General features: G+C 35.8%; 13 protein-coding genes, 1 non-coding gene and 5 pseudogenes across 22 annotated transcripts; 10 read left to right on the top strand and 9 right to left on the bottom strand.

Moving 5' to 3' along the window:
• Positions 1 to 6,094: 6,094 nt before the first annotated feature.
• On the bottom strand, positions 6,095 to 7,993 carry LOC116146330. Its single transcript, XM_031431741.1, has 2 exons — positions 7,730 to 7,993; positions 6,095 to 7,356 (listed from the first exon to the last, which is right to left on the bottom strand). Exon 2 carries the CDS (start codon positions 7,312 to 7,314, stop codon positions 6,364 to 6,366), a length of 951 nt encoding a protein of 316 aa, XP_031287601.1. The 5' UTR covers positions 7,315 to 7,356; positions 7,730 to 7,993; the 3' UTR covers positions 6,095 to 6,363.
• A 2,399-nt stretch (positions 7,994 to 10,392) lies between these two features.
• Positions 10,393 to 12,789, top strand: LOC116146294. The gene is made up of 4 exons (XM_031431702.1): positions 10,393 to 10,875; positions 11,230 to 11,330; positions 11,864 to 11,961; positions 12,753 to 12,789. Exons 1-4 carry the CDS (start codon positions 10,500 to 10,502, stop codon positions 12,787 to 12,789), a joined length of 612 nt encoding a protein of 203 aa, XP_031287562.1. The 5' UTR covers positions 10,393 to 10,499.
• Positions 12,790 to 15,606: 2,817 nt separating this feature from the next.
• On the bottom strand, positions 15,607 to 16,635 carry LOC116146341. The gene has a single exon (XM_031431754.1). It carries the CDS (start codon positions 16,605 to 16,607, stop codon positions 15,876 to 15,878), a length of 732 nt encoding a protein of 243 aa, XP_031287614.1. The 5' UTR covers positions 16,608 to 16,635; the 3' UTR covers positions 15,607 to 15,875.
• A 2,529-nt stretch (positions 16,636 to 19,164) lies between these two features.
• LOC116146326 lies at positions 19,165 to 23,422 on the top strand. Of its 3 annotated transcripts, none has more exons than XM_031431738.1 (6): positions 19,165 to 19,647; positions 20,002 to 20,102; positions 20,636 to 20,733; positions 21,526 to 21,734; positions 22,292 to 22,344; positions 23,016 to 23,422. In XM_031431738.1, exons 1-6 carry the CDS (start codon positions 19,272 to 19,274, stop codon positions 23,064 to 23,066), a joined length of 888 nt encoding a protein of 295 aa, XP_031287598.1. In that variant the 5' UTR covers positions 19,165 to 19,271; the 3' UTR covers positions 23,067 to 23,422. The 3 variants fall into 3 exon arrangements, with proteins under 3 accessions (XP_031287598.1, XP_031287597.1, XP_031287596.1); XM_031431737.1 differs by having other exon boundaries at positions 22,283 to 22,344; XM_031431736.1 differs by having other exon boundaries at positions 22,274 to 22,344.
• Positions 23,423 to 27,841: 4,419 nt separating this feature from the next.
• LOC116146325 (rhamnogalacturonan I rhamnosyltransferase 1-like) lies at positions 27,842 to 31,660 on the top strand. Its single transcript, XM_031431735.1, has 8 exons — positions 27,842 to 28,681; positions 28,812 to 28,879; positions 29,011 to 29,099; positions 29,226 to 29,391; positions 29,657 to 29,946; positions 30,046 to 30,250; positions 30,340 to 30,497; positions 30,923 to 31,660. The coding sequence occupies exons 1-8, from the start codon at positions 28,378 to 28,380 to the stop codon at positions 31,170 to 31,172; spliced, it is 1,530 nt and encodes a 509-aa protein (XP_031287595.1). The 5' UTR covers positions 27,842 to 28,377; the 3' UTR covers positions 31,173 to 31,660.
• Positions 31,661 to 35,924: 4,264 nt separating this feature from the next.
• Positions 35,925 to 42,101, bottom strand: LOC116146348 (transcription factor BIM1). 3 transcript variants are annotated; one of them, XM_031431760.1, is made up of 12 exons: positions 41,719 to 42,101; positions 41,128 to 41,514; positions 40,908 to 40,988; positions 39,602 to 39,961; positions 38,892 to 38,982; positions 38,646 to 38,776; positions 38,411 to 38,519; positions 37,514 to 37,583; positions 37,326 to 37,421; positions 36,731 to 37,191; positions 36,468 to 36,597; positions 35,925 to 36,381 (listed from the first exon to the last, which is right to left on the bottom strand). In XM_031431760.1, the coding sequence occupies exons 2-12, from the start codon at positions 41,339 to 41,341 to the stop codon at positions 36,283 to 36,285; spliced, it is 1,842 nt and encodes a 613-aa protein (XP_031287620.1). In that variant the 5' UTR covers positions 41,342 to 41,514; positions 41,719 to 42,101; the 3' UTR covers positions 35,925 to 36,282. The 3 variants fall into 3 exon arrangements, with proteins under 3 accessions (XP_031287620.1, XP_031287622.1, XP_031287621.1); XM_031431762.1 differs by having other exon boundaries at positions 36,731 to 37,188; XM_031431761.1 differs by lacking the exon at positions 41,719 to 42,101 and adding an exon at positions 41,590 to 41,620.
• Positions 42,102 to 52,937: 10,836 nt separating this feature from the next.
• LOC116146318 (phosphatidylinositol 4-kinase gamma 7-like) lies at positions 52,938 to 56,085 on the top strand. The gene is made up of 2 exons (XM_031431724.1): positions 52,938 to 53,162; positions 53,823 to 56,085. Exon 2 carries the CDS (start codon positions 54,043 to 54,045, stop codon positions 55,876 to 55,878), a length of 1,836 nt encoding a protein of 611 aa, XP_031287584.1. The 5' UTR covers positions 52,938 to 53,162; positions 53,823 to 54,042; the 3' UTR covers positions 55,879 to 56,085.
• Positions 56,086 to 56,426: 341 nt separating this feature from the next.
• On the top strand, positions 56,427 to 57,981 carry LOC116146319 (flavonol 3-O-glucosyltransferase UGT89B1-like). The gene has a single exon (XM_031431725.1). The coding sequence runs from the start codon at positions 56,527 to 56,529 to the stop codon at positions 57,925 to 57,927; it is 1,401 nt and encodes a 466-aa protein (XP_031287585.1). The 5' UTR covers positions 56,427 to 56,526; the 3' UTR covers positions 57,928 to 57,981.
• Positions 57,982 to 59,115: 1,134 nt separating this feature from the next.
• Positions 59,116 to 60,081, top strand: LOC116146323 (flavonol 3-O-glucosyltransferase UGT89B1-like). Its single transcript, XM_031431733.1, has one exon. The coding sequence runs from the start codon at positions 59,254 to 59,256 to the stop codon at positions 59,794 to 59,796; it is 543 nt and encodes a 180-aa protein (XP_031287593.1). The 5' UTR covers positions 59,116 to 59,253; the 3' UTR covers positions 59,797 to 60,081.
• Positions 59,116 to 65,144, bottom strand: LOC116146321. Of its 5 annotated transcripts, none has more exons than XM_031431729.1 (4): positions 64,707 to 65,144; positions 62,666 to 64,009; positions 62,066 to 62,330; positions 59,116 to 59,206 (listed from the first exon to the last, which is right to left on the bottom strand). In XM_031431729.1, exons 1-3 carry the CDS (start codon positions 64,906 to 64,908, stop codon positions 62,080 to 62,082), a joined length of 1,797 nt encoding a protein of 598 aa, XP_031287589.1. In that variant the 5' UTR covers positions 64,909 to 65,144; the 3' UTR covers positions 59,116 to 59,206; positions 62,066 to 62,079. The 5 variants fall into 5 exon arrangements, with proteins under 5 accessions (XP_031287589.1, XP_031287588.1, XP_031287587.1 ...); XM_031431728.1 differs by lacking the exon at positions 59,116 to 59,206 and adding an exon at positions 61,055 to 61,175; XM_031431727.1 differs by lacking the exon at positions 59,116 to 59,206 and adding an exon at positions 61,553 to 61,668.
• On the top strand, positions 60,244 to 61,913 carry LOC116146322 (UDP-glycosyltransferase 89B2-like). The gene has a single exon (XM_031431732.1). The coding sequence runs from the start codon at positions 60,324 to 60,326 to the stop codon at positions 61,743 to 61,745; it is 1,422 nt and encodes a 473-aa protein (XP_031287592.1). The 5' UTR covers positions 60,244 to 60,323; the 3' UTR covers positions 61,746 to 61,913.
• Positions 65,145 to 88,357: 23,213 nt separating the features above from the next.
• On the top strand, positions 88,358 to 89,887 carry LOC116146293 (annotated as a pseudogene).
• Positions 89,888 to 92,023: 2,136 nt separating this feature from the next.
• Positions 92,024 to 93,836, bottom strand: LOC116146334 (UDP-glycosyltransferase 89B2-like). The gene has a single exon (XM_031431745.1). The coding sequence runs from the start codon at positions 93,766 to 93,768 to the stop codon at positions 92,371 to 92,373; it is 1,398 nt and encodes a 465-aa protein (XP_031287605.1). The 5' UTR covers positions 93,769 to 93,836; the 3' UTR covers positions 92,024 to 92,370.
• A 6,490-nt stretch (positions 93,837 to 100,326) lies between these two features.
• Positions 100,327 to 101,329, top strand: LOC116146292 (annotated as a pseudogene).
• Positions 101,330 to 103,081: 1,752 nt separating this feature from the next.
• Positions 103,082 to 103,153, bottom strand: TRNAH-GUG. The gene has a single exon. It is a non-coding gene; the product is annotated as a tRNA-His (tRNA).
• Positions 103,154 to 111,696: 8,543 nt separating this feature from the next.
• Positions 111,697 to 113,221, top strand: LOC116146352 (annotated as a pseudogene).
• A 248-nt stretch (positions 113,222 to 113,469) lies between these two features.
• Positions 113,470 to 114,564, bottom strand: LOC116146291 (annotated as a pseudogene).
• Positions 114,565 to 115,678: 1,114 nt separating this feature from the next.
• Positions 115,679 to 117,196, bottom strand: LOC116146344 (annotated as a pseudogene).
• A 6,900-nt stretch (positions 117,197 to 124,096) lies between these two features.
• LOC116146332 (flavonol 3-O-glucosyltransferase UGT89B1-like) lies at positions 124,097 to 126,653 on the bottom strand. Its single transcript, XM_031431744.1, has 2 exons — positions 126,114 to 126,653; positions 124,097 to 125,180 (listed from the first exon to the last, which is right to left on the bottom strand). Exons 1-2 carry the CDS (start codon positions 126,621 to 126,623, stop codon positions 124,245 to 124,247), a joined length of 1,446 nt encoding a protein of 481 aa, XP_031287604.1. The 5' UTR covers positions 126,624 to 126,653; the 3' UTR covers positions 124,097 to 124,244.
• Between the last annotated feature and the right edge of the window lie 3,090 nt (positions 126,654 to 129,743).

The following is a 129,743-nucleotide window of genomic DNA, read 5'->3' as shown; positions in this document are numbered from 1 at the left end:
TTTACAAGTAGTGATGAGTGAATCGTAGCCTACAAATGCAAGAGCACGATGCTAAAACAATAAAGATTGGTTTACAATTCAATCTTACAAATTTTCTTTCACAACTTTAACGTGATAGTTCGTGATTGATCAGCTCGTCGATTGGACAAGAGGGACTCATTGTTGAGCAAACAAGACCCATTATTAGACATGCGAGATCCATTATTAGTTAACCAATTATGAGTTATCATGTTAGGATTATAAAAGAAAATTGTAAGATTATGTTATAAATATAGTATTATCCATACTGAAAATACAAAGATCAAATTTTCATATTAGTACAAAAGCATAATAATAATAAAAAGAGTAATACTGTACTTACTCACGATCTTATTAACCATCTTATTATCCTTTGTTAAAATTATATATGATACCCGTACTATATTTTATATTTACATAAGATAGTAAGACGGTTAATAAGGTCATGGGTAAACATAGTATAATAATAATAATAATAATAATAACAGTAGAAGTGGGGCTGGCACGAGAAAAAAAAAATCTAGGACTGTGAGTACACATATTTTCTTCGCTGTCCGGCGACTGGGTCACCACTCCCTATAGCGTCAAAGCTGTAAGGAACACGAAATGAAATCGAAGTAAATATTTCAAACTTTGATTTTAATTGCTTCAATCAACGGGTAATTTGATGGCAACATTTTCACATGCACATGGGACGGTGGGGGAGGGGGACTCTCCATCTATAATAGTTCTCCTGGTATCTGTCCATATCTCTCTTTTCCCGTATAACATTTAATACCTTTAATGGTTTTTTTTGCACTTACACCGTACTTTATAATACACGTATCATATTATTTATGTGTGATACAATAAAATCATTTAAAATTATCTTAATAAAATGATGTGACAATAACACTAAGCTTGCATCGTGATCTAAAAGATCAGAAAAGATATGGTGTGTGTTGATGGGTGTTGCTGATGGTATGTTTTAATGGGTGTCATTTTCATAAGCCACCAACTTTGGGCTGAGCTTCAAAGGTCGAGTCGGTTGGAGTGGAGACATCCTCTAAGTTTAGTCCCCACCATCAGCCCCCTCTCCCCATCTATCATGTGAAAATGAATTAGGCTCCCTCTTTCTTTCGCCTCTCTTCTCTTATGTCCATTTGCCCATAGTCTTTGCGTCATTTAGCTTCATTTTCCCCCACAGGTTTTAGTGGGATTTTTAACATTGTTTAGTTAATGTGGTACACATCTATACGGTTTATTCCAATAGAACTTATAGAAAAAGAGTTTATTAAAGTAAAGTTTAGGTTTTATGAAAAATTTGTCAGGTTCATCGTACGATTTCTTCAAATATAACCTATATTAGTTTTATGATTCGTTTGAAATAGCATATTCGAATAAAGCTTATTAAGTCAAATACAACCAAACAACTTAAATTAATTTCAAAAGCACTTACGATATTTAATAAACTCTTTTAACTTTTAACTGGTAGATAAACTCAAAAAGAACAAAAATTTTTAGTTTGTTTAAGATATTAATCTAAAATGGAAAGTGTTGATTTACGTGAAAATCATTTAAAATGTTTTGGTGAAATGTTGACAAAATGGAAAGAAATAATTGAAAATTGTAGGTATCAAAATCAGCGAACCCCAAACAATTTGACTTTTAAACAATAATTTAATTGATAGGCTCAATCTAGGTAATAAGACCATCCAACACATTTTCATATTTCAAATTTCAAATTTCATAAGGTCTTCCACATGGGGTCCAACTGAAGACTATGAGTCCAACCCATTCAAACTAAATAATCTCATTTCTTCAATTAAAATAAAATAATCCTTTTATGTTCAACTGAATTTTATTATTTTATTGCTAATTGAGAATGTTAATGTAATGTCTGGTCCCCCAAATTATTTTGTAATTTTTTTTTTTTTTCCGTGAGTGATTGATCGAATCGGACACTTTTGTAATTCAATAATTTGGGCCCTCCACTGCCCCCAGCTTCTCTTGTTTTCAACGTAAACAATACTAATACGCAAACAGGAGAAACTAAATTTCTCATAATTAACCCCACACGGATTGGTCTGGCCGCTTAAGAGGTTTGTTCTTTTACAAATAAGATCACTTATCCTATTATGATTTATTTAACTATTTAAGCTTATACAGTATCCAACAGACTCCGATGATTAGTTAAGTTGCGTATAAATTGGTTTGAACATCCCAAACACCAAAAAATAAAAAATTATCATAATTCATTTTGATATTTAATATTTTTGTTTTAATCTTTTAATTTTCATAATCATTAAATATTTGTTATATTTTAAATATTTATTTGTTTGATGAAATATATTAATAATATATTTATATATTTTTTTTTATAATCGAGGATGTTCGGGCCAGCTTACGTGCACTTCAACTAATTTCTCAGAACCTTGAAACTACCAGCCGAGTACAATCTCCAATGGTCAACTTTATTAACAATCGTGAGAACTCGAACTCGGAAGACCATATTAGATCATCTACTTACTCTTTTAATATATTACTAATATTATAGAGAAAGTAATCATACCACGGAATTAATCTAATGGGTGTAAACTTTCTAAATCTTGAATGTGGAGGAGACAGTCAAATTGCTGAAACATTCCCAGCAAGAAGCAACACAAAAATGATGGAGATTAAACAATTTGTAAATGCACAAAAAACCAGACTGGGTAACTGATGAACGTAATTTTAATTTCAGTTCTCAAAGTTCTTGGATCTTGCTCAATAATCCGTTTGTAGCCAAATCTGGTGGCATCAGCTGACACTTAATATTTTTATGCCATGTCCCTCCCACAGTATACAATGAATTAATGTTTTCCAAATCTATAAATTGTGGAGAATGGAGACTACAAATTCCAAGTTTTTTGGGGTCTGGAGAGAATTTTATTCACATTGAATGTAGTAGGCGTCATCTGAGATCTTGCTCTTCTCCTGATGTGAGCTCAGGACACTTGTACATTCTTATATATTTATGGTTTAGATCTATTTGTCTAGTATATTTTCTATTCTGTTGCTATCAATCACAAGGTTTTAAAAGTTTAGATTTAAACTCAGATCAAGAGTGGATCCTGCTGTAACTATAGTTTGAGTTAGGTATTTAGTACCCTTTACCTGCATGCAATTCTTCACATGGCTACTATGAGCGATGAAACTGTTATATGTATCTTCCATATTATTAGCTTGGTTATCCCAAGAAAATCATAATATTTAGTAGGAATGATCTATTCCAAGTACCTTGCATTTTTTGAAGGAATCGAAATCGATTGGTTTTTAAGATTCTAACACTGTAAAATCAGACCCAAGAATTTCCGATTCTAATTTTTTACAACTAGGGTCGGTTTTGGTTCTACCCTTTACTCATGCTGACCCTTGATATTTAAGTGTAGATTTAGAAAGAAGTGGCAAAAGCAGCCACAAGAGATGGAAATGTCGAAGAAATTACATGATAGAGTCGTTTAATTTAGAGTGTTTGTTTTGTAAAAGAAGGAGAAGATTCAGAAAATATTAAATTAGTACCCACTTGCCAAATTGATAACAACAAAAAATCCCAAGTGATGCTTTCGTTGTTTTGCTATCACAAGTCATATCACTCTCTAATCCACCACTAATCCTTGATTAATTAAGGATTAAAATTAGTTTAATAACTAACTGAAAAATTATTTTTCAACACCGCATGCTACTGATGATGATGGCTGTGCAATTATGATTAACAGTAAGTTTAATTAATCTTGATTATGAAATTGTTTAAAAATATCTTAAAAGGACCCACCAGAAATTTTGAAGTTGAAGGTATCTTATTATAATATAAGCAGAGAAAATGGTATAACTAGGTTGTTTGATAACCTTTTTAACTTTCTTTCTAAAATTAACAACTTTCAAAAGCTTAATTATGGCGTTATTTTATTTTTATATATAATATAATTATTGCCAAATCATGTGTTAGCCTCCTCAGTTAAGTAAGATTTCTTTTTTGATGATTGCGGGTATCCGTGTTAGTTTGCGTGTATCCAACTAATCCATCGGAACCCTGAAATTAACGATCAAATAAACCTCTTAATGGTCACCTCTATTAGAGTTTGTGAAGACTCAAACTCAAGAGTTCATGAAACCTTCTATCGCTATTGTACCATCAAATCATCCAATAGTAATTAGTTAAGTAAGATTAACATAAGCTTAATTATAGTATGATACATGGGTAGGTGAAATAAATAAGAAGAAAATCTAAAAATATCTGGGATATTAAGAGTGGAAGTGGTAGGTACAACATAACTATGCATGGCTTTGCTTAATGCCTTTTGCTTTTCGCTCTAGGTTCATGTGCTTAAATTATGACTTAATTATCTTCATTTCGTACATGATTAACAATTTACAATCAAAAGCATAAACATTATAAGGATGAAGTAATTATTATTATTATATAAAATACCAAATTCAATAATAATAAAAGTAATATCAGTCTGTCATATCATTTGACAATTTTAATACAACGTCAAGATTCAAGAACCACATGTGTTGGAAACCGTGAAGAAATGTTATCAGTTTTAAGAAGAACTGAGGAGTAGACAAAAATTGTAAGGTAATCGGGTTTAAACTATTATTGAGGTTAATAATCAACCCTTTTCCTAAAACATGATAAATTATTGTGGGAGTTGTTTTACTAGACGATTTGGCTCATCAACCTACATTACAAGCAATGATATCTCATAAACTGTTGAAAGAAAAAATTAAATTCAAAAGGGTCTACCATATCAATAACCTTAAAACAAATTTTATGTCTAATTAAAGCTTCCATTTCAGTTTCCATATATACCAACTTACAATCAAAGATCCAAGGTTCAACTGCTAGTTAATTATTTGATGAATTTGGAATTTTGACCTGGGTCTAAGCAAGAGCTTTTATGGGCACCAAACACTAAATCAACAACTTGGAATTCAAAACTTTAGAGCCCAATGCCAGCAACCAATGAATAAGTGGAAGTTTGTAACCTCCCCCATATTTCTTTAGGGGGAAAAAGCTTATATTTTCATTAAAATCCCCAATTCAAATTCTACAAACACTTACCAAGTGCAACATACTTATTTCGTATCTACAAAGACAGGATTCCCAGTAAGTGAAAATATCGTTCTTAAAAGCATGGCAGAAACATCCAATCGACATCCAAAGAAGAATAGAATTAGATATTAACGAGCCAACCTTTTGAGTCAGAAAACAGAACATCACCATCACTTGAATATAAGAGCACTTTCTTTAAAGCCATATAAGCCTCACTAACACCTTTTTCAAGTGGTGCACTTGGTTTCACAGTTTTGTAGTGGGACCCAAAAGATGAGATTTACTTACTTTCTTGGAGACTTGACTTCTTCCATTAGCATTTAAGTTTTACGTAATGATTTTACATCTGGTTCAGAATTTTCAAGCACTGCCATGACTTAAATAGATTACTTCAAATGAAAATGAGAAAGAAAGAGACATGTAGAAACAAGTACTACAGTTACAAACCAAGATGCTAGACATATGCTAACTATCAATTTCATAAGCAACTATGGTGATGTATTTCTTCAACAATACATGTGAAACATTATCAGACCATGACGATTGTTTATCAAACAAGAAAATGCAGATAACACATTGCAGACCAGTATGCTTCAGTAATGACCATCACTAAATGCTACAGGAAGGGAAATGTCTACGAGTGTTACCCCTCTGAATTTAGATGCAAAGGAAGATAACCATTATAAATTTAGGCATAACAAAAGGAAATGCATAGAGAAAGAAGAGCAAAATCCTAATCGTACAAGTAGGTATTAACCAAAGTACCATGACAATATATACACATAAAAGATGCATTACATATCATGCGAAGGAGATTGTCTTATCAATGCAGTTGTCTTACTTCACAAAGGATAAAAAATATCATCAAACCATAAAAGCGGTAGAGATTTAGTATCGTATTGACAGAGGACAACTATTATAAACATATACACTTTGAAAGGACAAACTAAATATCACCGATACTTTATGCTTCACACACACAAGTTTCTTGTAAACAAGTTCCAACAAAAATTGTCTGCTCAGTTGGCAGTGATATATCCCAAATTACATAAGGTTCTTGAAAGTGAGTGACGAAAAGTGCTGAAAGAAATATCTAACAGAAACAAAAGAGTATGAAGCATTAATCTTATCTCATCAGCAGAACGAGCGAAAAAATGAAAACATGTTAGGGGTTCAAAAAGGTACATACATGGTGACTTTTTCCTGCACAAAAGAGCCAGTGAGAACAAAAAACATTAAGTTACCTACAATCTAGGTTGAGGAAGTTATTAAGCAGAAACGACTTCTCCTCTAAGTTGCTGTATTGCATTATACAACTTCCTTCTAGGCCCAACAGCAAAAACACCCATCTCTTTGAGATCTTCAAGGGTAAGCAACGGCAAGGTTTCCTCGTCCACCTCATGCATTTCAAATACACCTGCGTACTTACCAAATCCTAGCTCGTCTAACCATCCCCGAACAGTACTTACATCACTACCTCCATATCTCATCTCATTCCATTCAACACCATTATTAATAAATGCATCATTCCCTACATAAAAAGTATCCTCCTTCCAAAAGTCACTGGAATTACCTGGTTGCCATGCATCATAAGTGGTTTCATCCACATCAAATTCACAAGCCTCTTTGCTAGTAGCTGGTGTTCCATGATCTGAAAAGTCTTTAATACCATTCTCGGGGTAATAATCATCACATATATTTGACGTGAATCCAACATACTCCTTCTCTCCATCCTCTTTTCCATCTTCACTACTAAACTCGGGGCTAAGTTTAGAATTCCAAGCACCACCAAAAGCATTATTTTTGCCTCTCGTGTTCCGGCTTCTCCGCTTCATGACCCTGCTCTTCCGGGTGACAGTACCAAAATTTACTGCAGACTTTGTTATATCAGTTTTATCCAAAATTACATGTTCAAAAGCTAATTTTGAAGAATTTGGGTTCTTATTCTCCCTGTTCTGTTGGAAATCAGCTGAAATCCTTGGAGATACACCAGGGTCCATAACTGTGAACTCAGGAGATTTTTTACTTGAAAACTGAAAAATGGAATTAGGTTCAGTCTCACTTGGGTTCACAAAATCATGTTTCCATCTCTTCTGCCCCAAATTCGCATGCGATCTTTGCGAAAACCCACATGCAAAAGCTGCAGAAACATCTCCAATTTCCCCTAACCTAACATTTGGGCGTCTTTGTCTTTTTGAATTCATGCTTAGAACCAACATTTTCCACAATCACTCGCTATCAGTCAAACCCTGAACCAAACCCTAGAAACACAAACCCACAGATTAAATCTTGTATTAAGCATGCAAATTAACTTCAATATGAAAAACAAATAACTCAAATAAAAATACTCCCAAAAATCACCACTTATCCCAGCATAAATCCTATCAAAAATAAAAATAAAAATAATGCTAAACACAAAAGCAAGAGGAAAAATCCCACAGATAAGCAACTTAAATAATACCCACTTATTAAATTTCTGTATCACTACCAAAAATTAACAGTAGAAACCACAACAAATTCCACATAAAATAAACCAGAATACTAAAAACTCATAAAAAAATTGAACAAAAAAATAAATTAATTAAAGAGCCATTCATTAAATAACAAGCAAAACAAGAAGGTAAAGAAAAGAACCTTGTGTGACAGTAGCAGTAGCAGTAGCAATAGCAGAGCCAGAGCAAATTTTGAAGTGGTGCATGTTTCTCAAACTGGAATGTGGTTGATAGCTAAAGTAAGCTCTTTGAAACAGCCAAAAAATAGACAAGAGACCTGTTTGGTTTTGGTTTTCCTTTTATGGGCACACAAGAGTGTTAATGGAAAAACAAAATAAACAAGAAAATAGAAAAAGAGTTAGAGCTACAGAAAAGCTTCGCTATTTGCCTGTGACTTGAGACTCAATGCAAGTTCAAGCTAAAACTAAGTTTTAGATTAGATAGAGTTGAGAAGAGCAAAAGTTGAGTCAAATTATGGAATTACAAAAACACCCTTCAAATTTAAGATAATGATTATTCTGAGTGCATTACGTGGGACTTCGGAATGCTGAAGATGGACACGTGTAATGAGATGAATAGAGATGAGTGTAGAGAATTTTTAAATGTTGTTTGGAGGGCAAGAGAAAAAGTGTGGCAGGAAGTTGCTTTGTTGGAGACTGTGGGCTCTAAATTCTTAATTTAACTTTTCTTTGTGTTCAAAAAGCAGGAGAAGATTCTTGACAAAATTGGCTCCAATCTCCAATGTAATTTAGGTTTTCTGCCACATCCCCTGCCCTACCGGTTTTGGGATCAACGAGGCTGTTCTCTTCGGCTTACAGGTTTCCAATGGGCCTCAATTAAGTCGGCCCGTTTATCCGTTATTTTATTAATATAGAGTAAACGACTTTTTCCCACCAAGGTTTGCCTTAATAATCTCTCATTTGAAAAGTTTTAAAATACTATTTTTTCACCCAAAATTAACATTATGTTACTATCCAATATCAATTTTGACAACAAAGATTCTCTCCATCATCACCATTTAAACCTCCAATCTTCTCTCTATAAAACTCTTCTTAGTTTGACACTTTATTTCTTGTCGATTGTCAGTCATTGCAAAGCTAGGATTTTTTATTTTTTGTTGATTATTAGATGATTCCGATGACGAATATTTAATCGGTAACCACCATTCAAGCCACCAGCCTCTACTCTATAAAAACCCTCTGATCCTGGCTCCTGATAATTCGCCAAACGCCTGCTAAGAAAGTGAAATGTATTTTGAGTATTAATGAAATATAAACTTTATGTGGGAAAGGGGTGTTTTGAAACTTTTGGCTATGAAAGTGTCATTGAGGCAAACCTTGGGTGGGAAAAAATCTTTTACTATTATTTATACTACAAAAATTATAATTACTATTCTATGTCTAAATTAAAATCTTAGAATAACGTTTGGTTCCATATTATTATCCATATTCCCAATCCTATCCCCAAATATTATTTGGCATATTATTTGAGAAATATTATTGTATTTTTTTAATTATTTTAGACCCCTTAAGTTTATTAATTTCGTTAAATATCCCTAGAAAAAAAGTTTAAGAAGTAACAAAAACACCCCCTAAACCCATACTTGCCAGATCCCGGCAACCACCGTCGGTGGTAGTCGGAATCTGTTACAACAGCCTACACCACGACCGAAAAAGGCCAGTAATTCACCGATCTGGCCTTTTCCAGCCAGATCCACAGTGAATCTGGCTTTCAGCGACGACCATATCTTTGACCATCGTTGGACTTTTGCAGCCGTCAACGGCCACATTTGGCCTTCAATCTGGCCTTTTCCCGCCAGATCCATGGTGGATCTAGACGGAAAAGGCCATATCGACACGTTACAACACAGATCCGACCGGTCTGTGTCGTAACGCAATTTTCTGACCAGATTCCGACGGTGGTGGCCGAAATCTGGCACTGCGAGTGGTGGAGGTGTTTTTGTCATTTTATAAAATTTTTATATATTGGGGTGTTTAGTTAAATTAGCAAACCTATGGGGTTTTTTATAAATTTTTAAATTTTACCTCATAATACTCCCTTATTCAACTACCTAATATTATTCTCAAAATCATATCCAAAATAATAAACCAAACGCACCCTTGTTTATTATGGTTACAACTTAGATAAAATATACACATTTTTACTAATTTGGTGATGCTTTTAAGAGTATGCATAAATTTTTAATAAAGAAATTATTAGTGAAAAACAGGTCAATTTATATTTATATTTGCATAATATAAACATTTATTCTTTAAGAATTTTTGGTTTTTTTAATTTCTAGTATAAAATTAGGGTATTATCAATCAAGAGACAACAGTTTTTGCACTAGAAAAAAGGGACACAAGTTTAAAAATAACCTTAAAAAAAAAAAAAATACAGTAAGAAAGTGTATGGTTTAACCTTTGGTAAGGATACAAAATGTATTTAACAAATTTTTAATTTTGAAAATTTTATATAGTTTAAAAAACATTTACAATCAAACAATAAATATTAACTTATGGGTAATAAAATGCATAGTTTTATTGTCTTACATTTTTTTTTTTATAAAAATGCTAAATCTTTTTAAAATAATTTCTATAAATGTTAATGTATGGGTAATTATGTCTTTTAATTTTTTCCCGTCAGTTTTGGAGGTTAACAAAATTTTGTCCTTTCTTAAGATAATTTGAAACTTATGTCCCTTTTTGACTTTTAAAAATTATTGTCTCTTAATTGATAATATCCCTCTAAGAAAAAAAATATATATAAGAATAATACTTAATTAATAACGGGTAGTGTCTTCCAATTCGTCGATTATCTTCCCTCTTCAAAACAACAAACAAACGAAAACAAAAACGAAGCAGAAATAGAGACAAAGAAAGAAATATTCAGCTCAACTTTAGCCGAGCCAAATGGACATATGGCAGAAAGCGCGAAGCTTTGCGGAGGAAGCGGCGCGGCGGTCGCAGGAGCTGACGAAAGAAGCCGCGAAGCGATCCTCCGAGCTGACCGTCGCCTCCTCGAAGCTTTCGGACATTGTATCAGAAGCGTCGAAGCGGTCAAAGGAGATCGCAGCCGGGGCTTCAAAGCGAGCGGAGCAGATCAAAATTGAAGCCGTCAAACGAGCCGACCAGATCAAGTCTCTTGCTGAAAACATCGCGCCTGCTGGTGTGCTCCCGCCACAGCAGCAACAGGAGGAGGATGTGGTGAGGTTTGGAATCACCGAAGAGTTGAGAGAGTTCGTTAAGGAAATTACTATTAGCACCTTTCAGGATTTTCCATTGGAAGGTACACTACTTGATGTTTTCTTTTAATAATTTCATTCACTTATTTATATATTTTTATGAGTTGATGATAGCATTTGTTTTGTTACTGAGAGAATTATAGGAAAGATAGGGTTAGTGCAACTGCATAGCTATATTAGTTGAATTTTCATATTTCCAAAATGTTGGAAATAGAATATCTGCATGTTGTGTTGATTAGTTTTTTTCATGGTATATATTCTTGATAATTTACTTTGTAGAATTTAGTTTAATTACCTGTAATGGAAAATTTTTGGTTTTGAACAATAGTTTTGTAATGGAAAATGAACATGAATTGTTTTGGTGTTGAAGCGAATTGGATGAATTCTTTGGTGTGCAGATGATTCAGAGATTACGGATGTTCCCACTGAATCAAATGTTAGGAAGGATCTTAATGAATGGCAAGAAAAACATGCCACTCTTGTTCTTTCCACGGTTAAGGTTAGTTCTGTTCTTGAAAGTCCTGACACTTTTGTAGAGTGGATCAACAGCTTGAAAAGAAATTGCAAACTCCTAATTAACTTATGCTTCATTGGTTTGCTGTTTTGTTTTATGAGAGAGGCCTCATTATTTTGAATGAATTTTATTAGTGAAAGGAGCTTAATGAATAAGAACTGTGAGGAGCTCAAACTTGTTTTCTTTGTTGCCTATTTTCTTCTTCAAATTTCTGTTTCTGTAGATAGATGATTTCATCTGGATTTAAATGAAATCTTTTATATGTGAACCAACTTTTTAGTTGATAATTCCCTTTGCAGTTGATAAGTGCATCCCTTACGTTGTGATTAGACCTGTTATAATCTTGATATTTTTCGTGCATCATTTTGACATAGAAGCACATTAGCGTATGCTTATGGTTACCTGTGTGCATATATGAACTTCTGGTTTCAGCCTTTTTTTATTCTTTTTCCTTTTTCCTTATTCTGTTTTCAATTTGTGTTCTATGTTTTATAGCTATCCTTTATGCTCCAATGCAGGAAATATCAAAATTAAGATATGAGTTGTGCCCACGTATTATGAAAGAAAGGAAGTTCTGGAGGATCTATTTTATTCTAGTTAACAGCCACGTGGCAGCGTAAGTATCTTGTCTCTTTGTCAGAAACCTCAATTCTAGCTTCTGCTGGCTTTTTTCTTTTATCATTCTGCCTTTAGAAACCTATATACTCAGGGGATTCTGCTATAATTGATTGTGTAAGCTGAATACAATTACATATCTGCAATCCCCTGTTATGTATTTCACTTCTTCATATGGAAAATTTATAATAAAAAAACAAATAATTGTAAATTTAGTAATTGAATAATTCTCTAGTAAGGACGTCCTTACTTGTATAGGTGTGCTCAAGAGCTTCTGTATATACTTGTCTAATAAAATTTATTACCAATATATGGATTGACTTCTTATTTGAGAAAAGAGGCCTGTGCATTTTCACACAATAATCTTTTTGTTTAAAATGAAAATAAAAAATTAACAGGCCAACTGTGTTATGAAGCAGGTTATTCATAACTCTGCTTTTTTCTCAATAGCCAAATCATTCTGCATTTGCAGCCACCTGCAGGATCCTCAGATATTTGAGCAAATCTATGTGATATAGCTCCCATAGAGTTGGGATTTGGAATTAGAATGCATGAATCATACTTCAACCTATTTCATTTTATTTTTTTTCCTCTCATAAAGGTAGAGAAGATGCATGCAAGTATGTTACTATTTGCACAGAGAAATATGATATTAATGCAAATGCTTACTTACGGGTACATGTGCTCTGGGCACTACGGTATTTCTAGAGATAGCTGCCTCTCTGCCATGCCGTTGAATGAGTTTCCAGTTTTCTTATACTTTTTCTCTTTCCTTGCTTTTTTTGCCTTTAGCTATGAGAAGCTATACATGGAAGATGTTATGAGATGAATAGAGATGAGTGTAGAGAATTTTTAAATGTTGTTTGGAGGGCAAGAGAAAAAGTGTGGCAGAAGTGCTTTGTTGGAGACTGTGGGCTCTAAATTCTTAATTTACTTTTCTTGTGTTTCAAAAAGCAGGAGAAGATTCTTGACAAAATTGGCTCCAATCTCCAATGTAATTTAGGTTTTCTGCCACATCCCCTGCCCTACCGGTTTTGGGATCACGAGCTGTTTCTTCGGCTTACAGGTTTCCAATGGCCTCAATTAAGTCGGCCCGTTTATCCGTTTATTTTATTAATATAGAGTAACGACTTTTTCCCACCAAGGTTTGCCTTAATAATCTCTCATTTGAAAAGTTTTAAAATACTATTTTTTCACCCAAAATTAACATTATGTTACTATCCAATATCAATTTTGACAACAAATTCTCTCCATCATCACCATTTAAACCTCCAATCTCTCTCTATAAAACTCTCTTAGTTTGACACTTTATTTCTTGTCGATTGTCAGTCATTGCAAAGCTAGGATTTTTATTTTTTGTTGATTATTAGATGATTCCGATGACGAATATTTAATCGGTAACCACCATTCAAGCCACCAGCCTCTACTCTATAAAAACCCTCTGATCCTGGCTCCTGATAATTCGCCAAACGCCTGCTAAGAAAGTGAAATGTATTTTGAGTATTAATGAAATATAAACTTTATGTGGGAAAGGGGTGTTTGAAACTTTTGGCTATGAAAGTGTCATTGAGGCAAACCTTGGTGGGAAAAATTCTTTACTATTATTTATACTACAAAAATTATAATTACTATTCTATGTCTAAATTAAAATCTTAGAATAACGTTTGGTTCCATATTATTATCCATATTCCCAATCCTATCCCCAAATATTATTTGGCATATTTTTGAGAAATATTATTGATTTTTTTATTATTAACCCCTTAAGTTTATTAATTTCGTTAATATCCCTAGAAAAAAAGTTTAAGAAGTAACAAAAACACCCCTAAACCCATACTTGCCAGATCCCGGCAACCCCGTCGGTGGTAGTCGAATCTGTTACAACAGCCTACACCACACCGAAAAAGGCCAGTAATTCACCGATCTGGCCTTTTCCAGCCAGATCCCAGTGAATCTGGCTTTCAGCGACGACCATATCTTGACCATCGTTGGACTTTTGCAGCCGTCAACGGCCACATTTGGCCTTCAATCTGGCCTTTTCCCGCCAATCCATGGTGGATCATACGGAAAAGGCCATATCGACACGTTACAACACAGATCCGACCGGTCTGTGTCGTAACGCAATTTTCTGACCAGATTCCGACGGTGGGCCGAAATCTGGCACTGCGATGGTGGAGGTGTTTTTGTCATTTTATAAAATTTTTATATATTGGGGTGTTTAGTTAAATTAGCAACCTATGGGGTTTTTATAAATTTTTAAATTTTACCTCATAATACTCCCTTATTCACTACCTAATATTATTCTCAAAATCATATCCAAAATAAAACCAAACGCACCCTTGTTTATTATGGTTACAACTTAGATAAATATACACATTTTTACTAATTTGGTGATGCTTTTAGAGTATGCATAATTTTTAATAAAGAAATTATTAGTGAAAAACAGGTCAATTTATATTATATTTGCATAATATAAACATTTATTCTTTAAGAATTTTGGTTTTTTTTAATTTCTAGTATAAATAGGGTATTATCAATCAGAGACAACAGTTTTTGCACTAGAAAAAAGGGACACAATTTAAAAATCCTTTAAAAAAAACAAGGTTAGAAAGTGTATGTTTACCTTTGGTAAGGATACAAAATGTTAACAAATTTTTAATTTTGAAAATTTATATAGTTTAAAAAACATTTACAATCAAACAATAAATATAACTTATGGGTAATAAAATGCATAGTTTTATTGGCTTACATTTTTTTTATAAATGCTAAGGCTCCGTTTGGTTCATTATTCTGATAGTTTTTAGAATAATCTTTTGAAAAAAGTTAAATTTGCGGGTATTACGATGTAGGATTTGAAAATTAACAAAAATATCTCCTATGTTTATTTATTTACTAAACACCCCTATATAAATATTAAAAGTTAATAAAAACACCCATAATCTACCCATTATACGGACAGTCGGCCACCACCGCCGGAGGGTGGCCGAAGTATTTTTGCAATTTAAAAAAAAAAATATTTAAGATGTTTAGTTAAATTATAAATTTAAGAGGTTTAAAAAATTAAAAAAATATAGAATATTATTTTGAGAATAATGACATTTTACTGTAATTTCTATAAATGTTATGATGGGTAATTATGTCTTTTAATTTTGTTTCCGTTAGTTTTGGAGGTTAACAAAATTTTGTCCTTTCTTAAGATAATTTGAAACTTATGTCCGATAACACATTGCAGACCAGTATGCTTCAGTAATGACCATCACTAAATGCTACAGGAAGGGAAATGTCTACGAGTGTTACCCCTCTGAATTTAGATGCAAAGGAAGATAACCATTATAAATTTAGGCATAACAAAAGGAAATGCATAGAGAAAGAAGAGCAAAATCCTAATCGTACAAGTAGGTATTAACCAAAGTACCATGACAATATATACACATAAAAGATGCATTACATATCATGCGAAGGAGATTGTCTTATCAATGCAGTTGTCTTACTTCACAAAGGATAAAAAATATCATCAAACCATAAAAGCGGTAGAGATTTAGTATCGTATTGACAGAGGACAACTATTATAAACATATACACTTTGAAAGGACAAACTAAATATCACCGATACTTTATGCTTCACACACACAAGTTTCTTGTAAACAAGTTCCAACAAAAATTGTCTGCTCAGTTGGCAGTGATATATCCCAAATTACATAAGGTTCTTGAAAGTGAGTGACGAAAAGTGCTGAAAGAAATATCTAACAGAAACAAAAGAGTATGAAGCATTAATCTTATCTCATCAGCAGAACGAGCGAAAAAATGAAAACATGTTAGGGGTTCAAAAAGGTACATACATGGTGACTTTTTCCTGCACAAAAGAGCCAGTGAGAACAAAAAACATTAAGTTACCTACAATCTAGGTTGAGGAAGTTATTAAGCAGAAACGACTTCTCCTCTAAGTTGCTGTATTGCATTATACAACTTCCTTCTAGGCCCAACAGCAAAAACACCCATCTCTTTGAGATCTTCAAGGGTAAGCAACGGCAAGGTTTCCTCGTCCACCTCATGCATTTCAAATACACCTGCGTACTTACCAAATCCTAGCTCGTCTAACCATCCCCGAACAGTACTTACATCACTACCTCCATATCTCATCTCATTCCATTCAACACCATTATTAATAAATGCATCATTCCCTACATAAAAAGTATCCTCCTTCCAAAAGTCACTGGAATTACCTGGTTGCCATGCATCATAAGTGGTTTCATCCACATCAAATTCACAAGCCTCTTTGCTAGTAGCTGGTGTTCCATGATCTGAAAAGTCTTTAATACCATTCTCGGGGTAATAATCATCACATATATTTGACGTGAATCCAACATACTCCTTCTCTCCATCCTCTTTTCCATCTTCACTACTAAACTCGGGGCTAAGTTTAGAATTCCAAGCACCACCAAAAGCATTATTTTTGCCTCTCGTGTTCCGGCTTCTCCGCTTCATGACCCTGCTCTTCCGGGTGACAGTACCAAAATTTACTGCAGACTTTGTTATATCAGTTTTATCCAAAATTACATGTTCAAAAGCTAATTTTGAAGAATTTGGGTTCTTATTCTCCCTGTTCTGTTGGAAATCAGCTGAAATCCTTGGAGATACACCAGGGTCCATAACTGTGAACTCAGGAGATTTTTTACTTGAAAACTCAAAAATGGAATTAGGTTCAGTCTCACTTGGGTTCCCAAAATCATGTTTCCATCTCTTCTGCCCCAAATTCTCATGCGATCTTTGCGAAAACCCACATGCAAAAGCTGCAGAAACATCTCCAATTTCCCCTAACCTAACATTTGGGCGTCTTTGTCTTTTTGAATTCATGCTTAGAACCAACATTTTACACAAACACTCGCTATCAGTCAAACCCTGAACCAAACCCTAGAAACACAAACCCACAAATTAAATCTTGTATTAAGCATGCAAATTAACTTCAATATGAAAAACAAATAACTCAAATAAAAATACTCCCAAAGATCACCACTTATCCCAACATAAATCCTTTCAAAAATAAAAATAAAAATAATGCTAAACACAAAAGCAAGAGCAAAAATCCCACAGATAAGCAACTTAAATAATACCCACTTATTAAATTTCAGTATCACTCCCAAAAATTAATAATAGAAACCACAACAAATTCCACATAAAATAAACCAAAATACTAAAAAATCATAAAAAAATTGAACAAAAAAATAAATTAATTAAAGAGCCATTCATTAAATAACAAGCAAAACAAGAAGGTAAAGAAAAGAACCTTGTGTGACAGTAGCAGTAGCAGTAGCAATAGCAGAGCCAGAGCAAATTTTGAAGTGGTGCATGTTTCTCAAACTGGAATGTGGTTGATAGCTAAAGTAAGCTCTTTGAAACAGCCAAAAAATAGACAAGAGACCTGTTTGGTTTTGGTTTTCCTTTTATGGGCACACAAGAGTGTTAATGGAAAAACAAAATAAACAAGAAAATAGAAAAAGAGTTAGAGCTACAGAAAAGCTTCGCTATTTGCCTGTGACTTGAGACTCAATGCAAGTTCAAGCTAAAACTAAGTTTTAGATTAGATAGAGTTGAGAAGAGCAAAAGTTGAGTCAAATTATGGAATTACAAAAACACCCTTCAAATTTAAGATAATGATTATTCTTAGTGCATTACGTGGGACTTCGTAATGCTGAAGATAGACACGTGTAATATGATGAATAGAGATGAGTGTAAAGAATTTTTAAATGTTGTTTGGAGGGCAAGAAAAAAAGTGTGGCAGGAAGTTGCTTTATTGGAGACTGTGGGCTCTAAATTCTTAATTTAACTTGTCTTTGTGTTTAAAAAGCAGGAGAAGATTCTTGACAAAATTGGCTCCAATCTCCAATGTAATTTAGGTTTTCTGCCACATCCCCTACCCTACCGGCTTTGGGATCAACGAAGCTGTTCTCTTCGGCTATCAGGTTTCCAATGGGCCTCAATTAAGTCGGCCCGTTTATCCTTTATTTTATTTTTAATATAGTGTAAACGACTTTTTCCCACCCAAGGTTTCCCTTAAAATTTCACCCAAAATTAATATTCTGTTACTATCCAAAGCTAATTCTCTCCATTACTACTATTTAAACCTCCAGTTTTCTCTCTATAAAACTTTTCTCAGTTTAGCACTTAATTTCTTATCGATTGTCAACCACCGTAAAGCTAAGATTTCTTGTTTTTAGTTGATTATCGAATAATTCCGATGACGAATATTTAATCGGTAACCACCATTCAAGCCACCAGCCTCTACTCTATAAAACCCTTCTGATCCTAGCTATTGGTAACTTGCCAAACGCCTACTGAGAAAGTGAAATGTATTTTGAGTATTAACCAAATATAAACTTTGTGTGGAAAAAGAGTGTTTTGAAACTTTTGGCTGTGAAAGTGTCATTAAGGCAAACCTGGGTGGGAAAAAGTCTTTTACTCTTATTTATACTACAAAAGTTATAATTACTATTCTATGTTTAAATTAAAATCTTAGATTAACATCTCAGTTCATTCTAGTTACACCTTAGATAAAATATACATATTTTACTAATTTGGTGATGCTTTTAAGAGTATGCATAAAATTTTAATAAAGAAACTATTAGTGAAAAACAGGTCAATTTATATTTATATCTTCATAATATAAACATTTATTCTTTAAGAATTTTTGGTTTTTTTAAGTTCTAGTATAAAAATAGGGTACTATCAATCAAGAGACAACGTTTTGCACTAGAAAAAAGGGACACAAGTTTAAAAATAACCTTAAAAAAAAAAAAAATACAGTAAGAAAGTGTCAGGTTTAACCTTTGGTAAGGATACAAAATGTATTTAACAAATTTTTAATTTTGAAAATTTTATATAATTTAAAAAAACATTTACAATCAAACAATAAATATTAACTTATGGGTAATAAAATGCATAGTTTTATTGTCTTACATTTTTTTTTTTATAAAAATGCTAAATCTTTTTAAAATAATTTCTATAAATGTTAATGTATGGGTAATTATGTCTTTTAATTTTTTCCCGTCAGTTTTGGAGGTTAACAAAATTTTGTCCTTTCTTAAGATAATTTGAAACTTATGTCCCTTTTTGACTTTTAAAAATTATTGTCTCTTAATTGATAATATCCCTCTAAGAAAAAAAATATATATAAGAATAATACTTAATTAATAACGGGTAGTGTCTTCCAATTCGTCGATTATCTTCCCTCTTCAAAACAACAAACAAACGAAAACAAAAACGAAGCAGAAATAGAGACAAAGAAAGAAATATTCAGCTCAACTTTAGCCGAGCCAAATGGACATATGGCAGAAAGCGCGAAGCTTTGCGGAGGAAGCGGCGCGGCGGTCGCAGGAGCTGACGAAAGAAGCCGCGAAGCGATCCTCCGAGCTGACCGTCGCCTCCTCGAAGCTTTCGGACATTGTATCAGAAGCGTCGAAGCGGTCAAAGGAGATCGCAGCCGGGGCTTCAAAGCGAGCGGAGCAGATCAAAATTGAAGCCGTCAAACGAGCCGACCAGATCAAGTCTCTTGCTGAAAACATCGCGCCTGCTGGTGTGCTCCCGCCACAGCAGCAACAGGAGGAGGATGTGGTGAGGTTTGGAATCACCGAAGAGTTGAGAGAGTTCGTTAAGGAAATTACTATTAGCACCTTTCAGGATTTTCCATTGGAAGGTACACTACTTGATGTTTTCTTTTAATAATTTCATTCACTTATTTATATATTTTTATGAGTTGATGATAGCATTTGTTTTGTTACTGAGAGAATTATAGGAAAGATAGGGTTAGTGCAACTGCATAGCTATATTAGTTGAATTTTCATATTTCCAAAATGTTGGAAATAGAATATCTGCATGTTGTGTTGATTAGTTTTTTTCATGGTATATATTCTTGATAATTTACTTTGTAGAATTTAGTTTAATTACCTGTAATGGAAAATTTTTGGTTTTGAACAATAGTTTTGTAATGGAAAATGAACATGAATTGTTTTGGTGTTGAAGCGAATTGGATGAATTCTTTGGTGTGCAGATGATTCAGAGATTACGGATGTTCCCACTGAATCAAATGTTAGGAAGGATCTTAATGAATGGCAAGAAAAACATGCCACTCTTGTTCTTTCCACGGTTAAGGTTAGTTCTGTTCTTGAAAGTCCTGACACTTTTGTAGAGTGGATCAACAGCTTGAAAAGAAATTGCAAACTCCTAATTAACTTATGCTTCATTGGTTTGCTGTTTTGTTTTATGAGAGAGGCCTCATTATTTTGAATGAATTTTATTAGTGAAAGGAGCTTAATGAATAAGAACTGTGAGGAGCTCAAACTTGTTTTCTTTGTTGCCTATTTTCTTCTTCAAATTTCTGTTTCTGTAGATAGATGATTTCATCTGGATTTAAATGAAATCTTTTATATGTGAACCAACTTTTTAGTTGATAATTCCCTTTGCAGTTGATAAGTGCATCCCTTACGTTGTGATTAGACCTGTTATAATCTTGATATTTTTCGTGCATCATTTTGACATAGAAGCACATTAGCGTATGCTTATGGTTACCTGTGTGCATATATGAACTTCTGGTTTCAGCCTTTTTTTATTCTTTTTCCTTTTTCCTTATTCTGTTTTCAATTTGTGTTCTATGTTTTATAGCTATCCTTTATGCTCCAATGCAGGAAATATCAAAATTAAGATATGAGTTGTGCCCACGTATTATGAAAGAAAGGAAGTTCTGGAGGATCTATTTTATTCTAGTTAACAGCCACGTGGCAGCGTAAGTATCTTGTCTCTTTGTCAGAAACCTCAATTCTAGCTTCTGCTGGCTTTTTTCTTTTATCATTCTGCCTTTAGAAACCTATATACTCAGGGGATTCTGCTATAATTGATTGTGTAAGCTGAATACAATTACATATCTGCAATCCCCTGTTATGTATTTCACTTCTTCATATGGAAAATTTATAATAAAAAAACAAATAATTGTAAATTTAGTAATTGAATAATTATCTAGTAAGGATGTCCTTACTTGTATAGGTGTGCTCAAGAGCTTCTGTATATACTTGTCTAATAAAATTTATTACCAATATATGGATTGACTTCTTATTTGAGAAAAGAGGCCTGTGCATTTTCACACAATAATCTTTTTGTTTAAAATGAAAATAAAAAATTAACAGGCCAACTGTGTTATGAAGCAGGTTATTTATAACTCTGCTTTTTTCTCAATAGCCAAATCATTCTGCATTTGCAGCCACCTGCAGGATCCTCAGATATTTGGAGCAAATCCATGTGATATAGCTCCCATAGAGTTGGGATTTGGAATTAGAATGCATGAATCATACTTCAACCTATTTCATTTTATTTTTTTTCCTCTCATAAAGGTAGAGAAGATGCATGCAAGTATGTTACTATTTGCACAAAGAAATATGATATTAATGCAAATGCTTACTTACGAGTACATGTGCTCTGGGCACTATGGTATTTCTAGAGATAGCTGCCTCTCTGCCATGCCGTTGAATGAGTTTCCAGTTTTCTTATACCTTTTCTCTTTCCTTTCTTTTTTTGCCTTTAGCTATGAGAAGCTATACATGGAAGATGTTAAGCTCAAATCTCAAGAACAGGTAAAGGATGATGGAGTGGAAGGAAGTTCAGAGGTTGAAATAATTCCTAAATCAGGGGCAAAGGAATCGAACCAGCATCAGAGTAAGACTTCAACATCCTTAACCAGGGAACAAGACTTGGATGTATTTCTCCTGGGTGGAGACAGTGATGAAGGCCCAGGTATAATAGGATTTTTTTCATTAATGTGTCAAGTTATTGACCATATTTATTTGTCAAGATTATTGATTTTTGACGTCCTCTCTTTTCTCCTTGGTTTATTTATTTTATTTTCTTTTTCTTTTTTATGGCCTTTGTTAGACACATTTGATTACATCACTGTTCATGCAACTTTTTTTGTGACTGAATCTTCTATGTAAAACTTGAGAGGTAGTTTTTATCCTGCAATTAGTAGGTTCCTTCCATTGGCTAAACCTTGGCCAGTGTTTAAGTTGCATTAGGAGCCAGTCCTAAGCGTATTGTGCCTTCAATATTATTCCTTTTAACAGCTGAAGAGAATTCACAATACCCATTTTTTAACGATAATGTCCGTGCATACTTATCCACACGTTTCTTGTTACTCTTGCTTTAGATTTTCTGCTCTATAGATTTGATTTCTACCATCTATAGGTAAGAAATGTATCATTTTGCATAAGACCTATACAAGCAATGGGAGTATCTTAAGCTTTATGAATTTTGTTGTGTAAATCAATGTACTGAAGATAAATCAGGTTTGTCAGATGATGGTGATGAAGTATTTGATGATGACTTTGACAAGATGGCAGATAGTTCGGTGAGCACAATCTGTTTCCTTCTGCTTTTACTCTGCTAATGCCTATTTGATCTTTTGTGATAGTCTCTTATCTTGATCAATTTATGTACTGGCACTGAGCAGGTCAACACATTGGATTTGATCTAAGTTAAACTATAAAAGTTGATCTATTTGTTGAACATCTTGTACTTATATCCACTCGATTAGATTATTGATGACACATATTCGAGGACACAAATTGTTTCACATTCTTGCCATTCTCTTTAGGGTTGTGGCTGTTGAATGTAATTGTTATACTGTTTTGAAGTATAAGGAAAACAGCAAAAAATATCACAGAAGATAAGAGCCACTCCTGGTTATTACCAATCCAATTTATTAAGGACGCAACATGATCAATTGTATGCCCATTCTTGCAGACACATGCATACCTGCACACATAACATATTGGGAATCTAAAATGTCGTGAGTCTGCTGATGTTTATGTCGACATAAACAGTTTGTAGGACTCAAGTCTTATTAAATTCAATTATCATTCATGATCAAATGCCTTAGATTTACTTGATACATAATTTGACAAGCTTAGAGTCACCTGAAATTGGAGGCAATGTGTTTCTCAGCAGTCTTTTACTCATTGATCTTACAGTTGCCGTTGTTTTTCTTTGTTTTGATGCTAAACTTTCTTGAATTTGCAGGATGATGAGAAAGAGAAATCAGAAAAGATCACTGAAGTGGCCAAGACATGATCATTGCTGCACAGGTTTAAAAGAAAATAAAAATTGCCACGATGATGAATGGAATAAATGTTTGTCCTTTTCTTCTCTTACCTTTTCTTTTTCTTTCCAATCCTTAATATTTATTTTCTATCTTCCTTTTGCCTTTCTGGGGTGGGGAAACTGAGCCATCTCTCTATGTAAAGAATGTTGTTTTATTCTTTTAATGTTTACTATCGTTGTAATCATAAATGTAAATCTCAGTCAACTTAGTCAGTACCGATCTGGCGATCTCTCCTTGGGCGCATTTGCTTTTGAGCTTTATTTGTGTAGATATCCAGCTGACAGAAAAATGGCAGAATTTTTAGATTGATTATAGAAGAATTCAAGGTAACATCCTGTTTGTTTCTGAAATCTATCTCCTCTTTCTTTTCAACCTGTTGAATTTTAGGACTATAATGGGATTATCCGTTTGAACCTAAAATGTACTTCCATTTAAAATACAGATCCTCATATCAAACGTAAGACCCAATAAGATATTTATGATATAATACCCATGTGAAGGAATGATTTCCAATTATCATTGAGCCTCGAGCTCGAAGTGCCAACTACCAATAGACACGATTCCTTCAAGCCAGATTTCATTTTGATTCTCATATAATTATAAAATTAGGCTATCTCGGGACTTTAATCCGGACCCTTTTTTTGACTTGCTTATTCCTCGAGTTTACATTTTTTTTGTTTCCAACAAAGGACCCCCAGGCCAGATCCAAACCCAATTTCATTCTAATCTCTCGCAAGAAACTCAACCTAAACACAAAACCTGTTGTTTAAAATTAAGGCTGAACAACTTGTACATACCTAAGGTTTATCTTAACGATAAGTTGATACCTAAAAAGTTTTTAAATGATAAATAGGTACCTTCCGTCATATTTGGTTAGTGATTTCTGTTTATTAATAGTGAAAATACTAAAATGCCCTTGAAAGTTTGAATTTTAATTTTTTATAAATTTAAAAATTTCTAAAAAACCCCATAAGTTTATAAATTTAACTAAATACCCCAATATATAAAATTTTTGTAAAATAACAAAAACACCCCCACCACTCGCAGTGCCAGATTCTACCTAAGGTTTATCATAACGATAAGTTGATACCCAAAAAGTTTTTAAACGACAAATAGGTACCTTCCGTCATATTCGGTTAGTGATTTCTGTTTATTAATAGTGAAAATACTAAAATGCCCTTGAAAGTTTGAATTTTAATTTTTTATAAATTTAAAAATTTCTAAAAAACCCCATAAGTTTATAAATTTAACTAAATACCCCAATATATAAAATTTTTGTAAAATAACAAAAACACCCCCACCACTCGCAGTGCCAGATTCTACCTAAGGTTTATCATAACGATAAGTTGATACCCAAAAAGTTTTTAAACGACAAATAGGTACCTTCCGTCATATTCGGTTAGTGATTTCTGTTTATTAATAGTGAAAATACTAAAATGCCCTTGAAAGTTTGAATTTTAATTTTTTATAAATTTAAAAATTTCTAAAAAACCCCATAAGTTTATAAATTTAACTAAATACCCCAATATATAAAATTTTTGTAAAATAACAAAAACACCCCCACCACTCGCAGTGCCAGATTCTACCTAAGGTTTATCATAACGATAAGTTGATACCCAAAAAGTTTTTAAACGACAAATAGGTACCTTCCGTCATATTCGGTTAGTGATTTCTGTTTATTAATAGTGAAAATACTAAAATGCCCTTGAAAGTTTGAATTTTAATTTTTTATAAATTTAAAAATTTCTAAAAAACCCCATAAGTTTATAAATTTAACTAAATACCCCAATATATAAAATTTTTGTAAAATAACAAAAACACCCCCACCACTCGCAGTGCCAGATTCTACCTAAGGTTTATCATAACGATAAGTTGATACNTACCTCTCACCAAATAAAGGTATATTATAATTAGCTTTCAATTTTTATTTATATCTCTCAATTCTCTAACAACAACCATGAATTAGACAATTTATAATATTTATTTCTCAATAATTTCAACTTTTTCTTTAACAATTATTTTTCAAGTAATTTTAATTTAATATTCATTATACGCAACTTCAAATTATAATTTAGTATTAATTTGGAATATGCAAAGAAATATCTTAACATTATAAAATGATCGAAAATCTTTCATTTTCAGTGAATATAAACAACAATAACACAACAGCTGAGGAAAATAAATATAAAGAATATTTTTTCACTTTTTTTGTGTTTTGGTTGCCCCCAATGTTCTTCACATTTTTTTGTTCATTAACTCCTCCAAGTACCTAACTGACTAATTGACCCTCTTTACTTCAATTTTATACTAAATTTCAGTTATTTTCATGCATAAAAATTAATTATAATTTCAACATTTATTATCCACTCAAATATTGAATTGACTCTCAAAGGGTTATTCTACTTTTATTGCAAGTACAATGCATTATCATATTCAATTTTTTATTAGTGATGGTTCTAAGAATTGTTTCACTTACCTATATGAAATTGTTTAATATAAAATATGTTAAATACTTTTCATATAGGATTTTTGATACTTTTATAATTAATTTTTTCTTATATAATTCTAAAAATACATAGTATATTTTAATATCAGTTGATAATGATTTATGAACATTAATATTTTATAAATTATTAAACAGAAAAAAAAAAAGAGCATTAATAACTATAAAACTTCTCCTATAAAAAAATATAAAATTTCGATTTTTTTTTTTTTTCTTGTTATTAATTATTAATTATGTATAATAATAGTTGAACCTGTTCCACTTTATTCATGCATCAGGCGCTTGATATCGACTCGGTTCTGTTACAAATACTAAGCCCCACAATAGATTTGCACCTGTACTCTGGACCCTACCACACAGTATCATAACTCCAACAACCACCACATCATATCTAGGCTTCCAAGCGCGTGGTACAACGTTTTCCATTAACACATGTACCGCTTGTCCACCTCGGCATCCAATAGGATACCGACACATAGCGCACTACCATGTCCTCAGTACGTCTAACAGCGCGTGCATCTTCATCACTTTTAGTGGGACCTCCCATTTTGGTGCGGAGTAACATTGTAGGGGTCAAGCCATTTAGATTCTGCCATGTGGCAGGCAGTTTACATCAATCTCACGGACGATAGTATTCACTCGACCGTTCTGACACCTACACAGTTTACCCCGTTATCACGGCAGAACCGACACTCTGACGGAGACTAACTCAAGTACCCGAACTGTACAAAGAGAGCCACGCAAAAATGTCATCCCTTTCAAAAGAATCAAAACACAGTTTTCGAAGCAAATTATTATTAAAACAAAAAAAGAAAAATATTTTAAAAAATAATTTTCATTAAGATAAATATTTAAATAAATTTTAGTTTAAAGATTTTTTTATTCAACAATAGAGATTCATTTAGATTTATTTTGTATTTTGTATAATGTTACCATAAAATCAATATTATCCTATAAACTTTTACAATGATAAATAATATAAAAATCATAAAACACAAGTAATCACATTCATTAAATTTCGTTATATATAATTTTTGTTATTTCATAATATCAGATGATACATCTTATTAAATATGTAAAATTTAATTTTAAAACGGTAACTTAAATTTTTTGGAGGTATTATGTTATTATATATATGTTATTTGTTTTCATAATAAACAAAGATTTCAAGTTAATATGAGTACGGCATTTGTCTTTTAAATGGTCGAATACATATGTATTCATTATTCTTTTGTGCATTGATTTATTGAATTATTTAAAAAAAAAAAAAAACTACGGTATTAGATATGAAAATTCACTTTTTTTTTTTAATTTATCTAATACGTCAATTTGTAATCTGTAATCCTAAATAAAAACAAATTAGGATTATGTTAGAATAAAAGTGCTAATCTTAGTAAATTTTAGAACGTTAATGTAATTAATGTTGAAAGTTATAAATATCTTTTTATTTTTTAGAAATAATCCGTATAAAGGAAGGTCTAAATATCTTATTATTTTTAGAAATAATAATAAATATCTTATTATTTTTTAGAAAAAAATCTGTATAAAGGGAGGTCTAAAGATAGGAAAACAAAGAAAATTCTAAAGGTTAAGACTATATATATATATATATATATATATATTTATTAGAATTAATTATTGAAAGAATAAATCATGGAAAAAGATATTTTAAAACTATAAATATTTCGTTATCCTGCATATTGTTTCTTCTTTAATACACACAATTAAAGTTTTTAATGAAGTATTTGAATTTTAAGTTTTTTTTTTCCTTTTTTATTTTTTAAACAATCAGAAAACCAAATTTGTAAAATAAGAAAACTCATCATTAGGTTTTTTCTTTTTTTCACGTTTTCAAATTATCGCGAGATATTGTCGGTGTATCGACAATTTAATAAAAGCTCCGAATCTAACGGCGGGTACAGATCATCCATTCATACTCTAGTCTCTAGCAGCTACGTGTCCAACTTAGACCAACGGATGGGTGCCACGCAATCCTACAGATAACTTCTAGTGGACCCAGTCCTATTTTCCCAACTTAGCTACCTTAAATTTATTGGCCCATTGCACTTAACCACAGTCAACACTAACCCTAGTCAGCTCTAATCTGGCCATGGTTAAAACCAAACCAAACCAAAGGGGTTATGTGATGATGTGTGAAATGTGATCGGGCGGTGTACGGCACACACTCTCAGAAAAAGGCTTTTAATTCATTTAATAACGCGTCGCTTATACATTCTCTATTTCTCTTTTATCTTTTCTTTCTCTGTCCCTCTCTCTCAACTCTTTCTGAATAGTGTAGTTGCGCTTTCATACTCTCCGGCCGGAGTAACCTCCCTCCATTTGGTTTGATCGTTGTTGAAATCAAGTTTTTTTCTTTTTTTTCTTTTTTTTGTTTTGTATACAAGAAAAAATTGGTTGATTCAATTTGTTGATTGAGTTAGTTTAGGGTTTGGTCGGTGGTTGAAGATTGAGGAAATAAAATTAGATGTGTTTTTTGTGTAATGTGAGTAGAAATTAGGGATTTTGGCGCGAATTGAGTGAAGGAATCTGTGTGTTAGAGAGGATAGCGTGCTAATTAGGGAAAAACTTTGGTGTAAAATTAAGGGATCAGATTGCCGATCCTAATTTTGGAAGTTTTGGATCTGGAAGATTCTGATAAAACAAACAAATAGCCAAAAAGAGCAAGTTGTTTTTAGGGTTTTCTTACCATATCAGATGCTACATTGATAGAAGAAACTTAAAATAAAAATCGCATTGCCGGTTTTTTGGATGTGTAAATGTGCAGGGTAGAGAAGAGTGAGAGAAAGAGAGAGATGGGAGGAGGAGGAGGGATTTTTAAGGGAGAAAAGCAGCAGCAATTGAAGAGTGGTGGTGGTTCCAGAATGAAGCTTTGGATGATAAGGGCTACGACGTCGGTTTTGCTCTGGACTTGCATAGTCCAGTTAACGGCAATTGGTGAGACTTGGGGTCCCAGAGTCTTGACCGTTTGGCCTCCTTGTTTTAACCGCGAGTCCGACGCAGCCTCTGCTATTGTTCAGGATAAGGTTCCGTCGGTTCCTGCGCGTGTTCTCCCTCCTAAGAGTGAGTAAAATTGTTACTTGTTCCTGTGACATCTTTAGAAAATTTATATTGATTGACGATATCATTAGAATTTGATATTGATTAAATGACAAGTTGATTTTTATGTTGATTCTTGGTATGTTTGGATTAGGGGTCTATAAGAACAATGGCTACCTTATGGTTTCGTGCAATGGAGGTCTCAATCAAATGAGAGCGGCGGTGAGTGGTTTGTTGAAGACTTGGTTCTTTCTTGTCAATTCATTCTTGTCTTTTGTGTTCTTAATTTGTTGTTAGTTTTTTATCTGTTGAATAATTTGTTCTTTTCTGTATGTGGGTGTGTATGGTAACAGATTTGTGACATGGTGGCTATTGCGAGGCATTTGAATGTTACTCTTATAGTCCCTGAACTGGATAAAGCCTCCTTCTGGGCTGATCCTAGGTATGTCCTAATCTCCTTCCTTCTATTTCTTATTCAGCTTCTTGCTTTTAGGATGGAGGCAATTTTCATCCCCTGTTTTTGAACTAGGATGATAGTTCTCACCCAATTTTAATCACCTTTATGCAGTGAATTCCAAGATATATTTGATGTGGATCATTTTATTACATCATTGAGAGATGAGGTCAGGATATTGAAAGTGTTGCCTCCTAGACTCAAGAGGAGAGTGGAACTAGGAAGAGTTTATTCTATGCCTCCAGTTAGTTGGTCTGATATATCTTACTATCATAATCAGGTGGGTTTGTTTTTTCCCTTAATTGCTACATTGAATTTCAGTTAGCATTTAATTTCACTACAATATGGATCCTTAGAATTTGTAATACCTAATCTTGAACTGGTAATCTTGGTATTTCAAAACTTGAGGTATCTTAGGATGCTCTTGAGATGTAAAACTAGTGAAATGTTTAGTTATATGTCTTTTGTGCTTGCACAATTTTTTTTTTTTCCCCTTAAAGACTCTTCTCAGGGTAATAGGTTTGCTTTGAATTCCTTGTGAACAGATTCTCCCTCTGATACAGAAGTACAAAGTTGTACATCTGAACAGAACTGATGCTCGACTTGCCAACAATGGTCAACCTTTGGAGATTCAAAAACTCCGCTGCCGTGTAAATTTTAGCGCTTTAAGATTTACTACACAGATAGAGGAGTTGGGTAAAAGAGTTATCAGACTCTTAAGACAGAATGGTCCTTTCCTGGTACTTCACCTTAGATATGAAATGGACATGTTGGCATTTTCTGGCTGCACTCAAGGTTGCAACAAGGAGGAGGTGGACGAGTTGACAAGGATGAGGTAAGTAAAGCATCTATGCATAAGTTTCAGTTGGTCCAAGAGAAGTATGAAATTTAAACTTGATTCTTACTGCTGGCCGAAATTTTCATGTTTTGGCAGATATGCATATCCTTGGTGGAAAGAGAAAATTATAAATTCCGACTTGAAGAGGAAAGATGGATTGTGCCCTTTGACACCTGAGGAAACTGCTCTTACTCTGAGGGCCCTGGACGTTGATCCTAGTATACAGATTTATATTGCTGCTGGCGAAATATATGGTGGACAAAGGAGAATGGCGAGTCTTGCGGCAGCTTATCCAAGATTGGTTAGAAGATGAAAACTGAAGCCATATTATTTGATTTTGGTGCTTGCTTTGCACTAGTAATAATAAACTACTTTTGCTTTCTGGAACAGGTCAGAAAGGAAACTCTGTTGGAACCAGCAGACCTTAGGTTTTTCCAGAACCACTCATCCCAGATGGCAGCATTAGATTATCTTGTGTCGTTGGAGAGTGACATTTTTGTTCCTACATATGATGGAAACATGGCTAAAGTTGTTGAAGGCCATCGCAGGTAATGTTCTGATGACAGTGTACACTTATTATTGATATCAAATATTAACTGATTTTAGTTGTAATGAGTTATATTTGTTTTGTGTGGCTTTGGATCATGATTTTGGGGTTCAAACTTCCAAACCAATTTCTCTCTGTCACAGAAAAATAATTTGTGCAGACACCCTTAGTACAGACAGTTTATTTTCTGGCCATTAGACTAATATTAAAATTTGAATCTACGTTAAGAGGGAAAAATAAATTTTAGATTCATTAAACTGTTTTAGGTTGATTTTAGATTAATTATTATTTAATTGAGGAAGAATTATGACTTTTACCATGTGTGATTTTTGTTTGAGCTAATATTAATTATAGTAAATCTTTTTTGGGTAAATTCTTTATTTTTTTTTCTTGAACATGACACAGCGTTATTTATTGTTTCTTCAGATTCCTTGGCTACAAGAAGACAATCTTGTTGGAGAGAAGGCTTTTGGTTGATCTTATTGACCAGTATACTAATGGATCTCTAAGTTGGGATGAGTTTTCTGCTGCTGTAAAGGAAGCTCATGCCGATCGCATGGGAGGACCAAGTAGTAGGATGGTGATCCCAGACAGACCAAAAGAAGAGGATTACTTCTACTCCAATCCTGAAGAATGTTTACAACCATCATCATTTGATCCATTAAGTAGTACATGATTGTCGTGTTGTGAGAGAGTGGCATTTACCAGTGTTCTCTCAGGGTGGTAGCTACTTTGACAGATGAAAAGGTAGTTCCCTACTCAGAGGTGAAGTGATAATGATTGATGTTGTTCTTAAGAGCATTTACGAAGATAATTGTGGTTGGTAAACTTCGAAAAAGCCTGAGAGAAATCTTCAGAAGGAACTGGAGAAGGTGAAGATCTTTTAATATATGCCAATAATTCATTTTGTGTATAGAAGGTAGCCTGCCATTACAGGGTGATATGAGATAAAAATTTGGTTGTACACTGAGGGAAGCAAATATAAAATTGTTTTTACTTTGGAACCAGAGATTCATGGAAGGATCTGTCCCTCCCTTGGCCTTCCGCTTTCTATTTTTTTTTTTTTTTTTTTTGTAGATCGACGACCATGGTCTTGTGAGTTCCCTAGCATATATTACATTCTAAATTTTATCTTTTAATTCACACTATGCAAATTCATTGCTACTTTCGCAGAAAAATATTTTTACTTTTCGTCCTATTCGATTTGTTTTGTAAAATTTGGTCAAATTTGCCTTTCTGAAAAAAGATGTCTAAAAATTGCAACTGGGTTTTGATCATGACAAGACAACAAACCAAAACCGGTCAAAGATGTCCACAATTGTGTTAATTTGGAATCTAGGTTTATTCCATTTGGTCCGGTGGTGGCCATTTCATGTCTATAAATTTTTTGGTTTGGCGTTTCAATTAAGAGGATGTTATTGTCAGTTGGCTTATAATGTAGTGGTGGTGGTGGTGGTGGTACTATTTAAACGTGGAGATTCTCTTCGTACTCAAACTCAACAATCATTCTGTTATTGTTTAGTTTAATTGGAATATAATCTCATGGAATTGCGGTCCATATTATCACCTGTCTTTGATTATAATGAGAGAATGCTTGTTTTGTAATTTGTATGTGGTCCTTGCTCTTCTTAGCTGGCATTTGAAGAGAAATAATTGACCCGAGACGTTTTATGTTATTGTAATTCATTGTATTAATATAATGACAAGTCTTAGACGCAAACAATGAAAAAGAAAAAAAAAAAGATAGAAAATGATTGATAATATATAAAGACGGCAAGAGGTGACAGGCAAAAAGGCCCACTCAAATTATCATTTTCTTCGCTTTTCCAGCTTATAGCGATATTACAATATTTTTTATTATCTGTCAATTTTCAATTTTGTCATTTGACTTCAAATTTTATCTAAATAAATGGATATTAATCTCCAAGTCAATACCCTCATGGAGATCCCTATGAAGTTTAGTTTTCCAAGAAACTAACATAGATGAAGGAGCCATTTCCCTTGGGCAATTATCATTGTCATTAAGTAATAATTGGAATTACAATCGGCCATTTTTGTTTAATTATGTAAACAACAAATCACTGCCTGAGTTGTAAGTAAAATATAATTTTTATTATCAGGGACAGGGAGGACGGCGAGGTCAATAATGGCAAGGATATTTATTTGCCCAGATTGAGAAACGTGGATGGTACAACAAACCCAAATTCGATTTGCAGTTGTTGGACTGGGAAAGATCCCGTCAACTTAATATTTATTGATGATATCAATCTCTTGTTCTTTGTTTCCTCCTTAATTACATTCTATATTGCCATTTCTTCAATATTAAATCACCATATTATGTGGTAGGGTCAGTTCAATGTTATAATTAATATGCTTTGTCACATATGCTTCCGGGTTTTAAGCTTTCGAAGAGCTTTGGAGTGTCGGAGAATCAAGGCAAATATATTAATATTTTTCAATTGAATATCCTTCAAAAAGTTGTAGTGTGTAGTTGAAACTTGAAATATTTTTATGTATAAACAAAATATGGATTTTGGTTCATTCATTATAAATTATTTTTATATAAAAGAAACTGAAATACTTTTTGAAGTGACATTTTTTTTTTTTTTTTGTTACCGGGGGTGTTCGGACTAGTTTACAGTCTACCGACCCCGCACAAGACTTCCGAAACAAGACAAATCCTTCAATCTGTGACTAACAATATTAGTAATCATTCTTATGATTCGAACTTGAGACCACTTTGAAGTGGCATTTCAATGTAAAATAATTTGAACATGCATAAATCACAATCAAGAAATATATATATATATATAATGAATAATAACTAAAATTATATAAGATTGTATTATCTTACGTATTGATTGTATTCATGGAAGAGAAAAAGGATGAAATTAAAATACTAGAACATGAGTGAAAGGAAACATACTATGTAATGGTAATATATAAAGATTGGATACCTGATTTTGTCAATTGACATATCTTCCCTTTAAAATTACAATAAAGAAAATTATACTGGTTACCATCAACAATAAAAAAGTTTACATAAATTTAAGGCTAAAACTTCGGTTCATATAATATAAGGTTTGAACATATAAAATAACATGTTACTTGGGGGCCTTTTTGGCCCGGCCCGGTGTATGATTTCTGCTGGATCAGATCTTTAATATTATTCTAAGCAGTATTCGTCAACCAAATTATCAAAATCTCATAGGTTTCTTTTGGATCGAGGGATTCTAAATTAATGATTTTGTAAAATCCATAGATTTGGTAAAATCCTTGGTTTGGTTTAAAAAAAAAAAAGTTGAAATCCATGGATTTTGGAAAATCCACCCCCCTCCAGAATCCTTTATTTTTGAGGGCTTTAAAATTTTGCCAAATTCATCCATTTACAAAAAAAAAAGGGATTTTGTTACTACTTAAATTTTTCAATCCTATCCTTATTAATAATTTAATATCCTAGTAATTATCTTTTACCCTAATTAAAAGAAATATATTTATCGTTCTCTCTTTTTGAACTCTTCACCTTTACATCATTAACATCTTAGAGCATACTAGAGACATAATTGGAAACTGATTAGCTATGGCAATAAAGATAGTTAAATGCCTATTTGAAATTGATTTCTTCTTCGATTTAGATGATGAAGCAAAGAAGACATGTTTTGGCTCTTTTGATTCCAGATGCATGATCAGCAATTGATTATGCATTTTTGGACATGGTATTAGTGTATTATATTAACACTAATTTTCTATATATAGCTATGGTTATGTTATATGTTTTAATATGAAATTATTCAACTATTAAATTTTTCATGAATGAATTGATACTATATTATATTAACTTGGAATTCTTTTTGTTTTTTTTTTTTTTTAACCAAATCACAAAAAATCATTAATTATAATTGGATTTCTCTATCAAATACTCCCTCCGTTTTTATATAACCGTCGTTTTAAGCCTCTGTACAGTTTTTAATGTATCAATTTTATCTCTTCTCAAATTGACTTTTTCCTCTGATATTGCACGTGGGAAAATTTTGGGTGCGTTTGGTGTAGTATTTTGGACAGGATTTTGAGGGTAGTATTGGATTGTTGGATAGGGGAGTATTACGAGGTAAATTTGAAAAATTTATGAAAAAGCCCTTAGGTTTACTAATTTAATTAAAGACCCTACTATATAAAATGACAAAAACACCCCCACCACCTGCAGTGTCAGATTCCGGCCGCCACCGCCGGAATCTGGCCGAAAAATTTCGTTACGGCACAGACCGATCGGATCTGTGCCGTAACGCATCATTATGGCCTTTTCCGGCCAGATCCACCACAGATCTGGCCGAAAAAGGCCAGATCTACGGCCTGTTATGGCCGTCGTTTTCGGTCAACGACGGCCATTTCTTTGGCCGTCGCTGACGGCCAGATCGGTGTAATTCCGACCATTTATGGTCGGAATTTAGGCCGTTGTACAGATTCCGGCTATCACCGATGGTGGTTGCCGGAATCTGACAAGTTGGGTTGATGGGGGGGTTTTTGTTAATTTTTTTAAAAAAAATTCAGGGGGCATTTAGTGAAATTAATAACCTTATGGGGTCTAAAAATAATTAAAAAAATAGGGTAATATTTCTGGAATAGTGTGCCAAACATTATTTGGAGAATAGGATTGGGAATATGGATAAAAATAGGGAGCCAAACGCACCCTTTGTTTTTCCCACTGCACACATGTGTGAAATATTGAAAGAGAGAGAGGAGATGTGGGTCATAGAAAAAAGTGGAGAGAGGAGATGAGGGGCAAAGTAGAAAATGAAGATGTGGGTCAGAGAAACATTGAAAGAGAAAAGACAACGTCATTTATTTTGAAAAAAGTTAATACCCTCAAAACGACATTTATAAAGAAACAGAAAGAGTATAATATTAGATCAAAGTTGAATTTTGGTTGGTTTTGGATATCAAGGGTAAAGCTGAAAATTATTTATCAAATCCATAAATTGTATTCATCTAACCAAACATGAGTGCATAAAAATTTGAATCAACAATTCATGGATTTTATATTTAAACCAAACAATAGAATTTATCAAATACATTAATTTTGTAATCCCTCAATCCAAACAAGGCCATAGTTACTGGAGAAGGTACTGAAGGCCTTCTCTAATTTGTTTCTGTCTATTATAACTCTCTTAGAAAACCGTAAGTTCAAATGCATAACCCTGTGAGAAACCAAAAACACTAATTCAGATGTTCCCAGTAAACAATATTTTTGACATGACTTGAGAGAGGATCCTGATTCTTGCTTATACAATTATAAATGTATTTTATACTATACATGATCTATTTTAGCTTATATTGAACTAAGGGCTTTATGCATCACTAAAACTAATAAACTAAGAATGTAAATGAGCAGAATAAGAGAAAGCTGAAATGAGAAAGCTTTTGTGTGTAAAGTACATAACAGTTGGGGTAAAATGCATGGGCATATGCTCCATAACAAGTATTTATAAAAGGAAAAGGTTGAAAAAATCCATATTTCAACCAAACCGTGTTTAGATACATGTCAAATGAATAGAGGAAGCCTTGAATGAAAAAAAAAGAGCTTCTCAACAATTAATAGTAAGGAACCATGTATAATGATTCAACAAATGATACCAATATTTGTTAGGAATTCTGTGCATCCCAACAATTTATATCAAACCCACTACATATACATTCCATCTACCTTTCAACCAGGACCCCCCGAAAATGAATTAATTAAATTACAATAAACTATAATTTTAATACTATGAAATTTCTGAACCTACCTTTTATCTGTTTTTTTGCTTCTTTATTGCTTGATCCGACTCCTCACCGTTTCCACCTCTACAACGAGTGGTTCCTTGATTGCTGGAGGCAACCTTATTTTCCTAAAATTGTAACAAACAATATTGGACTTCAGTTCATAACTCTGCCAAATGGGGATTCATACAAAATATTATGCTTCTGAATGTACCTTAATAATGGATGATGGGTCAATGGCTCTACTATTTGCACGCTTTCCGATATCGATTTGCACTGAAATGCTGGCCTGCGACAAATCAACTCCAGAATTCTGCAGTGCTTGTGTCAGGGTATTTAACAACCTGTTCCATTCAAGTATCACTAATGTTATTGAGCCACAAATCACATTATGTTCTTCAATTTATTTCAAGGGCACCTCAATGTAAGAAATTGAGCCTGATTCACAGAAAGGAAACATATTGAAAAAGAACTCACCCTTGAGAATACACGGTTGAGATGTTTATTGTGCCACTTTCAATACTCAGCTCTTGTTCTTTCAGCTTATTGCCGACAACAGCCCCATCACTTGTACATGATCTAGCATTGCATAGCTGCCCTTGTGGCTGAGATGTTGTGTGCTGCTCTACATCAGTTGTCAACCTAGGTGGAAGTTGAGCGGCCAAACTGCCACTCCTAACCGGAGTGAAGTAGTTTGGCTGAAGCGACGCCATAGGAAAGGGCATTGCTTTATTTGTTATTCCAGGCTGCTGATCCATTGTCTTGAAAGTAGCAGCAGTACTCAAGTCAGATTCTACTTGGTTCTGTGCATTTCCAGGAGTTGCTGGAGAAATCGGTATCTTTTTCTCATCAAACTTGGCAGCAAACACCAATGCAGGACCAGACCCGCCTTGGGAGTGATCAACATAACTTTCAACAGGCTTCTGATTGTTTCTCTGCTGCAAAGAAAGTAGAGAGACAAACTCAAATCAAAATGAAGATAAGGATATGTAAATTAAAATCATATACGGTTAATGTGGTTACATGTCCTAAAATACACAATAGATTTACAGAGGCAAGCATGTGAGTTTACCCATGGCATGAATCTAGCTGTTTCTTGGTTCCATCCTTGGTACGAACCTTCGTACTTGTGTACCTTTTCCTGTAAGAACTGAATGTACTCGATAACCTGCAAAATGATTTTAATGTCTCATCATCCAACAATCAATTTAAAGTGAGCCTTCCAAACAAAAAATAAACTATTATGAGACATGTGCATACCTCAAGCAAGAATGATGCCTTGTCTCTCTTTTGGTCACTGTGAGGAATGAGTTCCCTCAACATCTGAAATCTGCATGATGAATTCTAACTGTTAATACCTGATTGTGTTGACAACCACCTCCAATATTAATTGATCAATCAAAATTGCAACTATTGACAAGATATGCAACAATGCTAACCGGTAGCTTACCAATCAAAACCAGAGTTTGATTAAGTTTTTTCACCAGAGAAATGGATATTTTGCAAAATACTTAGCTAAAACTCTATAATCCAAACAATTATCTGAATATTAAAAGACCACAACTCCTCATTTGGGCATAAATAGCAACCCTTCCAAGGACCTCATAATGAATGTCCATAAGATTTCAAATCATTAGATTGATACAAATATATATATATTTTCATCTTTTAAGAGTTTGAGGCTTAATGGTTGTAATGACAGTGAGGGAGACTGCAAATACCATAAAGCAAGTTCCAAAGAAATGGGACGAATTGGAAGATATTCAACAGACTATTTCCAATGATTTCAGTTCTTTCCTATAACTAAGACCACCGGTTAGAGCAGAACATGAACGAGCAAACCCATAATTACATGGTACAAAGGATCGCCGTCCTAAATTCTACAATGGTTATATTCGAAGTACAGGAAAATGCAAATCTCTTGTGTCAAAACAAACGGGTCCCAGAATGAAAACACAAACTTGCAAGAAAACACAATCTATGAATTCCGGTGTTAGCATCTAATTAGATTAAGAAACTTCAGTTAGAATGTCGCCCAAAAAGAATAACAATTAAGAAAACGAACTTGCATATGAATACTGTAATGTGAAGATCTGCTTAGACTTGAGTTGGAGGGAATTTTAAAAAGATGGCATTGAAAAGGAAGGTTACACTTGCCTGTCATTTATTTTGCTCCTTCTTCGTTGCTCTGTTGCAGAATGTTTTGATCTTGGCGTGTTGGGCTTCTGATCAGTGTTCTTCCCATCAACTTTTACCTTCAATTCCCCTGTACAATTCAGAACCTTTAAATCGCAAGAAAAATGGTAAATGAACTAAAAAGAAACTGGCAAATTATATGTGTTCATAAGAAAGCACAACAGGTTGTCTTGTTTGTGAATTGTGTGAGACTTACCTTTAAGGACAGTAGAAGAGTTCTCTATCTTCAGAGAGTACTCTTCTTCATCGTCTAAATCTTCATCCTGTGTACTATCTTTTGCAGACTTTATTATTTCTAGGAAGCTCTGGCTCTTCAGCCCCGATTGTCTGTTAAAATAACGACATCAATTATTCAATCTTTTATATTCCTCGCCAACTAAATTTGACCCCAAAGCAAAAGTAAAGTTAAAGAGGAAGAAAATGGAGAGAGAAAGTGACTGACTGAGAGGAAGAGAGAGAGCTGAAGCTGTTGCGATGGTGATTGTTGTTAGAAGACGATTGTGACGGCCACTGCCCCACTTTCACTGCCGCTTCTGCCCATGCACAGTAGCCCCAAAAGCTTCGTTAGTTTCAGTTTTTTCCGTTTTTGTCTCTCTAAACTTCACATTATTCAAATTCAACTGGACTAACTAGCCCATAATTCAAGCCCAGTCAATACATACCATCCAAAAAAATCACATTTCCATATTATAAAAAAAAAAAAAAAAAAAAAAAAAAATACAATGCGCAGAGCTACTTTTATAGTTGTTATCAGTTCAGAGTCCAGTTTGAATATATAATCCACAATTCCACAAACTCGTTTTTTCTAAGGAAAAAAAAATTAGTGATGTATTCCACTATGGGTGAAGGCCATATCCAATTACAAATTAGGTCCAAAATATTAATATATCCAGAATAATATTATTCCAATATTTTTAGAATCCAAAAATACTACTATTCCATAATTGCAAGTTTGCATTAAAAAAAAAAAAAGAGAAGATTAAAACATGAAGTAGAAATTGAATAAAATTGAATACCCATGCTTTAACATTAAAATTCCAGTCGTCCACTTTGCATGCAAAAGTCCATGCTAAGTTGATAATGCATGAAATTAATTAGTTAACTATATAAACGTAAAGTGCAGTTATAATATAAGAATTTTTTATTAAATACCTCTTCCATTGGCTCTCTGATCTCCCGCATTCTCCTTCCCTGTCTTTCCCTTCTTGACTGCAGATTCTTCCCACAAAGTGAAACCACTTCCAGTGTAAGAACTGCAGTTAGAATTCTCATCGTTTCTCTCGCTACTACTCGCCCGAGCTACCGTGAATATCGATCCTTCTGGCTTTGGAACTTTCTGATTGAAATACGAAATGTGGCTTATACTGTAAGTCCCAATCCCACCGGGGAGAATATGTTCCACAGAAGTCGGAGGCGGCGCCGGAGGTGGTGGCTTTTCAACACTCGATGATATTTCAACCGTGCTTTCTTCCTTTCCTACTTGTAGAAAATCATGAGTTTTGAGGAAACTACCTGTTCAAGAATCAAAAAGGAAACAATTCATATTCGGAATTCAGAATTCATTTATAATTATGAATATTAATTCTGGATTGGAACATACATGCTGCACAAAGTTGAGGTAAAATTAGATAAATATAAATAAATACATAAATAAAAAGGTTAAAAAGAATTCAAAGATATTTAAATGGCAATACGACAATCACAAGTTGGTAACGAACAAGATATCACACCAGGGTCTTTCATTTTCATTTTCTTTGTCAATGAAAGATCCATACTTTTGTTGCCAAAGTAAAAGTGATGATAGTAAAAATTTGTGATTTTATTTCAGTTTAAATTATTAACCCTAAATTATAGTAATCTCACATCACAATCTAATGATTTAACCGTCCATAAATTCATATAAAAATTAAAAAGAATTACTTATATATTTCATCTCACAATTATATAATTATTATGATTAATTATAAAAAAAAAAAAAATTGAGATTAAGGGCAACAGAAACAAATTTTTGCCAAATTGAGAAAGAAAGGAGCGCGTGCTGTTTCTACAGTGGGAAGCTTAGCATTCTGAATACCATGCGCCGGCATCAGGGCCTGATGTGAATCACGTGACTTGTCAAATCATTGTCTAACTTCTAAAATGGGACCCATTCAATAACCCAATCTGATGGTGCTAATTACTACTAACTGCTAAATCCTTTCCTTTTCGGATTTGGCCCATTACCATCCATGGCCCAGATCCAGTCACGTGCATTAGACAAATCGTGATCGCGTAATAACTATAACATAAATAAAGAATTAAAGATGGAGAGATTTTTGTTTTAATTTTTAATTTTTTTTTTAACCCATAAAAACATTTTAAAAGACAAATATTCAAAAATAATAATAATAATAAACAGAAAAGAACAACCAGGTTATTGGGATCTTAAAAATGGATCGAAAAGAGAGAAGAATTTTACCTTGAGAAGACGGTCTTGGATCTTGTTGGACTGTTGGATGAGTACTGTACAGTGACAGAAAGTCGTGTGTTGGTTTCCTTCCTGTAAAACAACTTCTAAATCACAGTTAAAACATAAAACAAAAAAACAAAAAAAAATTCTGTTTTTGTTATCCATAATGAAAATCAAAACAAAGTTACAAAAGAACTTATTAATTTTGTTTTTCTGTAAAATACCTTACCTTCAGTTCCAAAGGGACGGGATTGAGGAAGCTCCATCTCCAGCTGAATTTTTTTTTCAAAATTCCGTGGAGATTCGGTGAATTCTTTAATTAATTCACTGTTCAGGTGTTGAATTGTTGGAAAATTCAACCGTTGGTTCTCAGATCCGATTTGCATACAAAATTTAGATTCTAACGAGAAAATTCGCGCCTCCGCCTGAGTTCGGAGGCGCATTCACCTTCACGGCTGGCTAAAACTGAATTCTCCGATAAGCAATTGACTTCAGATTCTTGAAGAAGCACCGTCTTGAATTTTCTCAGAGAAAATCTCCTTCACTTACTCACGGTAAAATCTTTCTACGAACAATTCAGCCCAAAAGAAGAATTCTTTATACGTAAAATCATAACCTGCAATCAAAATATACCGAGACAAACACGATGTTCAAGTCAAATTCAACAATTCAAAGAGGTACAGATTCATACCATTCAAATTCGAGTCAAACTTCTCACTCAAACAACAAATTTTTGTCTGTTGAAACATGAAGAAGGCATTAACAAAAAAAATCTGCAAAAGAAGAAATTCAAGCAAATAAACAAAATCCACACACGTACCTTTGATCCGAACAAAACTGATTATTATTAACGTTCAATTCAAACTCGCAAACGCTTCGATGAAAGAAGGAGAATTTAAATAGTGAACTTGAAAGCGGACCAAACCAGAACTTTTTAAAGGCTGGTGGATGGCTCTGTTTGAATTGAGAGATCAGGATTCACAAATGCTGAGGAATCTACTTCGTTTTTCGACTAAATTTTTTTTTTTTTTTCTCTTCTCTCTTTTCAATCACTCTCTCAGACTCTCAGCTTTATTTATAATTTTTCTTTTTTCTTAAAAACTTACAGTGTTGCCAAAGATTTGGCTGTAGGTCGAAGAGAAACTCTCTCTCTCTCTCTCTCTCTCTCTCTCTCTCTCTTTCCCTGTCGCTTTCTCTCTCTATCTGTCTGGTGTGTGTTTTGGTTCAAGATGTTCTGCTTGCTTTCTGTTTCTCCAAAGTATTTCTATTCATTGCTCCCGTTAGATAAAACGGCGTTTCTCTAACGACGTTGCGGCGCTGTTGACGGCGTTAGTTTCCTGATGAAACGGACTCCGTTTGGTCTGTTACGGTGTCACATGGTGGTTTGGGAAACTCACAATCTTTTTATTTGTTTATTTAATATTTTTTGACAATCCCGATTTATATTTTTTATGGTTTTGCTAATCTCGATTCGTAATTTTGTTTCGGAAGTATGGGCCGTCTTCAGCATTTTTAACAGCTTTCAGGATCTACTGACGGGATCCAGTAATATTCCTCATTTTTTAATATTTATTTTTCAAATAATAAAAAATTATAAAAAAACACTAAACACCCATGTCTCCAAAGCCTAAAATTAAAAAAAAAAATTAAAAAAATGTAACCTGAAGAAGAGGCATGACATATGGGATTTGCAGTGGCTCATGAGTACACCACTTGGAAGAAGTACTAGTGTCTTAAAGATTAGTTGTACATATAAGGATCTACACAGCATGTGCTTTGTTAGCCCAACCTATATTAATACAAATCAAACCAACCATCTGAATTGCTACTACGGTGTCGTTTCAGTAAAAGGGATAAATAATCCCTTTTAATTATCAAATTAATTTAATTACGTCACCGTAATAGGACCCGACAATACAAGCAGCGAATTTGACCGCAGAGAAACAGTGACAAAGGGTTTTGTTTTTGTACAGGCAAGTGTAGGCGAAGGCGAAGAGAGAGTATGAGTCACGTGAAAATAGTAAACAGAAAAAGGTTGACTTGTAAACAGTTACCTGTTGACACGGAAAAAGAATTAAGGGGATAATGTTAATACTTACAGGTGATGATTAGAGCACAGATCCCGATTATCTAAGGAAATTAATTAATAAGTTACAGAGCAGAGAGGATGTTGGTGGTAAAGGGAAAAATATCACGTGCTACTACTTGTATTAACTGAAATGTACTGTACTAGGAGTAGTCATCTATTCTGTGAATGCGGATTTAGCTTTGCGGGAAACGCGGGACTTTCTCCATCTCATTTAGCTCCCCCATGTGCCTTCTTAACCCCTTTTTCTTCATTTATCTTTTTCTTGTTCTAAATGATATTTATTATTATTATTTTTTATCATTAAGGTGTCTAAATCAGTTTAAACGTATATCTCAATTAATCTATTAGATTTTAAAATTATTAATCAGATAATAATCTCAATGGCAATTTTTATTAATGTTTGTAAGATTTGAATTTAAAAACTTATAAAACTTCTTTCGTCATAGTGATACAAATGATGCAATATTATCTCGAATGATTGAACGTAAAACATTAGTAAAATTTTCAACTGAATTATAAAACTTGTAGAGATCCAAATTAGTACCAACGCTTTGACGTTAAAAGAGAAAAAATGGAGGAGTAAATGAAATTAGATACCACAATAGTCCTTATCATAAAAATATATATAAATGATTCTCAATGTATCAACTTGTGAAATGTTGTAACAAACGCTTTAAATATCTTGTCTGATATAATATAAAGTTTTTCAATTACAACAGCATAGACAAGCATTAAATAAATTATTAACATCGATTCATTATTGAGAGTTATAGCAAAGACTTTATTGCATAAAGCCAAATGAGTAGAGCCAAAACGAAGATGACTCAGACAAAGTTAATTTATTTAGCTACTATCAGAATGTGATGAATTAACAATGTAAGTTTATTTTAATTTGTTGTCATAGATTTTAAATTTCTTTTTAATTCTCTATTTCTAGTTGTCTTTTTTTTTTTTATTTTAAATATTGAATCTTAATTAATATCGTACTCTAAAAACATATGGGTTTTTTCTTTCTTTTTTTTAATTCAAACAATCATGGTTTAGCATTCACACTATGGTGCATGAATGCAATAGAAACAGCTTGGCGTGACAATATCTTTTTTCCTTGTAATGTTATATTATATGATATTAATTAATTAATTAAAATTGGCAGAACATGGCTCTCCATTAAAAAATTGTACCATGTTCTAATATTCTACTTCCATTGAGTTTAATATTCTTAAGAAAATTCTTAGAAGCCGTTCATTCATGTAATTATTTTTGATCAAATTTTAAGCTACAAAAATTCATCATATATTAGATATGATACATATTTAGGGGACATGTATTAGGCATCTAATGTGACCAATATATATAATAATTTTGTGTGAAGAGAGGTGATGACCATGTGACTCCTTTACATGAAATTCAATTTCTTAAGAAAATTCCAAAACGTGGTAGATGTTGTGACTTTCCTATTCAAGTACATTGATTGTGAAATGACGTTTGCGATGTTGGGGTCATTTTTATGTCAAAAATTATATAGTTTTTTTTTTTCCCAAGTGTCTAATTGATTGTGCCAAGGCTCTGTTTATATAAAAATAAAATTAATTTAGATTATAATTGTTAATTAATTGAAAGAGCTTTCTCCTAATCACATGAACAAGATATGGATTTGAATGGACAAACGAAACCCCACATGGACTGCACTTGTTTGAGAGTCGTTACTATGTCTACATACTGTCTTATCTTAAATAATATTACTTATTGTTAACCACCATCAACTAATTAATTAAATTGATTCAACTATTTAATATTTAATGATTCCAATTTTACGCCATTTATTTTTCTATATGAAAGTGGTCCATCAACATTACACATAACTTTGAATTTTCAACAATTCCGAAATTGGCCGGTTGTTAACTTGTTATCCATATGCCAAATACAAAGAAAACAAAAAAACATTTGAAAGGTTTATTTATAAATGCATGACCCATGCGTTAAAAAGTTTATTATAAATTATAATTTAATTAATAATATTTAGTTAAAAATACCCAGAAAATACTGTAGAAAGAAACTACGAGGGGTGAATAATGGTGACAGAGGGAGAAAGAAATGTCTGTAACGTGAAAAGCGATGTGAAGTCATTTTCATGTTTGTCGTCACAGAAGGAAGAGGTGGGCCACGTGAGTTGACCCCGCAACTCACGTGCAAATTTACAAAAGGACATCCCAAATTGACACCCACGCTTTGGATGGGCCAGCCCAACCAACCAACCCTACTTAGCTCTGGGTCCCAATCATCCATCTCCAGGAAACCTATGATTTCCTAGGCAATCAAAATTAAATAAATAATTACCCTAAGTTTTTCTTTTTCACCTTCCTTTATTAAGTTACTAAGAGTTAGAGTAATGGTGATTTTATAAGGTTCACAAGTTTTGACATTTCAGACCTAAGATTATCCATTAATTAATACCATATTCGAATCTAAATTAATTATTGAAGAGACATATTAAATAATAGTCACAAAGTAGACTACCACAATGAATAATGTTTTTACAAATATAAAATAATACTAATTTAAGGGAATGACATGTTTTAAACTCTTGATTCATTAAACAACTAGACGTAAAGTAAAATAAATATTCCAACTCAAACAAGAGGTTCATGTACACAGATAATATTGCTTTTCCTTTTTCCAATTTTTTAGTGTCATCAATAATACAATTGCCTAAAGTCATTTCATATTTCCTTTAATGAAACATACATTTAGCTTTGTGTTAAAATATTCATGCCGTAGTCCGTTAAATGAAAATTAACGAAGTATAAAATTGTTTATCCAATCACAATGTAACACAAAAGACAAAGTAAAATAGTAGAAAGAAAGAAAACGCAAGCGCGGAAACGGCGGAAGCGGAAGCCAAACAGTTGTCGTTTGATATAATCAGAGTTTTCCCCTGTAACATGGACATTCCCTTCTTAAGGAATCCGTTTAGGGATCAGTTAACTAATACTTTTTAGTTTTTATTCCTTTTCTTCGGATTAATCGCTTTAATAATTTTATTTAAACTTTTGATTAACGACAGCTGTCAGTTTCTCCGTGGAATCCGCTCTCCATCACGTGATTAAAAATGTCTGCCTACCACATCGTCACGCCTCCCAAATCACGTGGCCAACTCACGGAACCAATTCATCTGGGCCCCAACCAATATTACGCGATCCCGTTTTTCATTTTTTTAATTTAATTAAAAGTGGTTTTAGAGAGTGGAAAGGTGGTTTTACTAATAATTAAAGAAATCTCCCGTTTTTGTTTTTATAAATTCTTAAGTTTTCTTGTCACATCAACTCTAACTTTTTTTTTTTTCCCCGTATATTTATGTTTTCTCTAACTTTGAATTCAAATTTCTTATATTTTAATAATTGGATATGATAAATTAAAAAATATGTTTAGATGGGTTTAAATTTGACGAACCTTCGTCAAGGAGATTTAAAAATAATTGTTTTTTTTTTAATTTAAAAATAATGTGTTAGGATTAGGCAAAAGTCATGTGAAGTGCATACATTGAAGAGTTATTGAGGTGACGGGACCCCTCTTTCTTCTGTTACTGTGATAGGGGTGGTTTGTTTGTTCATTGTATGGAAAATACGTGGGCGTACATAGGGCATGTGAGTATGGGGAAGCAGCTCACGTGCGTCCATCCCCTGCCGTTCATCCTCTTGATTGATACAAGTATTTAGAAAATTATAACAGTACTGTTAGTTGCAGGAAAAAAGTCTTTAACAAGTTGGTGGTATTACTTTCATTCAATAAATTATTATTATTAATTGAGTAATTTTTAGAATTAAGTAAATATAATGATGATTTTAGATGATTGAGATAGTGACTTTTAAAATAGATTAATCACATTAATAAATAATACTGTATATGTATGATACATTTGTAAAATATATGTTTCGGTTAATTTAGTTTTATAATAAATTATATATTAGTTTATTAAATAATTATCATACATTTATTTTAAATTAAAATGAACGATGTAGGCTATTCCTAATTGATGTGTGGTATATAAGTAAATAAAAGGAAATTGTTAACAGGAGCATGGGCATGACTTGGGATTTTGTAGGAAGAGAAGAACAACAATAAGAATACGTGAGAGCACGTGCTGGTAGACTAGGCGGTGGCGTCTTTCTCTTTCTCGTGACGGTGTCACGTGGGGAAGGGAAACTAGACCCCACAAAATTATAATAAAATAAAAAAAAAAATCCACTTAGTGGGGGCATGTGCACTCCTTTCCCAAGTGACCTGTCGTTTATGGGTCAATTTATTTTTGAAAGTGAAAGGGGTTAAGGGGTACACATGCTGACGTGTCAGTCTCACGTGCTTAACTCGCGTGTTACCATGTCTCCTTTTTTGGCTGGTCCTAACCTGTGAAACGTGGCCCCATCTCGTGTGGGACAAGTGTCTCGTTCGACTGTGGCAGCTTAGATTCGCAAGTTCCAATGCCTCGTGGATCCATTCTTGTTTTTGCTTTCAATTGATTTTTGGAAGTACTTTTGGCTGTTTTTAAAAACACAAAAGCACATTGAGGTCACTTATGCTCAAGGAACACCTGGTGGTCCATTTTCATAGCACATGATGCTTGCTCCCGCACAAGTTTGTGAATTCTGATTCCTTTTGGATAAACTTTGAATTTAGACCTTCATGGGCTTGGTAATTTCGGGTTCAGATTGGGTTTGTTTTAGTCCAGTCCAAGCCCATTACAATTTTGCAAATTGGGCTTGTCTCAGCTTTGATTTTAGGCAGACATTGAAGAGTCCTCTATCTCATCTGCAACACAACAAGTACCCAAACCAAATAAAGGTCAGCTCTCAACAACCCAATAATTACAGTTTTTCAATCAAATTGAAGAAATAACTCAGAATAAAATCTTATACTAAGAGAAATAAATATAATTTATTATCAAAGCAAAGACAGGAACTTAGTTGACAAGTGTTACAACAATACTTTCATATTATTGTATTGATTTCTAAATTGTTTTTTCGTTATTTGATGACGAGATAATTTTTAAGTTGCATTCATGACATTATATTGGTCCACCATACTTTAATTGGGCTGAAATAGTACACAATCTTAGGTGGACATGTTAAAACTAGTATGCAATTCGTTTGTTCTAATGGGAAAATGCATGAATCATCTTATTATAACTATTTTATTAAGGGTGGACGGGTTCGGGCATCTGCCCAAATTCAAAGAAATCGGAACCTGAAACATAGGTTCCGGTTTTGGGTACACCCATTAATTTAAATAACCCCCTACTTTTAAAAAATGACAAATAAACTCTCTAAAAATTAAATATATCCTAACAGTTTATAAAAATTACAATTTAGTCATGGTTCTTACTTGGGTATCCGAATGTTAGTTCTGATTCCGGTTCCACCAGCCGGTTCCTAATTTCTAAAATCGAAACCTACCCTATAAAGGCTGGTTTTAAGGAGGAATCGAAACTAGAACCCTAGGTACCTGTCAGTTCTGATTCCAGCTGGTTTTTTTGCACACTCCTATATTTTATTATTATTTTTATACTGTGAGTCCCAGTCATATTGTTCCTTGTAATTTTAACTCTTTTCCATTTCTCTCGGTGTAAAATACAAAAACTTTACTGGAAAATACTGTTTTCCAGAACATGCTTTGTCAATTCCCTAGGTCCTAGTTCAAATAGGGAATTAAACTCCATACTTTGGCCGAACTTAGCCTGTTTTTAGCTTTATCAATCCTTCTAATGAAGTAAAATTTTATCAGAGATCCCGTACCCTCAATTTCAACAAGATATGATTGGCAAAAGAGGTAAACATCATTTGAAACAAAATTTTGGAGCTAAGTTGGAAGTATCAAACTATAATTTACTAGTGGAAAAAGAAACTATAAACTATATGAAGATGATATTTTGAAATGATGGAAAAGATTTAAAATCATAAACCTAACCCTTATCTACTCATATTTAACTCACAATTTGGGGTCTACCTGTCCCTTTGATGCCATACACTTTCATGACTTTATTCTTCTCAACTTAAAATGCCAGTCATTTTCTCTCTTGACTCTAATCACTTTGCTTACATATTGAAGATGAATTAGATAACTAAAGAACGAATGGAAATAAAAAAGTGAAGGAGAAGATGATGATATTTCTCTTTTTTTCTGTCTCATCATGGGGCCAGTTTACTGAATACATCTCAATATTGATATTTTACCTACTTGGCAACTTGTCAATTGTTAAATTAGTATATGAAACAGTTTTTAGATATCATCTATTGTAAGTTATTGACAAATATTATTATTCTCATATCTTAAGACCATCAAAATATGTTATCTTATGGTCGATAAGATAAAAAATGAAGTTAAACCTGTTAACCATTCTCTTGAGCTAGAGAGAATATTTAATCTTTTTTCTCCTTTTATCGTCAAGAAAAGAAAAGAAAACAAAATTAACAAACTTTACTTTTAAAGGTTCAATTAACGTGTATTGTACAATGTTCTGAAACCCTACCGAGGGTGTCACCTAGCCAAGAGGTCAGGTCTTAGGTTGATCGGTCTGACAGGTTAAACCAGCGGTCTTATCGGTGATCTAGTAACTTTGAAATCTTGTAAAAACACCCCTAAAAAATGTACATAAGTTCTTGTAGGTTTGAAATCTAGTAAATACACCCCTATGATCTGTTTGGGTTTTGATTTTTCTAACCAAATCTTGGTTGATTCCAACAGTCAAAATTCAATCCGACACCACTACCTGAACCACCGTTCTCCACTTTACAAAACCTCTCTAACGTCAAAACTTGGTAGGTCCTTGTTCGTCGGTCGTGACTCGCTCGTGATTGGGTTGATTTATCCGGCCAAATTTTGGTTGATTCTGGTGTCCAAAATTCAATCGACACCACCGCCTGAACCATTGACCTTCACTTTATAAAATCCCTTTAACCCTGACCCTTGGTAGGTCCCCCGTTCGTTAGCCGTGACTCGTGTATTGGATTGATTTTTTCGGTCAATTTCTGATTGATTTTGGCGTTCGAAATTCAATTCAACACCACTTCTTGAACCACCGGCTTCTACTCTACAAAACCTCTATAACCCCAACACTTTGTAGCCTTTGTTCTCTAACGATCAAGTTAGAGATTTTGTGAACAATTGAAAATGGTAATCTGGACTAGAGAGGGTGCCAGCCACCGGTCGGATCAACCAGTCTGGTCCGATTTTCAGAACACTAGTATTGTGAGGCACAAGCTAAAAATATTAAGATTATCAATAATTAAGTATTTAATTAACTATTTTAAAGAATATATTTTAAAAATTAAAATAGTACGAAGATAATATCGAGTACGAACTATTTTTTATATATTAATTTTTAATTTGGAAGTTAAACTAATTTCACTTTCCAAACCATCAAAACCCTTTTGATAGTTTCTTGATTGAAAATCCTTCCAACATATAAAATTAATATAAAATAATGTACTAAAAATTAAAATCGTTCTTTCATAAAATGGGGAAAAGTGTGCTCATCCTTTTGAGTTGTTCGAGAGGGTGAGGGATTTGCATCCATGAAAAGCTCGGAAAATGACAATTTAACCCATGTCCGAAGAATCATTCAAGTTAAATTCCCACAATAACCCTTGAGATGTAACTTTCATGTTCCCAAGGTCAGGTGAGTTGGTAAACTTGCAATTTTGTTTGATTGATTGGTCGCTTGTGGTTGTGGTAAAACACTTGTTTTTACTTCTGGTCTGCCCGGTTCACAGGAAGCAGGTGTTGCTCTGTTTATTGTTTAGCGGTGACATTGCCACCTACTCCACCAATCAGTTTCTTGCACGTCATTGCCACTTGTCGTCCGTACATATGCTGATGATTGCATCTTCTGATTTGATCGGACGGCTTTCATTTTGGGTGTTCAGTAANTTTTTCTGTCTTATCATGGGGCCAGTTTTCTGAATATCATCTCAGTATTGATATTTTACCAACTTGCAACGCGTCAATTGTTAAATTGTTATATGAAACAGTTTTTAGATATTATTCTCATATCTTAAGACCATCAAAATATGTTATCTTATGGTCGATAAGATAAAAAATGAAGTTAAACCTGTTAACCATTCTCCTGAGCTAGAGAGAATATTTAATCTTTTTTCTCCTTTTATCGTCAAGAAAAGAAAACAAAATTAACAAACTTTATTTTTAAAGGTTCAGTTAACGTGTATTGTACAGTGTTCTAAAACCCAACCCAGGGTGTCACCCAGCCAAGAGGAGGTGTCTTATCGGTAATCTAGTAACTTTGAAATCTTGTAAAAACACCACTAAAAAATACGCATTAGTCCTTATAGGTTTGAAATCTAGTAAATATACCCCTATGATTTGTTTGGGTTTTGATTTTTCCAACCAAATTTTGGCTAATTCCAACAGTCAAAATTCAATCAGACACCACTGTCTAAACCACTGTCCTCCACTTTACAAAACCCCTCTAACCCTCTAACGTCAAAACTTGATAGGTCCTCGTTCGTCGGTTGTGACTCGCGTATACCACTGTGATTGGGTTGATTTTTCCGGACAAATTTTGGTTGATTTCGGCGTCCAAAATTTAATCTGACACCATCACCTAAACCATTGGCCTTCACTCTACAAAATCCCTTTAACCTCGACACTTGTAGGTCCCTCTTTCGCTGGCCGTGACTCGCGTATTGAGTTGATTTTTTCAGTCAATTTCTGACTGATTTTGGCGTCTGAAATTCAATTTGACACCACTCCTTGAACCACCAGCTTCCACTCTATAAAACCTTTCCAACCCCAACACTTGGTAGCCTTTGTTCTTTGGCGATCAAGTTAGAGATTTTGTGAACAATTGAAAATGGTAATTTGGTCCAAAAAGAGCGTCAATCACCGGTCGGATCAACCAGTCTAGTCCGATTTTCAGAACACTAGTATTGTAAGGCACGAGCTAAAAATATTAAGATTATCAATAATTAAGTATTTATTTAACAATTTTAAAGAATATATTTAAAAAATTAAAATAGTACAAAGATAATATTGAGTACGAACTATTTTTTATATATTAATTTTTAATTTGGAAGTTAAACTAATTTCACTTCCCAAACCACCAAAACCCTTTTGATAGTTTCTTGATTGAAAATCCTTCCAACATATAAAATAAATTTAAATTAATATAAAATAATGTACTAAAAATTAAAATCTTTCTATCATAAAATGGGGAAAAGTGTGCTCATCCTTTTGAGTTGTTCGAGAGGGTGAGGGATTTGCATCCATGAAAAGCTCAGAAAATGACAATTTAACCCATGTCCGAAGAATCATTCAAGTTAAATTCCCACAATAACCCTTGAGATGTAACTTTCATGCTCCCAAGGTCAGGTAAGTTGGTAAACTTGCAATTTTGTTTGATTGATTGGTCGCTTTTGGTTGTGGGTAAAACACTTGTATTTACTTCTGGTCTGCCCGGTTCACAGGAAGCAGGTGTTGCTCTGTTTACTGTTTAGCGGTGACATTGCCACCTACTCCACCAATCAGTTTCTTGCACGTCATTGCCACTCGTCGTCCGTACATATGCTGATGATTGCATCTTCTGATTTGATCGGACGGCTTTCATTTTGGGTGTTCAGCTATAAAACGTGGTGTACTAAATTGACCAACCAGGACTGAAGTACAAGTTTATTGACCATCAAAGACAGAAAATTTTATTTCTTCTAAATTAATTTTGAAAATTATAAGGCATTCCTTTTCATTGTTTCTCCCTCATAAATGTTGGTATATAGATAAACAAATTCAAATAAAAATTTCTTTAATTATTCTAATAATTATATACTCAAGAGTCAAAAGTTGTCAAAGGCAGGTCTTTTGTAGTAAATTCCTAAGAAAACTGTCAAATGCTCTTCCTCAATTCTCATGTGAAACCCGTACAAAAAACACTTTAAAAAGAAACATTCTCAGCAGAATCCACAACAGAGACGAGAGAAAGAAAGAAAGCGAGAGAGAGAAGGACTTGAGGCTCAGTGTTTGGTTTCAGAGTTTACTCTCTTCAACTCGTAGCCATTGGACTCTTACTGTTGATCTTTCAAACTTCCTTCTTCCTGTGATCATCACTTCCTCATCAACGGTCCTGATTCTCTCTTCTCTCTCTGATCTTCCTCAAGATTCTCTCAAGTTCGGTGAGTTTTCCTTCTAAAACGATTTGATTCAATGCTTTCTTCTTCTTGCATGACTTTGTTTTATCTGTTTTTTGCATTCTTATTTTTTACTCTTCAAAGCTCTTTTTCTTTTTCGTAATTTGATAACAAGCAAAAGTGAGTCCTTTTATGCGTTCTTCAGATGTACTGTTGGCCGTTTGGTTAACAAGAAAATATGTAAAAGGAAAAGAGGATGGAAGAAAGAAAGAAAGAAAGAAAGGGTTTGAAATCTTTAAATTAAACTAGTTACTTTTTTGCTGTTCAGTGTCTAATAAAATGAGAGGACCTACTCAATACAGGCTGTATGGCTTTTATCAGCCGAGTAAAGTATTAAATTTGGATTCCGATTCTCTGTTAGGCCCTTAATTTTCTCAACGACCAAACAGATTTATATACAAATTAGTACTTGATACAAGTACTGAAGATACTGTTATAGTATGTGTAAAAACTGTGTTGTTTCCTTCTCTTTTCTTTTCTTTATATATATATATATATCGATATTTTATGATGATCGTTTATTTCTTTAATTGAATTCAGAAATTTATTTTTCTGCATGAAGGTCGTTTCATTTTGTTCCAAAGTTGGAATTTGTATTTATGTAATTATGTCTTGAAGTTTGCTGATTTTGTTTCTAATATGCAGGTTGTTTACGGAGCCATTGGTTATTTCTTCATGACTTGGATGTGAATGATTGTGAATTGGTGACTGGCTGGTGGTTCCATTGATAGTTTGATGATTGATCGGCACACATATATCTCCCTCTTTCAATTGGTGTCGGGCTCTGGCACCTGCTTAAGGAGGAAGAAGAATCTCTACCGTGCCATCACAGTTCTTGCTGACTTTGAAAACTACAGGTTTTCTGATGTCTCAGAATTTTGGAAGTCCTGTTCAGACGCAGATGGCTGTTTCGGTTTTTAACAGTCCTTGCAATGTAGAGTACCATTGGGACTTAAGAGCAAAATCTGCGGGGACAAGGCGAGTGTTTGTACAGACTGACGATGGGTGTGTTTTGGGAATGGAGTTGAATAGGAATGACAATGCTCGCACAGTGAAGAGAAGGCTGCAGCTTGCGCTTAATGTACCTACTGATGAGAGCTCCTTGACATTTGGAGATCTTACTCTCAATAATGACCTTAGCGCCATTCGAAATGATTCTCCTCTTCTTCTGACTAGGAATGCCATGCATCGGAGCTCATCAACTCCATGTCTTTCACCTACTGGAAAGGACCAACAACAAAGGGATCAGAGTGGTCCAATTGAGATATTAGGGAGCTTGAGTTCCTTCCCTAGGACAAATGAACTTATTAAGGAAATTGTTAAGGCTATCAAGAATGGTGTTGATCCCATCCCTATCCATAGTGGGCTTGGCGGTGCTTACTTCTTCAGAAACTGCAAAGGTGACAATCTTGCTATTGTTAAGCCAACTGATGAGGAACCTTTTGCACCAAATAATCCAAAAGGCTTTGTAGGGAAAGCTCTTGGGCAGCCAGGCCTGAAAGGATCAGTGAGAGTTGGTGAAACAGGATTTCGAGAAGTAGCTGCCTACCTTTTGGACTACAATCACTTTGCTAATGTGCCTGCAACTGTTCTTGTGAAAGTTACACACTCTATTTTTAATCTTAATGATGGTGTAATGGGAAATAAGCTTCAGAAGAGGGAGAAAGTTAGCAAGATTGCATCTCTTCAGCAGTTCATGCCTCATGACTTTGATGCTGGTGACTATGGAACCTCAAGCTTTCCTGTTGGTGCAATACATAGAATAGGGATATTGGATATAAGAATCTTTAACACTGATAGGCATGGTGGAAACCTTTTAGTGAGGAAACTTGACGGTGTTGGGAGATTTGGAAAAGTGGAGCTCATTCCAATTGATCATGGCCTTTGCCTGCCAGAGAGCTTGGAAGACCCATACTTCGAGTGGATTCATTGGCCTCAGGCTTCAATTCCTTTCTCTGAGGATGAGCTTGAGTATATAAAAAAATTAGATCCTCTTCACGATTCTGAGATGCTACGAAAGGAACTGCCCATGATTCGGGAGGGATGTCTCCGGGTTTTGGTAGTCTGCACTGTATTCCTTCAGGAAGCAGCTGCTTTTGGACTCTGCCTTTCTGAGATTGGTGAGATGATGAGTAGAGAATTTAGTTCTGAAGAGGAGGAACCAAGTGAGCTCGAGGTTGTATGCCTTGAGGCTCGGAGGATCATGGCTGAGGGGGAATTATCATTCTCTGGTGATGATGGAAGAGAGGAAGAGTGTCTGTTTGATCTAGATTGTGAAGATGCAGAGTTTGAGAATGGAGACTTTACATCTAAACTAGAGAATCTTGAAGAAGAAGAAGTTCTGGTGGATGAAAAACCAGTTGAGGCAAAAGGAATCACACAATGGAACTGGCTTCAAATAGCCCCCAAGTTGTCCCAGCCTGTGAACAAAGTTAACATCCGTGAGAGAAGCCCGCCTCACCTTGATGCAAAAGTAGAAGAAAATCAACTGATGGGTTCCTTATCTGAGAGCGTAAGTAGCGCAAATGACCGGCTATCCAGTACCAAAAGTTTTGTGAAGCTTGCTGATATGAAGGAAGAAGAATGGAATGTGTTTCTTGAAAAGTTTAAGGAGCTTCTTCACCCTGCCTTCACCCAAAGAAGGTGCACAACTATCGGGTGGAGACAGAGACAGAGGCTTGGAACTTCATGCAAGTTCTGAAATTAGTTTAAGCTTTTGTGTTAAGTAAAAAAAACGAGTGAAGAATAAAATGTAGTACTAGTTGTTCCAAAAGTAAGGATTTGTAGGCTTTCTTTGTAGAATCATATTTCCTGGAAGAGGAATCAATAGTTAACTGTAGCCTAAAGGTGTAAATCTTGGGATCAAAGGTTCAGTAATCAAATAAAAAAATTACATTCAAGTTCTTTTCTTTGTGTTTTGCATTGAGCTGTTTTAGCCTTAAATTTGAAAAGCATTCTAAATTTAATGTTTTTCGACAAGTAATTCAAACATTGTTTCGTTTTATTCTTAAAATATAAGAAAAGACAAAAAAAACAAAGACTATATGAAAGCGACTTAACAACTTGCATTAATGTTATCTATTATACAAGGATTACTTTAAAAGAGATTAGCGTATTTTTTATTTTTACTGGCGTCAGGCCTGACGTAGTGTGAGTCCAAAGAGAAGAAACTGATTCTATCTCAACTGAGCTTCCACCAATCTTATCTTGCACGAAGCCTATAAAAACGTACTGGGAAACACATGCAAACTCAAGTCCCATAAATCTCCCTCACCAACCAAACACTTTTCTCAGTTTCATTGTCATTACTACAAGCTGAGCTTGTCGCTATCCAATCCAAGCTATATCCATGGCGACCACCAAACCACACATTCTCGTTTACCCATTTCCAACCTCAGGCCACATAATCCCCCTCCTCGACCTCACTCACCGCTTACTCACCCGCGGCCTATCCGTCACTGTATTGATCACCCCCAACAACCTCTCTTTACTCGACCCACTCCTCTCCTGTCACCAATCTCTTCAACCTCTAATCTTCCCTTCTCCAGAAACTCCCACAACAAACGGAAGGTTCAACCTTAACACCACCCAGCTGCATGACCTTCACTATCCTCTTCTCCTTCAATGGTTCCGATCACAACAATCCCTTCCTGCTGTCATGGTTTTCGATTTCTTTCTCGGGTGGACTCACCAATTAGCTTCCGAGGTTGGCGTACCAAGCGTCCTGTTCTCGCCTTCCGGCGCCTTCGGCTTGTCCATGTTCTTCACTTTATGGCGGGAGCAACCCAAAATAGAAGAACCTGATAACGAAAAGTCGTTAGTAACATTTCCGAATTTACCAAATTGTCCAGTTTTCCCTTGGTATCAACTCCCTCCTCTATATACAAGGACCAAAGAAGGAGAAGCAATTTGGGAATTTCGCAAGAACGTTTGGTTGGGTAATATGGCGAGTTGGGGAATCGTTTTAAACACCTCCACTGGGTTGGAACGAGTTTACATTGAAAACATCAAGAAACAAGTCGGTCACGATCGTGTTTGGGCAGTGGGACCCGTTCTGCCCCAAGATGGTGATATGGCCAGCCGTGGTGGATCCAGCTCCGTGCCATGTCACGATTTGATGACGTGGCTTGACGCACGTGAGGATGGTTCCGTTGTCTATGTGTGCTTCGGGAGTCGAGGCGTGCTGACAAGTAAGCAAATGGATACGCTGGCTTCCGCGTTGGAGAAAAGCGGAGTCCATTTTATCTGGTGCGTGAAGAAACCAGACGAGAGACACGTGTCACACGATTATGGTACCATCCCCAACGGGTTCGAAGATCGTACGGCTGGGAGGGGTTACATCATCAAGGGATGGGCTCCACAGGTAGAGATATTAGGACACCGATCAGTGGGCGCGTTTTTAACTCATTGCGGGTGGAACTCCACGTTGGAAGGAACTGCGGCGGGTGTGGTGATGCTGACGTGGCCGATGGGGGCGGAGCAGTTCATGAATGCGCGGGTATTGGTCGAACAATTAGGAGTGGGGATCCGAGTCGGTGAGGGAACTCAGAATGTACCCGAGCCACCTGAGTTGGCTCGGGTATTGTCTGAGTCGGTGAATGGAGCTAGAGCAGAGAGGATTAAGGCAAAAGAGGTGAGAGAGGCGGTATTGAAGGCGGTGGCGAAAGGAGGAAGTTCGGATAAAGAAATGGATGAATTTGTTAAACAGTTGAATGAGCTTGAACGAACGGCTATGGCAAAAACACGATAAAAGAGCATTTAAATGGGAAAACTGGCTCTTTATAATGGGCTAAGATTCAGATTATTGGCCCGGGCTCAGAAGTCAGATCCATACCCACTCGCAACGAAAAGGCAAATTAAATAAACTCTGGTACTATTAAAAAAAAAAAAAAATTAAAGCAAATGTGAAATGAGGTGTATTCTGTAGCATTAATTTTTGGTCTCTACTGGCAGCATTAATTATCGAAAAAAGAATATTAGAATGTTGCTAAAAGCCTAAAAAAACCTTACATGTTTTTGCATGGCATGATGGTATTTCAGATGAAGCACATAAACGAAATAATTTACCTTTATGTGTTGTACAATTTGTTTCTAACTTATATTTTTGACAGATATAAAAGTTGTTCTTGAAGAAAACATAATAATAATACAATTATTTTATTAAAAAGGCTAAAAATTTGTTTTTAATGTTTATTGACTATAGTTCTTTATATATATGAGAAAATTTTAAATACATATAAAATTTTAATAATCATAAATGTGTTTAATATAAAAAGTTTTAAAAATAAGATAATGGTTACCGACAATATATATTTACAATTTTGTAAATTATATATAAAGGTAACATGATGGAAACATGATATAATTCCAAGCCGCAAATTACAAAGAGAAGAAACACTTTACTTTTTTCAGCGTTGCAATTTGCATAGAAACCACCAAACCGGCACTGACAAGCCGTGTCTTATACCTCCAACACCAAACATCACATTCTGGTTTATCCATTTCCGACCTCAGGCCACATCATCCCAACCCTCCACCTCACCCGCCGCTTACTCACCGCCGGCCTAGCCGTCACCGTATTGGTCACCCACAATAATTTTTATTTACTCCACCCACTCCTCTCCTCTGCTCTCTCCAACCACTGCTCCTCCCCTGTCCACAAACCTCTCCAAATCCCTTAAAAAACACCATTAACTCCAACCCAATTGTCAACATCATGCAAGAGCTCCGTGATCTTCACTATCCTCTTCTTTTTCAATGGTTTCAATCTCACCAATCTCCTCCCGTTGCCATTATCTCTGATTTCTTGCTTGGCTGGACTCACCAATTAGCTTCGGAGGTTGGCGTTGCACATATCGTCTTCTCGCCCACAGGTGCATTTGGCCTGTCCACCTTCTTTACTTTATGGAAGGACCAACCCAAAATAGACGATCCCAATAACTCAAATTCTTTACTTCAATTTCCCAAGTTGCCGCTTTGTTCTTCCCTTAGTGGGTATGAAATCCCTGAAATTTACAGAACGACGAGGCCTGGAGAACCAGGTTGGAAATTCATCAGAAACGTTTCACTTGCTGACATGGCAAGTTGGGGAATAATTCTGAACACATCCACCCATTTGGATGGAATTTACATTGAACACTTGAAGAACCAAGTAGGTCATAATCGTGTTTGGGCAGTGGGGCCTCTTATGTTGCCTAAAGACGATGATACGGCCGGCGATCTGATGACGTGGCTCGGTGCTCCCGAGGACGGATCCGTTGTTTACGTATGCTTCGGGAGCCGTGGCATGTTGACGAAGAAGCAAACGAATGAGTTAGCCGCGGGGCTGGAGAAAAGCGGGGTAAACTTTATATGGTGTGTGAAGTTACAGAATGAAAAACACGTGGCAAGAGATTGCGGCGACATTCCTGAAGGGTTCGAAGATCGTGTGGCTGGGAGGGGTTACATCATCAAGGGATGGGCTCCCCAGGTGGAGATACTGAGGCATAGGGCTGTGGGCGTGTTCTTGACTCACTGCGGGTGGAACTCCACGTTGGAAGGAATTGCCGGCGGTGTACTGATGCTGACGTGGCCCATGCGGGCGGAGCAGTTTCTAAATGCTCGATTGCTTGTTGAATAATTAGGCGTGGGGATGAGAGCTGGTGAAGGGACTCGTAATATTCCCGAGTCAACAGAGTTGGCTCAGTTGTTGATTGAGTCACTAGATGAAACAAGAGCAGAGAGAGTGAAAGCGTAAGAGTTAAGAGATGCTGTGGTGGGTGGGGTGGAAAAAGGAGGATGTTCCGACAAAGATTTGGATGCATTTGTTGACTGTTTACTTGAGATAAAGCCTTGAGACATGGATAACAAGTGTATCAAATTTATGTTTCTCCTATTGATTCCTTCTGTTCTGTGTTGGACTATAAAAAATAGAGTTTCTCTTTATTTAGGAGTTTGTTACAGAAGATAGTAACAAGGGAAGTGGCGTCATGCGTGACAGAGCATCATATATAAATTAATTGAAGATATAATGAGTCCTTCAGTTTCTAAACCAACTAAACATTTTCTTACTCACTCATAAATTAATTAAATGCAAAGAAGAAGATATAACAATTCACTCAATTTTCTACAGTACCTGGCATACCTGCCATTCCTAAGCCATCAGCCATGTCTCCCTCCAAACCTCACATTCTCGTTTACCCATACCCAGCTTCAGGTCACATCATTCCCCTCCTCGATCTCACCCATCGCCTTCTCTCTCGCGGCTTAAACGTCACCGTCTTGCTCACACCTAACACCGTCTCTTTACTCGATCCACTCCTCTCCTCCCGCTACTCCTCTTCTCTTCAATCCCTCATCTTCCCCTCTCCAGAATCCCCAACAAGGCCAGGCTTTGTTTTTAACATGATGAGCTTGCGTGATCTTCACTATCCTCTTCTTCTTCAATGGTTCCGATCCCACCCATCACCTCCGGTTGCCATTATCTCTGATTTTTTTCTCGGGTGGACTCACCAATTAGCTTCTGAGGTTGGCGTTGCTCGTGTTGTGTTCTCGTGTACAGGCGCCTTTGGATTGTCCATTTTCTTCACTTTATGGCGGGATCAACCCAAAAGAGATGATCCTCATAACGATAACTCATTGGTCCATTTTCCGAATTTACCGAATTGTCCTCACCTTCCTTGGTATCAAGTCCCCACTCTTTACAGGACGAGTAAGCCAGGAGAACCAGTTTGGGAATTTGTTAAAGACGTTGCGCTTGGTGATATTGCAAGCTGGGGAATCGTTTTCAACACATCCGCCCATTTGGAACAAGTTTACATTGAACACATCAAAACCCAAGTGGGTCACGATCGTCTTTGGGCAGTGGGCCCTCTTTTGCCTAAAGGCGATGACTTGGCCGGTGGGACAACCACCAACCGTGGGGGGTCCAGCTCTGTGGCATGTCACGAGGTGATGACATGGCTCGACGCTAGGAAGGATGAATCTGTTGTTTACATTTGCTTCGGTAGTCATGCAATGCTGTCGAGGAAGCAGATGGAAGAGTTAGCTACTGCCGTGGAAAAGAGTCAGGTTAATTTTATATGGGGCGTGAAGCAACCAAATGAAAGACACGTGGCAGGTGATTACGGTATCATCCCCAAAGGGTACGAAGATCGTGTGGCTGGGAGGGGATACATTATCAAGGGATGGGCTCCACAGGTGGAGATACTACGGCATCGAGCGGTGGGCGTGTTCTTGACTCACTGCGGGTGGAACTCCACGTTAGAAGGAGTTGCCGCTGGTGTTGTGATGCTGACATGGCCGATGGGTGCGGAGCAGTTTGTAAATGCTAAATTACTTGTTGAACAATTAGGGGTGGGAATCCGAGTTGGCGAGGCGATTCATAACATTCCGGAGTCAACGGAGTTGGCTCGATTGTTGATTGAGTCACTAGATGACCGCAGACCACAGAGAGTGAAAGCAAAGGAGTTAAGAGATGCAGTGCTGGGTGGGGTGGCCCAAGGAGGGAGTTCTGATAAATATTTGGATGAGTTTGTGAGGAGTTTAAATGAACTTCAAAGTCCAAAAGTTCTAACTAAACAAAGCTAGAACAGTTTGTAATTGAATCTGTTGACAAAAGATGTTTGTAGCATTTATATCTATGTTGTTAAGAAGCACCAAGAATGAAAAAAACCTATGAATATTTGCTGCATATGTACATGCTGCTCTCTCATTTTCATTTATTTATAAACGTTGTACAGATTTATAAATATGTATGATGCGAAATATTTTATTCGTGCTGATGTAAGAATTTTTTTTTTTACAGATGCTAATGAATCAATCTATACAAGTAAACCTATTTGTTTGGCAATATAGAGGGGGAAAAGGAACTAAATTTTCCCCTTATGAAGTTGCGCAGCAGAATTTACCTGAATAAGAGACATTAGCATGATTTGCCGCGACCACATTTCTCAAACATAATGGCTTTGACAACATCCTTTACGAAGATATAAAAGCATTCTCGGCAAGAATTTGGCATCAGGGTGGACTTATGGAGCTGCTGAATATGTTCACTATGGCTGCGAACTACTGAGCTTGGAAATATACGAATATTAGACCTTGGGTGCTCCAAACCACATGCTGCCAATATGGTATGTGTGGCACGCCTAGCAACTTCCTTGAATACATCAAATCCTGAAGACGACATAATCAAGTAAAACAACTTTATTCAATTTAGAAGTGGCAGTTGTTCAGTGTGCCTGAGAATATTTCAGATACCACCGACACAAGGGTTAACAGGTAAAAAGCCCTAATGGATAATTTTCTGAAGCAACCGGAACCTAAAATTGAGAGTAGAAGAAAAAAAAAAAAAAGCTTTGTATACAAGTTTCAAAACGTCTTCTCTTTCCCAAACTTTATCATATGACATTTAGAAAACTTTTAAATTATCCGTAGATACCATGATTGATATCCAGAATCAAACCACAACTTCAATCCTAGAAAGACATCTATAAATCTAGCAATTATACCTAATTGTCTGTCTCTGCTTAGAAGCTTTAAGTTGAGCTTGACAAGAGAACGGATCTCGTTCTTGGCATCATCATCTTTTATTTCCTTCCTTCTAGCACAATCCTTCCCCAACCGACCTTTTCCCTTGAGGTTATCTACTTCACCGAAGGAAAATGTATGGAGATCTGGTTTCCTGTTACATGAATCATATGTTGTAGGCAGTGACCCAATCAAATTTATTGAATAAGAAGAACCAGCTTGCTCGTGACTAGCACTTGATGAAGCTTCATGTGAACATTTTGCCGACAAACTTGCCCTATTGGCATGACGAAGGTCACATTGAGTTTCGGCCTTCCTAGATGAAGAAGATTCAGATAATCGTATTGACTGAGTAGTCGAACGCCCCTCACACGGTTTAAGAGTCATAAACTGATTTGGCTTTTGACTTTCTGACTTTGGAAATCTATGGTTTGCAGGTTTGCTTTCAGGAGAATTATACCTCCTCTTCTTTTCAAAGGCAGATATGCTGAGAACACTATCTCCAGGTTGTTTTCTATTAACTATATGAAGACTTGAACTGGTACTAGTGGCTTGCTCGGGAGCTTTTCCCTTTACAGAAGGATGTTTTGACTTTGAGGCAAGATGAACACTGCTTGCCCTTCCACAATTCTGCTGCTTTGACTTGGCAATTTTCATCTTTTTCCATGCTTTATCTATATCATGTGAACTTCCGTAATTGTTATGTTCAATGCCCTGAGACAAACCATCCCGAGCTCTCAGTAGCTGACAACCTTGGGAGGTCGAGGAATGTGGTTGACCCAAACTAGAAGCAAAGCTTAAGGATCCATTTCGCAATGCATTCCAGTTTTCACGTAGTGCTTGTATATGACTTTGGACATCCTGAGAAAGATGCAGCGTTCGCACATCCAATTTGGGTGGTTGATCTGCATTATTCTGATAAGTTCCTCTATCTAACAAAGTTACTTCATTTGCAACATTGATACCTGCTCCGGAGTTAACAACAAGTGCTAAAGAGGCCATCAGATGAGGCTTCCAAATTCTCATTTCATCTGTATCTTCGTGTATGACATCAAAGATGGAAAGAGTTTTATTGTCAGCATCAGTATCTATTTCAGCATTGTTATGCTCGGCCCTCAAAATAGCACAATCATGGCAAAACCAATCACCATCAGGTACAGTAGCACCCAGGCCAACACAGTAAGTATGAGCAGCGAGATCACAAAGATCACAAAGTAGTAATAGACTATCATCATTGGTGCCCTGGCACACACTACACTTCACATGAGCATAAGAATCAAAAGGCCCAACTGTTGCATTTCCAAAATGATGGTAAACCTGCAAAACTAACATACATCCATAAATATGTTTAAAAATACAGTACTTACAGACACAAATATATTTGGCATCTGAGGAAAAAGCAAAATACTTTTAATGTCAATTTTGGATTAATTAAAGCCAAAATTGATATGATATACAAACTGAATTCTTTTCCAGGTACAGCAGTTTACAAATACAAACCAAATTTCGCTGATTTTAAGCACTATTATAGTAATTATTTCATAAACCAACTCATTTTTGTTCAATAAAAGGAGAAACTGCAACACTCTTTCAAGTAGGTGTAAAGTAGGTGTCTAAGTTTACTACGATTAGACCTCGAAATTGTTTTTCGCAGAAGTCTCCAAAATTAACACACAACTAGATTAGTCTAATAAGTGTATATAGGGACATCTAACAATAATTGTTGAGCCTGCAGTATACTAGGTTATAAGCTAAAAATATAACTAGCATAAAAAGCTCAATTTTGCAGCAAACTAATAAACTAAGAACAAAGTTACTGCAATTAAAATCCAGAAGCACTAAATCATCATAAAACCAAAATTACTTCATATTAAAATTACCATTGTCAATTTGATAATGAATATTGAACGGTACGGGATTCACCAAAACCTTACTACAATTCAACCGAATTAACTCCACACGGCGGCAAACTTAAAAACTAAATAACACGGTAAGATCAATAAAGAGAAAAGAAACTTGTACCTGGTCGCGTTTTGGAACATTTACGATTCGCTCGCACGGAACAAGACCCTCCTTTTGCGTTTGTAGAATGTTGGTGAAGCGGCGCTTGCACAAGGGGCATGTAGATTCGATCTTGGCCCACTCCATGATACACACGAAGCAAAAGTAGTGGTCGCAGCAATCTATTTGGCCTCTGATTGATCTCCCTTCCTCCAATAAGCATATTCCGCAGTTGGTAAGATAATATTTTTCCATTGGTTTTAGCGAATTTTGGTGTTCTTGCAATTTTGGTTGGTCACTCATTCTTAGGTTTCAAAATTGGGGCCGCTTATGACTTTCAGCGGCTTGTTCAGGTAAGAAGAGAACTCGGATGAGTTCACTGTTTCTGACTCGGGTTGGTCGCTCTGCCACCGAGTTTGTTAGTTAAATACATTCAGAATTCTGGGGATCTCCTGGTCAAGATGGGGTGTTTGGATTGCTTTATTAAATAATTGAGACATTTTAATTTCTCTTAAAAACATATTAAAGATAGGAAAATGATATAGCCACCGACGGTAGTACATCAAATTTGTGTACCGAATAACGTAATAAAATCCTGACCGTTGATCAGTTTTAACTTAATATCAATCAACGGTCAGGATTTTGTCACGTCATTCGATGCACAAATTCGGTGCACTACCGTCGGTGGCTGTAGCATTACTCTTAAAAATATGATGGACATTATTTCAAATGATAAACAAAATTTATTTTGTAAATTATATTTGGAGATTTTATTTATACATTCATGTACTTTACTGATTTCGATATCATCCATCTACTAATTATCAATGTTTTAAAAACCAATCAAGGCAAAACTTGGCAAGTTGGCCGAGTCCTAGTCGAACAGTTGAACCGGTTCAATCAGTGACAACATCATGTTGACATCAGCAAAGTTATTGTTCACAAAGTCCAGAATTCCAGAAATCTGAATGACCAAGCCAGGAGCTAGGAGCTAGAAGCAGATGCTTTAAAAGTTTACAACTCGCCGGAAAATTGCAATTTATCAAAAGAAATGGCAAAGTGAATTAAAGAAAATAGGGAGTAGAGAACAAAGGAAGCACTGACGAGTGACGACATTACTTGGTGAAGATGAGCTGTCGTTGACGTTGGAAAGGTGGAGCTCGATGGTGAAGAGACGAGATCGCGCAAATGGAAGGAAGAGACGATGGTTCCTGAGCAAGATAAGCTACAACTGACGACGAAAAGGAAGAGATCGACGGTGAACAGACGAGATCGGCAATGAAGAGTGAAGAGAGGAGATCACAAAATAGGAGGAGGAGAGTCTCGGTACCAACTGATGACGAAGAGGAGGAAGTTCATGCCTTCACGGTGAAGAGAGGAAATCGATGGTGAAGGGGAGTCACGGTGGAAGATTTTCAGACCAAAAGTGCAGGGAAATGGTGTAAAAATAGGGGAGAAGGGAAGGGGGGGGGGGGGGGGGAACGTTGAAATTTGGGTTTAAGGGATATAGGGTTTATTTTATTTGACACCCGGTTTTTTGGAAAAAAAAAAACGGTTGGACCAGCGGGTTGCCACAGTGCACCGATCCAATCGCGTGTGCAAGTAGGCAATTGTAAAATGTCGGTTTTTAGCCTCAACCGGCTCGACTCATTGGTCGGGTCCCAGTTGAACCGGTTCGACTGGCAGGGCCGGGCCAGGTTTGAAAACATTGCTAATTGTAAAAGTTATATAAGGTAAACTATGATTTTTACTTTAGTAGGGCAACCCAACATTTAAATATAATTTTATAATTCATTTTAGCACCTTAACTATTAAATGATTATCTTCATATTGTAATCCCTAATACGTGGTCATCTTTATATTTAATTCCTTAATTGGATTATCAGCTTCATATTTAAAACTATTAGGAATGATATTTGTGGGATGGTTTTCAAATTTATTCTTTTCAAATTCTTTATTATTTTACATTTTGGGAGACTAGTCTTTTTTTTTTTTTTTCCTCCTATATAAAAAAAACTCAAGTATTAGATTTGTTGATACAGAAATCTACACCAACCAGAGAATTCCGATTGACCTTGCCAGAACCGAAATGGATGTGCACGTGATTTAATAAAAATCAGCAATGAACAAAAAAGAAAGAGTCTTAAATAAGAACACAAGACAATTTTTAAAGTGGTTCGGCAAGTTAGAACTTGAGCCTACATCCACTGTTATCTTATTGCTTTTGAGAGCTTACAAAGAATAGTATAATTCATAGGAAGATTTTCTTAGAATAATTTCCCAGCCCCCCTTGAAAACAAGTTATGATGGGTTATAACACCAATTTACATGATAGAGTTGAGATAAAATTCAAATACGTAGGATTATGAAGTTGCATGATCTTCGGCTACCTTAGTTGAATTTAAGTCAATCTGAATATCTTCCTTCCAAATTGAGCCAATCTAAATATCTTCTCTCCCAATAGGGAATTATCCTCTTCGGATTGACTTCACAACAATAACCCCCCAGTTTTTGGAGGGCATAATCGCGCTTCAAAAACTCATGTCTTTGATCTGGATGGTTGTCGCACTATAGGTTGCAGTCTCGAACTGAAGAACTTGAATTATGCTTGCCGCGATCGAAGATATCTGAGAGATGTTGAACACGTGATCTCAAGCTAATGAGCAAGCTTATGAGAGTAATCAAATAGCATAAAGAGTTTGATCTAAGAGCATAGGGAGCTCGATCAGAGAGCATAAGGAGCTCTATTTGAGAGTGCGAGGACTTTGATTAGAAAGAGCGGAGAGCTTGATCTAAGAGCATAGCTCGATCAAAAAGTATGGAGAGCTTGATCTGAGAGCATTGCTCAATCAGAAAGCTTGAAGAGCTTGTAAGCTTCAGAGCTAGAGAGCTAGCAAGCTCTTTCTAATCTTAGAGATTTGAGCACGTGATCTGAGTGATCTGGCCATACAATCTGAAGTTGAAGATCAGAGTGATCTAAGCACGCAATCTGAGCGATCTGGCCACGCGATTTGAGATCTTTTATTTGGAACAAACTTTAGTATTTTGACAATAACTTGAGCTGTAGACTCAGATTTGGATGATACTTGGACCGTCGAAAAGCTAACTCAAAGGGTTACAATTATTGTGTTTATTGCTTAGCCAGATTCAGAGTTTATCCTGCTCAGATTTTCACATTTGATAACGTGATTCTAGATTAAGAAGCTGGGATTTGCTGAAGAAGTTGAAACTTGCTGGAAAAACATGGAGAGCTGCTGTGAATCAGGCCCTCCTTCTAGCGCCAAAATCTTGATACAGAAATCTGTACCAACTAGAGAATTCTAATTGGCTCTGCCAGAACCAGAATGGATATGTGCGTGATTTAGTGAAAATCAGCAATGAATAAAAAAGAAAGAGTCATAAATAAGAACACAAGACAATTTTTAAAGTGGTTCGAGAAGTTAAAACTTGAGTCTACGTCTACTGTTATCTTATTGCTTTTGAGAGCTTACAAATAATAGTATAATTCCTAGGAAGATTTTCTTAGAATAATTTCGCAGCCCCCCTTGAAAACAAGTTATGATGGGTTTATATAGCATCCATTTACATGATAGATTTGAGATAAGATTCAAATACGTAGGATTATAAAGTTGCATGATCTTCAACTACCTTAGTTGGAATTTAAGTCAATCTGCATATCTTCCATCCAAATTGATCCAATCTAAATATTTTCTCTCCTAATAAGGAATTATCCTCTCTGGATTGACCACACAACAATATTGAATTATGCAAAATTTAAAATTAAATTTCCTATCGAAATAAAAATAAGAATAATTTAAGTTTTACTATCCTATTCCTATCCTACATATTTGTTCCCCTATTCTCAAAATTTAATTCTATTATATTCAACTACTTTTAAACCTTCGTAGGTTTGTTAATTTAACTAAACACCCCAACAAAAGAAATTTATAAATTAACAAAAACACCCCCACCCACCTACATTTACTAGATTCCAGTCACCACCACCAGAAGGTGGCAGGAATCTAGTATAATGGCGCACTACCAGCTGTCTTTGGTCGGTAGTGCGCTAATTTGATGAATCGGGCCAGAAAATGCCAAATCAACGACTAAAAATCTGGTCATTGACGGTTAGATCTTTGGCCACATCTGATTGTCAACGACGACCAAGATATGGTCCTTGTTGACCATTAATGATGGTCATATCTTTGGCGTTGACGGCCATATGTGGTTAGATCTAGCCTTTTCCGACTAGATCCATGATGGATCTAGCCAGGAAAGGCCATATCGATGCACGATCGGCTAGATCCAATCGGTTATGCTCCATTACGCCAGATTTTGGCCACCTTCCGACGGTGGTGGCCGAAACTGGCAAATTTGGGTTGGCGAGGGCATTTTTGTCAATTTATAAACTTTTTATTGTTGGTTGTTTAACTAAATTAAAAAACTTAGTGGTGTTTTTATTAATTTTCAAATCCTACCTCGTAACAATCAGCCAAACGTGTTTTAAATTATTTTATTTATTAATTTACATTCAATGCCCCACATTTTAAAAATTACCCACGTTAGCTCATGAGTTTGAGCTGGGGATGAAGCTTGAATTCGATCTACTGTACTCATTCAAACCTGAATTTAAATTTGCCCAAATTGAAAAAAAAAAAAAAAATAGCCACAAAATGAAACTTATTCATCACAAAATGATCCTAACAGGATAGACTCCACCACAATCAATCATTTGAACTCAACAACAAGATCATTTCATAATAATAAACAAATCAAAACTAACCACCAAGATAAAAAGACATATCAAGAAAGTGTTGATTAGTTTGATAGTAAACAAATCAACACTTTCTGATTACCAAGAACAACAAGTCATTCAATCAAAGAAACATGTGAGAATTGGGAATCCTAGGACCGTAAAGAGATAACTAGAAAGAGAAAAACTCCCACTAACCAAGTGCATCAAAAACTCGAAACACTTGTTATCACATGTATATAGAAATTAACAAGTTTAACACTTTGATTAATGAATCGACCATAACAGCCACTGTAGCATGCATTCAACCGTAATCATAATTCTTGACCATACTAATGAGGACATAAAATATATGTAATACTTTAAGAATTTATGCGAGACAACCCCATCAGCCATTTACAACATATACTAAAACTTATTAAAAAATAAGGCATTTGATTCAGCCAGCTCATCACTTCTAATTATCTCTCAAGAGATTAGAAATACCAAATGTTAGCATAAAACAAATAGTCTAAAAAAAAAGAAGGCATAAGTTCCCTTAATACCACTCAATGATCTATACTTAGATTAAAGAAAATTTATCCAACATAGTCACCGAAAAGGAAATTAAAGAAAATAATTCCTCCCATTGACCTTCAAATATATATAAGCATAAATATGAAGTTTAAGGTCAAAAAATTAGTGATACAAAAATCTTTACAAAAGGGCATTAGAAAACATAAGAGAAATGATGTTTCTATGAAACATATATACCTTTATGTGGAGTTCATAGCTAATAACTTAGCTTTAAAGCATTTTAATATGTTTTTTAATCCCTTTAGCTTTAAACACTCATATATAACAAATGAGTAAACTTTATTAAGGGAAAGCACAAGCTATCACAAACAATTACATTTCATAGAATCCATATCATTCCTCTTAACCTCTAATAACAATAATATTAATGAGAATTAAAAACTTGATTAAAAGCTTCCATATGAGATATTTAACTATATCAAATAGCTTTAATAATCTTGATGCTATGATACACAGAAATAAACATATAAAATTTAGAGTTTTCAAGATAGCTAATGTGCTAAACTTGAGTTTCCAAACAATCCAAAGATTAAAAAAAAACTAGTATCAGCTTACTAGAAATTTCTAGCCAATGTGTGGAAAAGACAATTTTCAAAATAATATAGTCAAAACTTTCTAGTCATCAATATTTCACCATACCTTTACTAGTGCGACTTTGTCTCTCAGCCATCTCAATTTGCTTAGGTTTACGAGGCATAACAACTATATATAAATAATAGTTACATGTTTGTCACAATACTTATTACCTCAAAATTTCTTTATAGACTTTAAAACCTTCAATTAAAGCTTGAAACAAATACTTTGAAAGTTTTCAAGACTTATATATGAATCAAGCTATATATATTTAAAAAAAAACAATATAGCAAAAAAACCATCCCCTTAAAGGAGATAAGAGGATTGTCAAAAATAAACTAAAGTTTTATTTATTAGAAAAAAGAAAACTTTTATATGCAGAAATTTTTTTATTCTTGACAATTTTAACAGCATTAAAACATGGTTTCAATATTGCTAAAACAAGCATGAAGAAAATCGTCATCTTAAAAAATTCACATTTTCTTGAACAAACTACAGAGGTAGCTAAGGAAAAGAATTCAACTATATGTAGTGCATCAAGGAAGGAGTTAAACAAATTAAGCACTACCAAAAATAATAAAAATAGAAAAAAAAAAAATTCTTGTATCCTTCATTCATACAAAAATGTGCACCTTTTTAACTAAGGATCTCAATTTTAACATATTACCCTGATTCTCATTACAAGCTGATAAGACATTCGCACTTTTATCAAGAACAAATTCTCTTCCCCTTGAAGACAAATATAAAGATCAATTTGTTGAATCTCATTTGTCTATTTAAGTGTTAAAGATTATCTTTAACTAATCAATTGCATGGGGAGAGTTGTATGGTAAGATGAAAAAGAAATCACTCAAAAGGAATATCAATACTTTATTAATAATATATCACCATGGGTATTTGTCATAGGGTCTCAAGTTAAAATATTGCACACTTACCTTATGTGTAGAATGCAACAGACAACTAAATCTCATAATAAACCAATCAACAATAATGCCCAAATTTCGGATAATTAATCTCCTTTAGGATGAAAAATTACCTTGACGCTACGCTACTATTGATTTACCCATGGTTCCAATATAAAATACATAAGAAACCCTTTGGGTAGATTACTGTATAAAAACATCTCTAAATGATTCTTTATATGATCCAAACTTTTTATTAAAAAAAGTTTGTCTATAAAAACAAGAGTCCAATAGACTATTTATCCTTTAAATATAAATTAAAGAGTGAGTTTGACTCTCTAAATCTAGAAAGTCAAATCTCACTCTTTATCCCAATTTTATTTAATAAATTATAAGTTTCTATGCATTTTATTATTAATTCTCTGTCCTATTAAGCCTCTCTTTTATTTATTAAGTCTAATTTAAAGAGTCCATTGGATTTCAATACAAATTTTGTTATTTATATTTAGAAATTAATGGAGATGTTCTTTATTTTTGTGAAATATGCTCTTTAAAATAAAGAGCACCATTGGAGATGCTCTAAGGAACTAGACTTCCCAAATTAATGATAGAGAAATTTATGAGTACCAATAAATGGATTGCTTTGACAATTACCATTTATCTCACCCATAAACCCTTCAAACATGAAATTCATGTACTTAACAGCATGCCCATAAATTCACTTTAATCATATTCCCACAAATATACAATTATTCATGTATATATACAAAACAACAACAATAGTAATAATAATAATAAAACATGAAAATTATGAAATTTTCTTAACAATAACATGATTTATGGAACATTCTCAGGGCTAACTCAATATCTTGATTCAACCACTTAAAAAGAATGATGCAACAATTCAGCATTACAAGCAACAAATAATTAAAATAGCTTTAAAACCTTATAAGCTATTTTTCATAGGGATTCTGAGTGCATCACCATTAACTCCCCTTTGGGCAGAGAAAATGACATGTTATTAATATCTCAAGATCATAGACAATAAATAATTAAAATAGCTTTAAATTTCATAAGCTATTTTACATAAGAACACTAGGTGCATCACTATTAACTCCCCTTTGGGCAGAGAAAATGACATACTATTAGTATCCCAAATATAAAACTATAGGCAATAAATAATTAAAGTAGCTTTAAAACTTGATAAGCTACATCTTATAGGGATTTTTAGTGCATCATCATTAACTCCACTTTGGCAGAGAAAATGACATGCTATTAGGACCCTACACATAAGGTTATCAAAAAGACTAATGTAACATATGACATTCAAAAGACTATCGCCATTTTGGGTAGATAAAACTTTCTAGATGATTGTTCATCCTCCACTTGATAGGAAAACACATGTCAATTGAAAAATCACCCACTTTTAAGTGTATTGAATTTTTTAGAACCAATGCATTTCCAAAATTAACCTTATGCACCCATCAAATAATAATCACCTTTTGGGTAGGAAATTATTTGTACTGAAGAATGTAACCAAATGTATCATTTTCCAAATGAATAATTTTGCAAGCTTCAATGAATGCATCGCTTTGGTGATTAAACATTTTGACAATTCACAAAAGTGTTCTAATGATACTAAATAATATTGCCTTAAATATTAAGATTTCTGAGATACACACTTAGTTATCTCTGACAATCTTAATTCAATAACCTTTTTTGGATTTCAATTTACATGATTAAGATTTCATGAGATATAATACCCAATTATCTCGGACAATCTCAATTTAATCCTGTTGTATTTTAATAGTCATAATTAAGATTTCATGAGATATAAAACCTTATTATCTCTTACAATCTTAATTTGATAATTGTTCCAACCAAAAGAACAATCACTCCTTATAAATTATACTCTATATAATTGTTGCACGTAGATGGAGTATAACTTTAACAATAATAGAGGGAAATGTGATTTAAAGGTGATTTCATCTTCAACAGCACCAGAATAGGCTCACGCGCAACCACACGCACTGAAAAACAATCACATGCGTTCTCGCGTGTCGGAAACTTCACATCATGCATCGATATACCGCCATACATGCTCGCACGCCCTGCCATGTGCTAGAAGATCACCTTCATGCATCGGAAAGCGTGATCACACGCCAAAAAAGAGTCTCACGCGCATTCACATTCTAGAAACACCACTCACGTGCTTTCACATGCCGGAATATCACTTCCATGCGTTGAGAAACACTGTCACGTGCGTCCACATGGTCAACGATCATCGTTGCCACGGTGAGTTGACTGTGTCTGTTAACGGGTTGGGCTAAATCATGCTAATCGGGTCGGGTGACTCTGTTTGGCCAGGTTGTGCTGACCCGAGCTGACTAATCGAGTCGCATGACCCGCTTTGACATTTCAGGTCGAGCTAACCCTGTATGACCGTGCTGGGTTGACCTAGTTTGACCTAATCAGGTTGGCTAACCCTAATTTAATAAATATAAAAACCCCAAATATTTATAAAGTTACGTTTTGCCTTGTAAATGTTTAAAATTTGACAATTTCACCCCTGCAATCTGGAAATTTTAGATCTATATTTTTCGACTCCTACAACAAAAATTCAGCATTTCCACCTTCCAATGGCACAAAAAAAGGTTCTCAAATGGTCAGAAAAGCCATATGGGTTCAAAACATAAAAGCCCCTATTTGGGTTCCTTATTTATACAAGAACCCTAATTTTCAATATGAACTTTTAAATCAATTTTGATTTTGATTCCAATTATAACCTCAAGATTCAGATCTTATAAACTAATATGTGTGGCTCTGATACCACATGTAAGAATTATTCACCAAGTGTGAATATAAATCAATGCAAGAAATCTCAAGTATTGAGTTACAAAAACCAATATAATATCAATGAATTATCTTAATAACCCACATATTAGTTTATAAAAAACTAATGTTAAATTAGGAATAAGACAAACCTGATTTATTCAATTGTCTCTGATTTTTTAAAGAGATTGATGGTCGATCAAGAGGCTTGTCTTCCTTTCCAAGAATGCACAATTATGACGATATTTTAATGGGAATAATATCATACGTTTAGAAAAGGGGACCTAGTCAATTTATATATCAGTCTATAAGGCCCCCCCATTAAGGGCCTAATAAACTATGTTGCCCACACTAGTTGGCATAACTAGGGCTGTTCACGAGCCGAGCCGAGCCGAGTTTTTGGCTTAACAAGCTTGGCTCGTGAAAGGGGAGACAAAAACGAGCCGAGCATCTGATTTCTTGGCTCAGCTCAGCTCAGCTCGGCTCGTTAGGGATTGAAGGGATTTCGAGCCTATCTCACGAGCAGGTTTAATGAGCCGAGTTCGAGCCGACTAGCGAGCCAGCTCGAAGAAAAGCAATTTTTTTTTAAAAAAAATTGGGCAAATTCCAATGCCTCATTTTAATTAACGATGTTGGTTGAAGAAATTAAATGCCCCATTCTAATTAAAGAGTTGGTTGAAGTCTTCAACTTGAAGACTTGAAGTTCATGAATCATGACTAGGGCTATTTTATGCCCAATTTTTTTTTTAAAAGATGTGAAGAATTAAATGCCTATTCAATCTACTGCACAATTTCTTTAAAACCAAATTAACAAACAAATGCCCTACTGGCTAGGCTACTACGAATTTGAACCATGAAGACTGCCCTAGTCCCTACTGCAATTATTAGGAGCATACATGTCACACTCATACACCCTCCTTAAAGCCTCATACACCCTACAAACAAATTAACAATTCCTTTAAAACAAAAAAATTAGCCTACTGCAGACTGCCCTGCACATACCTAATACCTTGAAGAATTATATGGGTTTCACGGTGACACTAGGACGGTCAACGACGACAACACAACAATCATACACAACAATCATGACAAAGAAACATTCCCCATTTCAGTTTCACCGGAAAAAAAAACCACCTATTACATAAGAGAGTTCACAAAAATCATGAGAAGCTAATAGGTTTCACAAAATCAATCATACACAGGTAACAACAAGTCAACAAGATTCAAAACAAACAAACATACTGTGACAACACGACGGTGGATGGCGAAGTAGATGGGTTTCACGGCGAGGAGAGAAAAGGAAAACAAGTTGCGGCCAAGCATCGGCGAGAGTTGAAGGGGTGGATGGGTTTGACGGCGGCGAGTCTACGACAACACTCCAGCAAAGCAGATGGTTTTGACAGCGACGACGAAACACATCGGAGACGGCTGGAAAATGTGCTAACAATTTTTGGGTTTGGTTTGGTTTTACAGCAAATAGTTGGAGACTTGGAGTCGACATTTTTAGGGATTTTAAAATCGGGGTGTCTTTGTCATTTTTGAAAACTTTTTGTTTTGAAAATTTTAGTGTAATCCCTCATGCTTCAAAAAAAACCCCCTACTTATTCGAGCCAGGCTTGACTCACAAGCCTGGTGAACTGAGCTGAGGCAGGCTCGAACTCGGCTTGCTCTCTCTCACGAACCAAGTCGAGCCGGCTTGAAACCAAACAAACCGAGTCGTTAACGAGCTAGACTCAAGCCGAGCTAAGCCTGGCTCACAAGCAGCTTGGTTCGTTTACCAGCCCTAGTCATAACCCAGATCAATTAAATATGAAGTGTATAAAGCTTTCAAAATAAATGATCACAAAGCCCATCAAAATATCTCATTGGACTATGTGTTTATCTGGTTTGATTAAATCAAAACATAATTCATGTTAGCCCATAATTAGGAAACTTTCCAACAATGGAGACAAACACAAACAACAAAGAGAACAAAATAACATATCCTCAAGACCTCCACCATATCCTAAACGGCTGAAACTGATGGAGCTGATTAGAGGTGGGCAAAGGACCGGTCCCTTGCGGGCCCAAGCCTGGGCCCGTTTGGGACTGGTCCCAAATGGGACCAGTCACTCATGGGCTTGGGATCGGTCCCAGGCCCATGAGAAAAACCAGGACCCAGACCAGGCCTTAGGCCTGGTCGGGACTGGTCCCATAGGCCGAGGACAGGTCCCATGGGGCTTGGATAATTTTATTTTCCCTCCTAAATTTTTTTTATATTTGGGGGCAAAACAAAATTTTATAGGGTGTTTTTAGTATTTTTTAGGGGTTGATTAGTAAGTTTCTAAAAATTTAATAAATTAATAGTTAATTTTAAAAAATAATAAATTAATAGTTAATTTTAATTTTTAACATAAATGTAATATTCACATTTCACACATTCACGCTTCACAAATAAACAATTAAATTATTATTTTTTAATTAAATTATTCATCTTCAATTTCATCGTCAACACTAGTTACATTATTCAAATCTGTATTCCTAAAGAGTTTGAGTAGTTCGGGATCTTCAGGGTGCTGTTGTAGTCTTCTTTCTGCATGAGTCCAATCTCGTAAACATGTTATCACTTCAATCATCTTATCGGTTAAAGAACATCTTCTGTCTTCAACAATCCGACCACTCGTTGAAAATGTTGACTCGAATGCAATTGTAGAAATCGGCACAGATAAAATGTCATGTGCCATTTGGGATATAATGGGGAATCAACTTTCACGTTGGTTCCACCATTGAAGAATATTCATGTCAAGTTACTCCTTCATCGTCATAAAAGTCAGGTCCACCTGTAGGTAGCGAATCATCTCATTTGGTCTATGTATGTACGAGCTGGAGCTGGAGCTTCCGCCATGTTCCACATACGCCCACTTGCTCGATCCTTGAGGGGGAGCTGCATCAAGGTCCTGATCGCCTCTCCTTGACGTTCCACTTCCACTTCCACTTCCATTGTACCTGTTCTCATATAAAGAAAAAAGCCTATCCAATTTGTGTTTAAAGTCAGTCAAATAAGACGTATAATCATGTCCTAAATAATGGCTTAACTCAGTAATTACACAATTAACTAAGGATAATTTAAACCTAGGATCTAGAAAAAGGCCTAATCCATATAAAAATGGAATATCTAACCAATATCTCTTATATTTTTCTTCCATACTTGAAACAATTTCACTTAAAATGTTATCATATCTATATTGAGCAAAAGTTTTAGCAATTTGAACTAAAATACTACACTGAAATATAGTTGGATAATAAATACCACTTAATGTATTAGTAGCATCTTAAAAAATTTTAAGAAATGAATAAAAAAGTTCACAAACCGCCCATATCATAGTTGACAAACTTCCTCTGGATAGTTCTTTCGGTGACGAAATCGTAAGTTTCGCAATTGGCAAAGCTTTCCAACATCAAGTAGGTCGAGTTTCAACGGATAGGCATGTCTGTACATAACTTCAAAGGTCGAACCGGTGCTCCTCTTGTTACAATATTGACGTACTCCTGCATCTTTTATTGCTATCGCCGACGATAAATCCGATAGCTCTACGCACCTCCCCATCTTGAATGTTAAGCATCAAACCTGCTTTAACTACAAATTGAAGATGTGACAAGCACATCTCTGGTGATAAAATTTTCCTTCACCAAGCGGATCCAATTCTTTTTTCAAATAAAGAGATTGCCGCGGTGTTAGCAGTGCCTTATCAAGCGTAGCGCTACAACTCTATCAGTTATAAATATTCTTGCAAAACTTTAAGAATTGTAAAAATAATAGTTTCAGCACTATGTTTTTCATATAATGGTTAAAACTATCAATTTTGTTGTAAACCCCAATATGATCTAAGAAATGTACTGGACAGTTAAAAATGGGTTTTTGATCTACAAGCCCATATGTCTGATGTAAATGCAATAGATATCTTAAAATTTTGAAATTCGTTTTTAAGTTTATATTTATTTTGTATAAAGTTAGTATATCTTCTACCTGTACTTCTACTAACAGGGGTATATGCTGGAAAAAATGCAGTTTAACCCTATAACAAAAAAAAGATTTTAGATAAACAAATGGGAGAGTCCGTAGCAACTATATATCTTGCTATTTCCTTGGCAACATGTGTGATTGTATTGCCATGTTGAGAGAGTTGAGGATGTGGATTAAATATAGTTGAGTTTGAATTTGTCTACCTGATCCGCTGAAGATGATTATTGGGGATGTTCTTGTTAGTGTCGTCGCATCGTCGAAGTCCCTTTCAGCGCCAATAATGGTTCCACATAAATTAATATCCCACATGATTCTTCCCCTCCCCATTTGTCTTTGGCCGTTTTGATTTGGTGAAGTATCGTCATACATCGAACAGACCCTCTTTGACGGTCGGGGGGGTGGGCTATGCCTGTGCCCGTTGACTCGCAGCTCGCATGTGTTTGGCTACACCTCCCCGACCGAATGTGGTGTGGAATGGCAGTGCTTCCTCAGGAGGAAATGGTGAAAAGGATTGAAGCCTTCAATTTTTCGGTGGATGGAAGTAAAACTCATTTGGGAAAGACATTATAAATTTGTGATAAAATAATATAATTAAAATGAAAGAAATTAAATATAATATGAAATTATGATGATATTGAAAATAGAAAAAAATTTGAATAATATAAATAAATAATATGAATAAATTATAAATATAATTGAATGAGAAATTGATTGGGATTTGGAGTAGAGAGATTGAGAGAATGAAAGAATGAGAGATTGATTGGTGTGAAAAAATGAAAGAGTTTAGGGTTATTATAGTGTAGTTGTTGGGGGAGGGGGGTGGAATGAAAGAAAAAAACTTATAATTAATAATATAATTAAAACCGTTGGCTGTGTGACCATTAGTAGCCAACGGTTATAAAAAGTTAAAATACTTTTTTTTTTTTTTTAATAAATTTTGTAAAATTTCATTTTAGCCCTTGTAATTATATTATTTAAAATAATAAGGTGTTAATGTTTTTACAGGGGAGTAAAGGATAAAATACAAAAAAAAATTGGGCCCAGGCCCGAGCCTTGGAGGAGGGCCCAATGGAGGGCTCAGGCCCTCCTGACCAGGCCTCAAGGACCGGGTTGGGGCTGGGCTTTTGGGCCCGATCCAAATGCCCAACTCTTATTTATATATACAACCGCCATAATCTACAATTATGGAACGGACCTGTGAGGTTGAGGCCACGCATTCGGACCTCAACGCACAAGCAACTAGCGTAGCCCCAGAGAAATTGGATGGTGTTTACCTAGGCACCGCCACGCCCCAGTCAACAAGGCTTTAGTGAGGGCCAGGGAAAGGAGGTTCCACTCTAGTTGGGCTGGCACGGGGTATAGTTCTTAAAGCGTATGGTATTCCATAATAATCCTTAGAAGAGTCTATGGATACTCATATGGTCATTAATTTCGATCCCAGTAGGACTTTGGTCCATAATGGTTAAGTGAATATACACAAAGTGTCTACTCAGTAGAAGGTTGGGGTCTAATTCACGTAAGATTGAGATCTTGATGAATTAGGATGAAGATGGAACTCTTGGGGAGAATACATATTGATGGGACTTGACCTTGCAGCGGCCTAGGGCCAATGATCCAAAGCACAAGTGAGCTTATGGTGGGACCAACTCAAGGTGTGGCCTTAATGATGGATCCATATTTATGCAGTCTAATTGGTGCAAGGGCTAGCCATGGCACGATCTTAGCGTAGGCCTAATCAATATGGGTCATGGCATTGGGCACGTAGGGGTGTTTCGTATTTGGGCTTGACAAGGCCCATTCGATTTCTTGCCATGTGTGTGTGTGTGTGTGTGTCCAAAAATTAATAATGAGGTTAAAGAACCATTCAAAGAGTATGGTTATTGTTATTTGACCTTAATAGGAGGGCATTTGTGTCTAGATTTTTTATTAAGTAAGGTAAAATGGAACAAAAATAGGATTACCACGGTAATCTTGAAATACCACCCTCTGAGTCGGTAATCACATAACCCCTTCTCCTTGAAAGATTTAGCTTTCGAGGTAAACATGGTGAAATATGGTGTAAAAATGATAGGCATGAACTAAGGTTCACATGCATGAAATTAAAACAAATAGGGGAATTAGTACCTTTAAGTCTACAACCCTTTAGCTCTGATTGGGGGTGAAAGATCTTCAAAATGATGAAGAACCTTTAAGTGTATCCACCCCAAGACAAGAAGAGAAACCAACCTGAGAGCTTGGATGAGAATTTTTCAATCAAATGAAATTAGGTTAAATTTGGGATAAATCACTATTTATATACAGACCTTTTTGTGATAATTTGAAATTGTTCTCAAGTCCTTGAGCTAAATGAATCTATATTAACCTTAATACAAATTCAATAAACTTTCAAGCCCTTGAATCAATTTCAAATTTATATTAACACCTTATATTAAATCATTATTGTTCTATGTCCTTGAAGTAATTTTAATTTATTATTAACCTTAATATTAAATTTTTTATTTAAACAAATTTAAATCAAAGTATATTATTATCCATTTAATATATCTAACTCATTATGAATCTAATCCAATAATATATTAGTCCATTATTGAATATAATCCAATAATGACCAAATGACCTTATACCTTGGTAAGTGCTAGTTTCCATGAATAATATTTACATCAATACATAAATTCGGTGGCACACGTTTACATCCGAACATCGTTAACTTTAACGATATGTTTTTTTTTCATAATTGGTTTTTTTTTTTTTTTTTTTTTGGCGACCACTTAGGTTGATTGAACCTAGCCGTGGGCCCATATCGTGTTTCGATAGTTTTCGTCATAACTCTTTATGATCAAAACTCTCATGATCATGGTAGGCATCTAGCAAGCTCTATAACCCCTAAGCCACAATGAAGTTAAAGTCCAATAAACCTTTTTCCGATCGTATGTTCCGTATAGTAAAATCCATCTGTTGCTAATCCCAATTAGAATGGGTTCATGGTATGTCAAAACTCTAACTTAACCTTTAATCAAATTGTCAATACAATGGAACGTTTCATCATGAAACTCTTTTCATATGAAAGTTTTCAACTCTGGCCAGAGATATTTTTCTAAGTTTATTGACATTCGGTTGGGAACTCGGGACCAAATTGTTTTGAGTTAATGGATCCTATCTTGACCATCATTGTCCTCGCACATGAATAACATATGACTAAATCGGCTTCTTACACAAGACATGACTAGTCTCGTGCTTATACACCATATGAACCATATGTGTCCCATGTCCAATCCAACCAGACGTCTCAGGTCTAAGGATCAATGGAACACTAGTACAATTCTACAAAGTACATGACCACATTTTAAATGTCATGTGATTATTGTAATCAGTCATATTTGATAAACAGTTCACTAAACTATTTATCCATGCCAGCCCCAGTGACATAACTCTTATAATCACCCACACTAATACCCTCACATGTATTCAAGGAGACATTCAGCATGCCTATATGCAATGTTATTGCCCAATTAACATACTTATGTAGGGAATGCTTCGATGATTTGATTCTAAAAGAGTATCATCTGGATATTTCACATGCATTATAAATAATATAAATGAAGCAGTAAACGTACATGTGAAATCAGAACTTTACTTCCATTCTAAAAGAATATTTGCAAGATATAACGCCCTGAAACTAACAAGACGATTAGTTCCTAGGGCATACACTAACACACCTCTCAATTACCCGAGTAATAAAAGATTACCGAAATCTTTTATTACCTATAGAACCAAAGAAGATAATGACTAGATTGAAAGATAGATTACCGGAGTAATCTTCCAAGGGCCCTAACCAAATGCAGCCTAAGGGAGTGCTACATATTCAAATTTGGGATCCCAATTTGAACCTGAAGTATTGGTCATATGTTGTTGATGTGTCAAATACTACATAATTATAGGAAACAATGTCACACCGCGAAAATCTTACAATTAATGTGATATTAACACATTAATAGTCACATTAGTGGGATCTCAAATCTGTATACATAATATACTATTCGCACAAGTATATGCATCATCTTAGCTTAAATTAGGTGAATTATATACAATTAGATGATGAGACTTGAGAGATAAATTGAATTTATGGAATAATGATGATATTTTATAACTAAACACAAAGTATTAATGAAAATAAAAGAACTTACACACACCTAAAGTTGTTGAGGCAGTTGTCCAAAAAAACAATCCTTTTGTATATACTTTTAGCTAAAATGATTACAATTGTTTCAATCTCTTACTTCTAACATTTTCAAAACTTAAAATAGAATAATAAATTCTCCTCACTTTCTTTAAACAGTAAGAAAAAAAAATGCTTTGTCAATTATCAAAATGTGTGGTCCAAACTATATATATATGGCATTTATATTAAGAGGTTTCAGGTTGAATAAGTTGAGCCAACTCACTTCTTGGGTCATACTTAGGCATTAATAAGGGCCTAATCCAACAATATTTTTAATTAGCCAACAAGTGTAATTTGCACAACAAATGGAATCGGAAAGTTGGTTCTCAAATATTTACAACTCTGTTAGCTTTCGTAGTTCTTAATGGAGGAAGGAATTGAACCAGTTAAAGTTGGCACCTGGTAAAATCAAACAAGATTAGAGAAGTTTCATCTCTGGAAGAGTGAACTAGAAAGTGAATTATTATAAAGAGAATGACATGATTTTTGCTTAAGCCTAAATCAACAAGGTATTAGGTTTCTTATTTCTATGGGAAAGAGCTAGAGTGATTGTCTATAAATAAAGTATTGAGATTCTCAAACAACTAGAGATGATAGAATGAACCTAAAAGATTATTGCTATAAAGGATCATACTAGTGAGAGACTGATGACGGGTGTCAATGATCCAATTTAAAAGTTCATGGGTATAATGTGATAAAATCTGGAATGTAAATGTTATAGTCTAAGTGATAAAACCAAACCTAAGGAGTAGTTTATAATATATCCTATACTATTATTAAGGATCAATAAATAGAAAATCAGAATTTATTAATAAAACTTTTCTGTTCAAAATTCATGAACATTATATATTAATTGATAACTTATAAGGGGCGTTTAGATCATATAATTTTTTTTTATAGAGGGATGTTAATTAAAGAAAAAATGATGCCTTGAAGATTACTAGGAATGTTAGAAAATGTGTTTGGTTGGTTCGAATAAATTGGTGAATAATGTGTTGGTTGAAAGGATAAATAGGTGGGTATGTATACAGATTACTAAATTGCCCTCTTTTTAAAATATTAATATAATTATTTTTTGAATCATTACCTAACCCCCTACATTTGAAATTTTGCTAAAACACTCCAGTCATATAAACTTTAATTATAGCAAAATACACCCCACCCAACCCAAGCCATTGTTGGCAGCCAGCCACCACCGACGACAATTGACAAATGGTGCATGATTAGCTGTATATGGCTGGTTGTGCATTGGCAAAGCATTTCTGGCCATGGATCACAAATCCATGGTCGTTTCACGGCCAGATCTATGGCCACTTCATGACCAGATCTATGGTCGTGAACCGCCATAGAAAACAGCCAAATCTAGTTGTTTAGATCATGGCGGAAAAGGCCTTACCAACATACGACTAGCTAGATCCCACTGATTGAGCACCATTACAAAGACTAACGCCAGCGGCTAATGGTGGTGAGTACAGCTGCATGGGTCTTGGGTGGATAGGGTATTTTGTTAACTTTTAAACTTTTTGTGGTTGGAATGTTTTAGTTAATTTCGCAAATATAAGGGGATTGGGTAATTGTTATTTGGTAGACATTTGAGGGTGATTGTGGTCGAAATGGTTAATTAAGGACAAAATGGGTATAAAAAATCAGATTATCTCGATAATATTTTATCCTAGGGGGGGGGAGGGTATCAGATTACCCCACATTACCGATAATAAACACTATTGCAATAAACGATACCCTTCATATTTTACTACTTGCAAACCAAACACCGAAATCTTGCAAAATAAACGAAGATTATCCCTGTTATCTTATATGCCCCTGATCCAAATGCACCCCCTAAAGAAAATTAATATTAATTGTAGGGGTTGCGAGGGTTGTTGTAGGGGTGGAAAGGATAAGGGTAATTAAGTTTTTATTCACACATTAATAATTTAGAGGGGGGAATTTTGGTAGGCCCAAAAAACCAACCCAAAAATCAAACCAAGGACCGGTCCTCCCAAAGACCGATCCTATAAGGCTTGGGCCAAAACCCAAACCAAGCCTAAGGAGAGGGACTTGTCCTAGGCCGGTCCCTTTCCAGGCCTAGGCCCAAACCCCTCCTAATTTCATTTAAACCCCTGGAAATATCAATAAATGATTGACAATAAATATAGGGGTTAAACTAAAATTTAACCAAAAAAACAAGGGAATTGACCGTTGCCTCAATGGTCAAAATTGGGGGGGGGCGCCCAAACATAAACTATAGATACTCCTTATTTCCATCCATTTTCCTCAACTCTCAATCTCTCATTCTCTCGACTCCAATTCTCAAACTCTCTTAATTTATATTTATATTTATTCATCTATTATTTATATTATTCAATTCCTTCCATTTTATTATTTATTATTCTATCATAAATTCATAATGGATTCCCCAAGAGTATTATGTTCTAGTTCCTCCATCCACCGAAGAAATTGAGGGTTCGATCCATTTTACCCTTTCCAGGTAGCAATTCCATAACCAAAAATAGTCAAGACTATGTCCAGCAAACACAAGTGAGTTGCGACACCACGGAAGACCATCGAGGAGGGTGTGTCAAGGTATAGCGATTCTTCACTAAATCAAAACGGGCAAAGCCAAATGGGCAAGGTGAAGAGATGTGAGGGTATGTAATTTTTGTTCAACCATTATCAGCACTGAGCATGGGACTTCGACGATGTGCAGCACCTAAGAAGTAGCACCCCCAATTATTCAGTCCGGTTCAACTTCAATCGGACTCGATAAGCAAATTCAAACTCAACTTAATTTAATCCACAATCTTCAACTCTCTTATTGGCAATACAATGCACTTCATGCACGAAAGGAAATAACAAAGTACATAGTTGCTACGGACTATCCCCTTTTTTATCTGAAAATCATTTTTTTATATGATTAAAACTACTTTTTGTCCACAGTATAGCCCTGTTAGTAGAGGTACAAGTAGAGGGACATATAAAAACTTTAGACTAAAATAAGAGATCAACTTAAAAAAGAATTTAAAATTTTAGAAATATATTTATTGCACTTATTTTAGACATATGATTGAGATCAAAAAACAGATTTTTTATTATCACAATACATTACGTAGATCATAGTTGGCATTTACAACAAAATTGATAGTTTTTAAACCATATATGTAAACATAGTGCCGAGACTACTTATTTTATAATTATTGAAGTTTTGCAAGATTATTATTAACTGAGAGAGTTTTGACGCTAACGCTTGATAATGAAGCTGCTAACACCGCGACAATTTTTTATTTGAATCTGCTTGTTGAAGGCAAAATTTTCACCAGAGATGTACTTTCCACATCATCAATTTGATTGTTAAGTAGGTTTAAAAGTTATACATGCGAGGATTGAAAAGGTGAGCTCGGCTATCGGATTCATCGCCGGTAGCAATACAACATGGAATGAGTACATAAATATATTGCAAGAGAAGCCGTTGGTTCGACAAAGAATTTGTATTGTGACATGCTGTCCGTTGGAAATGCACGTACTTGATGTTGAAAAGAGCTATGCCAACCGCAACACAAATTGCAGAGTTCGTCAACTGGAAGAACTATTCGGACGAAGTCGTCAACGATGATGATTGGACAGTTTGCAACATTTTTCATTCATTTCTTAAAAGTTTTTTATGTTTTACTAATACATTAAGTGGTATTTATTATCCTACTACTAATTTAGCGTTAGATATTTTACTTCAAATATCTAAAACTTTTGCTAAACTGGATATAATCCAGACTTAATGCATACTGTTTCAAACATGGAAACGAAATACCAGAAAATTAGTTAGATATTCATTCTTATATGGATTAGGTCATATTGTAGATCCTAGGTTTAAATTAAAGGATTTAATTGCATGTTTACTGGATAGGCCAGCATTTAGGACATGACTATAGTTCATATTGAATGTATATGAAACTAGTAGCGGTGACGGTGGATGTATATGGAACTTAGTAGACATGGGCCAAATGAGCTGCAACACCTACTAATAGACATGTCCTACATGACCAATAAGGAGAGCATGAGATGGATCTGCTTCAGTGGTGGAATCAAAATGAAGCTGATTCCTTATGTAGCTCAAATGGCACGTGACATTTTGTCTGTGCCAATTGCGACAATTACATCTAAGTCACATTCTCAATTAGTGGCCACATTTAAAGACAAAAGATGCTCATTAACCGATGAGATGGTTGAAGTCATAACATGTTTACGGGATTGGAATCATGTAGAGAGAAGACTACAACAGCACCCTGAAGATCCTGAACTACTCAACCTCTTCAAAAAAAGATTGGAAGATGTGAATTTTGATGATGTAAATTAATAATTTAATAAAAAAACTATTTAATTGTTTATTTGTTTAAGTTTAAATTAAATTTGCATATTGTGAAGTGTGAATATTATATTTATGTTAAAATAAATTATTTCTTCAAATTAAAATCATATAAATTTATAACAATTAATCATTCATGTATATTTATTTAATAATAATTAAAAAACTTACAAATCACCTCCTGAAGAAAGTACCTCCTACATAATTTTCGATTAGAAAGATATAAAAAATTGGGGGGGGGGGGGTTTGCGGCTAAAGTAATATTCCAAGCCGGACCGGTCCTATGGGCCCATGACCGTCCTAGGGACCAGTCTGGCCCTGTGAATTTTCATGGCCTGGACTGGTCCCAGCCAAATTGGGGCCTGTCCTTGAAGAATTGGGACCATCCTATTGGGCCGGGCCTTGCCTACCCCATTTATATGATATGGTTGGTTTGGTATTTTAGTTAGCTTTGATGAGCGTACAGGTTCCAATTTTAACTGCAAAAATAATAATTTCCATCTCTAAGATTTCGGTTAAATAATAAATCTTTGATTATTTAATGTATAGTGTTTATCAATAATGTTTTAGGTCCATTAGCAAATTTTAGAGACAAATTATGATAACAGAGACTGAGTCCTTATGAAAAATTATATAAATTAAAGGTCACTTGGATCAAATTGTTATCCCTTGTAGTAGACCTTATGGGTTATGGCAGTGGTGAACCTATATGGAAATGGGAAATTACTATTCAATTGATTATCACAAAACTTGGAGGTTGTCTTAGATACGTTTGATGACTTAAACAATTGGTTAAAATGATTATACTGTGAAATATATAAAGTAATGTTAAATTTAATTTAAAATATTTTCATTATATTACCATATAAAGTAATAAATCAATTTAGAAAAATAATTAGAAATAAGTTTTACAACTTATCACAATAATTAAGGAATGGCCTTTAAGAAAAATAAAAGTAATGAAAGAGTATCTGATGACAGAAGCAGAACTAAAAGTCTTTGACAAATGGTTAACATGCAACAATACAATGCATGTTCTTTTGCACTTGGCTCGACACCATTGCTTCTGCGAGTATCTGTATCACCACATATTATTCATATCTTCTCTTTTCAGTTACAATAGTATTATATTTCTATACATTTCTGAGTATAGAAAGTCTGTGGTTTAGCTTATAACCCATTACTTGCAACCGTCTTCTTCACAAACGATCAAATCAAATTCCTTAGAATTCAACCGTTCATTGCTTAACTCCTTCCTTTCCTTCTCGACCGCATTAAATTTGTTTACCTTTCGTCATCAACCGAACAACCCAATCTCTCTATCGTTTGGTTGCTATGCATGATCCTCAAAATAAGCACCACCATCACATGAGGCGTACAGGTTCTCTCTTTTTCCTCCCACTCCTCTCACTATTTTCCCAGAAATTATTTCTAAAAACTTCAGTGATAAAACAACCATGACAATCTCGGCACCGGTGCGCATGTCCTCGTCTTCCCTTACCCAGCTCAAGGCCACATGATACCACTCCTCGATTTGACCCACCAGCTGGCCACCGTGCGCCTGACCGTAACCATCTTGGTCACCCCAAAAAATCTTAATCTTTGAGTCCTCTTCTCTCCTTCAACCACCCTTCCATCAAAACCCTGGTCCTTCCTTTCCGGTCATCTCCTTCCCGATGGCGTTGAAAACAGCAGAGACCTGCCTGCAAATTTGTTTATTACTATGATGCATGCCCTCGGTGAACTTTACTCTCTCTGCTAAACTGGTTTAAAAATCATCCTTCACCACCAGTGGCTATTATTCCGATATGTTCCTGGGCGGACGAATAAACTAGCCTGTGAGCTTGGTATTCATCGCCTTGTATTTTCACCTTCCGGGGCAAAGGCATTGTCCGTCATTTATTCTCTATGGAGTGAGATGCCGAAGTTACAGAATGCTGATGATCCTACGGAAGTTTTAACATTGCAGAAAATTCCAAATGCCCCGAAATATCCTTGGTGGCAAATTTCTCCGATTTATCGTAGATATGTTGAGGAAACCCGGTTTCGGAAATCATCAGAGATGGATTCTTGGTATATCGGAAGTTGGGGACTCGTGATCAACACGTTCAGCGAGTTAGAACGGGTTTATTTGGATCATTTAGCTAAGGAAATGGGCAGTGATCGTGTATGGGCTGTCGGCCCATACTCCCTCCTGATGATGATTCATCTGGCCCACTGAAAGAGGCGGGTCCAGTTCTGTTTCTGTGGATGACGTTTATCTTGGCTTGACACGTGTAGCGATTGGAAGGTGGTGTACGTGTGCTTCGGGAGTCAAGCTGTGTTGAACAATGATCAAATGGAGGGCTTGCATTCGGGTTGGAGCAAAGTCGGGTAATTTATAGGTCTGTTAAGGAGCCCACGAAAGGCTATGTGGAGGGTAGTACGGGATGATCCCACTTGGGTTTGAAGAGTCGTGTGGCAGGTAGGGGATTTGTTATAAAAGGTGGGCTCCACAGTTTCCATACTGAATCACCGGGCTGGGTGTGCGTTCTTGACTCACTGGGGTGGAACTCGTGCTTGAAGGGCTTGTAGCCGGATAGTGATGCTGGCGTGGCCAATGGGAGCCGACCAATTTGTGAATGCTGAGTTATTGGTCGATGAGTTGAAGGTGGGGACAAGAGTGTGCGAGGGTGAACAAATGTTCCCAACTCGACCGAGTTGGCCAAAGCGGTGGCGGAATCGGTGGGTGAGAACCGAGTTATGAGGGACAGAGCCATGGAGTTGAGTAAGGCAGCAGTTGATGCTATTAAAGGCGGGGTTCAGTTAAGGATTTAAATGGATTAGTGAAGCATGTTGGTGTATTGGACGTCATGAAAATCAGAAGCATGGAATGTGAAGGAAATTTTCTTTTTAGATATGTATATTGCTTTAATATAAAAAGGCATTATACTGCAAAGAAACAGAAAATAGGCGAGATAGGTAGGCGTATTATCGAATCTAATTAATAGATAATCAAAATTTATATGGAGTTCTTCACGTTCTGGATTACTATATGCTGGCAACTGGCAATGGCATTTCAATCATATACCGAAAAAGGCATATAAAAGTAAGAAATACCAATATTCTCACAACTCACATTCAAACTTTCCGACTTCAAAGTCTCACAGGCATTCAATCAAAAACCATTAAAATGACCGGCTCACACGGGCCACTCTCTAAAAATCTTATTCCATTATTCCTTCTGCTTTTGAAGTTTATTTATGCTCTTTATAAACTCATCCCACTCATCTCCTTGGCTTTCACGTTTCTGGTATAGTTCAATTCAGCGACTCGGTCAGCAACCGTGCCAACATGGTTGATTCAGGAATTTTGAGTTCTGATCGCCTCCCCAACTCGGATCCCTACCCCCAATTATCAACCAGTAATTTTGCGTGCGTTGAGAACGAAGCCGTTGTCATCGGCCACGTTAGCATCACCACACCCGCCGAAATTCCTTCTAAAACCGAGTTCCAGCCGCAATGTATTCAAGAACGCTCCCACCGGCTCGGCGTCTTATATCGCCACTTGTGGCGCCTACTTGTTGATAATGAACCTCTGCCCGCCACACATCGTCTTACAATCCATAGGGATCAAACCCGATCATCTGCCACGTTCCCTCTCTGGTTTCCCGAGACACCAAATAAAGTGGATCCTGCTTTTCTCCGCAGTGGCTGCCAGCTCCTCCATTTGTTTAGTATTGTTCACTGTCAAAAGACACGTAGACAACTGAAAGGCCCTGACGCGAGTCAAACCAAGTCAACATCTCATGACATGGCAGCTAACCGACCCGCCACGTAATACGGAACTTTCCAAGTCATCAATACCTGGCAAAAGAGATCCCAGGCCCAAACTCGATCGTGAGTACGTCTTATTTCTTTCTTTACATTATCCCAAATAACTGTTCCAACATGTGAACGAGTTAATCAATGAATACCACTCCTAACTCTCCATGTTTGCCAGCATGAACCCTGGATATTTCTGAATCTTGGTCTCCTTCATTGTACGGCATAAACTAAGTAATCTGATATCAGCGTTGAATTGGGCAGTTAGGGATTTTCGGAAACGATACATGAAAGTTCATGTTATCAGGTTATCATTTCTCGGTAGATCCGTCCACAAAGAGAATAAATCCACTAGCCAAAGGCTCCTGACGGCGAGACAACACGCGTGGAATTCCAAAATCGGAAGCCAAGTTGGACTCCACACCTAGAAAGAAATCGGTATAATGGCGACAGGAGGCGACTTGTGCGTGGAACAAGTTACGGAGAGCAAGATATGCAGGATTCCAAAAAATTACAGTTGGACAACCATTAATTTTCTTTTTTTTTTTTTTTTTTAATAAATTATCACTTCTTCTTATATAATTGTCCGATGAACTTTTAGCAAACTATCCTGATCACTTTCTTAGTAATTGTTATATTGATAATGGAAGTTTTCCTTATCGCTTTCAATTGGAATCCATTTTTTTATTAAAAAAAAAACATAAATTTTCTATTAAATAGGAGTTATCAGAAAAAAAAAAATTAATGAAAAAACTTGTGGCTGCTGGGATTCGAGCCCAGGTCTCTACGGCCACAACGTAGAATTCTTACCACTAACTACAGCCACTTTGTCATTTAGTGGCGAACAATTGTTTATATATTTTTATTTTGAGCTTACATTAAAATAAGGTACTCTGAATCCTTGACAATTCTTCAATTATCAATCAAGTTATAATTGAAGAGAATATTAACCCCAATAACGTTAATGAACAGTACAACATTGATCTATGGTTAAGTTATTAACATCAAATAGACTAGTGTATTGTCCTCTTGAATCGATCTTGTCGCATTACATAATCATAAACACCCTTATTTTGAAATTGATGAATAAGCTCTCTTATTGGAATTCTTTGATTATCAATCAAATTACAATAGAAGAGAATAGATCCCCATTCCCCAATAACATTAACGAATAAACATCGATTTATAATTATGTCATTAAATTCTAATAGGGTAATTTATTGTCCTCCTTAACAGATTTTTTTCATATTTAAATAAACACCCTTATTTTATAATTCATTAATAACTTCTCTTATTGGAAGTATTGCAATACATTAAATGTGTAAAAATGGAAAAAACTCATATACATTAAATAGTTCGTGATTTTCTGATTTCAATGAAAATACATTACAAACAGATATTATATCAATTGATTTTCGCAGCCATCTTCTTGTGCTAACTCCTTGAAACCTTGGAGAATGAAGCTACAGGAGACAAATCCATGGAGTTATCTACTACCCTCCGCAATAACCATGGACTAGGAGACAAATTTCCACTTTAAATCAACCAATTAATCGCGTCCAACAATTTTCCCCTTCTTTCAATCACTAAACGACAAAGCAACACCACAATAATAATCAATTTTCCCTTTCTGTCATTTTTATTTCAACTAAGCCAGTCAAGCAGCTTCAACTTTCAAGCTCATTTATACTCTTAACAAACGCATCCAAATCTCTATCTGAGCTTCCTCCTTTACTTACCGCCTTCATGACAGCCTCTTTCAGTTCTTTTGCTTTGCTTCTTTGCGGTCCTGTCCCATCCACTGACTCAGCAAACAACTGAGCCAACTTTGTTGACTCGGGAATATTCTCAACATTTTCGCCAACTCGGATCCCCACTCCCAATTCATTAACCAATAGCTGTGCGTTCGTGAACTGGTCGGCGCTCATCGGCCACGTCAGCATCACAACACCGGCTGAAATTCCTTCCAAGGTCGAGTTCCAACCACAATGCGTCAAGAACGCGCCGGTTGCTCGGTGTCTTAATATGGCAACCTGTGGAGCCCATCCTTTAATGAAGTAACCCCTACCATCCACACGATCTGCGTATCCATCAGGAAGGTCCCCGTATTCGTATCCCGCGTTCCTCTCATTGCGTTCCCGCACACACCATATGAAATTAACTCCGCTTTTCTCCAAACCGGCTGCTAGGACCTCCGTTTGTTTCGAATTTAAGACCTGACGACTACCGAAACATACATAAACCACCGAATTGTCTTGATGAGAGTCTAGCCACTCGAGGACCTCGTGACTTGGCACCGCAGCGGACCCACCACGTGATGTGGACCCTTCCAAATCATCATCCGGCGGCAACATAGGTCCCACCGCCCAAACACGATCGTGGCCGGCGTCTTTTTTCATGTGATCGATGTAATCTCGTTCCACTTCAGTTGCTGAGTTGAGCACGACTCCCCAACTCGCCTTGTCTTCAAGAAAGCAGCTTCTGTACAGTTCCCAATCCGGGTCTCCTTCTTTACACTCCCGATAAAAACGAGAGATCTGAAACCAAGGGTAAGTAGGACAATTCGGAATTTTCGGAAACGATAGCTGAAAATTTTGGTTATTAGGATCTTCGCTCTTTGGTAAATCAGTCCACAGAGCATATGAAACCGATAGCGCAAGAGCGCCGGATGGCGAGAACACGACACGTGGCACGCCAACCTCGGAAGCTAACTGTTGGCTCCAACCGAGGAAAAAATCAGACAGAATAGCAACAGGAGGTGAAGGGTGAGATCTGAACCAAGTACGGAGCGCAGGATAATGAAGTTCACGCAATCCACGCATCATACTGATAAGTCTGTTTGATGAGGTAGCTGACCATGACGGTGTGGGGAGGATCAAGGTTTGGAGTGAGGAGGAAGGGTGGGAAGAGATTAAAGGGTCGAGTAAAGAGGAATTGTTAGGGGTGATTACGACGGTAACGTTTAAACCGCGAGTGATTAAACGGTGGGTGAGATCAAGGAGAGGGATGATGTGGCCTGAGGTTAGGAATGGATAGACAAGAATATACGCTCCGGCGGTAGGCATTTGGGGATTTTGGGAGTGTTTTGTTTTGAGTGTTGTTCTTAAAATTGTTATGAAAGGGTTGCCTTTATATAAATGGTGACAGAACAGAAGTCTTGATTATTTTAACAAGTTCCTCTTCTTTAAGACTTCACACGGGGTTTACTATATAGTGTGGCAAGATTCCAAAAATTTTCTACCGGCCCTACGTCACGACTTACGTCATTTTCCACGTGGTTTTTTTTTTTTTTTTTTAAAGCAGAATAGTGCATGTAGCCTGTAGCCCATAGAAAATTAGTTTTAACTTTTTAATCAGTCCAGTCGCACGAGCTTTATGCCTTCATTCATGATAATGCTTTGCATGCGCACACTTACCTTTAGTAATATTTTATTTTAGGGCCGTTTTGGATTGGGTTGATATTATAAAACGGGGCAATATATATTAAATTGGGTAAATAATTATGTTTGATTATTTTGTAAAAGAACATTCTCAGGAAAAAAAAAAATGTTAAACAGTGCCAAATTGAAGGTAAACAGTACCTGGAGGGATGATGTTATTAAAATATTACTTCGGTAATCTAAATTTTTGTCTAATTTTGCCTCAAAATAGTGGACAATAAAGACGAAAATATCTTTGACTTTGTTAATAATTACAAAACACTCACTTTGTATAAAAAGACGAATTTTTCCTCAGTTTTTTAATTTTTCAAACAAAATTGCCCTGCTTATTATTAATGTTTTCAGAAATGCCACGAAATATTGGTGTGCCCATATTATCATCACATATTTGCATATTTTGGCCAATATGCCCTTTTATTTCACTAAAACTACGATATAAAAAGAAAAAAATTTCTCAGCCCTAATATACATTTTGACCGAGACTCTGCCCTAAATCTCCATCGCCATCGCTGATCTTCTTCTTCTTGATCTCGTTTGCGACTTCATCACTCCGAACGCCATTTTCCGGTAAGTCAAATGCCCTCTTTCCATTGTATTTTTCATTTTGGGTTTGTTTTGCGTTCATTAGTGTAAGATCTCGCTCTTGTCTCTGCTGCTGGTTGACCATCTTCGCCGCAGCGCCTTGGGTCTTCGTCTCCATCTGTTTGATCTAGGCAGCACTCCATTTGTCATTTCCGGTAAGTCCCTCGCCCTCTTTCCATTATATTTTTCGTTTTCTGTTTTGTTTGCGTTCGTTAGTCTAACTTCTCCCTCTTCCCTCTGTCGTTGGTCGACCATCTCCGCCGTAGCAACCTCGGGTCTTCGTCTCCATTTGTATGCTCCCGACAATGACTTAACAATAAAATAATTGGCTAAAATATAAGAAAAAGAATTTTGTTAATTGATCATTTCTTTTATTAACCAAATTTGGTTTGGGTTCGAATAAATTGGTGAATAATGTGTTGGTTGAAAGGATAAATAGGTGGGTATGTTATACAGATTACTAAATTGCCCTCTTTTTAAAATATTAATATAATTATTTTTTGAATCATTACCTAACCCCCTACATTTGAAATTTTGCTAAAACACTCCAGTCATATAAACTTTAATTATAGCAAAATCACCCCACCCAACCCAAGCCATTGTTGGCAGCCAGCCACCACCGACGACAATTGACAAATGGTGCATGATTAGCTGTATATGGCTGGTTGTGCATTGGCAAAGCATTTCTGGCCATGGATCACAAATCCATGGTCGTTTCACGGCCAGATCTATGGCCACTTCATGACCAGATCTATGGTCGTGAACCCCATAGAAACAGCCAAATCTAGTTGTTTAGATCATGGCGGAAAAGGCCTTACCAACATACGACTAGCTAGATCCCACTGATTGAGCACCATTACAAAGACTAACGCCAGCGGCTAATGGTGGTGAGTACAGCTGCAGGGTCTTGGGTGGATAGGGTATTTTGTTAACTTTTAAACTTTTTGTGGTTGGAATGTTTTAGTTAATTTCGCAAATATAAGGGGATTGGGTAATTGTTATTTGGTAGACATTTGAGGGTGATTGTGTCGAAATGGTTTAATTAAGGACAAAATGGGTATAAAAAATCAGATTATCTCGATAATATTTTATCCTAGGGGGGGGGAGGGTATCAGATTACCCCCACATTACCGATAATAAACACTATTTGCAATAAACGATACCCTTCATATTTTACTACTTGCAAACCAAACACCGAAATCTTGCAAAATAAACGAAGATTATCCCTGTTATCTTATATGCCCCTGATCCAAATGCACCCCCTAAAGAAAATTAATATTAATTGTAGGGGTTGCGAGGGTTGTTGTAGGGGTGGAAAGGATAAGGGTAATTAAGTTTTTATTCACACATTAATAATTTAGAGGGGGAATTTTGGTAGGCCCAAAAAACCAACCCAAAAATCAAACCAAGGACCGGTCCTCCCAAAGACCGATCCTATAAGGCTTGGGCCAAAACCCAAACCAAGCCTAAGGAGAGGGACTTGTCCTAGGGCCGGTCCCTTTCCAGGCCTAGGCCCAAACCCCTCCTAATTTCATTTAAACCCCTGGAAATATCAATAAATGATTGACAATAAATATAGGGGTTAAACTAAAATTTAACCAAAAAAACAAGGGAATTGACCGTTGCCTCAATGGTCAAAATTGGGGGGGGGCGCCCAAACATAAACTATAGATACTCCTTATTTCCATCCATTTTCCTCAACTCTCAATCTCTCATTCTCTCGACTCCAATTCTCAAACTCTCTTAATTTATATTTATATTTATTCATCTATTATTTATATTATTCAATTCTTCCATTTTATTTATTTATTATTCTATCATAAATTCATAATGGATTCCCCAAGAGTATTATGTTCTAGTTCCTCCATCCACCGAAGAAATTGAGGGTTCGATCCATTTTTACCCTTTCCAGGTAGCAATTCCATAACCAAAAATAGTCAAGACTATGTCCAGCAAACACAAGTGAGTTGCGACACCACGGAAGACCATCGAGGAGGGTGTGTCAAGGTATAGCGATTCTTCACTAAATCAAAACGGGCAAAGCCAAATGGGCAAGGTGAAGAGATGTGAGGGTATGTAATTTTTGTTCAACCATTATCAGCACTGAGCATGGGACTTCGACGATGTGCAGCACCTAGAAGTAGCACCCCCAATGTATTCAGTCCGGTTCAACTTCAATCGGACTCGATAAGCAAATTCAAACTCAACTTAATTTAATCCACAATCTTCAACTCTCTTATTGGCAATACAATGCACTTCATGCACGAAAGGAAATAACAAAGTACATAGTTGCTACGGACTATCCCCTTTTTTATCTGAAAATCATTTTTTTATATGATTAAAACTACTTTTTGTCCACAGTATAGCCCTGTTAGTAGAGGTACAAGTAGAGGGACATATAAAAACTTTAGACTAAAATAAGAGATCAACTTAAAAAAGAATTTAAAATTTTAGAAATATATTATTGCACTTATTTTAGACATATGATTCGAGATCAAAAACAGATTTTTTAATTATCACAATACATTACGTAGATCATAGTTGGCATTTACAACAAAATTGATAGTTTTTAAACCATATATGCTAAACATAGTGCCGAGACTACTTATTTTATAATTATTGAAGTTTTGCAAGATTATTATTAACTGAGAGAGTTTTGACGCTAACGCTTGATAATGAAGCTGCTAACACCGCGACAATTTTTTATTGAATCTGCTTGTTGAAGGCAAAATTTTCACCAGAGATGTACTTTCCACATCATCAATTTGATTGTTAAGTAGGTTTAAAAGTTATACATGCGAGGATTGAAAAGGTGAGCTCGGCTATCGGATTCATCGCCGGTAGCAATACAACATGGAATGAGTACATAAATATATTGCAAGAGAAGCCGTTGGTTCGACAAAGAATTTGTATTGTGACATGCTGTCCGTTGGAAATGCACGTACTTGATGTTGAAAAGAGCTATGCCAACCGCAACACAAATTGCAGAGTTCGTCAACTGGAAGAACTATTCGGACGAAGTCGTCAACGATGATGATTGGACAGTTTGCAACATTTTTCATTCATTTCTTAAAAGTTTTTTATGTTTTACTAATACATTAAGTGGTATTTATTATCCTACTACTAATTTAGCGTTAGATATTTTACTTCAAATATCTAAAACTTTTGCTAAACTGGATATAATCCAGACTTAATGCATACTGTTTCAAACATGGAAACGAAATACCAGAAAATTAGTTAGATATTCATTCTTATATGGATTAGGTCATATTGTAGATCCTAGGTTTAAATTAAAGGATTTAATTGCATGTTTACTGGATAGGCCAGCATTTAGGACATGACTATAGTTCATATTGAATGTATATGAAACTTAGTAGCGGTGACGGTGGATGTATATGGAACTTAGTAGACATGGGCCAAATGAGCTGCAACACCTACTAATAGACATGTCCTACATGACCAATAAGGAGAGCATGAGATGGATCTGCTTCAGTGGTGGAATCAAAATGAAGCTGATTCCTTATTGTAGCTCAAATGGCACGTGACATTTTGTCTGTGCCAATTGCGACAATTACATCTAGTCACATTCTCAATTAGTGGCCACATTTAAAGACAAAAGATGCTCATTAACCGATGAGATGGTTGAAGTCATAACATGTTTACGGGATTGGAATCATGTAGAGAGAAGACTACAACAGCACCCTGAAGATCCTGAACTACTCAACCTCTTCAAAAAAAGATTTGGAAGATGTGAATTTTGATGATTTAAATTAATAATTTAATAAAAAAACTATTTAATTGTTTATTTGTTTAAGTTTAAATTAAATTTGCATATTGTGAAGTGTGAATATTATATTTATGTTAAAATTAAATTATTTCTTCAAATTAAAATCATATAAATTTATAACAATTAATCATTCATGTATATTTATTTAATAATAATTAAAAAACTTACAAATCACCTCCTGAAGAAAGTACCTCCTACATAATTTTCGATTAAAAGATATAAAAAATTGGGGGGGGGGGGGTTTGCGGCTAAAGTATATTCCAAGCACGGACCGGTCCTATGGGCCCATGACCGTCCTAGGGACCAGTCTGGGCCCTGTGAATTTTCATGGGCCTGGACTGGTCCCAGCCAAATTGGGGCCTGTCCTTGAAGAATTGGGACCAATCCTATTGGGCCGGGCCTTGCCTACCCCATTTATATGATATGGTTGGTTTGGTATTTTAGTTAGCTTTGATGAGCGTACAGGTTCCAATTTTAACTGCAAAAATAATAATTTCCATCTCTAAGATTTCGGTTAAATAATAAATCTTTGAATTATTTAATGTATAGTGTTTATCAATAATGTTTTAGGTCCATTAGCAAATTTTAGAGACAAATTATGATAACAGAGACTGAGTCTTATGAAAAAATTATATAAATTAAAGGTCACTTGGATCAAATTGTTATCCCTTTGTAGTAGACCTTATGGGTTTATGCAGTGGTGAACCTATATGGAAATGGGAAATTACTATTCAATTGATTATGCACAAAACTTGGAGGTTGTCTTAGATACGTTTGATGACTTAAACAATTGGTTAAAATGATTATACTGTGAAATATATAAAGTAATGTTAAATTTAATTTAAAATATTTTCATTATATTACCATATAAAGTAATAAATCAATTTAGAAAAATAATTAGAAATAAGTTTTACAACATTATCACAATAATTAAGGAATGGCCTTTAAGAAAAATAAAAGTTAATGAAAGAGTATCTGATGACAGAAGCAGAAACTAAAAGTCTTTTGACAAATGGTTAACATGCAACAATACAATGCATGTTCTTTTGCACTTGGCTCGACACCATTGCTTCTGCTGAGTATCTGTATCACCACTATTATTCATATCTTCTCTCTTTCAGTTACAAATAGTATTATATTTCTATACATTTCTGTAGTATAGAAAGTCTGTGGTTTAGCTTAAACCATTACTTGCAACCGTCTTCTTCACAAACGATCAAATCAAATTCCTTAGAATTCAACCGTTCATTGCTTAACTCCTTCCTTTCCTTCTCGACCGCATTAAATTTGTTTACCTTTCGTCATCACCGAATCAACCCAATCTCTCTATCGTTTGGTTGCTATGCATGATCCTCAAAATAAGCACCACCATCACCATGAGGCGTACAGGTTCTCTCTTTTCCTCCCACTCCTCTCACTATTTTCCCAGAAATTATTTCTAAAAACTTCAGTGATAAAACAACCATGACAATCTCGGCACCGGTGCGCATGTCCTCGTCTTCCCTTACCCAGCTCAAGGCCACATGATACCACTCCTCGATTTGACCCACCAGCTGGCCACCGTGCCTGCCGACCGTACCATCTTGGTCACCCAAAAAATCTTAATCTTTGAGTCCTCTTCTCTCCTTCAACCACCCTTCCATCAAAACCCTGGTCCTTCCTTTCCGGTCATCTCCTTCCATCTGATGGCGTTGAAAACAGCAGAGATGCCTGCAAATTTGTTTATTACTATGATGCATGCCTCGGTGAACTTTACTCTCCTCTGCTAAACTGGTTTAAAATCATCCTTCACCACCAGTGGCTATTATTACGATATGTTCCTGGGCGGGACGAATAAACTAGCTGTGAGCTTGGTATTCATCGCCTTGTATTTTCCCTTCGGGGCAAAGGCATTGTCCGTCATTTATTCTCTATGGAGTGAGATGCCGAAGTTACAGAATGCTGATGATCCTAGGAAGTTTTAACATTGCAGAAAATTCCAAATGCCCGAAATATCCTGGTGGCAAATTTCTCCGATTTATCGTAGATATGTTGAAGGAAACCCGGTTTCGGAAATCATCAGAGATGGATTTCTTGGTATATCGGAAGTTGGGGACTCGTGATCAACACGTTCAGCGAGTTAGAACGGGTTTATTTGGATCATTAGCTAAGGAAATGGGCAGTGATCGTGTATGGGCTGTCGGCCCATACTCCCTCCTGATGATGATTCATCTGGCCCACTGAAAGAGGCGGGTCCAGTTCTGTTTCGGTGGATGACGTGTTATCTTGGCTTGACACGTGTAGCGATTGGAAGGTGGTGTACGTGTTGCTTCGGGAGTCAAGCGTGTTGACCAATGATCAAATGGAGGAGCTTGCATTCGGGTTGGAGCAAAGTCGGGTAATTTTAGGTCTGTTAAGGAGCCCACGAAAGGCTATGTGGAGGTAAGTACGGGATGATCCACTTGGGTTTGAAGATGTGGCAGGTAGGGGATTTGTTTAAAAGGGTGGGCTCCACAAGTTTCCATACTGAATCACCGGGCTGGTGTGCGTTCTTGACTCACTGGGGTGGAACTCGGTGCTTGAAGGGCTGTAGCCGGATAGTGATGCTGGCGTGGCCAATGGGAAGCCGACCAATTTGTGAATGCTGAGTTATTGGTCGATGAGTTGAAGGTGGGGACAAGAGGTGGAGGGTGACACCAAACTGTTCCCAACTCGACCGAGTTGGCCAAAGCGGTGGCGGAATCGGTGGGTGAGAACCGAGTTATGAGGGACAGAGCCATGGAGTTGAGTAAGGCAGCAGTTGATGCTATTAAAGGCGGGGTTCAGTTAAGGATTTAAATGGATTAGTGAAGCATGTTGGTGTATTGGACGTCATGAAAATCAGAAGCATGGAATGTGAAGGAAATTTTCTTTTTAGATATGTATATTGCTTTAAATATAAAAAGGCATTATACTGCAAAGAAACAGAAAATTAGGCGAGATAGGTAGGCGTATATCGAATCTAATTATAGTATAATCAAAATTTATATGGAGTTTCTCACGTTCTGGATTACTATATGCTGGCAACTGGCAATGGCATTTCAATTCATATACCGAAAAGGCATAATAAAAGTAAGAAATACCAATATTCTCACAACTCACATTCAAACTTTCCGACTTCAAAGTCTCACAGGCATTCAATCAAAAACCATTAAAATGACCGGCTCCACACGGGCCACTCTCTAAAAATCTTATTCCATTATTCCTTCTGCTTTTGAAGTTTATTTATGCTCTTTATAAACTATCCCACTCATCTCCTTGGCTTTCACGCTTTCTGGTATAGTTCAATTCAGCGACTCGGTCAGCAACCGTGCCAACATGGTTATTCAGGAATATTTGAGTTCTGATCGCCTCCCCAACTCGGATCCCCTACCCCCAATTCATCAACCAGTAATTTGCGTTTTGAGAACGAAGCCGTTGTCATCGGCCACGTTAGCATCACCACACCCGCCGAAATTCCTTCTAAAACCGAGTTCCGCCGCAATGTTTCAAGAACGCTCCCACCGGCTCGGCGTCTTATATCGCCACTTGTGGCGCCTACTTGTTGATAATGAACCTCTGCCCGCCACACATCGTCTTACAATCCATAGGGATCAAACCGCGATCATCTGCCACGTTCCCTCTCTGGTTTCCCGAGACACCAAATAAAGTGGATCCTGCTTTTCTCCGCAGTGGCTGCCAGCTCCTCCATTTGTTTAGTATTGTTCACTGTCAAAAGACACGTAGACAACTGAAAGGCCCTGACGCGAGTCAAACCAAGTCACATCTCATGACATGGCAGCTAACCGACCCGCCACGTAATACGGAACTTTCCAAGTCATCAATACCTGGCAAAAGAGATCCCATGGCCCAAACTCGATCGTGAGTACGTCTTATTTCTTTCTTTACATTATCCAAATAAACTCGTTCCAACATGTGAACGAGTTAATCAATGAAATACCACTCCTAACTCTCCATGTTTGCCAGCATGAACTCCTGGATATTTCTGAATCTTGGTCTCCTTCATTGTACTCTATAAACCTAAGTAATCTGATATCAGCGTTGAATTGGGCAGTTAGGATTTTCGGAAACGATACATGAAAGTTCATGTTATCAGGTTATCATTCTCGGTAGATCCGTCCACAAAGAGAATAAATCCACTAGCCAAAGGCTCCTGACGGCGAGACAACACGCGTGGAATTCCAAAATCGGAAGCCAAGTTGTGACTCCAACCTAGAAAGAAATCGGATAATGGCGACAGGAGGCGACTTGTGCGCATTGGAACAAGTTACGGAGAGCAAGATAATAGCAGGATTCCAAAAAATTACAGTTGGACAACTCATTAGATTTTCTTTTTTTTTTTTTTTTTTAATAAATTATCACTTTTTCTTATATAATTGTCCGATGAACTTTTAGCAAACTATCCTGATCACTTTTATAGTAATTGCTATATGATAATGGAAGTTTCTCCCTTTATCGCTTTCAATTGGAATCCATTTTTTTATTAAAAAAAAAACATAAATTTCTATTAAAATAGGAGTTATCAGAAAAAAAAAAATTAATGAAAAAACTTGTGGCTGCTGGGATTCGAGCCCAGGTCTCTACGGCCACAACGTAGAATTCTTACCACTAAACTACAGCCACTTTGTCATTTAGTGGCGAACAATTGTTTATATTATTTTTATTTTGTAGCTTACATTAAAATAAGGTACTCTGAATCCTTTGACAATTCTTCAATTATCAATCAAGTTATAATTGAAGAGAATATTAACCCCAACAACGTTGATGAACGTACAACATTGATCTATGGTTAAGTTATTAGCATCAAATAGACTAATGTATTGTCCCTTGAATCGATCTTGTCGCTACATATCAAAAACAACCCTTATTTTGAAATTGATGAATAGCTCTCTTAGGAATTCTTTGATTATCAATCAAATACAATAGAAGAGATAGATCCCCATTCCCCAATAACATTAACGAATAAACATCGATTTATAATTATGTCTTAAATTCTAATAGGTAAGTAATTTATTGTCCTCCTTAACAGATTTTTTTTCATAATTAAATAAACACCCTTATTTTATAATTCATTATAACTTCTCTATTGGATTATAGCAATACATTAAATGTGTTAAAATGGAAAACATATACATAAATAGTTCGTGATTTTCTGATTTTCAATGAAACATTACAAACAGATATTATATCAATTGATTTTCGCAGCCATCTCTTGTGCTAACTCCTGAAACCTTGGAGAATAAGCTACAGGAGACAAATCCATGGAGTTATCTACTACCCTCCGCAATAACCATGGACTAGGAGTCAAATTTCCACTTTAAATCAACCATTAATCACGCGTCCAACATTTTCCCCTCTTTCAATCACTAAAAGACAAAGCAAACCACAATAATAATCAATTTTCCCTTTCTGTCATTTTTATTTCACTAAGCCAGTCAAGCAGCTTCAACTTTCAAGCTCATTATTACTACTAACCAACAACCATCCAAATCTCTATCTGAGCTTCCTCCTTTAACTTACCGCTTCATGACAGCTCTTTCAGTTCTTTTGCTTTGCTTCTTTGCGGTCCTGTCCCATCCACTGACTCAGCAAACAACTGAGCCAACTTTTGACTCGGGAATATTCTCAACATTTTCGCCAACTCGATCCCCACTCCCAATTCATTAACCAATAGCTGTGCGTTCGGAACTGGTCGCGCTTGCGACCACTTAGGTTGATTGTAACCTAGCCGTGGGCCCAATATCGTGTTTCGATATGTTTCGTCATAACTCTTTATGATCAAAACTCTCACTGATCATGGTAGGCATCTAGCAATGCTCTATAACCCCTAAGCCACAATGAAGTTAAAGTCCAATAAACCTTTTTCCGATCGTATGTTCCGTATAGTAAAATCCATCTGTTGTCTAATCCCAATTAAGAATGGGTTCATGGTATGTCAAAACTCTTAACTTAACCTTTAATCAAATTGTCAAAATACAATGGAACGTGTCATCATGAAACTCTTTTCATATGAAAGTTTTCATACTCTGGCCAGAGATTTCATTTTTCTAATGTTTATTGACATTCGTTTGGGAACTCGGGACCAAATTGTTTTGAGTTAATGGATCCTATCTTGACCATCATTTGTCCTCGCACATGAATAACATATGACTAAATCGGCTTCTTACACAAGACATGACTAGTCTCGTGCTTATACACCATATGAACCATATGTGTCCCATGTCCAATCCAACCATGACGTCTCAGGTCTAAGGATCAATGGAACACTAGTACAATTCTACAATGTATCATTGACCACATTTTAAATGTCCATGTGATTTATTGTAATCAGTCATATTTGATAAACAGTTCACTAACTATTTATCCATGCCAATGCCCCAGTGACATAACTCTTATAATCACCCACACTAATACCATCACATGATATTCAATGGAGACATTCAGCATGCCTACTATGCAATGTTATTGCCCAATTAACATTACTTATGTAGGGAATGCTTCGATGATTTGATCTTCTAAAGATCTGTATCATCTGGATATTTCACATGCATTATAAATAATATAAATGAAGCAGTAAACGTACATGTGAAATCAGAACTTTTACTTCCATTCTTAAAAGAATATTTGCAAGATATAACGCCCTGAAACTAACAAGACGATTAGTTCCTAGGGCATACACTAACACACCTCTCATATTACCCGAGTAATAAAAGATTACCGAAATCTTTTATTACCTATAGAACCAAAGAAGATAATGACTAGATTGAAAGATAGATTACCGGAGTAATCTTCCAAGGGCCCTAACCAAATGCAGCCTAAGAGTGATGCTACATATTCAAATTTGGGATCCCAATTTTGAACCTGAAGTATTGGTCATATGATTGTTGATGTGTCAAATACTACATTAATTATAGGAAACACAATGTCACACCACAAAAATCTTACAATTAATGTGATATTAAAACATTAATAGTCACATCAGTTGGGATCTCAAATCTGTATACATAATATTACTATTCGCACAAGTATATGCATCATCTTAGCTTAAATTAGGTGAATTATATACAATTAGATGATGAGACTTGAGAGATAAATTGAATTTATGGAATATATGATGATATTTTATAACTAAAAACAAAGTATTAATGAAAATAAAAGAACTTACACACACCTAACAGTTGTTGAAGGCAGTTGTCCAAAAAACAAATCCTTTTGTAATATACTTTTAGCTAAAATGATTACAATTGTTTCAATCTCTTTACTTCTAACATTTTCAAAACTTAAAATAGAATAATAAGAATTCTCCTCACTTTCTTTAAACAGTAAGAAAAAAAAATGCTTTGTCAATTATCAAAATGTGTGGTCCAAACTATATATATATGGCCATTTATATTAAGAGGTTTCAGGTTGAATTAAGTTGAGCCAACTCACTTCTTGGGTCATACTTAGGCATTAATAATGGGCCTAATCCAACAATATTTTTAATTAGCCAACATGTATAATTTGCACAACAAATGGAACAGGAAAGTTGGTTCTCAAATATGTACAACTCTGTTAGCTTTCGTAGTTTCTTAATGGAGGAAGGAATTGAACCAGTTAATAGTTGGCACCTAGGTAAAATCAAACTAGATTGGAGAAGTTTCCTATCTCTGGAAGAGTGGAACTAGAAAGTGAATTATTATAAAGAGAATGACATGATTTTTGCTTAAGCCTAAATCAACAAGGTATTTTAGGTTTCTTATTTCTATGGGAATAGAGCTAGATGGTTGATTCGTATATAAATAAAGATATTTGAGATTTCTCAAACAACTAGAGATGATAGAATGGAACCTAAAAGATTATTGCTATAAAGGATCATACTAGTGAGAGACTGATGACGGGTGTCAATGATCCAATATTAAAAGTTCATGGGTATAATGTGATAAAAATCTGGAATGTAAATGTTATAGTCTAAGTGATAAAAACTCAAACCTAAGGAGTAGTTTATAATAATATCCTATACTATTATTAAGGATCAATAAATAGAAAATTCATGAATTTTATTAATAAAACTTTTCTGTTCAAAATTCATGAACATTATATATTAAATTGATAACTTATAAGGGGCGTTTAGATCATATAATTTTTTTTTATAGAGGGATGTTATATTAACAGAAAAATAGATCGCCTTGAAGATTACTAGGAATGTTTAGAAAATGTGTTTGGTTGGTTCGAATAAATTGGTGAATAATGTGTTTGGTTGAAAGGATAAATAGGTGGGTATGTTATACAGATTACTAAATTGCCCTCTTTTTAAAATATTAATATAATATTATTTTTTGAATCATTACCTTTAACCCCCTACATTTGAAATTTTGCTAAAACACTCCAGTCATATAAACTTTAATTTATAGCAAAATCACCCCCACCCAACCCAAGCCATTGTTGGCAGCCAGCCACCACCGACGACAATTGACAAAATGGTGCATGATTAGCTGTATATGGCTGGTTGTGCATTGGCAAAGCCATTTCTGGCCATGGATCACAAATCCATGGTCGTTTCACGGCCAGATCTATGGCCACTTCATGACCAGATCTATGGTCGTGAACCGCCATAGAAACAGCCAAATCTAGTTGTTTAGATCCATGGCCGGAAAAGGCCTTACCAACATACGACTAGCTAGATCCCACTGATTGAGCACCATTACAACGACTAACGCCAGCGGCTAATGGTGGTGAGTAACAGCTGGCAGTGGTCTTGGGTGGATAGGGTATTTTGTTAACTTTTAAACTTTTTGTGGTTGGAATGTTTTAGTTAATTTCGCAAATATAAGGGGATTGGGTAATTGTTATTTGGTAGACATTTGAGGGTGATTGTGTTCGAAATGGTTTTTAATTAAGGACAAAATGGGTATAAAAAATCAGATTATCTCGATAATATTTTTATCCTAGGGGTGGGGAGGGTATCAGATTACCCCCCACATTACCGATAATAAACACTATTTGCAATAAACGATACCCTTCATATTTTACTACTTGCAAACCAAACACCGAAATCTTGCAAAATAAACGAAGATTATCCCTGTTATCTTATATGCCCCTGATCCAAATGCACCCATAAAGAAAATTAATATTAATTGTAGGGGTTGCGAGGGTTGTTGTAGGGGTGGAAAGGATAAGGGTAATTAAGGTATTTTATTCACACATTAATAATTTAGAGGTGGGAATTTTGGTCTAGGCCCAAAAAACCAACCCAAAAATCAAACCAAGGACCGGTCCTCCCAAAGACCGATCCTATAAGGCTTGGGCCAAAACCCAAACCAAGCCTAAGGAGGAGGGACTTGTCCTAGGGCCGGTCCCTTCTCCAGGCCTAGGCCCAAACCCCTCCCCTAATTTCATTTAAACCCCTGGAAAATATCAATAAATGATTGACAATAAATATAGGGGTTAAACTAAAATTTAACCAAAAAAAACAAGGGAATTGCACCGTTGCCTCAATGGTCAAAATTGGGGGGGGGCGCCCAAACATAAACTATAGATACTCCTTATTTCCATCCATTTTCCTCCCAACTCTCAATCTCTCATTCTCTCGACTCCAATTCTCAAACTCTCTTTAATTTATATTTATATTTATTCATCTATTATTTATATTATTCAATTCCTTCCATTTTATTTATTTATTATTCTATCATAAATTCATAATGGATTCCCCAAATGAGTATTATGTTCTAGTTCCTCCATCCACAGAAGAAATTGAAGGGTTCGATCCATTTTAACCCTTTCCAGAGGAAGCAATTCCATAACCAAAAATAGTCAAGACTATGTCCAGCCAAACACAAGTGAGTTGCGACACCACGGAAGACCATCGAGGAGGGTTGTGTCCAAGGTATAGCGATTCTTCACTAAATCAAAACGGGCAAAGCCAAATGGGCAAGGTGAAGAGATGTGAGGGTATGTAATTTTTGTTCAACCATTATCAGCACTGAGCATGGGACTTCGACGATGTGGCAGCACCTGAAGAAGTAGCACCCCCAATGTATTCAGTCCGGTTCAACTTCAATCGGACTCGATAAGCAAATTCAAACTCAACTTAATTTTAATCCACAATCTTCAACTCTCTTAATCTGGCAATACAATGCACTTCATGCACGAAAGGAAATAACAAAGTACATAGTTGCTACGGACTATCCCCTTTCTTTATCTGAAAATCATTTTTTTTATATGATTAAAACTACTTTTTGTCCACAGTATAGCCCTGTTAGTAGAGGTACAAGTAGAAGGGACATATAAAAACTTTAGACTAAAATAAGAGATCAACTTAAAAAAGAATTTAAAAATTTTAGAAATATATTTATTGCACTTATTTTAGACATATAGATTGCTAGATCAAAAACAGATTTTTTAATTATCACAATACATTACGTAGATCATAGTTGGCATTTACAACAAAAATTGATAGTTTTTAAACCATTATATGCTAAACATAGTGCCGAGACTACTTATTTTATAATTATTGAAGTTTTGCAAGATTATTTATTAACTGAGAGAGTTTTGACGCTAACGCTTGATAATGAAGCTGCTAACACCGCGACAATTTCTTTATTTGAATCTGCTTGTTGAAGGCAAAATTTTTCACCAGAGATGTACTTTCCACATCATCAATTTGATTGTTAAAGTAGGTTTAAAAGTTATACATGCGAGGATTGAAAAGGTGAGCTCGGCTATCGGATTCATCGCCGGTAGCAATACAACATGGAATGAGTACATAAAATATTATTGCCAAGAGAAGCCGTTGGTTCGACCAAAGAATTTGTATTGTGACATGCCTGTCCGTTGGAAATGCACGTACTTGATGTTGAAAAGAGCTATGCCAACCGCAACACAAATTGCAGAGTTCGTCAACTGGAAGAACTATTCGGACGAAGTCGTCAACGATGATGATTGGACAGTTTGCAACATTTTTCATTCATTTCTTAAAAGTTTTTTATGATTTTACTAATACATTAAGTGGTATTTATTATCCTACTACTAATTTAGCGTTAGATATTTTACTTCAAATATCTAAAACTTTTGCTAAACATGGATATAATCCAGACTTAATGCATACTGTTTCAAACATGGAAACGAAATACCAGAAATATTAGTTAGATATTCCATTCTTATATGGATTAGGTCATATTGTAGATCCTAGGTTTAAATTAAATGGATTTAATTGCATGTTTACTGGATAGGCCAGCATTTAGGACATGACTATAGTTCATATTGAATGTATATGAAACTTAGTAGCGGTGACGGTGGATGTATATGGAACTTAGTAGACATGGGCCAAATGAGCTGCAACACCTACTAATAGACATGTCCTACATGACCAATAAGGAGAAGCATGAGATGGATCTGCTTCAGTGGTGGAATCAAAATGCAAGCTGATTCCTTATTGTAGCTCAAATGGCACGTGACATTTTGTCTGTGCCAATTGCGACAATTACATCTAAGTCAACATTCTCAATTAGTGGCCACATTTAAAGACAAAAGATGCTCATTAACCGATGAGATGGTTGAAGTCATAACATGTTTACGGGATTGGAATCATGTAGAGAGAAGACTACAACAGCACCCTGAAGATCCTGAACTACTCAACCTCTTCAAAAATATAGATTTGGAAGATGTGAATTTTGATGATGTAAATTAATAATTTAATTAAAAAAACTATTTAATTGTTTATTTGTTTAAGTTTAAATTAAATTTGCATATTGTGAAGTGTGAATATTATATTTATGTTAAAATTAAATTATTTCTTCAAATTAAAATCATATAAATTTATAACCAATTAATCATTCATGTATATTTATTTAATAATTAATTAAAAAACTTACAAATCACCTCCTGAAGAAAGTACCTCCTACATAATTTTCGATTAAGAAAGATATAAAAAATTGGGGGGGGGGGGGTTGCGGCTAAAGTATATTCCAAGCCTAGGACGCGTCCTATGGGCCCATGACCAGTCCTAGGAACCAGTCTGGGCCCTGTGATTTTCATGGGCCTGGACTGGTCCCCGCCAAATTGGGGCCTGTCCTTGAAGAATTGGGACCAATCCATTTGGCCCGGGCCTTGCCTACCCCATTTAATATGATATGGTTGTTTTGGTATTTAGTTAGCTTTGATGAGCAGTACAGGTTCCAATTTTAACTGCAAAAATATATTCCATCTCTAAGATTTCGGTTAAATAAATTAAATCTTTAGAATTATTTAATGTTATAGTGTTTATCAATAATGTTTTTAGGTCCATTAGCAAATTTTAGAGACAAATTATGATTAACAGAGACTGAGTCGTTAGAAAAAATTATTAAAATTAAAGTGTCACTTGGATCAAATTGTTATCCCTTTGTAAGTAGACCTTATGGAGTTTATTGCGTGGTGAACCTATATGGAAATGGAAATTACTATTCAATTGATTATGCACAAAACTTGGAGGTTGTCTTAGATACTTTGATGACTTAAATAACAATTTGGTTAAAATGATTCTATACTGTGAATATATAAAGTAATGTTAATTTAATTTAAAATATTTTCATTTATTACCATAATAAAGTAATAATCAATTTAGAAAATATTTAAGAAATAAAGTATTTACTAACATTATCACAATAATTAAGGAATGGCCTTTAAAGAAAAATAAAATTAATGAAAGAGTATCTGATGACAGAAGCAGAAACTAAAGTCTTTTGACAAATGGTTACATGCAACATACAATGCATGTTCTTTTGCTACTTGGCTCGACACCATTGCTTCTGCTGTATCTGTATACCCACTTTATATTATTCATATCTTCCTCTTTCAGTTACAAATAGTATTATATTCTATACATTTCTGTATATATGAAATCTGTGGTTTAAGCTTATAACCCATTACTTGCAACCGTCTTCTTCACAACGATCAAATCAAATTCCTTAGAATTCAACCGTTCATTGCTTTAACTCCTTTCCTTTCCTTCTCGACCGCATTAAATTTGTTTACCTTTCGTCATCAACCGAATCAATCCCATCTCTCTATCTGTTTGGTTGCTATGCATGATCCTCAAAATAAGCACCACCATCACCATGAGGCGTACATTTCTCTCTTTTTCCTCCCCACTCCTCTCACTATTTTCCCAGAAATTATTCTTCTAAAACTTCAGTGATAAAACAACCATGACAATCTCCGCACCGGTGCGCATGTCCTCGTCTTCCCTTACCCAGCTCAAGGCCACATGATAACCACTCCCGATTTGACCCACCAGCTGGCCACCCGTGGCCTGACCGTAACCATCTTGGTCACCCCAAAAATCTTAATCTTTTGAGTCCTCTTCTCTCCTTCACCACCCTTCCATCAAACCCTGGTCCTTCCTTTTCCCGGTCATCCTTCCATTCCTGATGGCGTTGAAAACAGCAAGGACCTGCCTGCAATTTTGTTTATTACTAGATGCATGCCCTCGGTGAACTTTACTCTCCTCTGCTAAACGGTTTAAAAATCATCCTTCACCACCAGTGGCTATTATCTCCGATATGTTCCTGGGCTGGACGAATAAACTAGCCTGTGAGCTTGGTATTCATCGCCTTGTATTTCACCTTCCGGGCAAAGGCATTGTCCGTCATTTATTCTCAGGGATGAGATGCCGAAGTTACAGAATGCTGATGATCCTACGGAAGTTTTAACATTGCAGAAAATTCCAAATGCCCCGAAATATCCTTGTGGCAAATTTCTCCGATTTATCGTAGATATGTTGAAGGAAACCCGGTTTCGGAAATCATCAGAGATGGATTTCTGGTAATATCGGAAGTTGGGGACTCGTGATCACCCCGTTCAGCGAGTTAGAACGGGTTTATTTGGATCATTTAGCTAAGGAAATGGGCAGTGATCGTGTATGGGCTGTCGGCCCATTACTCCCTCCTGATGATGATTCATCTGGCCCCACTGAAGAGCGGGTCCAGTTCTGTTTCTGTGGATACGTGTTATCTTGGCTTGACACGTGTAGCGATTGGAAGGTGTGTACGTGTGCTTCGGGAGTCAAGCTGTGTTGACCAATGATCAAATGGAGGAGCTTGCATTCGGGTTGGAGCAAAGTCGTGGTTAATTTTATATGGTCTGTTAAGGAGCCCACGAAGGCTATGTGGAGGGTAAGTACGGGATGATCCCCTTGGGTTTGAAGATCGTGTGGCAGGTAGGGGATTTGTTATAAAAGGGTGGGCTCCACAAGTTTCCATACTGAATCACCGGGCTGTGGGTGCGTTCTTGACTCACTGTGGGTGGAACTCGGTGCTTGAAGGGCTTGTACCGATTAGTGATGCTGGCGTGGCCAATGGGAGCCGACCAATTTGTGAATGCTGAGTTATTGGTCGATGAGTTGAAGGTGGGGACAAGAGTGTGCGAGGGTGCACAAACTGTTCCCAACTCGACCGAGTTGGCCAAGCGTGGCGGAATCGGTGGGTGAGAACCGAGTTATGGGGACAGAGCCATGGAGTTGAGTAAGGCAGCAGTTGATGCTATTAAAGGCGGGGGTTCAGTTAAGGATTTAAATGGATTAGTGAAGCATGTTGGTGTATTGGACGTCATGAAAATCAGAAGCATGGAAATGTGAAGGAAATTTTCTTTTTAGATATGTATATTGCTTTTAAATATAAAAAGGCATATATACTGCAAAGAAAACAAAATTAGGCGAGATAGGTAGGCGTATTATCGAATCTATTAATAGTATAATCAAAATTTATATGGAGTTCTTCACGTTCTGGATTACTATATGCTGGCAACTGGCAATGGCATTTCAATTCATATACCGAAAGGCATATAAATAAGAAATACCAATATTCTCACAACTCACATTCAGAACTTTCCGACTTCAAAGTCTCACAGGCATTCAATCAACACCTAAAATGACCGCTCCACACGGGCCACTCTCTAAAAATCTTATTCCATTATTCCTTCTGCTTTTGAAGTTTATTTATGCTCTTTATAAACTCATCCCACTCATCTCCTTGGCTTTCACGCTTTCTGGTATAGTTCAATTCAGCGACTCGGTCAGCAACCGTGCCACCATGGTGATTCAGGAATTTTTGAGTTCTGAGTCGCCTCCCCAACTCGTGTCCCTACCCCCAATTCATCAACCAGTAATTTTGCGTTTGAGAACGAAGCCGTTGTCATCGGCCACGTTAGCATCACCACACCCGCCGAAATTCCTTCTAAAACCGAGTTCCAGCCGCAATGTATCAAGAACGCTCCCACCGCTCGGCGTCTTAATATCGCCACTTGTGGCGCCTACTTGTTGATAATGAAACCTCTGCCCGCCACAATCGTCTTACAATCCATCAGGGATCAAACCGCGATCATCTGCCACGTTTCCCTCTCTGGTTTCCCTGAGACACCAAATAAAGTGGATCCTGCTTTTCTCCGACGTGGCTGCCAGCTCCTCCATTTGTTTAGTATTTGTTCACTGTCAAAGACCCGTAGACAACTGAAAGGCCCTGACGCGAGTCAAACCAAGTCAACATCTCATGACATGGCAGCTAACTAGACCCGCCACGTAATACGGAACTTTCCAAGTCATCAATACCTGGCAAAAGAGATCCCATGGCCCAAACTCGATCGTGAGTACGTCTTATTTCTTTCTTTACATTATCCAAATAAACTCGTTCCAACTCAGTGAACGAGTTAATCAATGAAATACCACTCCTAACTCCTCCATGTTTGCCAGCATGAACCTCCTGTATATTTCTGAATCTTGGTCTCCTTCATTGTACGTCCTATAAACATAGTAATCTGATATCAGCGTTGAATTGGGCAGTTGGATTTTCGGAAACGATACATAAAGTTCATGTTATCAGGTTTATCATTTCTCGGTAGATCCGTCCACAAAGAGAATATAATCCACTAGCCAAAGGCTCCTGACGGCGAGAACAACACGCGTGGAATTCCAAAATCGGAAGCCAATTGTTGACTCCAACCTAGAAAAAATCGGATATAATGGCGACGGGCGACTTGTGCGATTGGAACAAGTTACGAGAGCAAGATAATGCAGGATTCCAAAAAAATTACAGTTGGACAACTCATTAGATTTTCCTTTTTTTTTTTTTTTAATAAATTTATCACTTCTTATTATAATTGTCCGATGAACTTTTAGCAAACTATCCTGATCACTTTCTTATGTAATTGTCTAATGATATATTAGAAGTTTTCCTTTATCGCTTTCATTTTGGAATCCATTTTTTTTATTAAAAAAAAAAACATAAAATTTTCTATTAAAAATAGGAGTTATCAGAAAAAAAAAATTAATGAAAAAACTTGTGGCTGCTGGGATTCGAGCCCAGGTCTCTACGGCCACAACGTAGAATTCTTACCACTAACTACAGCCACTTTGTCATTTAGTGGCGAACATGTTGTTATATATATTTTATTTTGTAGCTTACATTAAAATAAGGTACTCTGAATCCTTTGACAATTCTTCAATTATCAATCAAGTTATAATTGAAGAGAATATTAACCCCAACAACGTTGATGAACAGTACAACATTGTCTATGGTTAAGTTATTAGCATCAAATAGACTAATGTATTGTCCTCTTGAATCGATCTTGTCGCATTACATAATCATAAACACCCTTATTTTGAAATTGATGAATAAGCTCTCTTATTGGAATTCTTTGATTATCAATCAAATTACAATAGAAGAGAATAGATCCCCATTCCCCATAACATTAACGAATAAACATCGATTTATAATTATGTCATTAAATTCTAATAGGGTAATTTATGTCCTCCTTAACAGATTTTTTTCATATTTAAATAAACACCCTTATTTTATAATTCATTAATAACTTCTCTTATTGGAATTATAGCAATACATTAAATGTGTAAAAATGGAAAAACTCATATACATTAAATAGTTCGTGATTTTCTGATTTTCAATGAAAATACATTACAACAGATATTATATCAATTGATTTTCGCAGCCATCTTCTTGTGCTAACTCCTTGAAACCTGGAGAATGAAGCTACAGGAGACAAATCCATGGAGTTTCTACTACCCTCCGCAATAACCATGGACTAGGAGTCAAATTTCCACTTTAAATCACCCAATTAATCGCGTCCAACAATTTTCCCCTTCTTTTCAACACTAACGACAAGCAACACCACAATATAATCAATTTTCCCTTTCTGTCATTTTTATTTCAACTAAGCCAGTCAAGCAGCTTCAACTTTCAAGCTCATTTATACTCCTAACAAACGCATCCAAATCTCTATCTGAGCTTCCTCCTTTACTTACCGCCTTCATGACAGCCTCTTTCAGTTCTTTTGCTTTGCTTCTTTGCGGTCCTGTCCCATCCACTGACTCAGCAAACAACTGAGCCAACTTTGTTGACTCGGGAATATTCTCAACATTTTCGCCAACTCGGATCCCCACTCCCAATCCATTAACCAATAGCTGTGCGTTCGTGAACTGGTCGGCGCTCATCGGCCACGTCAGCATCACAACACCGGCTGAAATTCCTTCCAAGGTCGAGTTCCAACCACAAGCGTCAAGAACGCGCCGGTTGCTCGGTGTCTTAATATGGCTACCTGTGGAGCCCATCCTTTAATGATGTAACCCTACCATCCACACGATCTGCGTATCATCAGGAAGGTCCCCGTATTCGTATCCCGCGTTCCTCTCATTGCGTTCCCGCACACACCAATGAAATTAACTCCGCTTTTCTCCAAACCGGCTACTAGGACCTCCGTTTGTTTCGAATTTAAGACCTGACGACTACCGAAACATACATAAACCACCGAATTGTCTTGATGAGAGTCTAGCCCTTGAGGACCTCGTGACTTTGCACCGCAGCGGACCCACCACGTGATGTGGACCCTGCCAAATCATCATCCGGCGGCAACATAGGTCCCACCGCCCAAACACGATCGTGGCCGGCGTCTTTTTTCATGTGATCGATGTATCTCGTTCCACTTCAGTTGCTGAGTTAAGCACGACTCCCAACTCGCCTTGTCTTCAAGAAAGCAGCTTCTGTACAGTTCCCAATCGGGTCTCCTTCTTTACACTCCCGAAAAAACGAGAGATCTGAAACCGGGTAAGTAGGACAATTCGGAATTTTCGGAAATGATAGCTGAAAATTTTGGTTATTAGGATCTTCGCTCTTTGGTAAATCAGTCCACAGAGCATATGAAACCGATAGCGCAAGAGCGCCGGATGGCGAGAACACGACACGTGGCACGCCAACCTCGGAAGCTAACTGTTGGGTCCAACCGAGGAAAAAATCAGACAGAATAGCAACAGGAGGTGAAGGGTGAGATCTGAACCAAGTACGGAGCGCAGGATAATGAAGTTCACGCAATCCACGCATCATACTGATAAGTCTGTTTGATGAGGTAGCTGACCATGACGGTGTTGGGAGGATCAAGGTTTGGAGTGAGGAGGAAGGTGGGAAGAGATTAAAGGGTCGAGTAAGAAATTGTTTGGGGTGATTACGACGGTAACGTTTAAACCGCGAGTAATTAACGGTGGGTAGATCAAGGAGAGGATATGTGGCCTGAGGTTAGGAATGGATAGACAAGAATATACGCTCCGGCGGTAGGCATTTGGGGATTTTGGGAGTGTTTTGTTTTGAGTGTTGTTCTTAAAATTGTTATGAAAGGGTTGCCTTTATATAAATGGTGACAGAACAGAAGTCTTGATTATTTTAACAAGTTCCTCTTCTTTAAGACTTCACACGGGGTTTACTATATGGTGTGGCAAGATTCCAAAAATTTTCTACCGGCCCTACGTCACGACTTACGTCATTTTCCACGTGGTTTTTTTTTTTTTTTTTTAAAGCAGAATAGTGCATGTAGCCTGTAGCCCATAGAAAATTAGTTTTAACTTTTTAATCAGTCCAGTCGCACGAGCTTTATGCCTTCATTCATGATACTGCTTTGCATGCGCACACTTACCTTTAGTAATATTTTATTTTAGGGCCGTTTTGGATTGGGTTGATATTATAAAACGGGGCAATATATATTAAATTGGGTAAATAATTATGTTTGATTATTTTGTAAAAGAACATTCTCAGGAAAAAAAAAAATGTTAAACAGTGCCAAATTGAAGGTAAACAGTACCTGGAGGGATGATGTTATTAAAATATTACTTCGGTAATCTAAATTTTTGTCTAATTTTGCCTCAAAATAGTGGACAATAAAGACGAAAATATCTTTGACTTTGTTAATAATTACAAAACACTCACTTTGTATAAAAAGACGAATTTTTCCTCAGTTTTTTAATTTTTCAAACAAAATTGCCCTGCTTATTATTAATGTTTTCAGAAATGCCACGAAATATTGGTGTGCCCATATTATCATCACATATTTGCATATTTTGGCCAATATGCCCTTTTATTTCACTAAAACTACGATATAAAAAGAAAAAAATTTCTCAGCCCTAATATACATTTTGACCGAGACTCTGCCCTAAATCTCCATCGCCATCGCTGATCTTCTTCTTCTTGATCTCGTTTGCGACTTCATCACTCCGAACGCCATTTTCCGGTAAGTCAAATGCCCTCTTTCCATTGTATTTTTCATTTTGGGTTTGTTTTGCGTTCATTAGTGTAAGATCTCGCTCTTGTCTCTGCTGCTGGTTGACCATCTTCGCCGCAGCGCCTTGGGTCTTCGTCTCCATCTGTTTGATCTAGGCAGCACTCCATTTGTCATTTCCGGTAAGTCCCTCGCCCTCTTTCCATTATATTTTTCGTTTTCTGTTTTGTTTGCGTTCGTTAGTCTAACTTCTCCCTCTTCCCTCTGTCGTTGGTCGACCATCTCCGCCGTAGCAACCTCGGGTCTTCGTCTCCATTTGTATGCTCCCGACAATGACTTAACAATAAAATAATTGGCTAAAATATAAGAAAAAGAATTTTGTTAATTGATCATTTCTTTTATTAACCAAACACATTAATTATTTATACCCAGTAATCATCTAAAGGGCATTTTAGTAAAATATAATCAAGACATATGCTCTTACAGCCAACCAAACAGATTAATTTGTAAGGGCATTCTAGTAAAAGGGTATTTCAAGCATCTGTTATTGCTTTCAACCAAACACATTGATTATTAATATATCCCAATTGAACCAAGCACAATAATAATTTAAACCCGGTAATCTATAATGTAATCTTCCTTTCCGGTAATCTTATTACTAAGATAAAAAAAAATTATATGATTCAAACACCCCTTTAGTAATAAAATTTTGACACAAATTCTTATTCTTTGATTTAATCTAATTTAATGGGCTTCAACAAGAAGTTAAAATTAGTTTTTTTTTTTTTTTCTTTTCCTAAATACTAAGTAAGTAATTTCTAAATTATTGGATTACCATGAGTAATAATCATGAGTTTTAGTTAAAAAATTGGGTTACAATAGTTTTGTGAATCAATTGTCATGAGAAATTTTAATTAGTTATTTTTTATAAAGTATTTTTAAACTATTGAATTACCATTAGAATGATGATAAATTTGTGTCAAAAATGAGTTTCATTCAATGTTCTGAAAACCGGACGGGGAGCCGACTCGGTCAAATGGCCAGTTTCCGGTTCGAACGGTCTGACCGGTCGGTCTGACTAGTGATGTCAGCATGATGTCATGCTAACATCAGCATACTGAAATAAGCAAAAAGGCAAAAAATTCAGATTCTCCACCTAATTAAAGTTTAAAAACCATCAAAACCAAGATGAAAAACAGAAAAAGTGATAAGAGTGGAGGAGATCACGAATGTTACTGCAAACCAAGATGAAAAAGTCAAAAGTGATAGATTGGAGAGTGGAGGAGATTGCGAATGGCAGACTGGCAGTAGCAATCCAAGATGAAAAACTGAAAAACTGAAGAAGGGGCAAGACCGCAAGAGTGCAAGAAGGCTCTGTATCTGATTTGTAGCTCAAAACTCAAAAGCAAAATAGCAAATTGAAAAATGAAAATTAAATTTGTTAAAGTCTGACACTTTGACTTTGTGAGTTTGTGTGCGCGGCTGTGAGCAACTGAGCATTGAGCAACTGTAGTTTTTAATTTTTTAAACTTTTTTTTCTCATTTCATGTGTTAAACCGGATGGGGGTGTGGACCAGAAATTTGTTAAATATCGGTTCGACCGTCGGTTTGCTACAGTAAGACAATCCAACCGTGGTTTGAAATGATTTGATCATAAATCTCGATTATTTGCTCTCTTTAAACCGAAAATGCAAGCGGGTGGCGGTTGGACCGATTCGACCGTCCGGTCTGGTCCGGGTTTCAGAACCTTGGTTTCATTAGCTTGACAGTTTATGTATCGCCTTTCTCATTAACTTCAAGGGAGAGCGACCTTATCCCACCCAAGGTTTGGTGAAACAACACTTTCCCACCCATCAAGTTTTAAAATAATACTTTTCCACTCTTCGTCAGGTTCTGTTAATGTTTTTTGTTAATAGTTAACTGAAAAGACAAAAATACCCTTAAATAGTTTATTTCTTAATTTGTTTATTATAAATTATAATTTAGTTTAGTCAAAGGTTTTACTCAATTATTTATTAGTTCAAATGTAAAGATATATTTTTTCCTTTGTTTATTTAATTAATTAGAAATATTTATTTTCTATGTTAATTAATAAAAATGAAAAACATTATAAATTTAATAGATTATTGAATAATAGTGATGAGATATTGAAAATATTATAAATAAATAAATATTAAGGTCATTTAACTTTAAATAATTGCATAACATTACTCATAACTTTTTAGGTGGGGCTAACAATTTTTTTTTTTTTAACTTTTTGACTAATTAAAAAAATTATGAAGTCAAATATTTAAGGGAATTTTTGTCTTTTCAACAAAATATTAGTTTAAAACATAACAAAACCTAACAAAGGGTGAGAAAGTATCATTTTGAAACTTGAAGGGTGGGAAAGTGTCGTTTTGCCAAACCTTGGGTGGGACAATGTTTTTCTCCCTTAATTTCAAATCAATTCATTCTCAAATTTTGCACATAATCCATTTGTAAGTACAAGGCCATATATAAAGGATTGATTTACAAAAACGAAAATGCATTCGACATGCTTGTCTGAAATCAGTATTTCAAAAATGTAAAAGCGAAGCGTATCTGATATGTTTGTCTAAAACCAATATTTAAAAAATAAAAATATAATTCAAATTATATTTGACAACACATATAGTCAAAATGGATCTTAATTTGATACTCATAAAAAAATGAAATACAATAATTGAGGTTTAAGTTTTATGTAAGCTTTGTTTAAATGAAAAAAAATGTTTATACAAAAGTTATTTAATAGGGACGGTCGTCCATATTATATGGACGGCCGTCCCTTGCATATGGACGCCCGTCCATATAACATGGACGGGCGTCCATGTGAGTGAACGGCCGTCCAAATTAGATGGACGGCCGTTCACTAGAAAAAAATTATAAAAAAACTGAGGGACGCGTTCCACGTAGGCCGGTACAGAAATTCGGTGGACATATTTCGGTGTCCGTAGTGTTATTGATATTAAATTGGGTAGATGATTATGTTTGATTATTTTGTAAAAGAACATCCTCAGGAAACAAAAAAAAAGTCAAACAGTACCAAATTGAAGGTAAATCAGCGGGAATAATATTACTTGGAGGGACGGTGTTATCAAAATATTACTCTGATAATTCAAATTTTTGTCTAATTTTGCCTCAAAATAGTGGACAATAAGGACGAAAATATCTTTGATTTTGTTAATAATTACAAAACACCCACACGAATTTTTCCTCAGTTTTTTTATTTTTCAAACAAAATTGCCCTGCTTATTATCAATGTTTTCAGAAATACCACGAAATATTGGTGTGCCCATATTATCCTCACATATTTGCATATTTTGGCCAATATGCCCTTTTATTTCACTAAAACTACAATATAAAAAGAAAAAAAAATCTCAGCCCAAATACACATTTTGACCGAGACTCTGCCCTAAACCTCCATCGCCATCGCTGGTCTTCTTCTTCTTGATCTCGTTTGCGACTTCATCACTCTGATCACCATTTTCCGATAAGTCAAATGCCCTCTTTCCATTGTATTTTTTATTTTGGGTTTGTTTTGCGTTCATTAGTGTAAGATCTCACTCTTGCCTCTGCCGTTGGTTGACCATCTTCGCCGCAGCGCCTTGGGTCTTCGTCTCCATCTGTTTGATCTAGGCAGCACTCCATTCGTCATTTCCGGTAAGTCCCTTGCTCTCTTTCCATTATATTTTTCGTTTTCTGTTTTGTTTTCGTTCGTTAGTCTAACTTCTCCCTCTTCCATCTGCCGTTGGTCGACCATCTCCGCCGTAGCAACCTTGGGTCTTCGTCTCCATCTGTATGCTCCCGACAATGACTTAACAATAAAATAATTGGCTAAAATATAAGAAAAAGAATTTTGCTAATTGATCATTTCTTTTATTAACCAAACACATTAATTATTTATACCTAGTAATCATCTAAAGGGCATTTTAGTAAAATGTAATCAAGACATCTGCTCTTACAGCCAACCAAACAGATTAATTTGTAACACAAGTAATCATCCCAAGGGTATTCTAGTAAAAGGATATTTCAGGACATCTGTTATTGCTGTCAACCAAACACATTAATTATTAATATATCCCAATTAAACCAAGCACAATAATAATTTAAACCCGGTAATCTACAATGTAATCTTCTTTTCCGGTAATCTTATTACTAAGATAAAAAAAAAATTATATGATCCAAACACCCCCTTAGTAATAAAATTTTGACACCAATTCTTATTCTTCGATTTAATCTAATTTAATGGGCTTCAACAAGAAGTTAAAATTAGTTTTTTTTTTTTTTTCTTTTCCTAAATACTAAGTAAGTAATTTCTAAATTATTGGATTACCATGAGTAATAATCATGAGTTTTAGTTAAAAAATTGGGTTACAATAGTTTTGTGAATCAATTGTCATGAGAAATTTTAATTAGTTATTTTTTATAAAGTATTTTTAAACTATTGAATTACCATTAGAATGATGATAAATTTGTGTCCAAAATGAGTTTCATTAGCTTGACAGTTTATGTATCGCCTTTCTCATTAACTTCAAGGGAAAGCGACCTTATCCAAGCTCAGGTTTGGTGAAACGACATTTTTTCACCCGTTAAGTTTTAAAATGACACTTTCCCACTCTTGGTCAGCTTCTGTTAATGTTTTTTTGTTAATATTTAATTGAAGAGACAAAAATATCCTTAAATAGTTTATTATAAATTATAATTTAGTTTAGTCAAAGGTTTTACTCAATTATTTATTAGTTCAAGTGTAAAGATATATTTTTTCTTTTATTTATTTAATTAATTAGGAATATTGATTTTCTATGTTAATTAGTAAAAATGAAAAACATTATAAATTTAGTAGATTATTGAATAATAGTGATGGGATATTGAAAATATTATAAATAAATAAATATTAAGGTCATTTAACTTTAAAAAATTGCATAGCATTACTCATAACTTTTTAGGTGGGGCTAATTATTTTTATTTTTTTTAACTTTTTGGCTAATTAAAAAATAATAAAAAATTTATGAAGTCAAATATTTAAGGGTATTTTTGTCTTTTCAACAAAATATTAATGTAAAACATAACAAAACCTAACAAAGGGTGGGAACGTATCATTTTGAAACTTAAAGGGTGGGAAAGTGTCGTTTTGCCAAACCTTAGGTGGGACAATGTCTCTCTCCCTCAATTTCAAATCAATTCATTCTCAAATTTTGCACATAATCCATTTGTAAGTACAGGGCCATATATAAAGGATTGATTTATAAAAACGAAAATGTATTCGACATGCTTGTTTGAAATCAGTATTTAAAAAATGTAAAAGCGAAGCGTATTTGATATGTTTGTCTAAAAACAATATTTAAAAAATAAAAATATAATTCAAATTATATTTGACAACAAACATAGTCAAAATGGATCTTAATTTGATATTCATAAAAAAATGAAATACAATAATTGAGGTTTAAGTTTTATGTAAGCTTTGTTTAAATGAAAAAAAATGTTTATACAAAAATTATGACATTGTATCATTTTAATCGTAAAAATTTAACTAGTTCTCTTTGTTTTAAGAAAAAAAAAAAAACATAAACAAGAATATTTTTCCTTCTACAAAAATAAAAAATAAAAAATATAGTAAACGGAAATATAAATGACCCATGCAATTTCTAATCCAATTGAAGAGAGAGGGTACAATAAAGGGCAAGGGAGAGCGAGTGGATCGGATCTCATTAGCAAAGGCGATGGAGAATAAGGCTGGCCCATTTTTCCTAAGAACTCGGCCTGGTCTGGTTTGTGTTGTGGGTTAAACCGTCAAAGCCATTCAATGGTTGCGGACTACTAATCGTGTTAAATTGTATTCAATAAATTCCTAATAACATAATGTATAATACTACACATACATCATTTTTATATAATATTTTTTATATAATATTATGTGATAAGATATGATTAGGTGAAAATTTAATTTTAACTTTAAATTAGTCAATCATATCTTACCACATAATATTGTATGAGAAATATTGTATGAAAATGATGTATGTGTAGTACCCTTATATTATTAAGTGTCATAGAATTGATCTATGATTATTTTAAAATTATACAGTAATGATATATCGAATTTGTAATTTTATTTTTTGTCTTGATATCGTATTCGTCATCAATCCATAATATATACCAGCTCCACTTATGGTTTAGACTTTAGAGCCATCTACACCGCAGTTTCAACGTTTCTTTTAAGCTCATTTATACTATTCACAAATCCATCCAAGTCTTTATCTGAACTTCCTCCTTTACTTACTGCATTCATGACAGCCTCTCTCAGTTCTCTTGCTTTCATTCTTTGTGGCCCTGTTCCATTCACAGACTCATCAAACAACTGAGCCAACTTTGTTGATTCAGGAATATTCTCTATATTTTCGCCAACTCGGATCCCCACTCCCAATTCATCAACCAAGAGCTGCGCGTTCATGAACTGGTCGGAGCTCATTGGCCACGTCAGCATCACCACACCGGCTGAAATTCCTTCCAAGGTCGAGTTCCAACCACAATGCGTCAAGAACGCGCCGGTGGCTCGGTGCCTTAATATGGCAACCTGTGGAGCCCATCCTTTTATAATGTAACCCCTACCCGCCACACGATCTTCGAATCCGTCAGGTAGGTCACCGTAATCCTCTCCCGCGTTTTTCTCTGTGCGTTCCCGTACAGACCATATGAAATGGATGCCGCTTTTCTCCAAGCCGGTTGCTAATACGTCCGTTTGTTTCGAATTTAAGACTTGACGACTACCGAAACAAACGTAAACGACCGAATCGTCACGACGAGAGTTTAGCCAGGTGAGTAACTCGTAAGTTGGCACCGCAGTGGTCCCACCACGTGACGTGGACCATGCCAAATCATCATCAGACGGCAACAGAGGTCCCACCGCCCAAACACGATCGTGGCCGACATCTTTTTTAATGTGATCGATATAATCACGTTCCAACTCAATAGTTGAGTTGAACACGACTCCCCAACTAGCTTTGTCTTCAAGCACGCAGCTTCTAAAAAGTTCCCAATCCGGGTTCCCTTCTTTACCCTCTCGGTAAATACGAGAGACCTGACAGCCGGGGTAAGTTGGACAATTCGGAATTTTCGGAAACGATAGCTGAAAATTTACGTTATGAGGAGGGCGAACGACTTGTACATACCCAAAATTTACTGTAATGATAAGTTGATACCCAAAAGGTTTTGAAACGATAAATAGGTACCTTCCATCATATTCTGTTAGTGAGTTTTGTTTATTAATAGTGAAAAGACTAAAATGCCCTTCAAAGTTTCAATTTTTGTTTTTTATAAATTTAAAAATTTCTAAAAAACCCCCTAGGTTTGCTAATTTAATTAAACACCCCCATATATAAAAAGTTTGTTAAATAACAAAAACACCCCCACCACCCCAATGCCAGATTCCGGCCACCATCGCCGGAATCTGGCCGGAAAACTGCATTACGACACAGATCCCCATCGGATCTGTGTCGTAAAGTGCCGATGTGGCCTTTTCAGAGCCAATCCCCGCCACGATCTGGCCGGAAAGGCCAGATCTGGCCGTCGAAGCAGCAGCCGATCTGGCCTTTTCCGGCCAGATCCGTGGCTGATCTGGCCGAAAAGCCAGATCTACTGCCAGATCTGGCCGTCGACGCCGCAGATGGAGTTTTGCGGCGTCGACGGCCAATCTAGCCGTAGATCTGGCCTTTTCCGGCCAGATCAGCCACGGATCTGGCCGAAAAGGCCAGATCGACGCGTTACGACACGAGCCACGGGTCTGTGTCGTAACGCAACTTTTCGGCCAGATTCCGGCGGTGGTGGCCGAATCTGGCATTTGCCGGTGGGGGTGTTTTTGTTATTTATAAACTTTTATTATTGGGGTATTTATGAAATTTGTAAACTAGGGGGTTTTTTGAATTTTTAAATTTATAAAAAACTAAATTCAAACTTTTAGGGTATTTTAGTCTTTTCACTATTATAAAACGTATACAGAAATCACTAACAGAACATGACGGAAAGTACCTATTTGTCATTTCAAAACCTTTTGGGTACCAACTTGTCGATACGATAAATCTTGGGTATGTATAAGTCGTTCTCCTTTGAGGATATTCAATCTTTGGTAATCAGTCCACAAAGCATATGATATACACAGGGATAAAGTGGCGGAGGACGAGAACACAACACGTGGCACTCCAGCCTGCGAATCCAACTGTTGGGTCCAACCGAGTAAAAAATCAGACAGAATAGCAACAGCAGGTGAAGGGTGAGACTGGAACCAAGAAAGGAGTGCAGGATAATGAAGTTCACGCAATCCACGCATCATATTGAGAAGTCTGTTTGATGAGGAAGTTGTTGGCCACGACGGCGTGGGGAGGACCAAGGTTTGGAGCGAGGAAGAAGGGTAAGAGGAGAGTAATGGGTGGAGTAAAGAGGAATTGTTAGGGGTGATAACAACGGTGACGTTTAGGCCGCGGGTGAGTAAGCTGTGGGTGAGATCGAGGAGAGGGATAATGTGGCCTGAGGCTGGGTATGGATAGACGAGAATATGTGCTCCGGAGGCTGGCATTTTGAAATTTTGAAACGTTGAGAATGTTTGTTTGAGTGTTGGTGTTAAAATAAATAAAAAAAAATAGGGTTTATATTAATGGGGAAGGAACAAAAATCATGCTTTCGTATAAGTGCTTCTTATCTGTTGATACGCGGTTCATTATAGTTTGTCAAGATTCCAAGTAGGGAATTCAAATTTCGGGGCCCGCGAGAAGACAACTAAGCACTAAATCTGAACCCGGGGAATATCGAGAATTTTATAGTATGGCCGAGTCGGGTTTACTCCGGTCAATGTACCAGGTAACAAATCCGAAGGAAACCCGGGTTATGTAATTTATAACCTGTTTTTTATTTCTTTGAAAAAATTATTTTACATATTCAACTTTATAACCTGTTTTCGCATTAATTTTTTCTTTTTTTTTTGGGTGATTAGGTGTTCAGACTAGTTTATACGTACCTCAACTAATCCCTCAGGATCTTGAAAGTTGACAGGCGGACAAACCTCTTCATTGGCCATCCCTATTAGCAACCCAAATTGATCGAATTCATGACTTCTTAGGTAATATATCTAAAAGTCCTAATTGACTGCTGGCCAGCTTATCCTGCAAAATTCTAAAAATTTTAGTTTCATGAATAGCCAAGTCTTTTTAATAACAATTAATTAACTTGGGATATAAAACCAAATGAATATTCGAAATCAACCATTAATGAACTTGGATGGTTTATTTAGGCTTTCCTGAATCAGAAAGTATTAGTAACCTCAGTTTCGCGATATAATAGATACAACACGAGTGACAAAATTATAAAAACTAAATAATCAATAGAATTACTTTAAAGAGCCGTAACATTTTGTTTCATTATTAATGTCAAAGATGTATAATTCACTATTCCACTTAATTTTTTTTTTATTAAAATACATTTTAGAGAGCTGTGTGTCGTGCTCCTACGTGGTGGCTACTTTGGTGATGCTTGTTTGCGTGTTGGTTGCTCTGCCTTTGCGTTTCAGGAAAGCGATAGCTGCCTTCAAGTGGGTATTTGTTAGCTAGTTGCGTGCTCGTGGTTGGTGGCCGTGAAGTACGTTTCAACCTTTGGATGCGATGGCAGTGTGGTGATGCCATTTTAGGCTGGCTGTAGTGAAGTGGTGTCGCATTTGATAATTGGGAGGCCCACGGCACCACCTGTTGCGGTTGTGGTTCCCGGGACATCCCCAGGCACTCACTCATTCTATGGTTAGTCTCTCCGGGTAGACTACGCACTATGGACCGCCTACAGGCCCACGTCCTCATAGCTTCCTCTTGAGTGTGTTCTTCGCGGCTCTGCATCTGAGACCCACGAGCACATTTTCATTAGTTGCACCTTCTTTGCATCGGTTTAGGAAGAGGTGTCTGCTAAAACCCTCCTGACTTGGCCTCCTTTCTCCTGGCCTTCTACTCTCCAGTGGACAGTCTTCACTTTCGTCGTAAGGGTGACTTCAGGCACCTCCTTGCACGGTTACTCCTCTTCGCCACAGTTTATTTCCTCTGGTATGAAATGAATAATCGTGTGTTCAATCATGAGAGCAAGACCCAGCGTGTTGCCATTGATGAGATTTTCACCTTAGTCTGAGATCTAGTCTGCGACTTGGCCTCTAAGTATGACATTATTCCTTAGCTTAGAGCCATCCCACGCCTGCTAGACTGATTTTGCTTTGTTTGTTTTTCTAGAGCATGTGTGCTCCTTAGGACGCTTGCACCCCTGCCTCTTTTTCTATAGAGCCTGCGCGCTCCCTTAAAGTCCTTGTGTTGTGTCCTCTCTCTATAGAACTTGCATGCTCCTTTTTTTAGCAGTTGTGCCCATCTTTTTTGCTTGCATGTTGAAAACGATGGACACATCCGTTTAGGTCAATTTTGACCTTCTCTGAGAGTATGTCTCTCGTATTTTGTATTTTTTTCTTTCTTTAATACATATTTAACATTTCCAAAAAAAAGAAAAAAATCAAATAACTCAAATACCAGCAGGATGAAATTAAGCCTGGTCCATCTATCTCAAGAACTCGGCCTGCTCTGTTCGGTTGAATGATCTGTTTTTGTGTAGTGGCTTAATGCCAAACATTGTTTGCGGACTTCCTCATTCCACACTGCTAATCGTGTTAAATTGTCGTTGAATAAGCGACTGAAAGTTGGAGCAGGTTGGTTTAAATCTTAACTCAACTTCTGCACTTACTGCTAAGTTCCTACCCCATTTCAGCTTCTGAAAAAATTAGATTCACAATTTACTTCTGAAAAAACTAGTTGATTAACTAACTACAATGAAATGCAATAACGTGTTCACTTAGCTTAGATGTGTCATGGAAACAATGATAAGGTTAAGCCAGTATGCTAAGCTGCGGTTTCAAATACAAAAAGTGATATTAATTTCAGCTGCAAAATTAGTTATCATGCATCCTTGAAGCAAAAGATGAAATATAAGTATACATCATTCCAGTTTCTAATTTATGAAAATTTAGCTGGAGAAAAATAAAAGGGAAAGGAGAACTCTAGCTCTTCCTACAGGAATACGACCAAAATTTGGAAAGAAAACAAGATTATGGTATCACATGTTCTTCGTTCAAAGGCTGGTTATTGTGGATTGGAGGACGGCTAGGAGTGTGTCCTTGGTAATCTTTGCTCATCAGCTTCACAATTTCATCATCAGCAGCATCAAGAAGCTTCTGAGATTGAACATTCCTAAAGTTATCACCAGAATCTTGGAGTTCTCTTTTTTCTGAATTTTCTGGGGAACCTGCCAATCTACTTGTACTAGTGAGATCAACTGACTTCATCCAAGAATTTTCCAGGCTTGCAGAGTTCAGTAACTTTGCCTTCACCACGCTTCTTTCATCCTATAAAAACATTAAAATTTTATATCTTGAAGAAAGAATTAAAATGAAATACATATATATACATATAGAAGAAGTAAGAGATGAAAGACCTGCTGATTTTGTAAGAGTTCTGAGTTCCCTGAGTGCTTCATATTAAGAGCATAATCCTTACCTGCATCCCGACAATTGAAAATATAAACACCGTTTTGCCTTAATTAATTTACTTGGTTAATTTTATGTAATTTGGGTCAACAGTTTTATATATATCAATAAACAATCACTCATGTTACTGGTCATTAA

This window comes from Pistacia vera, unplaced genomic scaffold (genome assembly GCF_008641045.1).
Source record: "Pistacia vera cultivar Batoury unplaced genomic scaffold, PisVer_v2 Contig476, whole genome shotgun sequence".
Classification (NCBI taxonomy): domain Eukaryota; kingdom Viridiplantae; phylum Streptophyta; class Magnoliopsida; order Sapindales; family Anacardiaceae; genus Pistacia; species Pistacia vera.
This window is presented reverse-complemented; position numbering and strand designations above follow the sequence as displayed.

Excerpts from the sequence above, each read along its gene's own strand:
- LOC116146330 (XM_031431741.1), bottom strand. The coding sequence starts at position 7,314 with ATGTTGGTTCTAAGCATGAATTCAAAAAGACAAAGACGCCCAAATGTT.
- LOC116146294 (XM_031431702.1), top strand. The coding sequence starts at position 10,500 with ATGGACATATGGCAGAAAGCGCGAAGCTTTGCGGAGGAAGCGGCGCGG. Across the intron at positions 11,331-11,863 it reads TTGTTCTTTCCACGGTTAAG|GAAATATCAAAATTAAGATA; the intron begins GTTAGTTCTGTT and ends GCTCCAATGCAG. Across the intron at positions 11,962-12,752 it reads GTTAACAGCCACGTGGCAGC|CTATGAGAAGCTATACATGG; the intron begins GTAAGTATCTTG and ends TTTTGCCTTTAG.
- LOC116146341 (XM_031431754.1), bottom strand. The coding sequence starts at position 16,607 with ATGGACCCTGGTGTATCTCCAAGGATTTCAGCTGATTTCCAACAGAAC.
- LOC116146326 (XM_031431736.1), top strand. The coding sequence starts at position 19,272 with ATGGACATATGGCAGAAAGCGCGAAGCTTTGCGGAGGAAGCGGCGCGG. Across the intron at positions 19,648-20,001 it reads TCAGGATTTTCCATTGGAAG|ATGATTCAGAGATTACGGAT; the intron begins GTACACTACTTG and ends TTTGGTGTGCAG. Across the intron at positions 22,345-23,015 it reads ACAAGATGGCAGATAGTTCG|GATGATGAGAAAGAGAAATC; the intron begins GTGAGCACAATC and ends TTGAATTTGCAG.
- LOC116146325 (XM_031431735.1), top strand. The coding sequence starts at position 28,378 with ATGTGCAGGGTAGAGAAGAGTGAGAGAAAGAGAGAGATGGGAGGAGGA. Across the intron at positions 29,392-29,656 it reads TATCTTACTATCATAATCAG|ATTCTCCCTCTGATACAGAA; the intron begins GTGGGTTTGTTT and ends CCTTGTGAACAG. Across the intron at positions 30,251-30,339 it reads CGGCAGCTTATCCAAGATTG|GTCAGAAAGGAAACTCTGTT; the intron begins GTTAGAAGATGA and ends TTTCTGGAACAG.
- LOC116146348 (XM_031431760.1), bottom strand. The coding sequence starts at position 41,341 with ATGCGCCTCCGAACTCAGGCGGAGGCGCGAATTTTCTCGTTAGAATCT. Across the intron at positions 39,962-40,907 it reads TCCAAGACCGTCTTCTCAAG|GTAGTTTCCTCAAAACTCAT; the intron begins GTAAAATTCTTC and ends ATTCTTGAACAG. Across the intron at positions 37,192-37,325 it reads CAGCTAGATTCATGCCATGG|CAGAGAAACAATCAGAAGCC; the intron begins GTAAACTCACAT and ends CTTTCTTTGCAG.
- LOC116146318 (XM_031431724.1), top strand. The coding sequence starts at position 54,043 with ATGTCTCAGAATTTTGGAAGTCCTGTTCAGACGCAGATGGCTGTTTCG.
- LOC116146319 (XM_031431725.1), top strand. The coding sequence starts at position 56,527 with ATGGCGACCACCAAACCACACATTCTCGTTTACCCATTTCCAACCTCA.
- LOC116146323 (XM_031431733.1), top strand. The coding sequence starts at position 59,254 with ATGGCAAGTTGGGGAATAATTCTGAACACATCCACCCATTTGGATGGA.
- LOC116146322 (XM_031431732.1), top strand. The coding sequence starts at position 60,324 with ATGTCTCCCTCCAAACCTCACATTCTCGTTTACCCATACCCAGCTTCA.
- LOC116146321 (XM_031431729.1), bottom strand. The coding sequence starts at position 64,908 with ATGCTTATTGGAGGAAGGGAGATCAATCAGAGGCCAAATAGATTGCTG. Across the intron at positions 64,010-64,706 it reads ATGTTCCAAAACGCGACCAG|TTTTGCAGGTTTACCATCAT; the intron begins GTACAAGTTTCT and ends GATGTATGTTAG. Across the intron at positions 62,331-62,665 it reads AAGCAGAGACAGACAATTAG|GATTTGATGTATTCAAGGAA; the intron begins GTATAATTGCTA and ends TGTCGTCTTCAG.
- LOC116146334 (XM_031431745.1), bottom strand. The coding sequence starts at position 93,768 with ATGCCTACCGCCGGAGCGTATATTCTTGTCTATCCATTCCTAACCTCA.
- LOC116146332 (XM_031431744.1), bottom strand. The coding sequence starts at position 126,623 with ATGCCAGCCTCCGGAGCACATATTCTCGTCTATCCATACCCAGCCTCA. Across the intron at positions 125,181-126,113 it reads AAGATTTATCGTATCGACAA|CTATCGTTTCCGAAAATTCC; the intron begins GTTGGTACCCAA and ends GTAAATTTTCAG.